Source organism: Lepus europaeus, chromosome 3 (assembly GCF_033115175.1).
Source record: "Lepus europaeus isolate LE1 chromosome 3, mLepTim1.pri, whole genome shotgun sequence".
Classification (NCBI taxonomy): domain Eukaryota; kingdom Metazoa; phylum Chordata; class Mammalia; order Lagomorpha; family Leporidae; genus Lepus; species Lepus europaeus.
This window is the reverse complement of record NC_084829.1, coordinates 32,708,216-32,852,394: the sequence shown is the minus strand read 5'-3', so window position 1 is coordinate 32,852,394 and position 144,179 is coordinate 32,708,216. Positions and strand designations below refer to the sequence as shown.

The window sequence follows — 144,179 nt, the reverse complement described above, 5'->3', positions numbered from 1 at the left end:
GCCTTCTAATCCTTTCTCCCTCTCCATGCCTTCAGGAACTCCTTGGACCCGAATGTTCGGTTTTTTAATAGTATCCTGTAGATTCCCAACAATATTTTTTAGATTTTTAATTTCCTCTTCTTTTCTTTGGTTTGCCCATTTCCTTTCCTGTTCTCTGTCTTCTAATTCCGATATTCTCTCTTCTGCTTCACCCTTTCTATTTTTAAGGCTCTCTAATGTGTTTGTCATTTGATCTATTGAATTCTTCATTTCATTATGACTTATCATCACTATCACAGTTTCATGTTCTACTAGTTGTTTCATTTCATTTTGATTCCTCCTTAATGTTTCATTTTCACGAGAGAGATTTTCTATCTTGTCCATTAAGGATTTCTGTAGTTCAAGAATTTGTTTTTGAGACCTTCTTAATGTTCTTATCAATTTTTTGAGATCCGCTTCTTGCATTTCTTCTATCTCATCATCTTCATAATCTTGAATTGGGGTGTCTTTTTCATTTGGGGGCATCATAGTGTCTTCCTTGCTCTTGTTACCTCGGTTTCAGTGTTTGTTTGGCATATTGGAGATATTCTTTGGTTTCTTCGCTGTGGTGCTTTTTCTCGTAATACTATGACTCTAGATTAAGTGGACTGTCTGCTTTTGCTGGATCCTTAGAGGCTGTGATGGGTGTGGCCAGAGAGCTCTGTTTGATTCTTCAGGTTTAAAGGTGTGCCAGAGGTGACTCACCCAGATTGTTCTCTCACTTGCTCACTCTTTTTTTTTTTTTTTGACTCAGTTGGGAAGTAATTCCGCACAGCTGAGTGGAATTGAGGGTAGTTGATGTATGAAATCTGGCCCCTGTGGCTATTCATCTGATCTACCCCTAGGACCACACAAAGAGTTTATGCAGCCCTCAGTGTGGTCTCAAATTTCTCCTCAGTCTCTCACCAGGTTGCCAAGGTTACCAGGTTTGTGTACTCGGTGAGTTCTCTCACCCCCCCTCAGATTTTCACAGTCTCAGTTCGTTAGCTCCACACTTTCATTAGATCCTAACCTCTTGTTATTTCTCCCCACCTGAGTCAGGTTTTTCTGCTTGGCTAATGGCGGGCACCCTTTTAAATACGTAAAGTGGCGCCTGCTCTTTGTCTTGCTCTGCTTTGTAAGGTGAGTGGATAGAGAGTCTATTGTCCATGCCAGTTCCTCTTATTTATTCATTTTTTTCTCTCCTCCAGTCAGCCTTGTGAACTTTCCCCAGTGGGGCCTTAGGCCTCATTCTGCCTTTCCCCGCCAATGTCTCAGGTTACCGAGGTTTTTATCTCACCTCCCCTTCCAGCGCTGGCACGCAGACTCTGTGGCTGGGCTTCCACACGGTGGGCGACCTTGCTCTCCCCATAGGTCCTCCGTGTCACATCCACTAGATCCAGAAGAGTTTCCTCTGCAGTTTTTTCCTGAGCCTTTTCCTGAGGCTACAGTAACTCCACTTTTATTAAACTATATTTTCCCAGACTTTGGTGTGCACCCTCACTATTCCGCCATCTTGGCTCCCCCAAAGATTTATTTATTTTAAAAGTGGACGGAGAAAGAGAAAGGGAGATCTTCTGCCTACTGATTAAGTCCCCAAATTTACACAATAGCCAGGACTGGCCCCAGGCCAAAACCAGAAATCAGGCACTCCATCCAAGTTTCCTACAAAAGTGGCAAAAAACCAAGTACTTGGGCCATCATCTGCTACCTTCTCAAGTGCATGAGTAGGAAGCTGTATCAGAAGCAGAGGAGCCCAGTGTTAAGAATCAGCATTCTGATTTGAGTTGCGGGCATCCTAAGCAGCGGCTTAACCCACTGTACCACAATGCACACTCTGTAAGGTTTTTACCTGTTTCTAGTACTTTAGTTTCCTCTAAGGGCTTGAGGGACGAGAAGAGGAGGAAAAACATTTTCTATAAAGGCTAGATAATAAATATTTTAAATTTTACAAGCCATAAAGTCTCTGTCACAAGTACTTAAATCTGTTGTAGTACAAAAGCAATCATTGGCAATATATACAAGAATAAGCGTGTGTTTGTCCCATTAAAACACTCTTTGTAGGCTTCTTGAAATTTGAATTTATGTAATTTCAGTGTGTCACTAAGTACTATGACTGCTGCTTTCAACCATTTAGAAATGTAAAATCCATTCTTACCTCAAAAAGCTAAAACAGGCAGCAAACTGGATTTGTCCCATGGGCTGTAATTTGCCAACCCCTGCCATAGAGTTTAAATAACTGCATTTTCATTCCTGGTTAAAAAAAATATATGGTGTAGTCTCTCTCACAATTTCATGTTTTCATATTATTTGTGCTTTTTATACTAAATATATCAAGGAAAATCACCCTGAGAGATATATCTTTATTTCAGTATCATAAATACTTCACAACAAACATCATTGGTAAATAGTGTTAGCATGTATCTTCAAAACAAGACCATAATGCATCTATATTTTGCAAACTGTAGTCGTAAAACCATGGGCAAAACTGATAAGGATTAATGAAAAGTAAAGTTCATTTAATTTGCTTATCACAAGTTCTTTCCAAACTACAACAAACCAAATAGTCAAGAAATAGGGAAGGGAAATGAAGGCTCTCACTTTTAAATAAACAGAATTTAGTTGTTAATGACCTGGTCCATCCAAAGTAGAGGCTTGGGAATTGAAAGGAGGGGAACTCCAATATCTACTAATGCGTTTGTCTTTGCTTCCTTCAGTGGACAGTTCTGGAAATATCAGTAAGTTCATATCATTTGCTTTATTACCAATCTCTGATTCTAGAGCCTATGGGTTTTGTTCCCATATTGCTTGTATGACAAAAGTCTTCTACCTCAGAGTAGGCATTGTTCTTTAAGTCAGTGGTTCCCTTGATTTTCAATTTTATTTATTCTTACCTATTTTATTTTTGTAAAAAAATTTAATAGTCTTGTATTGGAATCTAATTATCTATTACCAAAATTATTGATTGCATGTATTTCCAGCTAGTCTATCAGAATAGAGCCTATTTTCTCTGTGCTATATCCTGGCAAATAATGATTGTTGATAAAAAGAAAATCTCCTAAAATAGGTATAAAATAGATGTACAGACAAATGATGATACTGATAACTGACCAACAATATACATTTTCCAAAGTGATCATGATAGTGGATAACAAACTGACTTATGAAAGAACAAAACCATATGGTTTGGATTTGTTGGAACTGATATTAGTTACCCAAGGATTCAATGGCATTAGCTAAATGACATCCCAAATATAACAGTCTCTGTGGAAGGGGATATAGAGTTTTGGTGAGCAGTACTCCTGACGACGAAGCAGAAAGTTTTATACTCTCTAGAAGTCCTGCTTCTGCATTGACTTAGAAAAGATATCATGGGAAAGTAAGTTCTCCATAAGTTAAAGAATCCCTACTGATTTTTCTTTTGTGTTTTATTTTTAGCACTTTCTCCTGTGGGTAAGTTCATTGCCTATCTTCAACTCTGATATTTTACATTGCTTCTATTTTTTTTTCTGGCCTGGCTATTTCTATGCCAAAATAGAGAATTCTTCTTCAAAGGTTATTTAAATGTCTCTATTATCTGTCAGTATTTTAAATAACTACATTCAGAAGGATTGCTGCAAAAAATCCTCATGATTCCAGCAAATTATAATGAAAGAAAGATTGATTTCTGAGTTTTATTAATTCTTTTCTGGGAATTAAAAACTCTTCTTTTTTTGTTATAGCAATAGTAAGAAGTTGATACAGTATGAGAACATCACTTATATACAATCTTTATATGTCTGTTAAGTGTTTTATTTATTTATTGATTGATTGGTTTTTGATAGATAGAGTTAGACAGTGAGAGAGACAGAAAGAAAGATCTCCTTCCGCTGGTTCACCCCGCAAATGGCCGCTACGGCCGGCGTGCTGCGCCAATCCGAAGCCAGGAGCCTGGTGTTTCCTCCTGGTCTCCCACACGGGTGCAGGGCCCAATCACTTGGGCCATCCTCCACTGCCTTCCCAGGCCACAGCAGAGAGCTGGACTGGAAGAGAAGCAACCAGGACAGAATTGGCGCCCCAACCAGGACTAGAACCTGGGGTGCCAGTGCTGCAGGTGGAGGATTAGCCTAGTGAGCCGCAGCGCCAGCTTGTTAAGTGTTTTTAAAGCTAGAGAAATAAAAAGGAATATTGACAGCCTGAAAATATAAGTAAATAAAAATTTAAAATAAAAGAAAGAAAACTCTTAGTTGTAAGTAAAGGCCACCTGAGTATTTATTAATAGAAAAAAAGACTAAGAACAAAATTTCATCTACTTGCTGTTGTCTTCTAAATACCTTAGTTTTGAGGAACAGTAATTATTAAGCACCTGCTACACACTGTGTGCTTTCAGAAGCAGTAGCTCCCTCTCTTGCCTGCTAGTTGTTACTATCTCCTTCTTTACAGATCAGGAAATTCGCTCAGATATTTGCCTGAAATTGGAAAACAGCAGTGTCAGGATTTAAATCTAGGTCTCTAAAGTACATACTCTTTCCACAAATGCCTTTTTTAATGATTAGTCATGAAAACATATATATTAATCAAATGTTTGTAAATAGAAAAATACATGTACTACAGAAGTTGAATAACTAAATGCACACAAAAATTCCTTTTAAAAATAGGAGACTTCCCATTTAACCAATATTTCCCTTTTAAGAGTTTTTCTAAATTCAGATTCTTTGTATTAGGATTGTTCATGGCTCAGCTTCTCAAGGAAACCATATAAAATAAAATAATTATTTTTTAATTCTTATGAATTATAACCTGAAGAGGCAAATAAGAGTTAAATTTAGTGTGACACATTTCAAGCATTCTAAACACCAACAGATATAAAATGTTTTTATATATAATTTTAACTTTATTCTTTCTGATTCAGGGTACAAGAAACAATATGCATTCAAGCAGTCAGTATGTGCTAACATTATGCAAATACCCACCCCACTTAGAGAAGATGGTAGGAATGTGACCTAATAGGTTTTCCTTACAAAAAGAAAGAGGGATATCTGAGATAGTTAAATTTATGTGTCAACTTGAGTCAGAAGAATTCTAAAAAATACAAAGGCTCTAAGAACAGGTAGCAGGCTATCTCTTCCAGGATGTAAATTGGTTTTTAGTGAATTTTTATGTTTATTTATTCACATAGTTAGTGTTTTGTTAAGGATATTTGCATCTATGCTCATTGGGGATATTTGTCTATTCTCTTTCTTTGTTGCATCTTTTTCTGGTTTTGGAATTAAGGTGATTCCGGCCTCATAGAAGGAGTTTGGGAGAATTCCCTCCTTTTCAATTTTCTTGAATAGTTTAAGAAGAATTGGGATTAGTTCTTTAAAAGTTTGGTTGAATTCCGCAGTAAAGCCATCTGTACTGGGCTTTTGTTGTTGTTATTGTTGAGTCTTTAATACTGATTACATCTTCATTTTTATTATTGGTCTATTCAGGTTTTCTATGTCTTAATGTGTCAATGTAGTAAATTGTATGTGTCTAGAAATCTATTTCTTTCTATTTCTTCTATATTTTCCAATTTGTTGGCACATAGCTGTTTGTAGTAATTCCTGATGACTCTATTTCTGTGGTATCTGTTGTAACATCTCCTTTTTTCATATCTGATCTTAAATTGGGCCTTCTCTCCATTTTCTTTTTTGGTTAGTTGAGCCAAAGGTTTACCAATTTTGTTTATATTTTCATGAAAACATCTTTCCATTTCACTGATCTTTTGTATTTTTATTTCCATTTTTTATTTATTATTTCATTCCTCCTACTAATTGTGCATTTGGTTTGCTCTTATTTTTCTAGGACTTGAGATGCATTGTTATATCATTTATGTGAACTTGCCTCTTAGTACTCTTTCTTTTACATTTTTAAAGATTTATTTTTTTTCAAAAGTCAGAGCTAGAGAGGGAGAGAGAGAGGGAGGGGGAGGGAGGCATCTTCAAGTTGCTTGTTCACTACCCGGATGACTGCAATGGCAAGCACTAGGCCAGGCTGAAACCAAGAGCCAGGAGCTTCATTTTGGTTTCCCATACAGGTGACAGGGACCTTGAGCCATCTTCTACTGCATTTATCAGGCCATTAGGAGGGAACTGGATTGGAAACAGGGCATCTGCGACTCAAATAGGCATCCATATTGGATGCCAGTGTTGTAGGCAGTGGCTTAACCCACTATGTCCCAACATCAACCCCTTTTCACTGCTTTTGCTGTATCCCTTAAGTTTTGATATGCTATGGTGTCACCTTCATTCAATTATGGGAATCTTTTATTTCTCTCTTGATTGATTACTTCTATGACCCACTGTTCCTTCAGGAGCAGGTTTTTCAGTTTCCATGTATTTGCATATTTTCTAAAGTTTCTTAAACTGTTAATTTCAACTTCATTCCTTTGTGGTCAGGAAAGATACATGGTATAATTATACCTTTTTTGAGTTTTTTGAGACTTGTTTTATGTTCTAGCGTGTTTTCTCTTTTAGACAAAGTTCCACACACTGATGAACAAGATGTGTATTCTGCTGCTGTGGGATGAAATGTTCTGTAGGTATCAATTAGAATCATTTGAGTGGATGTGTAGATAACTCTACTGATTTTTTGTTGGATTTTTGTCTAGATGATATGTCCATTGATGGAAGTGGGGTGTTTAATTATCCCATTATTACTCTATTGCAGCATATGTCACCCTTTAGACACATTAACATTTGTTTTAAACAGCTAAATGCCCTAACATATACATTTACTATAGTCACATCTTCCTGTTAAATGGATCCCTTAATCATTGCATAGTGTTCTTGTGTCTTTTAACAGCTTTTGTCTTAAAGATTATTTTGTCTGATAATAGGATGGGTACTCCTGCTAGTCTTTTATTTCTATTTGAATTGAATATTTTTTCCACACTTTTCCTTTCAGTCTGTGTGTGTGTGTCCTTGTTGGTGAGGTTTTTTTTTAAGTTTTAAGCCTTTTTATTCAGTGGGAGAAATGCATAGGAGAGTGAGGGCCCTATCTAAGAGAGAGAAATCTGGGTTCATACTGAGTACCAGGAGTCAGCCACGTGGAGGTGCATACTGGCCAGAAAGCATGGGGCAGGTGGCCCGAAGGCCACATGCCTTGGAGTTGCAGGGCAGCAGTGGCTCACAATGGCAAATGGCCAAAAAATAGCTGGGCCCACTATGTCCCAAGCCTTTAATCCACTTCCAAATGGAAGTGGTTAATTAGCCTGATTGGCTGGTGGGCAAGCAGATGTATCCAGGTAGGGGCAAGGAGGTCACACAAGGGCGTGGTGAAGGTGTGGTCTTCCAGCTCACAAACCTGATCACTTTCATCCAATATGCCTGCTTACAACATTCCCCCCTCAGAGGCTCCATTCCCTTAATCTTAAGAGATGTTGAAGGGCATAGAATCATACCTTCTATAGCTGCTTCCTGTTTATGAGGGGTGTAGTGCAGGCCCTGCCTGTCCTGGGTCTGAAAGTCTCTGTGTATCTTACCTAACAAATTTGTTTTGTGAGCTGGAGCAGTCTTGGTCACTGGCAATGTCTGTGTACCCTGCATGGTCAGTTATTATCAGAAGTTGAGCTCTGAAATATAGAAGTTCATTAATTAGCATAAGGAAAACTGGAACAAAACCAACTGTAAGTGGAGTGCCCCTTAAGATGAAAAGCATATATCTTACAGACTCCTAGATAGTGGGTGGTGATTGGCTACCCTTATGTAGGTTATAAAATCCATTTGGCTTGAGTACAGAGAATTATAATAGAACTCATTAGGAGTTTTATCATCAATAACAGTTCCCAGAGAGAATCAAAAGAGGTAGGTATGGCATGTGCAACAGTCTTGATGTGAGGAACACAAAAGCTTTACCTATCCTTTTTGTTTTGAAGAGTACTTAAGGTCTCTGATTGGCTTATGGGCATAGTCAGGCATGTCTTTTGAGTGAAGACTTAAGAGGTAGAAGTTTAATCCTAATTTCACTGAAGTAGTCATGCTCAGTAGCACCTTGTAAGGTCCCTTTCATTTAAGCTGTAACTGATCTGAAGAGGATCTTTCTATGAATGTCTTGCTCAGGAAATCCTGATGTTGGAGTTATTGTCAAAAGCTCTGTAATTCCTTGGCACACCTTCTGTAGCTCCCCTGTCCAGCACAGTGTGTCTGTGTCAGGGCTTCTTTAAAGCTATATACAAAAGTTTGGGATGCAAATCTTGGAATCCAAATTCCACAGAATCTTACCATTCCCAGAAATAGCCTTATCTGCCTTTTAAATATCTGACTTTGTTAAAACATACAAGATAGGAATTTCACAGAGAGTCATGGATCCAATAGTTCATGTTTGAGACAATTAACTTTAAAGAAACACCTAAGAATACAGGCAATGGAGTTTGACACTTAGACATAACTAGAATTTATGATATTCTTATTATATAAGAATATCACACACTAGAACAAAGTAAATATTTGGGATCAAGTTTTGAGGTCTGTTTCTTTTAAGCAGCATATAGATAGGTCTTGTTTTCTAGCTTATTCAGCCAGTCTATTTTTAATTTGAGAATTTAAGCCATTTACATTCAAGATTATCACTGATAAGTAATGACTTGGTCCTACCATTTTCCCATAAATATTATTATTGTTTGTTTGGGATATACTTTGTACTTTTACTAGAAGGTGTTCTGCCTTCAAATTCTTAATGCTATCACTATTTCTGTGTGTAACACATCCTTAAGTATAATTTGTAAGGCTGAACAAACAATGGCAAATTCTTTCAATCTGTTTGTTTTGGAAGGTGGTAATTTCCCTTCATTTGTGAAAAATGAGAGCTTCACAGGGTACAGTATTTTGGGTTGACAGTTTTTCTCTTTTAGGACTTGGACTATTTCTCTCCATTCTCTTCAATCCTGTAGGATTTCTGATGAGAAATTTGCAATCAACTGAATTGGAGTTCCTTTAAAAGTAATGTGGCATTTTTCTCTCTGACCTATTTTAGGATCTTTTCTTTATTTTTTACCTTTGAAAGTTTGATTACAATGTGTTATGGTGAAGATCTTTTCTGATCATATCTGTATGGAGTTCTACACGGTTTCTGTACTTGGATTTCCTGATCTTTCACCCAGTTAGGGAAGTTTTCTGCTATAATTTCTCTGAAGAAGTCTTCTAAGCAATTCTGTTTTTCCATACTTTCAGGAACTTCAAGGACACATACATTTGGTCATTTGATGGTATCTCATAGATCTGAAACAAAGTTTTTGTTTTTTTAAATTTTTTCTTCTTTTTTTGTCTGAGATATTTCCAAAGATTCATCTTTTATTTCTGATACTCTTTCATCACCCTCACCAAGTTTTGTTAAGACTTTCCACTCTATTTTTATTTGACATATTGAATTCTTCATTTCTAATATTTCAGCTTGATTTTCCTTATATTTTTCTCCATGTAGAATTTCTCATCCCTCTCATCTACCAATTTCTTTTAACTCACGTATTTTCTTCTGTGTGTTTTTGAGTTATTTTATGATCATTCTTTTGAATTCTTTTTCAGGCATTTCATCAATCTCCTCACCTTCACATTCTAACATTGAAGTTTTTGTCATTTTGTCACATGAGCTACTGCTTGAAAAACACTGAAGTACAATATTCTTTTTGATTTATAATTACCTTCTTACATAACATAGGTGTGCCTAATTTTACAATGGATAAAATTCCAAAGTTATATGTACATCAAGTTTTCAAACATCAAACTAAATGTACCTGAAGTCTTCTGCATTAAAAGTCCAATAATTAATTCTTTTTTATTAAACTTTTATTTAATGAATATAAATTTCCAAAGTATAGCTTATGGGTTGCAATGGCTTCCCCCCTCCCATAACTTCCCTCCCGCCCGCAACCCTCCCCTTTCCCGCTCCCTTTCCCCTTCCATTCATGTAAAGATTCATTTTCAATTCTCTTTGTATACAGAAGATCAGTTTAGTATATATTAGGTAAAGATTTCAACATTTTGCCCATATACCAACATAAAGTGAAAAAACTACCATAATTAATTCTTAAGTGAGAAATTTTCCTGTAATACAGTTAGCTGATCCTGTAAATTTTTATTGAGAATTATGAATATCTTGTCTTGATTGGGTAAGAGAGTTTTTGACTGTATGGTCTCATTTGGCAGTAGTAAAAGTCAACATTTATTGACTACTTACTATGTTTAATGTAGGATACTGAGTGCTTTACTTAAATAATATTAGTTAATCCTCTAATTTTGTCCTCAATTATAAATAAGAAAGTTCAGTGTCACCCAGCTAGTTAAGTAAGCAGACAGGATTTGAACATCTGTGTCCAATGGTTATCCAATGCTGTATCCAATGCTTCTTTATCATTTGTCTAGAATCCTTCAATACCCCTACAAAGTAAGCACAGCAGACTAACCATAAGAAAGCAAACTCTTTAGAAGATTCACCGGTAAAATAACCAAACAAACCAGTTAGTAGGCATTGTAAACCCAGGTGTTCTGATTCAGGTTTTAAATTTGGTATTCTGTCAGTTTAAATAATAAATATTGATTTTTTAAAGCAAAAATATCCCTCTGCTTCATAGCAAGAGCCCACACAACTTTCCTTCGTAGCTTAGCTATCTTTTTTGAGGGTGCATTTAGCCTCTCAGGTTTTTTTTAACTTTTATTTAATATATAAATTTCCAAAGTACAGCTTTTGGATTACAGTGGCTTCCCCCCTCCCATAACCTCCCTCCCACCTGCAACCATCCCATCTCCCACTCCCTCTCCCAGCCCATTCACATCAAGATTCATTTTCAATTATCTTTATATACAGAAGATCAATTTAGTATATACTAAGTAAAGATTTCAACAGTTTGCACCCACCCAGAAACACAAAGTGTAAAGTACTGTTTGAGTACTAGTTATAGCATTAATTCACATTGTACAACACATTAAGGACAGAGATCCTAAATGGGGAGTAATATAGAAGTATTTTTAAGTAATTTTATGCATAGATTTACACCATTTGATATTTTTGGGAATATCTCAAGTTACCATCTGTTTGTCAGTTTAAATTTGTAAAAAATGAACCAATATCTGGGGAAAATAAGAGTAAAGAGAAAATATTTGATATCTGTATAATGCATTTGTTGTATGCTCAGTTATATTTCCAGGTTACATGGATGGAGAATATGCAAAAAAATCAAATTCCAAAGCCCAGATTCTGAAACATGGAGGAACTACAAGTTCTCAAAAGACTCTAGAAGAAAGCAAGAAAGCACTAAAAAAAGAAATATTTACAGATTCTGCTGAGTCTTTGATATCAATACACAAAAAAGAGTCAAAAAAAAGGACAAAAGACAATGAATTAGAAAAAGAGAAGGAAGGGATGGAGGTCAAGGTAGGCAGTAATGCTGAAATACCAAAAAGACAAAAATCTCAAATAAAGAAGAGTGATGCCATAATACCAGAAAGACCTGAAGCCCAAGAGAAGACAAGTGAAAAGGAAGTATCAGTAGATCAGGGATCCCAAAAAAAGACACATGAGGAAGCAGTACCAGAAGGACAGGAATCAAGTGAGGAAAAAGTACCAGAAGGAGAGGAAGTCCAAAAAAAGACAAGTGAGAGCAAAGCACCAGGACAGGAAGTCCAAAAAAAGACAAGTGAGAAAAAAATACTAGGACAGGAAGTCCAAAAAAAGACAAGTGAGAAAAAAATACTAAGACAGGAAGTCCAAAAAAAGTCTAGTGAGGAAGAAGTACAAGAAGTACAGGAAGCCCAAAAACAGAAAAATGAGGAAAAAGTACCAGAAGCACAGGAAGTCCAAAAAAAGGCAAGTGAGAGAAAAGCACCAGAACAGGAAGTCCAAAAACAGACAAGTGAGAGAAAAGCACCAGAACAGGAAGTCCAAAAACAGACAAGTGAAAGAAAAGTACCACAACAGGAAGTTCAAAAGCAGACAAGTGAGAGAAAAGTACCACAACAGGAAGTCCAAAAAAAGACTAGTGAGAAAGAAGTACAAGAAGTACAGGAAGGCCAAAAAAAGACTAGTGAAAGAAAAGTACCAGAATATGAAGTCCAAAAAAAGACAAGTGAGAGAAAAGTACCAGTACAGGAAGTCCAAAAGCAGACAAGTGAGAAAAAACTATCAGAAGGACAAGAACCCCAAGATAATAACAGCTCTGATGACAAAGGAAATATAGGCAACATAATGGAAGAAGATGCAGAAAAGGATCAAGAGGAAGAAAAGATGCTAAAACCAAGGAAGGTGGTGAAGGAAAAGACAAAGGTAAAGGAAAGACAGAATCAGTAAAAGGCTCAATAAAGGGCAGAGGCAAGTAGAGAAAAGAAGTATAAGAGGTGGAAGAGTGAAGGTAAATAAAAGAAAGGTCCACAGGACAACTGATCATTATGATCCCCATCCTCCAGATACAAGCCATATCCAAGCTATTGCCAAATTGACTATAATTATAAAATCCCTTCTATTCATATACCTACAATTTCTGCTCTTCAAAAGTTTTACCATTTCTTAGACCTCTCAACCACAAATCTCACTTCCCAATGCTTATTTTAAAACTTGAACTTATAACTATTATTCAATCAAGAAAGATTAGATGCTTCTTAAAATAAAACATTTGATTAAAGAAATGTACAATAATTCATTTTATTGTGTAGTCTATCTCCATGGTAGCATGCCCCACCAAACAATACACATCATGATAGACCTATGTTTTCAAGGTCCTCTTCAAGCAATAAAAGATACATACAGATAAATAAGTCAGAGTACCTGCAACAAAGTTTGTAACATATACTTGGTATACTTGGGTAGTGATAAATGTGTACATGACTATTTAAAAAGTAAAATCTAGGTGTCAAAATAGTTTAGATGGACAATAAAATAAGAAACATCTTATGGTCAGAAAGTAAAATGATTGTTTCATGAGGAAGGGAGTGGTGGTATATGCTGTGTCTCAAAAGATGGCGAGGATGTAACGCTAGTGTAGTAGAAAGGACAGAAGGAAGGGAAAGGGCTGAAAGGCTGTCAAGCCATACTCCAGGGTCAGCAGGTAATTTTTCTGACACAGCAGACTGATTAGAGGCATGTTAATATTTAATTTTGGAGAGGAAGGCATTTATGAGTTTGAAAAACAGCCTAAGAATTTATATTTTATTTTGTAGGCAGCTGAAAGCCTTCTGCAGTGTCTGAAAAGGGTTGCATTACAAAATATGTTAGTGTTGTGATTGTGCAAAAAATAGATTGAAGAAAATAAGCATCAAGTAGTATATATTGAAAGATGTTTGGAGTAAGTCACAAAAAAGAATAAATATGGGGGACAAATGTGAGTTTTTTTTTCAAAAAAGAGTCACTATTTCATGATGATTGTCCTGAATACATATATGAAAAAGAAAACAATGAAACAATTGGTAACTCTGTAATTTTTCAAGTACGTGAAAAAAATTGGTAATAAACTAGAAAGGAATCAATAACTATTGATTTAAGAGGATAATAATAATTCCCTTCAATCAAGAGAGATCTAGAGTTAGTCAGGTAGAAATAACAGTTGAAATTCTAAGAGTAAATTGAATGAACTCACCAAAGGAGAAAGTATAGGGTAGCAGAAGCAGAAGTGAAAGAACTGAGCTTGTTGTATATAATAAGTTGGAGAAGAATGCTAACTAAGGAAAACTTGTGTAATGAAATGTGCTGATGTTTAAGGATATTAGGAGTTTCCAAAAATGCATGATTAAAGGGTAGCTGAGACTAGAAGGAAAATAAAGACTGAGAGAGCCCATTGTTGTTGCTATTTGGAGATGATTCATGAACTTGCAAAGAGTACTTTACAAAGCAGGTTTGCTAAAATAAAGACATTTGGCAGTTAGAATACAGAATAATAAGTCTATAGCAGTGGTATATGCCTTCCAAAAGAAGTTCATTTTAGTCAACTTTAAAAACCATAGATTTTTAGGATTTTTATCTTTTTACTACTATATTCCATACTGGTCAGCACAAGAATATCACATTCAGTTCTGTCAAAGGATAAGGGTAAATTCAAATGCCTTCAGGAGAGAAATTCTCAAGTAAGCAGTAAGTTCACAGTTCACTTGGGGGAAAATATGCGAAGAAAGAATTATTTTCAAATATATGCATGGTCATCATGGAATAGAATATTTTCCATGGCCCAAAGGAACTGACAGCAGTGAAACTACAATGTAACAGATTTTATATCAGTTATGGGGAAATGGGACACCCAAAAGAGTTTAAGTAAGGAGTTTAAGGCTGTGTGATCAATGGCAATTCTGCAAGATCCCCAGGAAACTGATAAGTAGTTGTAATAAGTTATCTTTATGAATCTTCCCCAAACTGAGGGTCTATTAAATTCTTTGCACTAATTAGGTGTCTTCCAAGGAAATGTCTCATAGTACTATGCTAGGATTCTTTGAACAAATTTGACCCAAAAAATGCAGAAATAAGACTTTAGTCTTTGCCCAAAGTATAGGATATTTCATAAATGTTTCAAGTTACCCTACCAGAACCTTAGGAAAGTACATCCACAGCTTCTAGCATAATCCAAACTATATGTATATCACTACTGTGTGCTGATAACCTTGCCACAAGTATAGAAGCTTAGGCAAATTTTAGCAGTCTTAGAATCCTCGGGCCTTTGATGAACCACATAGAGTTAGCAGGACTGAATTACAAATAAAAGGTGGAGGGGTAGGGAGAGAGAAAAAAGATAATGAAAATGAAATTTTTATAGCCTAAGTTTATTTTGTAAAGATTTATTTATTTATTTGAAAGAGTTACACAGAGAGAGAAGGAGAGGCAGAGAGAGAGAGAGATCTTCTATCCACTGGTTCACACCCCAGATGGCTGCTATAGCCGGAGCTGCACCAATCTGAAGCCAGGAGCCAAGAGCTTCTCTTGGGTCTCCCACATGGGTGCAGGGGTCCAAGGACTTGGGCCATCTTCTACTGCTTTCTCAGGCCATAGCAGAGAGCAGGATCAGAAGAAGAACAGCCGGGTCTTGAACCAGCACCTATATGGGATGCCAGCACTTCAGGCAGCAGTTTCACCGCTATGTCACAACGCTGGCCCTCACAAAAGTTTATTTTATGTTCCTAGAACATACACATTCAGAGATTTTACTACGCTTCGTTGACTTATATTTTGCACACATTTTGATGTTATCACTGAAAATCTATAATCAAAAAGCTTTTTACATAGTTACACAGTTTAAAGTATTTAGTTGCTCACCATTCCCATGTCGTTTTTTTCTATAGGGATCTCTCTCTCTCTCTGGTCCATCTCGCAGTTAATGAGCAAGTTTTACAACGCTACCACAAATTCAGCTTCTCTTTGGTTTCTACTAAGAAGCAGGGACTCCACAGTAGATAGACTTCAGTAATCCAGGTCAGCTGATTCCATATTTGTGTATATTCCTCTGAACCAAGGATTAGTAAGAGATGGATCCATAGAAACTTCTCTGTATGTTCTCCATAACTTCTAACTTGAATCTAAAACATTTCACTGCCACTCAAATAAGCCATCCAACAGGAAATATGAAAATTTTGTGAGCCATTCTCTAAAAGCCACTGAAAAACCAACCAGTTTAAAGCAATTATTAACCTTCCATTGCAAACAGTGTGGAAATCTAAAAGAACCCTAGAAAAAAGAAAAGGAAAAAAGGGGGAAAGGATGAGCTATCAAAATGACAAGAAGTTTAGTAAAATGACAAAAATTTTAGGGAAATTTATATGTATTTCCAAAACAGTTACAATACAAAATAAAGAATATGAAACTCACCAGAAATCAATGGTGGTAATTTTGTTTTACAAATAAGCTAACACAAATATCAAATGCACTGTTCACTAGAATTGGTACATGCCATAGATTTAGTGGTTTTTCATTTAGAAACAGAATGTAGGGGAAAAGTAGCAAAACAGGTAAAGAGATAATGAAACTGAAAGAAAAATACAAGTATTGAGAAAGTAACAATCTATATAAATCCTGTTAGTATAGTTCACATCCCAAATAAAATTTCCTTAGTAATGTATTAAAAAGTCAATTTCCCATTTGCCCCCGAATATCTCTTAACCTAGGCTCTCCCGGCCATATCTAGGAGATGTCTACAGAGAGCTGACAAAGGGGAAAGGTATAGAGTAGAAAATAATATATAGAACTGAGTACAGGGAACTGGTAACATGAAAAATGTACCAAAGGAAAAACAGCAGAACCCAAAGAGATAAAAAGAAAAGCTGAAAAATTGTTTAAAATACTGAGTTTTACATTTGATGAAATTCCATTACTCTCCCCACTTAAAACAATTGGGAATAGAAAAAACAAAACAACCTCTATTCCTATGCTCTACTTAGGTTCTGATTATTGTTTTGAAGAAGTGTAAGCTTATTTTCCTAGTATTTAAGCATGAAAGACATCCTTATCCATCATCATCCAGAAAACTGAGTACCTGCCAAGACTGTGAAGTCAAACCTACGAGATGCCACACTACAGATTATACACAATGTAACCCAGATCCCAATATTATTTAAATATTTAATAAATTTCTCTTCAAAAATTAAGAAGTCATGATATTACTCACCATTTGTATTAGGTTCTGTAAAAAATAATTTGTGACTATATATATATATATATATGAGCATTTATGTGTGTGTGTGTGCACTAAAACATCAATTTAGGGGGCCAGCATTGTAGCATAGCAGGTTATGTCACTACCTGTGATGCTGACATATACCATATGGGCAACAGTATACATCCCAGCTGCTCCACAGCTGATCCAGCTCCCAATGTGTCTGGTAAGGTGGAAGAGGATGGCCTACATGCTTGGGCCCCTGCATCTAGATAGGAGACCTGGAAGAAGCTCCTGGTTCCTAGCTTTGGCCTGGCTTAGCCCTGGCCATTGTAGCCATTTGGGGAATAAACCAGTAGGTGGAAGATCTCTGTCTCTCTTTCAAATAAATCTTTTAAAAAAAAATTCAATTTAGCTATTCCATGTGTACATATTTCAAGACATTATGCAGTACATGGAAATACATACAATTATTATTTCTCAACTAAAATAATAATAAATTTAAAATAAAGTATTAACATATATTAGACATTTACAAGTCAAGGATATATTTATAACTTGTTAAGGATAAAAATATTTTTTTTAACTTTTATTTAATGAATATAAATTTCCAAAGTACAGCTTATGGGTTACGATGGCTTCCCTCCCGCCCGCAACCCTCCCCTCTCCCGCTCCCTCTCCCCTTCCATTCATGTAAGGATTCATTTTCAATTCTCTTTGTACACAGAAGATCAGCTTAGTATATATTAGGTAAAGTTTTCAACATTTTGCCCATATAGCAATACAAAGTGAAAAAAACTACCATTGGATTACTAATTATAGCATCAAATAGCAATGTACAGCACATTAAAGGCAGAGAACCCACATGATTTTTTTTTCAAATTAATTAACTTTCTATGCCATTTCCCCTTCAATACCAGGTTGTTATTTTTTTTCCATTTCCAATTCTCTTTATATACAGAAGATCACTTCAGTATATCATTAGTAAAGAGCTCATCAGTTTGTGCCCACACAGAAACGCAAAGTATAAGGATAAAGTATTACATTCTATATCTAGAGTCAGGACCTAAGCTGATCAGGTCATTGTTTCTTATAGTGTCCATTTCATTTCAGCAGGTTTCCCCTTTGGTGCTCAGTTAGTTGTCGCCGATCAGGGAAAACAAATGATATTTGTCTCTTTGGGACTGGCTTAATTCACTCAGCATGATGTTTTCCAGATCCCTCCATCTTGTTTCAAATGACTGGGTTTCATTGTTCCTTACTGCTGTATAGTATTCTATGGAGTACATGTCCCATAATTTCTTTATCCAGTCTACTGTTGATGGGCATTTGGGTTGGTTCCAGGTCTTAGCTATTGTGAATTGAGCTGCAATAAACATAAATGTGCAGATGGCTTTTTTATTAGCCAAATTAATTTCCTTTGGGTAAATTCCAAGGAGTGGGATGGCTGGGTTGTATGGTAGGGTTATGTTCAGGTTTCTGAGGAATCTCCAGACTGACTTCCATAATGGCTTAACCAGTTTGCATTCCCACCAACAGTGGGTTAGTGTCCCTTTTTCCCCACATCCTCTCCATATTAGACATTTACAAGTCAAGGATATATTTATAACTTGTTAAGGATAAAAATAATTTAAAAATATATAATTATAAAACAGAAGTTGGTTATGAAATAATTTTTAAAAATCACTTCAAAAGGCCCAAAAAAACAAATATTAGTATAAAAGATAGATGCAAAAAAGAAAGCAAACAGAAAAATAATTTTATACCCAAATATACCAATAATTTTTATATTTTATTAATATAAGTGAAAATATTTCATGTTATTCATAGATACAATTCTAAGAATATAATACTTCCCTCCATCCTCTTTCCCCTTTCTAATTTTTCTGATAATATATTTTTAATTTAAATTAATTTAATTTAGCCAAAGCCTTAATGCTCCACTAAATAAGGAATTCAACAAATAAAAAGTAGAAAGACCACAGTTCAGCAAGAATATAAATAAGGTCTATAAATAAATCAAATCCAAATATGGCAATTTCACTCATACATTAAGTATTTTTTATACTCTATATGTTGGTTACTACAAATCACAGAAAACATTTGTCTTTTTGGGTCTGACTGATTTCATTAAACTTAATGGTATCCAGTTGCCTCTATTTTGCTGCAAAAGTCAGAATTTCAAGGCTGAGTTGATATTCCACATTTTCTTTATGCAGTCATCAGTTATTGGATATCTAGGTTGATTCCATATTATAAATGTGCTAAATGATCCTACTAATAAGATCACTAAAATGGAATGAACAGAATACAAAGGCCATGATAGGACACTTAATATTATATTCAACAATGTAATAAAGAACTCAAACTCATATTAGTGATTCACAGTAAAGAAGTTTGTCTATAGTGAGCTCTGAAAAATTTATGAACCTTCCAAACAATGATGTTATGCTTAGAGACTGAGTTATTTTAAATCAAATGACATTTAAGGACTTCATTTTTATTGTTTCATTAATCAAATACTTAACAAAATTTAAGGTAAACCATCTTCTCGCACATATCAATGTACCTATTTGACTCATTAAAATTTGTCCTCCATAAATTCTGTGTTCTGCAATATATTTAAAAATAGCAAGTGGTGGCCTTGTTTAGTCAAAAGTGATATTTTATTGATTTCTTCCATAATACATTAGTTATCAGTTTCTCCATTATTCAACACAAAAATTTTGGAGCTTAGTTTCTCATAGACTGTTCTCAATAGTGTCTGTGTAAAAATGCAGTACGCTCTATTTCAAATAACAATCCACTTGAGTCATTATTGAATTTTTAAGAGAAAATGCCACAGAATCATAAAAAACTTGAATCATAAAATTAACCTAACATTAGTCATAGGTTTTTGTCAGTGGAAAAGAGAAAAAATTTCCAATCAGCAAAGGTCAGCTGAAATAAAGACAAAAATAGAATAAGAGAATAGAAAATTAGAACAATAAGAAAGAGAAAACTTTATAGTAGACAAATTTAATGAAGTGTTTCATCAGTGTATATGTTTAAGAGAAGCTAATAAAGAAAAACAAAATCAGATATATATCAGTAAGTTAATATCTTTCAAACTTATTCAGTGATTGAATGACTACAGAAATAAATTTTCATTGCATGAAGTGGCACAATAATATGCTTTTCACTTAGCATAAATAGTAAAGAGGAGATTAAAAAAAAGCAACTGATTTCCTAAGATTTCTTGTTATCTGATTGCTTATGAGCCATTACCAAACACTTTTGCCTGAACCAGCAGCTTCTAACTGATGCAATATTTTCATACTTATGTAATAGCATTTTATGGGACCATCCTTGAAAAATTGAGAGACTTTAATGATGGACACATAAAGAACTGCTCAAAACACATTTTTTAAAAATGCATTAATACAAAGAGAACAGATTTCATGTGCTTCATAGGTACAGTTCTAAGAAGACAACCAAAATATACTTTTGTTTGTGTTTGAACACAAAGCCACACTGTCTATTGGTAATTTTTTTAACCTTCGCTGATATAAAGACAATAGATTCCATGTATTTTATAACAGAATTCTAAGACAACCAGATTGCCTCCTTCTTCCATCCTCCCTTAAACTCCACTTCCTTCATTTATTTTCCTTTAATTTTTCAGTAATTTTTATATCTCATATATACAGTTTTAAAGAGTATATTACTTCCCATCATACTGTATCCCTCTCTTTCTCCAACTCTTATTTTTCTTTTAATTTTTACAATGACATACTTTCAGTTATCTTCATTATTACAATTAACCAAGGCACTGATTTACTAAACTCAGTGGTAGAGGCTTTTATGTACCCTGGTTTTTATTTAAAACCTCCAAATTAATAATTTCCTGCATTATTGAGAATATCTTTAAGGCCGGCGCCACGGCTCAATAGGCTAATCCTCCGCCTTGTGGCACCGGCACACCGGGTTCTAGTCCCGGTTGGGGTGCCGGATTCTGTCCCAGTTGCCCCTCTTCCAGGCCAGCTCTCTGCTGTGGCCCAGGAGTGCAGTGGAGGATGGCCCAAGTGCTTGGGCCCTGCACCCCATGGGAGACCAGGAGAAGCACCTGGCTCCTGGCTTCGGATCAGCGAGATGCGCCGGCCGCAGCGGCCATTGGAGGGTGAACCAACGGTAAAGGAAGACCTTTCTCTCTGTCTCTCTCTCTCTCACTGTCCACTCTGCCTGTCAAAAAAAAAAGAATATCTTTAACTTCATCTAATTACAGAAAAATAATTGAGACTAAAAATATCAACCTGCATATCAAAAATCAATAAGAGTTTCCCTACTAAGAAGAGATGTATTTCAATTCAGCTACAGCAAATGAGATGAAGAAAAACATTCAGGGGAATAAAGATGGAAATTAAGAGAGTAACAAATGAACATGAACACAATACTGAAAGACTGTACAACAGATGAAGTTTCTAAATTGAGTTTCTCTCTGTGTTGTTATTAATTTCTACAATGTTTAATATATTCTTTTGTCAAGTATGCATTGAATATATCTTTTGCTAAGTTGACCTTTCCATTCTCTTAATATATTTTGATGAACTGAGATTCATAGTTTCTATATAGTCTGATTCATCACTCTGTCCAGTTATGGTAGGTAATTTTAACAACTGGTTTAAGAAACTATGCTTATCCCACGGTGAAGAAAAGATTCTCTTATGTTAATTTATAGAAGTTCTAATGTTTATTCTTTTACACTTAGATCTTTAAACCATAGGCATTAGCTACTTTCATACAATGTAAGGCATATCTTAAGATATTTTCCATATGGCTACAAAATTGACTACACACAGCTTATGAAAAAGAATATTTTCTCCTACAGCTCTGTACTACCACAGTTTCTCTATTTAGTTATATTGTTCTATTTATCTGTCCCTTTACCAATATCACAGTTTTATAGCAGCCTTATAATAAGCCTGGATAAAGTGGTAGAATACACCCTCCAACTTGATCTTTTGAAAAATATTAATGCTTATTATTGGTCCTTTGCATTTCTTAATTTGGTTGTAATTTTCACAAAAAAATAAACATAACTTTTATTTGGATTGGAATTAACCTATAATTTGGAGAGAACTTATCTTTACAATCTTTAGTCTTCCAATACATTTTCACAGTATTCTTCTCCATTTATTTAGATTTTCTTTAATTTCTCTCAAAACAGTATTGTATTTTTCTCTAATGCAATCAGTTTTTGTTGGATTTATTCCTAGATATTTAATGTTTCTTAGTACAATTGAAAGTAAATCATATTTGTATTAAATAACATGTTAAATTGTATTGATTTTTCTAATAGCTTATAGTATATAGAATTCAAATTATTTACACATTAACCTTGCCTCCAGTGACCTTGCTAAATTCACATAAGATTAGGCTTATTTCTATATTCTTTATGATTTTCTATGTAGTAATGTCATCTATGAAAGTTGTACTTCTTTTTTCAAATATTTAGTTATTATGTATCTTTTTATTGATTTTTTGTGCTAAAACATAAGCACAATATTGAAAATAAGAGGTGAATAGATACTCTACCACCTGTGGAGCCAGCATCCCATATGGGTGCCAGTTTGAGTCCCAGCTGCTCTACTTCCAGCCCAGCTCCCTCTTAACGTATCTGGGAAAGCAGATGGCCCATGTACTTGGACCCCTGAACCCACATGGAAGTCCCAGAAGAAGCTTCTGGCTCCTGGCTTTGCATTGGCCCACCTCTGGTCATTGTGGCCATTTGGGGAGTGGACCAGCAGATGGAAGATTGATCTCTCTGTCTCTCCTTCTCTCTCTAACTCTACTTTTCAAATAAATCTTCTTTTAAAAAAAGTTGAAAAACAGAAAAATAATTAACTGATCCACAAAATGAAAACCTACATAAATTCAAGAAGGCTAATCCTAAACAGTTACTCCTAAAAAGCACAAAACAGGATAACTGGGACCAAGTAGCATTTCAGTCAAGGGACTGAGGTGGGGGTTAAAGATAGGATGATTAGCTGAAAGTTCTTTTATTTTTAAGATTTACTTTTTTATTTTGAGAGTTGGAGTTGCAGTGAAGAAGGGAGAGAGAGAGAGAGAGAGAGAGAGAGAGAGAGAATCTTCCATCTGCTAGTTCACTCCCCAGATGGCTGAAATTTCCAGCACCAGGCTAGGCTGAAGCCCGGAGCTAGGAGCTTCATCCAGGTCTCCAATGTAGGGACCCAAGCACTTGGGCCACCTCCTACTGCTGGAAGCTGAATTGCAACTGGAGCAGCTGAGACACAAACTGGCACCCATATGGGATACCAGCATCACAGGTGGCAGCTTTACTCACTATGCCACAGTACCAACCCCTGAAAGTTTGTTTAATAAAATCTCTATCAAGCAACTTCCCACTTTTCTTCATCAGGTATCCACTGTGGTGTCCACATTTTCATTCAGATGTAGAAAGGAATTTATATTCAGGAGAAATTAAATCAAGGGAATCTGGAAATGAACAGGTAAAAGCAAAGGAACAATCCAGTTATACAGAGAAAAACAAGAGTCTGGAAAGTGGTGGAGGATGGCCCAGGCCACTCATGTGGGACACCAACCGGAAACTGCTGAGGCTGTGGTCTGGTCCAGCCCTGACTGTTGTAGCCATTTGGGGAGTGAACCAGTGACAGAGTGTCTCTCTCTTTCCCTCCCTGCCTCCTTTCCTCCCCCTCTTTTCCTTTCACTTTTTTCAAAGAAAGGAGTCTTTAAAGAAGAAAACATAAAATTAGTTTTTAAATTTTAAATTACAAAAAGAAAAAAATAGTCTACACTCAAAATAAGGAGTTAATCAGGACAATTAGCAGAACAGGAAATCCAAGCCATGTTCCCTTACAGAAATGTCATTTAACAACTATTATGAAAGAACCAAAACACCTTTTTAATAAGATCAAAATTGTATTGAGAGTATAATACTCCAAAAGGGCACAAAGCCAAGAAGAGCTATATCAAAATGAACAATAATTGCAGTTGCACTTAACCAGCATCAGTCCTTCTCCCACTCTAGCTCAACGAAACATCGCTTGCTTGAAGGAGAATGGGAGGTAAAATAGCCAGGTTGTTTCCAGTGTCCCTGGTCTTTCTATGTACTATCCAAGGAGCAGGTAATGAAAGAAACTTCAGACAGCTGTATTAAGTCTTCATATAAACTCCAGAACAAAGTACCTATGCTCAAATATTAAGTGGTTATAATTTGGGATAGTAAATCTTATTGTGAATGGGTGGAATAAAGAGCTGAAGGCTTTTTTCTATAAGATTACAAATTAATTGACTTTATGGGCCAGCACCGTGGCTTAATAGGCTAATCCTCCGCATGCGGCGCCGGCACACTGGGTTCTAGTCCCAGTCGGGGCCCTGGATTCTGTCCCAGTTGCTCTTCTTCCAGTCCAGCTCTCTGCTGTGGCCCGGGAGTGCAGTGGAGGATGGCCCATGTGCTTGGGCCCTGCACCTGCATGGGAGACCAGGAGAAGCACCTGGCTCCTGGCTTCGGATCAGTGTGGTGCGCCAGCCGCAGCACACCAGCCACAAGGGCCATTGAGGGGTGAACCAATGAAAAGGAAGACCTTTCTCTCTGTCTTTCTCTCTCACTGTCCACTCTGCCTGTCCAAAAAAAAAAATGAATTGACTTTTGAAAATTAGAAAACATATTTGATGACAAAAGAAAATTTTAAAGCATCAGATTATATTAATTTTTCATTCTGTTCATAAAAAATACTTTGTTCAAAAACTTTTTTTTGACAGGCAGAGTTAGACAATAAGAGAAACAGAGAGAAAGGTCTTCCTTTGGTTCACCCCCCAGATGGCCGCTAGGAGCCAACTATATATTCATTTTCAATTTTTCAAACTTTCAATCTCCCATTCACAGTGTCTTTTGCTTTCTTGGATGGCTTTAACTTCAAGATTCTTCTCTCAGTCAAATCACAATAACGTTGTTCAATAATTCTACATCCTTTCTGAACTTTCTCTATTTCTAGTCTATGAGTGATTGTTCTGTTGATTACGGGACTTTAGAACTCTGTTTATTATTCATTGTCATGATAAAATCATCATGAACGGACTATCAGAGTGCATACTAGACAAAGTGGCAATAGGTAAATGAATACTTCATCTCGTCTGTTTTGAAGCTCTCTAAAGTACTTCAAAACTAAACTTAAATAATTTATGTAAAATTTATATTCCCTTATTTTAGGAGAATATTAAAACAAAAAAATGTAAGAGATAAATAATATATTTGTCACTATTTATTTTACCGTGGTTTTTGAGTACCTCAAAACCCCAACACCAACATCTTGAATTTCAAGCCATGTATGCTTTCATTACAAACTTATTTAGCTCTTCTGTGTTCTCTGATGTCATGATTTCAAGCTTTGTAAATCCTCACTTGACAGAATTAGAGAAAAAGTTTATCTCATCTCTAACTCAGCTTACATGTTTACTGGTGTTTGTTTTGTGGGAAATATCTCAGAATATACCAGTAAGTTTCTTTGATGCTCTTTATCTCTATTCTCATTTGATCTCTTAGTTCTTGGAAAACATTTTCCCTATAGGAATTAGTGGTACAAGTTTTATAAATCCCCTTATTAACATTGGATTACTAGAGGAACATGGTAGAGTGAAAAGAATCAGAAAACCATCTCTCCATATGGACAAAATTTTAGTGGCAGAATCTGTTAGATGTAATTTTTGGAACTCTAGAGAACACTGAAATCTTGCAACTTCCAGAGGAATGCTTGAAGTGTAGGCTATTACTAATTTTGGATAACTTCAGTTCTTGGTTCTATAGTATCTAACATCCCTCACCCTCATACCCATGGCAGGCAGCATAAGAGTGGGAAAAGCAACTTGTATACAACTTAAGAAGCCAAGATGAGCAATAAATATCTTGTCCTCAAATATTAGGAACATATAGTCTGATCACTGATTGCTGCTTCAATATTAAAGGTACAACGTTGTTACAAGTCAAACCTTCTGTGACTGAAATAATTTCCAGAGGACTGAAAAGGCTGGCACCATCTTCTTTCCTGTTCATTTTTCTTTTCTTCCTCTTTTGGGAGTGAGACATTAAGGATAATGATATTACAAAGCAATTTCATTTTTGGGAGAAATTAGAATTCACTGTGCATACTAGGAAAAGGCAGAGACTCAGAAAAGACCAAAATACCTTAAGTTTAGAACACTGGCTAACCCTCAGATTGCTCTGTCTAAAGCAAAAAACACTAGCAATAACAAAAAATAGAAGAATCTGGAAAAGAACATTTCTAAAGTTTGCACATTATTAGCTTCAAATACCCAGTTTTAAATAAAAGATGTGAAATGAAATAGAAAGTATGATCCTTTAAAGAAAAACATCAATAGGAATTGTCCCTGAAAAACACCTAATGATAGATGTTCCACACAAAGACTTTAAAATGACTCTTTAATGATCTCAAAGAGCTGGAAAAAAAAAGGGTATGGAGAAACTCAAGAAAATACGTATAGCCAAAATGAAGATGAACAACAATGAGATAGAAAACCTACAAATAAACCAAATGAAATTATGAAAGTGAAAAGCACCATAACTGATATGAAAAAGACATTGAAAGCAGAAAAATCAGTGACCTTGAAGAACTGAAATTATTGATCCTGACAGGTAAAATGGAAAAAAGATGAGGAAAATTAAGCAAAATTTAAGACTTATGGGACACCCATATGTATTATGGGAATCTCAGGGAAAAGAAAAATGAAGCAGACAGAAAGATTGTGGGATAGTGACTGGCTAATTATCCAAGTTTGATGAGATATTCAAATATAACTGTCCAAAAAGCTAAATAAACTCAAAGCAGGAAGAACTCAACTTGTAACCACTTCCAAAAGCCAGAGTCAGGGAGATAATCTTGAATGCAATCAAATCAAGGAGTCCCCATAAAATTGAGATTTCTCACCAGAAACTCTGGAAGTCACATGGCAGTAGATCAACTTTGAAGTACTTAAAGCAACCTGAACATAACCCTACCATACAACCCAGCCATCCCACTCCTTGGAATTTACCCAAAGGAAATTAATTTGGCTAATAAAAAAGCCATCTGCACATTAATGTTTATTGCAGCTCAATTCACAATAGCTAAGACCTGGAACCAACCCAAATGCCCATCAACAGTAGACTGGATAAAGAAATTATGGGACATGTACTCCATAGAATACTATACAGCAGTAAGGAACAATGAAACCCAGTCATTTGCAACAAGATGGAGCAATCTGGAAAACATCATGCTGAGTGAATTAAGCCAGTCCCAAAGAGACAAATATCATTTGTTTTCCCTGATCGGTGACAACTGAGCACCAAAGGGGAAACCTGTTGAAGTGAAATGGACACTATAAGAAACAATGACCTGATCAGCTTTTGTCCTGACTCTAGATGTACAATGTAATACTTTATCCTTTTTAGTATTTGTTGTTGTTGTTGTTGTTCTAGTACTAGTGGTTGAACTCTGTAATTAACACACAATTATTCTTAGGTATTTAAATGTTAACTGAAAAGTGACCCCTGTTAAATTTCAGAGTGGAAAAGAGAGGGGGGAGATGCACATTTTGGGACATGCACAATCAGTCTTGCCCCAAATGATGGAGTTAGAAATATGCCAGGGGATTCCAATATAATCCCATCAAGGTGGCATGTACCAATGCCATCGCACTAGTCCAAGTGATCAATTTCAGTTCACAATCGATGGCTTGGATAGGTCTAAGAAACAAAGGGATCACACAAACAAGACAAGTAACTGCTAATACTAACTGATAGAATCAAAAAGGGAGAGAAAGATCCAGCATGGGAAGTGGGATACACAGCAGACTCATAGAATGGCAGACGTCCTAAACAACACTCTGGCCTCAGAATCAGCCCTTAAGGCATTCGGACCTGGCTGAAGAGCCCATGACAGTATTGTAGGCATGGAAAGCCAAGATACCATGGAAAAGAAAAAACAAAGAAGAAGAAGACCTAAATGAAAGATCTCTGTGAGTGAGATCCCAGTGGAAAGAACGGGGCCATCAAAGAAGGAGGTACCTTTCTCTGAAGGGAGGAGAGAACTTCCACTTTGACTGTGACCCTATCGAAATAAGATCAAAGTCAACGAACCCTAAAGGCTTCCATAGCCCTGGCAACTCATGACTAGAGCCTAGGGAGATTACTGACGCCATGAACAGGAGTGTCAAATTGTTAAGCTGGCAAAAGGAGTCACTGTGTACTTACACCCCATGTGGGATCTGTCCCTAATGTGTTGTCTAATGAGCAGTGATGCTATAACTAGTACTGAAACAATATTTTTACACTTTGTGTTTCTGCGTGGGTACAAACGGATGAGATCTTTACTAATTATATACTGAATCGATCTTCTGTATAAAAAGATATTTGGAAATGAAAAAAAAAACCTGATGTTAAATTGGAAATGGCATAGAAAATTAATTAATTTTTAAAAAAAATATTATGTAGGATCTCTGTCTTTAATGTGCTGCACACTCTTATTTAATGCTATAACTAGTACTCCAACAGTATTTTTTTTCTCACTTTGTGTTGCTATATGGGGGCAAACTGTTGAAATCTTTACCTAATTTATACTAAACTGATCTTTTGTATATAAAGAGAATCGAAAATGAATCATGATGTGATTGGAAGGGGAGAGGGAGCGGGAAAGGGGAGGGTTGTGGGTGGGAGGGAAGTTTTGGGAGGGGGAAGCCATTGTAACCCATGAGCTGTACTTTGGAAATTTATATTCATTAAATAAAAGTTTAATAAAAAAAAAACCAAAAAAAAAAAAACTGTCAACCAATAATATACCCTATGTCTGGCAAACTGCACTTCAAAATTGAGGGAAAAATGGCCAGCGCCGTGGCTCACTAGGCTAATCCTCAGCCTGCGGCTCCGACACACCGGGTTCTAGTCCCGGTTGGGGCACCAGATTCTGTCCCGGTTGCCCCCCTTCCAGTCCAGCTCTCTGCTGTGGCCCAAGAGTGCAGTGGAGGACGGCCCAAGTCCTTGGGTCCTGCACCCACATGGGAGACCGGGAGAGGCACCTGGCTTCTGGCTTCGGATCAGTGCGGTGTGCCAGCCACAGTGTGCCGGCCGTAGCGGCCATTGGAGGGTGAACCAACGGTAAAAGGAAGACCTTTCTCTCTGTTTCTCTCTCTCTCTCTCACTGTCCACTCTGCCTGTCAAAAAAAAATTGAAGGAAAAAATAACACATTCCCAGATTTGTTTTTTAAGATGAAGAAGTTCATTATCATCAGATCAATCCTGCAAGATATACTTACAGTGGTCCCGCAGGACAAAATAAAAGGACACTACAGAGTATCTCAAAACTATACAACAAAACTATATCCAAATTGATATATAAATGGGCAATTATAAAAGCTAGTGCCATTGCAACAATGATCTTTTTGTTTTCCACAAATCAAGATACTAATAAATTTAAAAAAAAAAAACAATTACTCTAAACCAGTGCATAGAAGATAACTCTCTCTGTCTCTCTATTTCTCTGCTTTTCAAATGCATAAATCTTCTTTAAAACCAAGTATTACTTTATGGCTTTGTCACACAATGTATAAAGATATCATTTTGTCACATCAGTAACTGAAAGAGATGGGATGGATCTGTAGTGAGGTAGTTTTTTAATGTCATTGATAAGCTGATATCAACTAAAGTTGGAGTGTTGTAATTTTAGAATATTAAATATAACGCCCATGGTACCAATAAGGAAAATAGTTCAAATGTTAGAGACAGAAAACACAGTGCTGGCTGCCAGAAGGTGGAGAGAGGAAGATACATGGAGTAACTGTTTAACAGGTATAGACTTGCAGTGCTGCAAGATGTAAAGATTTCTGGAGATGAATCATTGTAATGACTACATACCAATATGAATAAACTTAATAGCACTTAAAATTATTAAGATGTTAAATTTTTTATGTATTCTACTGTAATGAAAAAATCAAAAGGAAAAAATAATGGACAGATATTTACTTGTATTTAGTTCTGGAGGCTGAGAAATTCTGTATCAGGGTAGCATCTTCCAGCAAGGATATTCTTGTTGCATCATCACATGGTGAAAGGTAGAAGTCAATAGAATAAGATGAGGGCTGAACTTTCTCTTTTATAACAAATTTTCCTCATCCATATGAGTAGAGTGTTCATGGCCTAATCACCTCCCAAGTGTCCCTACCTCCCAACATCTTTATTACATTGACAACTAAATTTCAACTTGAGTTTTGGAGGTGATAAACTTTAAAACAAAAACACTTAAAACATAAACCCAACTGATTTTAAGAAGGCTAAACATTAATCAGCTACTAGGAAGAAAAAGAAGGACTCGGGATTTTCATGGACAAAGTATCAATTTAGTCAATAATATGATAATGGAGATGAAGACAGGATGATTAATATAGGTCTACATAAGTCATTTCTTCCATTCCTTTTCATCAGGTTTCTACTCTGGAACTCACATTTTTCTGAAATTAATATAGTGGTTTTTTTCTTGCATATTTTAGAATTTTTTATTAAACTTATATTTAATGAATATAAATTTCCAAAGTACAGTTTATGGATTACAATGGCTTGCCCCCTCCCATAACTTCCCTCCCACCCGCAACCCTCCCCTTTCCCGTTCCCTCTCCCCTTTCATTCACATCAAGATTCATTTTCAATTCTCTTTATATACAAAAGATCAGTTTAGTATATATTAGGTAAAGATTTCAACAGTTTGCCCCCATGTAGCAACACAAAGTGAAAAAAAATACTGTTTGAGTACTAGTTACAGCATTAAATAACGGTGTACAGCACATTAAAGACAGAGATCCTACATAATATATTTTTTAATTAATTAATTTTCTATGCCATTTCCAATTTAACACCAGTTTTTTTTTTCATTTTCAATTATCTTTATATACAGAAGATCGATTCAGTATATAATTAGTAAAGATCACATCAGTTTGTACCCACGCAGAAACACAAAGTGTAAAAATACTGTTTCAGTACTAGTTATAGCATCACTGCATATTAGACAACACATTAAGGACAGATCCCACATGGGATGTAAGTACACAGTGACTCCTGTTGCCGGCTTAACAATTTGACACTCCTGTTCATGGCGTCAGTAATCTCCCTAGGCTCTAGTCATGAGTTGCCAGGGCTATGGAAGCCTTTAGAGTTCGTTGACTTTGATCTTATTCCGATAGGGTCATAGTCAAAGTGGAAGTTCTCTCCTCCCTTCAGAGAAAGGTACCTCCTTCTTTGATGGCCCCATTCTTTCCACTGGGATCTCACTCACAGAGATCTTTCATTTAGGTCTTCTTCTTCTTTGTTTTTTCTTTTCCATGGTATCTTGGCTTTCCATGCCTACAATACTCTCATGGGCTCTTCAGCCAGATCCGAATGCCTCAAGGACTGATTCTGAGGCTAGAGTGTTGTTTAGGAAATCTGCCATTCTATGAGTCTGCTGTGTATCCCGCTTCCCATGTTGGATCTTTCTCTCCCTTTTTGATTCTATCAGTTAGTATTAGCAGATACTTGTTTGTGTGATCCCTTTGACTCTTAGACCTATCAGAGCCATCGAATGTGAACTGAAATTGATCACTTGGACTAGTGAGATGGCATAGGTACATGCCACCTTGATGGGATTGTGTTGGAATCCCCTGGCACATTTCTAACTCCACCATTTGGGGAAAGTCCGATTGAACATGTCCCAAATTGTGCATCTCCTCCCTTTTTCCATTCTTAAATTTAACAGGGATCACTTTTCAGTTAAAATTTAAACACCTGAGAATAATTGTGTGTTCATTACAGAGTTCAACCACTAGTACTAGAACAACAACAACAACAACAAATACTAAAAAGGATAAAGTACTACATTGTACATCTAGAATCAGGACAAGAGCTGATCAGGTCATTGTTTCTTATAGTGTCCATTTCACTTCAACAGGTTTCCCCTTTGGTGCTCAGTTGTCGCCAATCAGGGAGAACATATGATATTTGTCTCTTTGGGACTGGCTTAATTCACTCAGCATGATGTTTTCCAGATTCCTCCATCTTGTTGCAAATGACTGGGTTTCATTGTTTCTTACTGCTGTATAGTATTCTATAGAGTACATGTCCCATAATTTCTTTATCCAGTCTACTGTTGATGGGCATTTGGGTTGGTTCCAGGTCTTAGCTATTGTGAATTGAGCTGCAATAAACATTAATGTGCAGATGGCTTTTTTATTAGCCAAATTAATTTCCTTTGGGTAAATTCCAAGGAGTGGGATGGCTGGGTTGTATGGTAGGGTTATGTTCAGGTTTCTGAGGAATCTCCAGACTGACTTCCATAGTGGCTTAACCAGTTTGCATTCACCACCTTTTTCCCCACATAGGATCTTTATGTTTTACTGTGGAAAGTTTGACTGCAACATGTCCTGGTGAAAATCTTTTCTGGTCATGTCTATTATGAGTTCTATGTGCTTCTAATACTTGAACATCCCATTCTTTCTCCAAATTGGGAAAGTTTTTTGTATTATTTCACTAAACAGGCCTCCAATCTGTTCTCTAATTCCATGACTTCAGGAACTCCTAAGATCCATATGTTGTGTTGTTTGATAGGATGGCATATATTTCCAACAATTTTTTTTAATTTTTCTAACTTTTTTGGTCTTAATGAAAAACTTCCAAAGATTTGTCTTCTAGCTTGGATATTCTTTCTTCCACCTAACCAAAGTTGTTATTAAGGCTTTCCATTGTATTTTTTTATGTGAAATATTGAATTTCTTTCTTTTTTTTGAAAGACAGAATTACAGAGAGAGGTAGAGACAGAGAGAGAAGTCTTCCATCCGCTGGCTCACTCCCCAGATGGCCGCAAAGGCCAGAGCTGCACCGATCCAAATCCAGGAGCTTCTTCCAGGTCTCCCAAGTGGGTACAGGGGCCCAAGGACTTGGGCCATCCTCTACTGCTTCCCCAGGCCAAAGCAGAGAGCTGGATCAAAAGAGGAGCAGCCAGGACTGGCGCCCATATGGGATGCCAGCGCTTGCGGCTGGGGCTTTAACCTACTGCACCATAGTGCCAGCCCCTGAATTCTTCATTTCTAAAATTTCATTTTCATTTTTCTTCAAAATCTCAATTTCATGTGAGAATTTTTCATTCACATCTTGTGTGGATTTCTTTAACTTGTAGATTTGCTTCACGTTGTTTCTGAGTAATCCTATGGTTAATCTTTTGAATTCTGGTTCAGGTAGTTCATCAATCTCTTCATCTCCACATTAAAATACTGAAGTGTCTTTGTGTTCCTTTGGGATAGGGTCATTTTGTCTTCCTTATTCTTGTTTCTTGAATTTCTTTGTTTATTTTTAGGCATTTGTGGAGGTACTTGATGGTTTTTTCTCTGATGGCATTCATCTTTGACTCTGTGGCTTAGAGGACAACTGCTCCTTCAGGGAATACCCAGAGGTGTGTGCTGGGTGTGGTCTGGAAGCTCTGGTCAGTGCTCCAAGGAGGGAAGAGAATCCATATTATCAAGGGTGACACCCGAATTGGGCATGGTAGATCTTCTCTTGTTAACAGAAGCAAGGGTATGGTCACCTCTTTTGGTATAAACACGTCCTCAACTCCTCCTCTCTTCCAAGTTTATCAGTGCCTGGGTGTTAATCTTTAATGGATGCAACACTCATCCATGCTTCCACATGATCTACACAAAGGATCTGTGCAGTCCTCATTGTGAACACAGATCCCTCTCAATGACCTATTCCAGGCAATCAGGGAGCTCTAAGTATGTGGAGCCTCACATAGTGATTTCCCAGTGATCCTGCCACACCCTGTGTCCTCCCATGCTGTCACAGAATTCCCACAGTCTCAGCATTTAGGGCTCCCATAGTCACAGAGTGCATGGAGTCCACAAAGAGGATAAGACTTTCTCAGAGCCAGCTACCTATGGGTGCTCTACCTAGGCAGTCTCAGCCCCAAGCCCCATAGTCTGTGACATTTTGAGAGGCTGGGGACACCTCACAGTCTACCCATCCCCAGTTAATCATCCCCACTCAAAGCCAGTGGAGAGTGCAGATTTTTCCCTCTGGTAAAATCCCTGGATCACACATGTGCATAACACCCGCTAGCTGCAGCCCTACTCTTCACAGTCATGCTGGGCACATACAAGAGTCTCTACAGCCGGTACTTATGTTGGAATGGCTCCTTCTCCCCACCCGTTTCTGGGTTCGTGCACTGGAGCTGCCCCATTTGCTCCTGCTGATTGTCCCTACCAGTCACTGTGTGTGTACACACAAGACCTGCAACAGCTGCTACCTACTTATGTCCAAAATGGTGCCGATCCTCTCTCAGCAGGTTTCCAAGCACCATTGTGGAGGGAATGGGGAGAGAGATGTGCCCTTTTTCTTTTTCCTGGGTGAGCAGGCACCCTGTTCCCCTCAAGGCTCTGAGCCTGACTCAAAGACAGTGTAGTCTGCCAGGCTCTCCCTCCAGCTATATCACCAGCAGCATGGGCCACTCCAGTCTGATCTCATCTTGCTCTCCAAAGATGGTGCTTTCTCTGGCTCAGGGTTGCTGGGGTCATTTGCTGTGTCCATACTCATTGCCACGTGCCTGCACCATCCACACAGATTGATGGTGTCTCACCTCCTTCTGTAGAATCTCTACTGCAGTTTTCCCTCCAACTCTCCCTTGAGAATGCACTTTCTCCACTTTTTTTTTACTATTTTTGCCTAGCCTAGAGCATACCACCCTGTTGTAATTCTGCCATACAAAACCTGTATCAAAATATTTTCCCTTCTTAGTATTTGTTGTTGTTGTTGTTGTTCTAGTACTATTGGTTGAACTCAGTAATTAACGCACAATTATCCTTAGGAGTTTAAATTTTAACAGAAAAGTGATCCCTGTTAAATCTAAGAGTGGAAAAAGAGAGGGAGGAGATGAACAATTTGGAACATGCTCAATCGGACTGGCCGCAAATGGTGTAGTCAGAAAGGTGCCAGGGGATTCCCACACAATCCCACCCAGGTAGCATGTACCAATGCCATCGCACTAGTCCAAGTGATCAATATCAGCTCACAATTGATAGCTCTGATAGGTCTAAGAGTCAAAGAGATCACACAAACAAGACAAGTAACTGCTAATACTAACTGATAGAATCAAAAAGGGAGAGAAAGATCCAACATGGGAACCGGGATACACAGCAGACTCATAGAATGGCAGATGTCCTAAAAACACTCTGGCCTCAGAATCAGCCCTCAAGGCATTCGGATCTGGCGGAAGAACCCATGAGAGTATAGCAGGCATGGAAAGCCAAGATATCACGGAAAAAAAAAAAGACCTAAATGAAAGATCTCTGTGAGTGAGATCCCAGTGGAAAGAACGGGGCCATCAAAGAAGGAGGTACCCTTCTCCGAAGGGAGGAGAGAACCTCCACTTTGACTATGACCCTATCAGAATAAGATCAAAGTCAGCGAACCCTAAAGGCTTCCATAGCCCTGGCAACTCATGACTAGAGCCTAGGGAGATTAATGACGCCATGAACAGGAGTGTCAAATTGTTAAGTCAGCAACAGGAGTCACTGTGTACTTACATCCCATGGGGGATCTGTCCTTAATGTGTTGTCTAATATGCAGTGATGCTATAACTAGTACTGAAACAGTATTTTTACACTTTGTGTTTCTGTGTGGGTACAAACTGATGAGGTCTTTACTAATTATATACTGAATCGATCTTCTGTATATAAAGATAATTGGAAATGAAAAAAAAAAAAAAACAACCTGGTGTTAAAATGGAAATGGCATAGAAAGTTAATTAATTTGAAAAAAAAAATTATGTAGGATCTCTGTCTTTAATGTGCTGTACATTGCTATTTAATGCAATAATTAGTAATCCAATGGTAGTTTATTCACTTTACGCTGCTATGTGGGCAAAATGTTGAAATCTTTACCTAATACATACTAAACTGATCTTCTGTATATAAAGAGAATTGAAAATGAATCTTTACATGAATGGAAGGGGAGAGGGAGCGGGAAAGGGGAGGGTTGCGGGCGGGAGGGAAGTTATGGGAGGGGGGAAGCCATTGTAACCCACAAGCTATGCTTTGGAAATTTATATTCATTAAATAAAAGTTTAATAAAATAAAAAAAAGTATTTCCCCACTTCATTTCATACCTAGTTGCAGAAGCAAATCATGCTTAGCAAAGGAGCAAAACTTGACACAATCTCAAAAAAATAAGAGTAAACTGATTCAAATGCTGACTTTAACTTATTAAATACATGTATGAAATGCTCCCCTTGGAACGCCTATGATCTAGGCTTCACTGGCAAAGAATCTCACTTAATTTTTCAAAACTAATTTGATCTCCTAGTTACAGGGAATACTTTTATATTTTCAGGCTTTTATAATGTTAAGTTTCTTAATCACACTAACGTTTATTAAGAAAAGAAAATACTGATCTCTCAGATCAATGTGATGGATTCATTTATATTCTATGTAGGCTCTCAGTATACCTCAATCCTTTCTCATTCAGTCTCTATTCTATAAAGGATGTTGTCTGCCAAAGATGAGGCATTTGAAATTTCCAGATTTTTTATGCCTGCTTGCAAAATCTCCATGAAGAAAGTGCCAGAAGCCATATTAGGCAAATTTAAAAGGAGTACTCTCTGGGGCCAGTGCTGTGGCCTGAAGCACCAGCATCCCAAATGGGCACCAGTTTGAGACCTGGTTGCTCCACTTTCTATCCAGCTCTCTGCTATGGCCTGGGAATGCAGTAGAAGATGGCCTAAATCCTTGGGCCCCTACACCCAAATGTGAGACCCAGAGGAAGCTCCTGGTTCCTGGCTTTGGATCGGCATAGCTCCAGCCTTTGTGGTCAACTGGGGAGTGAACCATCAGATGGAAGACCTCTCTCTCTCTCTCTCTCTCTCTGCCTCTCCTCTCTCTGTGCAACTCCTTCAAATAAACAAATAAACCTTTTAAAAAAGGAGTACTCTCTTCCCTTCAGAAATTCAAAACAACTACCAAGAAAGAATAATACAAAGCACTAATCTGAAAAAGCTTCTAAGCAAACAAAAAAATAATGCACACTTGAGAGAAAGTGAAATTCTGAATAACTTTCAACAATGAACATAACTCAAAACTTAATATTACTTGCACAGTCATGATTTTGATAACATATTATTTGCATGTTCATTGTCAAATATAACTCTGCAATAAATATTTCCATAGCCATGATATTGCTAACATACTGATTAACCATGAGAAATATGAGATGAGTTTGTTGGAAAGATAAAGGGAATATGAACTGTGAAAGAGTAGAAGCCAATGTGCATTATCAAAGTCTGAGAAATCATAAAATGTCACATAAATATTCTATGACCAAGAATTATTATAGAGCATCCCCTGTCCCAAAAAAATAGTATTAGTGAAAAGGAAACTGAAGGTAAGAAGGAATGTGTCAGAGAACTGGTGGCTTTAATCATTTAAAATAATTTTACTTTTAGCATAAGCACCAGTACTTTAATATAAGAAAAAAAATCAATAATTCATGTATATTTTTAATTCTATTAAAATATTTTAGAAAAATATCAAACAAAACTAGTCTCTTTGTACTAGAAAATCAATGTATATATTTTTATTTTTATTTCAGTTGCGGCTTCAAAATCTGGCAGTGCAGATTCAAGGTCGTATAGAGACGTCCAGCGTTCACCTCCTCCTCCACTGAAAAAGCCTAAAGCCGCCTGTACCTGGAGGTGAGTGCTAAAGGAAGAGTTCCTGACACAGTAGAACAGTATTATATCAATAACTGGTGTAGAAGCATAGAGACAGGAGAAAGAGGAACAATGCCAAACCAGTGGTATCCCTTGCTGCTAGGGAAAGGGTAGAGCAGAAAAATACAGAGTACATCTGTGCAAACCTCTCACCCAGGTGATCCTTCCCAGAGAGGAATACAACCACAGACCAGCAGCACAATACAGAGCAGACCCTGGAAAAATCACGTATCTCTGACTTCAGAGAAGGAACCTGCATGGTTTCCTTCTTTCACCCCTCTGAGCAGGGACTGCAGTGGGACTGTGCCAACTGACTGCAAATCTTGTTCTCAAACTGTACTCCATATGTTGTGTGTGAGTGGTACAAACTGTTGAAATATGTGCTTAAAATGGAGTTGGTCCTCTGTATATAAAAATCAAATGAAAAATGAACCATAATGAAGAAGGGGATGGGAGAGGGAGAGGGAGGTGGAATGAGAGTCGAGTGGGAGGGTGGATATGGGAAAAGAACCACTGTATTCCTAAAGTTGTACCTATGAAAAATGCATTCATTAAATAAAAACTTTAAAAAAAGAGTGGAGTCACTGTTGCAATGCACACTGAGATAGGAGAGAAGAGTCCTTGCCTATTTTCTTCCCAAGGGACCCAAAAAGATTCTTGCATTCCAACAGAGCAAACTGAGCCTCATGGCTCCAGCTGGGCACAATAAGGCAGTGGTGGCACAAAAGCCCAGGTCCACGCAGTGCTTTGCACTGTGATGGACAGTGGAGGCAAGGAAACTAGATTTGACAGCCTCTAGAACTCTGGAAATGAGGAAGCCTGTCCCGTCAGAATTGGGGATCATCTTCTCAACAACTGCCTGCCCTCATCTGACTACTTAAAAAATTGCAGGTTTCATAATATATACTAAACTGATCTTCTGTATATACAGAGAATTAAAAATTAATCTTGATGTGAATGGAAGGGGAGAGGGAGCGGGAAAGGGGAAAGGAGGGTTGCGGGTGGGAGGGAAGTTATGGGAGGGGGGAAGCCATTGTAACCCATAAGCTGTACTTTGGAAATTTGTATTCATTAAATAAAAGTTTAATAAATGAAAAAAAATTGCAGGTTTCAGTTGATTTCCCATGGATTCGCCCAGTCTGCTCATAGAGGTTCAGAATTCCCACACACTGGGAATGGATCTCACTGTCAGATGGTAGGGCATGTTTGGAAGTGTGTTGGAGCTCTGCATGCTGCACACATCTAAGGAGATAACGTGTGCTAGCACTGCGTGCTCCCTTTGAGCATGGATCAGCTGGTTCACTTCAGCACTGTGAAGGGCTGGGAAACTGAATGTACCAGTAGGCTTCAACATCCCTCTCTCCCTACTGATAGCAGCCAGAGCTCTTACACCATGCCTTTGTAGTATATCACTCTGGATTTCTGCCCCAACCATGAACAGTGGCCAGAGTTCCCTGGCCCTAAACAGCAGATTCCCCTGGAGCCCTAGTGTAGGCTTTATGCATGCCACCTAGCACAGCAAAACCTTGCCTACAGGGACTCAGAACTGGGATGTGCTATGCATAATACAGTACAATGCTACAGCTTGTTGGGATGCTATGTCCATTACTGCCATTTGGGAAGTGAACCAGTGGATGGAAGACCTTTCTCCCTGTCTCTACCTCTCTCTGTAATTCTATCTCTCAAATAAATAAATAAAATCTTTAAAGAAATCCATCTGTCAAACAGATGTATGAACTCTCATATTTACTGTAGCTCCAATCACAACCTTCAGGAAATGTAAGCAGCCTAGGTATTCACTGACTGATGAATGGATAAAGAAAATATGGGATACATACATAATGGAATATTAATCATAAAAAGAATGGGATTTTGTTATTTCCAGCAACATGGATGTAATTGGAGGTGATTACACTAAGTGACATAAACTGAACACATAAAGACAAATATCACATTATCTCACTCATGTGAAATCTAAAAAATACTTCATCTCAGAAGTTAAAAATATAATATGGTTATCAGAGGCTGGAGAGGAAAGTAGTGAGGGAGGATGGGGAAAGTCTGACTGATGGATACTAGGTTACAGCTAGATAGGAGTAAGAAGTTCTAGGGTTCTATTAAACAGTAGGATGACTACAGATAATGTTCCTGTATTTCTCTATTAGGTAAAGGAAGGAAACCTCACAGCAAAAGATCACAGGAATCTCACACCATATATTAGAAAATATCTTTGGCAAATGACAGGGCAAAGTTACTCCTTCTCAATAGTCACACTGAATATTAATGGCTTGAACTGTCCAGTTAAAAGACACCGATTGGCTGATTGGGTTAAGGAACAAAACCCATCTTTTTGCTGCTTACAAGAAACTCATCTTTCCAACAATGATGCATACAGACTGATAGTGAAAGGCTGGAAAAATATATACCATGCCAACAGAAATGAAAAAAGAGTGGGCGTAGCCATCTTAATATCGGACAACATAAACTTTACCACAAAAACTGTTAGGAGAGACAAAGAGGGGCACTATTTAATGATTAAGGGATCAATTCAACAGGAAGATATAACGATTATCAATGTATATGCACCTAATCACAGGGCACCAGCTTATTTAAAAGACTTGTTAAGGGACTTAAAGGGAGACTTAGACACCAATACAATAGTACTGGGGGACTTCAATACTCCACTCTCAGAGATAGACAGATCAACAGGACAGAAGATCAACAAGGAGACAGTAGATTTAAATGACACTATAGCCCAAATGGACCTAACAGATATCTACAGAACATTTCATCCTACATCTAAAGACTTTACATTCTTCTCAGCAGTACATGGAACCTTCTCTAGGATTGACCACATACTAGGCCATAAAGCAAGTCTCAGCAAATTCAAAAGAATTAGAATCATACCATGCAGCTTCTCAGACCATAAAGGAATGAAGTTGGAAATTAGCAACTCGGGAATCCCTAGAGCGTGTGCAAACACATGCAGATTAAACAACATGCTCCTGAATGAACAATGGGTCATAGAAGAAATTAAAAGAGAAATCAAAAATTTCTGGAAGTAAATGAGGATAACAGCACAACATACCAAAACCTATGGGATACAACAAAAGCAGTGTTAAGAGGAAAGTTTATATCAATAGGTGCCTACATCAAGAAATTGGAAAAGCACCAAATAGATGAGCTTTCAAGTCATCTCAAGGATCTAGAAAATCTGCAGCAAACCAAACCCAAACCCAGTAGAAGAAGAGAAATAATTAAAATCAAAGAAGAAATCAACAGGATTGAATCCAAAAAAAAAAAAAATTACAAAAAATCAGCCAAACGAGGAGCTGGTTTTTTGAAAAAATAAACAAAATTGACACACCATTGGCTCAACTAACTAAAAAAAAGAAGAGAAAAGACCCAAATGAATATGATCAGAGATGAAAAAGGAAACGTAACAACAGACACCACAGAAATAAAAACAATCATCAGAAATTACTACAAGGACTTGTATGCCAGCAAACAGGGCAATCTATCAGAAATGGACAGATCTTGGACACATACAACCTACCTAAATTGAGCCAGGAAGACACAGAAAACCTAAACAGACCAATAACTGAGACAGAAATTGAAACAGTAATAAAGGCCCTCCCAACAAAGAAAAGCCCAGGACCAGATGGATTCATTGCTGAGTTCTACCAGACATTTAGAGAAGAACTAACTCTAATTCTTCTCAAACTATTCAAAACAATCGAAAAAGAGGGAATCCTCCCAAATTCTTTCTATGAAGCCAGCATCACCTTAATTCCTAAGGCGGAAAAAGATGCAGCATTGAAAGAGAATTACAGACCAATATCCCTGATGAACATAGATGCAAAAATACTCAATAAAATTCTGGCCAATAGAATGCAACAACACATCAGAAAGATCATCCACCCAGACCAAGTGGGATTTATCCCTGGTATGCAGGGATGGTTCAACGTTCGCAAAACAATCAACGTAATACACTACATTAACAGACTGCAGAAGAAAAACCATATGATTCTCTCAATAGACGCAGAGAAAGCATTTGATAATATACAACACCCTTTCATGATGAAAACTCTAAGCAAACTGGGTATGGAAGGAACATTCCTCAATACAATCAAAGCAATATATGAAAAACCCACGGCCAACAGCCTATAGAATGGGGAAAAGTTGGAAGCATTTCTGCTGAGATCTGGTACCAGACAGGGATGCCCACTCTCACCACTGCTATTCAATATAGTTCTGGAAGTTTTAGCCAGAGCCATCAGGCAAGAAAAAGAAATTAAAGGGATACAAATTGGGAAGGAAGAACTCAAACTATCCCTCTTTGCAGATGATATGATTCTTTATTTAGGGGACCCAAAGAACTCTACTAAGAGACTACTGGAACTCATCGAAGAGTTTGGCAAAGTAGCAGGATATAAAATCAATGCACAAAAATCAACAGCCTTTGTATACACAGGCAATGCCATGGCTGAGGAAGAACTTCTAAGATCAATCCCATTCACAATAGCTACAAAAACAATCAAATACCTTGGAATAAACTTAACCAAGGACGTTAAAGATCTCTACGATGAAAACTACAAAACCTTAAAGAAAGAAATAGAAGAGGATACCAAAAAATGGAGAAATCTTCCATGTTCATGGACTGGAAGAATCAATATCATCAAAATGTCCATTCTCCCAAAAGCAATTTATACATTCATGCAATACCAATCAAGATACCAAAGACATTCTTCTCTGATCTGGAAAAAATGATGCTGAAATTCATATGGAGACACAGAAGACCTCAAATAGCCAAAGCAATCTTGTACAACAAAAACAAAGCCAGAGGCATCACAATACCAGATTTCAGGACATACTACAGAGCAGTTGTTATGAAAACAGCATGGTACTGGTACAGAAACAGATGGATAGACCAATGGAACAGAATAGAAACACCAGAAATCAATCCAAACATCTACAGCCAACTTATATTTGATCAAGGATTCAAAACCAATCCCAGGAATAAGGACAGCCTATTCAATAAATGGTGCTGGGAAAATTGGATTTGCACATGCAGAAGCTTGAAGCAAGACCCATACCTTTCACCTTACACAAAAATTCACTCAACATGGATTAAAGACTTAAATCTATGACCCAAAACCATCAAAATATTAGAGAGCATTGGAAAAACCCTGCAAGATATAGGTACTGGCAAAGACTTCTTGGAAAAGACCCCAGGAGCACAGGCAGTCAAAACCAAAATTAACATTTGGGATTGCATCAAATTGAGAAGTTTCTGTACTTCAAAAGAAACAGTCAGGAAAGTGAAGAGGCAACCGACAGAATGGGAAAAAATATTTGCAAACTATACTACAGATAAAAGGTTGATAACCAGAATCTACAAAGAAATCAGAAAATCCAAAACACCAAAACAAACAACCCACTTAAAAGATGGGCCAAGGACCTCAATAGACATTTTTCGAAAGAGGAAACCCAAATGGCCAACAGACACATGAAAAAATGTTCAAGATCACTAGCAATCAGAGAAATGCAAATCAAAACCACAATGAGGTTTCACCTCACCCCGGTGAGAATGGCTCACATGCAGAAATCTACCAACAATAGATGCTGGAGAGGATGTGGGGAAAAGGGGACACTAACCCACTGTTGGTGGGAATGCAAACTGGTTAAGCCACTATGGAAGTCAGTCTGGAGATTCCTCAGAAACCTGAACATAACCCTACCATACAACCCAGCCATCCCACTCCTTGGAATTTACCCAAAGGAAATTAATTTGGCTAATAAAAAAGCCATCTGCACATTAATGTTTATTGCAGCTCAATTCACAATAGCTAAGACCTGGAACCAACCCAAATGCCCATCAACAGTAGACTGGATAAAGAAATTATGGGACATGTACTCTATAGAATACTATACAGCAGTAAGAAACAATGAAACCCAGTCATTTGCAACAAGATGGAGGAATCTGGAAAACATCATGCTGAGTGAATTAAGCCAGTCCCAAAGAGACAAATATCATATGTTCTCCCTGATTGGCAACAACTGAGCACCAAAGGGGAAACCTGTTGAAGTGAAATGGACACTATAAGAAACAATGACCTAATCAGCTCTTGTCCTGATTCTAGATGTACAATGTAATACTTTATCCTTTTTAGTATTTGTTCTTGTTGTTGTTGTTGTTGTTCTAGTACTAGTGGTTGAACTCTGCAATGAACACACAACTATTCTTAGGTGTTTAAATTTTAACTGAAAAGTGATCCCTGTTAAATTTAAGAATGGAAAAAGAGAGGGAGGAGATGCACAATTTGGGATATGCTCAATCGGACTTGCCCCAAATGGTGGAGTTAGAAATGTGCCAGGGGATTCCAACACAATCCCATCAAGGTGGCATGTACCTATGCCATCTCACTAGTCCAAGTGATCAATTTCAGTTCACATTCGATGGCTCTAAGAGTCAAAGGGATCACACAAACAAGACAAGTATCTGCTAATACTAACTGATAGAATCAAAAAGGGAGAGAAAGATCCAACATGGGAAGCGGGATACACAGCAGACTCATAGAATGGCAGATTTCCTAAACAACACTCTAGCCTCAGAATCAGTCCTTGAGGCATTCGGATCTGGCTGAAGAGCCCATGAGAGTATTGTAGGCATGGAAAGCCAAGATACCATGGAAAAGAAAAAACAAAGAAGAAGAAGACCTAAATGAAAGATCTCTGTGAGTGAGATCCCAGTGGAAAGAATGGGGCCATCAAAGAAGGAGGTACCTTTCTCTGAAGGGAGGAGAGAACTTCCACTTTGACTATGACCCTATCGGAATAAGATCAAAGTCTGCGAACTCTAAAGGCTTCCTTCCACAGCCCTGGCAACTCATGACTAGAGCCTAGGGAGATTACTGACGCCATGAACAGGAGTGTCAAATTGTTAAGTCAGCAACAGGAGTCACTGTGTACTTACATCCCATGTGGGATCTGTCCTTAATATGTTGTCTAATGTGCAGTGATGCTATAACTAGTATTTTTACACTTTGTGTTTCTGTGTGGGTACAAACTGATGAGATCTTTACTAATTATATACTGAATCAATCTTCTGTATATAAAGATAATTGGAAATGAAAAAAACAAAAAAACCCTGGTGTTAAATTGGAAATGGCATAGAAGATTAATTAATATTTTTTAAAAAATATTATGTAGAATCTCTGTCTTTAATGTGCTGTACACTCTTATTTATTGCTATAACTAGTACTCCAGCAGTATTTTTTTTCATTTTGTGTTGCTATATGGGGGCAAACTGTTGAAATCTTTACCTAATATATACTAAACTGATCTTCTGTATATAAAGAGAATTGAAAATGAATCTTGATGTGATTGGAAGGGGAGAGGGAGCGGGAAAGGGGAGGGTTGTGGGTGGGAGGGAAGTTTTGGGAGGTGGGAAGCCATTGTAATCCATAAACTGTACTTTGGAAATTTATATTCATTAAATAAAAGTTTAATAATAATAAAAAAGAAAGAGGTAGGGTGGGAAGAATCAGTGTTGCTAAATTTGAATATATGAAGTACATAAAGTTTGTACTCCTTAAATAAAAGCTTAAAAAAGAAATACTTAAATATAAAAATAAATAAAATAAATGAAAGTACATTAGTGACCTACACAATAGAAAAAAAAAGACACACATCAAAACACACTACACACATTTTCAAAACATTAAAATAAAGAAGAATTGATAGATTTCTCATTATTAACAGGTAAAATTAGAAAAAAATAGAATATTGCTTAAAAATTCTAACAGAAAGACTCTCAATAGATATAATTATGTATCTTCTAAAATTCTATCAAACAAATGTGAATATCAAATGTGGCTACTTTCATAAGCAGAAAATCACAAAAGTTTCATCTCCCATGTGTCCTTCTCAAGAAGAAACTAGAAATGCTCACCACAAAAACAAAGATGTAAACCAAGAAAATGGAACACAAGAAATTTTAAAAATCGGGGCTGCCACTGTGGCTCAGCAGGTTAATGCCTTGGCCTGGAGCACTGGCATCCCATATGGGCGGCAATTCTAGTCCCGGCTGCTCCTCTTCTGATCCAGCTCTCTGCTCCTGGCCTGGGAAAGTTGTAGAAGATGGCCCAAGTCCTTGGGCCCCTGTACCCACGTGGGAGACCTGGAAGAGTCTCCTGGCTCCTGGATTCAGATCAGCAGAGCTCCGGGCATTGCGGCCATCTGGAGAGTAAACCATCGGATGGAAGACCTCTCTCGCTCTGCCTATCCTCTCTCTGAGTAACTCTGCTTTTCAAATAAATAATCTTTAAAAAAAATTTCTAAATCATGTAATTCAATACAAAGGCCAAATTGTGTTTTCTCAGTATGTTAAAAATAAAAATCTCAAGATGACTACTGAGAATTTTTTCTTGTATCTGCTGACCATTTGTATTTCATCCTTTGAATAATGCCTGTTTCATTTTTTTCATTTCTTAACTGGATTCTTTGTTTTGCTGTTGTTGTGTCTCCTGAGCTCTTTACAGATCCTGGATTTTAATCTTTTATCAGTTGCATAGTTTGCAAATATTGGCTTCCATTCTGTCAGTTGCCTCTTCACTTTTCTGAGTGTCTCATTTGCAGGCAGATAGAAGCTTCTTAGCTTGTTGTACTCGTCTGTCTCCTTTTGCCTTTATTTCCTGTGCATCTGGGGTCTTCTTCTAAGAAATATTTGCCTATGTAAATGTCTTGCAGAGTTTCCCCTAGTAATGTGATGATATCAGATCATAGATGTAGATCCTTGTCCACTGTGAGTTGATTTTTGCATAAGGTATAAGGTAAGAGCTTTGGTTCTTTTTCTTCTTTGACAGGCAGAGTTAGACAGAGAGTGAGACAGGGAGAAAGGTCTTCCTTCCATTGGTTCACCTCTCAAATGGCTGCTATGGCCGGTGTGATGCGCCGATCCGAAGCCAGGAGCCAGGTGCTTCTTCCTGGAGATCTCCCATGCGGGTGCAGGGCCCAAGAACTTGGGCCATCCTCCACTGCCTTCTGGGCCACAGCAGAGAGCTGCACTGGAAGAGGAGCAACCGGGACAGAACCCGGAGCCCCAATTGGGACTAAAACCCGGGGTGCCGGTGCCGCAGGCAGAGGATTAGCCTAGTGAACCGCAGTGCCGGCCGAAGAGCTTTGTTTCATGTATCTTCACGTAGAGATCCAATTTTCCCAGCACCATTTGTTGAAGAGACTATCCTTTCCCCAGGGAATTGACTTTAGCTCCTTCATCAACGTCTAAGTTGTAGATGCATGGAGTAATTCTGGGGTTTCTATTCTGTTCCATTGGTCTGTATGTCTATTTTTGTGTAGTATCAGGCTATTTTGCTTATAACTACTTCTCTGTAGTATGTCTTCAAGTCTGATCTTGTAATGCCTCTGGCTTTGCTTTTTTTATTTAAGATTACTGTAGCTATTCAGAGTGTCTAGTGTTCTGTATGAATTTTGATTATTTTTTCTATATCTGAGAAGAATGTCATTGGTATCTTGACTAGGATCACACTGAATCTGTAAATTGCTTTCAGTAGTTTAGACAGTTAGGTGATATTAATTCATTGACTCTACAATTTTTAATTTCTAACAATTAATGTATTTTAACAATGAAATGTTGTTAAATATAAGACTACTATGACAATTTCAAAGTAAAATTTCTTTTTGAAAAAAATTGAAAACCAACAAAAGCAATGCCTGTGTGTATCAGTACTGCTGCAAACACTGCTTTATCATACTCTGTTTCATATCTTAGTCAAACCAGTGGTTAAAAGTGACATACTACTATATTTTTAATGATCTGTCCAAAAAATTTTTAACTTTTATTTAATGAATATAAATTTCCAAAGTACAGCTTATGGATTACAATGGCTTCCCCCTCCCATAACTTCCCTCCCACCTGCAAATCTCCCCTCTCCCTCTCCCTCTCCCCTTCCATTCACATCAAGATTCATTTTCAATTCTCTTTATATACAGAAGATCAATTTAGTATACATGAAGTAAAGATTTCAACAGTTTGCACCCACATAGAAATACAAAGTGAAACATACTGTTTGAGTACTAGTTATAGCATTAAGTCAAAATGTACAGCACATTAAGGAGAGAGATCCCACATGAGGAGCAACTGCACAGTGGCTCCTGTTGTTGACCCAACAAATTGACACTCTAGTTTATGGCGCCAGTAACCACCCTAGGCTGTCGTCATGAGTTGCCAAGGCTATGGAAGCCTTCCAAGTTCGCCGACGCTGATCATATTTAGACAAGGTCATAAAAGACAGAGTGAGGATAGTAACCAATGATCCTGAGTGGCATTAACCAGGTCTGAACAATTATACAGCATTAAGTGGGGAAGAGGACCACCAGTACACACAGGTTGGGAGTAGAGCCATTGGAGGTAGAGTAGAGGTTATGATTACAAAGGAATGAGGCCCAAGTGTGCTAGACAGGGTCTAGAACAAAGGACCGAGTCATTATTGGAGGAGCTAAGAAAGGTGCTGTCTAAGCTACAATTAAATTTTCTGATTGAGAGGCAAATAGAACCTGATAGAAGGGGCTTGATAAGAATCTGTTGGGCTTTAGGCCTTGTAAGTTAAGAGGCCCAGACCTATCTATCTCTTCACATGGGGTACATCCTAAGAGAGGTGTGAACCTCCTAGGGGAAGGCACTCTGTTGACTTTCATTACTTGGCTGGCCTGGGAGGAGAGCTGGCCAGGTAAAGGCAGGTGGCATCTCTGACAAGAAATTTACAGTTCTGCCTTCAATGTTTTTGACCCTACTTGGCCATCCCCTCAGCTGCAGTGGTCACTTTGGAAGTTGGGCTGAGTGAAGGGCTTTTCAGCTTAGAGCCAATAAGATCTGTGGCTCTGACCTGGGCAATGATCTGTCAAAATTTAAAATTTACTAGTTAAGAGTGAAATGGACATCTTTTCATTTGGTTACTACTTATAGCCCTTGCCAATATTCCCCCTGAATATCTTTACTTTTAATTTGTTGAACACTTATTTAGTGCAAAATTATGCCTTTGACTATAATATAAATGTTTTAAATGCTACCTCAAAAATTAAGGAAGGAGAGAAAGGAAGGTGGAAGAAGAGAGTAAAGGAAAGAGAAGGAAGGAAGGAAGGGAGGGAGGGAGGGAGGGAGGGAGGGAGAGAGAGAGGAAGGAAGAAAGGAAGGAAGGAATTGAGGGAGGGAGGGAAAGAAAAACGGAGGTAGGAAGAAGAAAGAAAGGAAGGAAAATATTTAGAATTTTACCTATGAACTACATGACTCTATTCTCTTTGTATTAATATCACATTACCATTATAATTGATGAAAACTCCATTGTATTAGTTACCATGCATTTGCTATGACCCTGAGAATCAAAGTATTAATAAATTATCTTTTTAAAAAAGTAAACCCCAGGGGCCAGCGCCATGGCTCACTTGGTTAATCCTCCACCTGCAGCGCTGGCATCCCACATGGGCGCCGGGTTCTAGTCCCAGTTGCTCCTCTTCCAGTCCAGCTCTCTGCTGTGGCCTGGGTAGGCAGTGGAGGATGGCCAAGTGTTTGGATGCCTGCACCCACGTGGGAGACCAGGAAGAAGCACCCAGCTCCTGGCTTTGGATCAGTGTAGCTCCAGCCCTGGAGGCCATTTGGGGGATGAACCAACAGAAGGAAGACCTTTCTCTCTGTCTCTCACTCTAACTCTATTTGTCAAAAAAAAAAGTAAACCCCAAATATTTGCCATATACTACTTTAACAATTTTTATAGCATAGTGATACGTTTTATCTCATTTTGTCCTCACAGTATTTTCGGCAAAGTTCATATAATAAGTAATAGAACCCAAACATTTTTTAAATCATCACATAATAATCTCTCTGTTATCCAGAATTTTGTCTCACAAGTCTCCTCAAAACAAGAAATAAACCTTTCCACAAGGCCCATATTCCATATAGAAATCTTGTTGAAGATGTTGTTCATAGTGATCCTCCTCCAACTCTACTTTCAATACAATTTCAAAGTTACTTTATGAATTGTTTTACATTCATTCCCACAATTTCCAAGTTGCTGTATATTCCAGTTCCCAAATGGTAATTTTCTTACACTAATAAAATATAGAAATGAAGGAAATAAAAATGAGAATGCTCCTTACCAAAAAAGTAACATCCAAGCACAAAATGGCCACTATACTCCAATCAAAGGGAAAGAATCACTTATAGAGTATGTCATCCACAGGTGGGAAGGGCCACCTGAATAAATCTAGGTGTCCAGTGCTAGATACCTGTGACTCTTATCAAGAAAAGCCACTGTACAACAACTTGAACTCTCTTTAAAACTCTTAAGCTACCCCAACATGGTGAGAATCTTATCTCTCATTACCCATTTAAATTATAATTTTAATCACATTCCACTATAACTACTGGTCCAATTTGCGCTATAGTAAATAACAAAAAGGGTATCAAAACATGATGAAAGCTAACACTCTAGATCAATTAAAAGGTGAAATAAAAATTAAATGTAACTAATCTGATTTCAACAAGCAATTTCTCCTATTTAAAAAAAGAGTAATTTAAATTTTTACATATCACAATGCAAGAGATATTCCTATGATTAGCACAGATATTACAAGGACCAGCTGTTTTTCTGATGCTGTTTCTATCACTAAGTCACTTCTAATGCAACTCCATGAAAACTTGTGAAATAAATAAGAAAAGTTTTAGCTTTTGTGTCCCTTAAAATAAGGAATAATTTAGTAATTTCTTTATCACTCAGGAAGGTGAAGTGCTTTAAGGAATCACAAACATTGTATAACAATATAATTTTCTCAGAAAAAAATGTCTTTTTCAAAAGTCTATATCTTCTATTAATTTTAATCATGCATCCACTCTAGCCATATTCTACTAATAATTCTTTTTGTTGTATTTTTCTTTTTCTAAATTATATCTCATGAAAAGAGTCTGTAGTTCAAGAATATTCTACCTAATTCTGTATGTATATGCAGCTTCATATACTTTATATTATAAGGAAAGCAAGATTATTGTTCCAAACTTATTGCAAAATTGTGACAATAAAGAGGTGACAATGGAGAGAAATTACAGTTAAGACATAAATTATACACTTTAATGTATGCTTTATTATATTTTCAGGTAATATGAGAGAAGTTTCAAAAGCAGAAATATGGCCAGCACTATGGCTTAACAGGCTAATCCTCCGCCTTGCGGTGCCGGCACACCGGGTTCTAGTCCCGGTTGGGGCGCCGGATTCTATCCCGGTTGCCCCTCTTCCAGGCCAGCTCTCTGCTATGGCCTGGGAAGGCAGTGGAGGATGGCCCAAGTGCTTGGGCCCTGCACCCGCATGGGAGACCAGGAGAAGCACCTGGCTCCAAGCTTCAGATCAGCACGATGTGCCGGCCGCAGCGGCCATTGGAGGGTGGACCAACGCCAAAAAGGAAGACCTTTCTCTCTGTCTCTCTCTCTCTCACTGTCCACTCTGCCTCTCAAAAAAAAATTTTTTAAAAAAAGCAGAAATAAAAAGTGATACTACAGAAGCAAAGAAAACTATACCAAAACAAGAAATTGATTTGAGAATTCAAGTAGTCTCATCACCATGCAGTCAAATTTGTCCTAAATATCAGCATAAGAAAGAATTAAGTGGCCTTGTGGAGACCTATGAAAGGAAACAAAATCAGAAAACTGGAATGAAAGTTGAAGAGCTTCCTATGAAAACTCTGAGTGAAAAAGAAAAGAGAAAAAAAAGCAGACAGAAAGAAATACACTGAGAACAGAAACAAGGAAAAGAAGGTGGAGAATGGCCAATTAAGGAAAGGAAATAATGAAAAAAGGGAACAAAAGATAGGCATAAAGAAGACGGAAGACAAAGTCCAGGGGTTTAAATACAAGAAGGGTTATGAAGATACCAAAGACAAGGACACAAAAGAAAGTGAAGACAAGAAAGGAGATGAAGATAAGGATAAGAAAGGATATGAGAACAAGGACAGCAAGAATAAGGAGGGAGACGAAGACATGGAGGACCAGGACAAGAAGAAGGATGAGGACAATATAGGACAGAAAGTTAAGGACATTACGGAGGGTAAAAACAAGAACGGAGAAGACAAAGAGGGAGATGAAGTCAAGGAGGAAAATAAAAAGAAGGACAAGGACAAGAAGGGGTATGAAGACAAGGAGCAACAAGACAACAAGGACAAGGACATGAAGGAAGATGCAGACAAGAAGGGAGAACATAAGGAGAGAGAAGACAAAGATGAAGACAATGAGGACAAAGAGAACAAGAAGAATGAGGACAAGGATAAAGAAAGTGAAGACAAGGAGGGCAAGGACAAGGATGAAGATAAGGATGAGGACAGGAAGAGACATGAAGACAAAGAGCAGGAAAAAGGCATGGATGACAAGGACATGAAGGGAGATCAAGACAAGGACAAGAAGGGAGAACATAAGGAGAGAGAAGAAGACAATGATGGAGATCAAGACAAGGAGGACAAAGAGAACAAGAAGAATGAGAACAAGGAAAAGGGAGATGAAGACAAGGAGAGCAAGAACCAGAAGGAGGATGAGGATGAGGTTAGGAAGGGACAGGAAGACAAAGAGAACAAGGAGGTTGAGGACAAGGATAAGGAAAATGAAGACAAGGACGAGAATGAGGATAAGGACGAGGTTAGACAGGGACAGGAAGACAAGGAGAGCAAAGAGGATGCAGACAAGGATCAGGGAGATGAAGACAAGAGAGAAGATGATAAGGAGAACAAGGACACAAAGGAAGATAAAGACAAGGACAAGAAAGAAGATGACAAGGAGGGAGATGAAGGCAAGTAGGAAAAGGCAAGAAGGAAGATGAATACAAGAAGGGAGTTGAAGAACAAAAGTATGAAAGGAATCTATGAATAAAATGGGTGAAATAATAGTGGGTAAATAGGACATGAAGGAAATAGACCAGAAAGATGCTGGGAAGAAAATGAGCCAGTGATAAGGGGTCACACTGGAGAAAAACAATAGCATCAGCTTTCATAAACAAACAACAGAAATAAATAATACAACTCGGACACCCCAGTCATCAATGGTACAAATTAAAATAATAACCCCTTACATTATCTTTAGTCAAAAATCACTGCTCCTTTGTTTACGGTCTGACAGAAGGTCCTTCATAATTTTCATTTTTTTAGTTACCTCTGTCCCAAGTTTTAGCTTCCAAATGTTTTTTCAAACTTTATATTCATGAGGCATCACTGTAAGGAAAATAAAATTTTGTGAAATAAAACCAATAATAAAATGTTATTTTTATGAAATATGATATTTCCCTGTCTAACCCTGTCATATTACTTAGCTCCTACTCAGTACAACACTCATAAAAGAATGTAAAAATATTTTCATCAATAAGATAAACATAGCAGCCAGTATTGTGGCTCACTATGTTAAGCCATTGCTTCCAATTCCAGCATCCCATATAGGAGTGCCTGTTCCAGTTCTCACTACTCCTCTTCTGATTCATCTCCCTACTAATGCACTTGGAAAAGCGACAGATGATGGCCCAATTACTTGGGCTGCTACCACACAAGTGAGAAACCCAGACAGAGTTCTGAGCTCCTGGCTTCAGCCCGGCCCAATCTGAGCCATTGCGGCCACTTGCAGAGTGAACTAACAGATGGAAAATATCTCACTCTCACTCCCCCTCTCCCTCCCTTTCTCCCTCTTCACCTGCCCTCCCTCCTCCCTCTCCCTGTATGTGTGAGTGACACTGTGTCTTTCAAATAAATATTTTATAAAACAAAACAAGATAAACATGAACAAAAATGAGAAGAGTAAAATAATGGTTTTTATATGTGAGAAGTGGCAAGAACCAAATAAATGAAGCAGATCAATAAATAAAATACATAAAAGTATAAGAGGAAGATATCTTTGCATAGGATTAATACAGGAAGAACTTCCAGAAACAGAATAATTTATAATGTTTTAGTTAGCTATATTAGTAATTCATCTACCAGAGTGTAAACTCTTTAAGAAAGATCTGTATCTTACCACTATTTCCATCCTCATTGTCTATTGTTGGCTAAACTGACTGGGAAAGGAATTAAGAGAAAAACAACAACAATCTCCTGCCCCGACCTCTACCTCAAAAAAAATTTTAGAGCATGAAAACTATGTTCTAAGGTCAAGAAGTAGATCATAGAATCTGTATTTGGCAAATTTCCCCAAAATGAACTTCCCAGATCACCAATGGTGTGTGAGATGATTTTGAATAGTACCTAAGTAAACATTTAAGAGAAAAAAGTATACACAGTTCATTAAGGCTATGATTTTGTAGAAGTTATAGATTAGGATAAGACTAACAAGGTGAATCAACAAAGAAAAATATTAAGTAAAAAAAATAATAGTACAGGTTTGGGCTAGAGTTGTGGCACAGTGGGTTAAGTCACCACCTGTGATGCTGGCATCCCTCACTGGAGCACAGGTTCTGGCCTCAGCTGCTCAGCTTCCAATCCAGATCCCAGATAATGCACCTGAGAAAGCAGCAGAAAAGGAGGGCTCAAGTGCTTGGGTCTCTGCCCACCCACATGGGAAACCTGCATGAGTCCCAGGCTCCTGACTTTGGCCTAGCCTAGACCTGATTATCAGAGCCATTTGGGAAGTGAACCAGCTGACACAATATCTCTTTCTTTGTTTCTCACTCTCTTTGACACTTTGCTTTTTAAATAAATCTTTTAAAAAAGAGAAGAAAATACATAGTTTGTTTTCAGAAAATTATGACACACCATAGGACCTGGATGATTAAAACTTGGCAAACAATGAGGGAATTAGAGGAAAATTAAGTTAGAACAAAAAAAAACAACAGTGCAGGGTTATAGAGATATTGGAGCTTTTATTTCTTTTATTTGATAGGCAATAGAGAGATAAAGGCCTATCTTTTAAGAAGGATAATCTGATGGCATAGACATAAGGAAAAAATCTGAAATACCACTTAGAAGACCATTGTAGTGACAGCCACAAAAGGCTAGCATCTAAATTAATTTGAAGGCAATGAGAATAAAATGAAAGAAATGGATATAATAATTACTTTGAAAGAAAAATGAGCTGATTTTGACAATGAACTGAATGTGTAAAGCAAGGAAAAACTCAAAGATAATTCCAAGGTTCTCATACCTGGTAACTGGTGAGACACAATGCACTATTCATAATGGGAAATCCAACTTAAAAAAACTAGAATTAGACTTACCATATGATCCAGCAATCTCACTTCTAGATACAAACCCAAAAGACGTGAACATGTTGTATCAAAGAGATACCTACACCACTATGTTTATAGCAGCACTGTTCACAATAGCCAAAATATAGTATCAATCAAGGTATTAAATGCCTTGATGTCTTGTCTCTGTTCACAAATGCTGCTACAATGTATGTAGTAGGATCTAATGAATGAGGAGAGGCCACCATTATGGTGTAGCAGGTAAAGCTGCTGCCTGTAATGCCAGCATCTCACGTGGGTACTGGTTAGTGTCCTGATTGCTTCACTTCTGATGAAGCTCCCTGATAATGGCCTGGGAAAAGCAGGGCAAGATAGGATCCTGCCACCCATGTTGGAGACCTGAATGAAATTCCTGGCTCCTAGCTTTGTTCTGGCCAACCCCAGCCATTGAGGCCATCTGGGGCATGAACCAGTTGATGGAAGATTCATTCTCTCTCTCTCTCTTTCACTCTTCCTCTCTTTCTTTCTCCCTCCCTCCCTCCCTCACTCTCTGTAATCTTGACTTTCAAATAAATAAATCTTAAAAAAATAATAAGGAGGCCCAGGGGAGTAGTTAAGCCTATTATAATTCCGCCATTGAAGTCCCTGGTACAACTGAGAATGGGGAACAAGAGTCACAAGAATGATGCACAAAAACCATTTAACTAACTGTTAGGATGCCGATTGAAGGCTCTGGAATTAAGACATAATTTTCTTTACATGAGAACATGCTCAACCCCTTTCCTGTGATTAGAGTTGTTTTGCAAACTAAATGTTCAAGTAACAATTTTCCCCTGCAGGTTCCCCTGAAATGTTGACATATTATAATTTAAAATTGCTTACTAATTTTTACTAAAGATTACGGTTAATTAAGGTTACTAAGAGCAAGAAATAATTCTGATTAATGGTAATTTTGAAAAGGAAAAAAAGATTTTTGAAAAACAAGTTATCTGGGCTGGCACTGTGGCATAGTAGCTTAAGCTTCCACCAGTGGCACCAGCATCCTATATGGGCTCCAGTCTGTGTTCTGGCTGTTCCACTTCTGATCCAGCTCCCTGCAGACAGTCTGGGAAAGCAGTGGATAATGGCCCAAGTGCTTGGGCCCCTGCACCCACATGAGGGACCCAGAAGCAGCTCTAGGCTCCTGGTTGCAGATCAGCCCAACTCTGGCCATTACAGCCATTTGGGGAGTGAACCAGCAGATAGAAAATATCTCTCTCTGTCTCTCCCTCTCTCTTTCTGTAACTCTGCCTCTAAAATAAAATAAAATCTTTAAAAAAACAAGCTGTTACAGAAACTGCTTTTTTACCTCCAATGGTGGAACTAGAAATGTGCCAGGGGATTTCAAATCAATCTTACCAAGGAGGCAGGTACCAATGCCAACGCACTTGGTAAAGTGATAAGTATAAATACACAACCGATCAAAAAGATAGGGTATGTGTCAAAGAGATTTCACAAATAAGACCAGTGTAAACAAATGATGAAGGATAGAATTAAAAGGGAGAGAATGATCCTGCGGGGGAAGCAGGACACACAGCAGACTCATAGAATGGCAAATGCCCAAAACAGCACTCCTGCCTCAGAATCAACCCTTGGGACATTCGGATCTGGCTAAAAGGTCCATGAGAGTCTCATAGGCATGGAAAGCCATGAGACAGTGGCAAAAAAACAATCTAAATGAAAGACCCTGGTGAATAAGACCCCAGCAGAAGGAACAGGCCATCAAGGAGAGAGGCGCCTTTCTCTGAAGGGAGGAAGGAACCTCCACTGTGACACGGCCTTGACTAAATAAGTTCAGAGTCGGTGAACTCAAGGGACTTCCATAGCCTAGACAGCTCATAGCAAGAGTCTCGGGTGATTGGGGAGGGGCCAAGATGGCGGATAGTGAGGACGTGTGCCTTAGTTTGGGAAAATAAACTTTCATAAAAGCGGAATTACTGTAGCGTCAGGAAAAAACTCAAGAAAAAAAACTGCAGAGGAATCGCTTCCGGATCTTGTGGAGGAAACACAGAGGACTTACAGGGAACCCACCGCGTGGAAAACCAACCGAGACAAGCCGAGCGGCAGCGGCGGGAGAGGAGGCAGAGCCACAGAATCTCGCCAGCGCGGGAACGGAGGAGGGTAAGAAAGACAAAAGACCTGAGAAGTCCGAGACATTGGGGGGAGGGGGAACAGAGGCCTCTCCCTTCACTCACCAAGCAAAACAAAGAGCACCGCGATTTTACATATGTAAAGCTCAGCCAAACTCAGTATCTTTAGCGAAACTGGAGAACACATTGAGGGCTGCATAAACTCTTTGTGTGGCCCCAGGGGTAGATCAAAGGAATACTCACAGAGGCCAGATTTCAACTACCCTCAACTCCACTCCCAACTGAGTCAAAAAAAAAAAAAAAAAAAACAAAGAGAGAGAGAGAGAGAGAGAGAGAGAGCGTCCCAGCAAGGAGCAAATAATCTGGGAGAGTCGCTCTTTACACAGCCTTAACCCTCAAGAAACAAGCATAGCTCTCTGGCCATACCCATCACAGCCCCTAAGGCTCCAACAAAACAGACAGCTCACTTAGAGGCATAGTATAACGAGAGAAAAAAAAAACAAAAACAAAAACAAAAACACCACAAATTATCTCTAACTTGCCAAGCCGGAACGGAGGAGGGTAAGAAAGACAAAAGACCTGAGAAGTCCGAGACATTGGGGGGAGGGGGAACAGAGGCCTCTCCCTTCACTCACCAAGCAAAACAAAGAGCACCGCGATTTTACATATGTAAAGCTCAGCCAAACTCAGTATCTTTAGCGAAACTGGAGAACACATTGAGGGCTGCATAAACGCTGTGTATGGTCCCAGGGGTAGATCAAAGGAATACTCACAGAGGCTAGATTTCAACTACCCTCAACCCCACTCCCAACTAAGTCAAAACAAAAAAAAAGAGAGAGAGAGAGAGAGCGTCCCAGCAAGGAGCAAATAATCTGGGAGAGTCGCTCTTTACACAGCCTTAAACCTCAAGAAACAAGCATAGCCCTCTGACCACACCCATCACAGCCCCTAAGGCTCCAACAAAACAGACAGCTCACTTAGAGGCATAGTATAACCAGAGAAAAAAAAACAAAAACAAAAACACCACAAATTATCTCTAACATGCCAAGCAAGAAACATAGAAGCGGAGCCACCAAGAACAAGGAAGGCACTATGACGCCCACAAGTGAACAAGACATGCCAATGCAAGATTATGAAGATGAAGAGATAGAGCAAATGCAAGAAGCAGATTTCAAAAAATTCACAAGAACATTAAGAAGTTCTCAAAAACAAATTCTTGAACTACAGAAATCCTTAATGGACAAGATAGAAAATCTCTCCCGTGAAAATGAAATATTAAGGAGGAATCAAAATGAAATGAAACAACTAGTGGAACAGGAAATTGCGATAGTGAAAAAAAACCTCAATGAAATGAAGAACTCAATAGATCAAATGGCAAACACATTAGAGAGCCTTAAAAACAGAATGGATGAAGCAGAGGAGAGAATATCGGAATTAGAAGACAGAGAACAGGAAAGGAAACAGTCAAATCAAAGAAAAGAAGAAGAAATCAGAAATCTAAAAAATACTGTCAGGAATCTACAGGATACTATCAAAAAACCCAACATTCGGGTTCTAGGAGTTCCTGAAGGCATGGAAAGGGAGAAAGGATTAGAAGGCCTTTTTAGTGAGATACTAGCAGAAAATTTCCCAAGTTTGGAGAAGGACAGAGACATCCTAGTACAGGAAGCTCAGAGAACCCCTAATAAACATGATCAAAAGAGATCCTCACCACGACACGTCGTAATCAAACTCACCACAGTGAAACACAAAGAAAAGATCCTAAAATGTGCAAGAGAGAAACGACAGATTACTCTCAGAGGATCTCCAATTAGACTTACAGCTGATTTCTCATCAGAAACCCTACAAGCCAGGAGAGAATGGCGAGATATAGCCCAGGTACTAAGAGAGAAAAACTGCCAGCCCAGAATATTATATCCTGCAAAGCTCTCATTTGTGAATGAAGGTGAAATTAAGACCTTTCACAGCAAACAGAAATTGAAAGAATTTGTCGCCACTCGTCCAGCCCTGCAAAAGATGCTTAAAGACGTGTTACATACAGAAACACAGAAACACGGTCACCAATATGAAAGAAGGTAAAGGAAGGAAACCTCAGAGCAAAAGATCACAGGAATCTCAAACCAGATATTAGAAAATATCTTTGGCAAATGGCAGGGCAAAGTTACTCCTTCTCAATAGTCACATTGAATGTTAATGGCTTGAATTGTCCAGTTAAAAGACACCGATTGGCTGATTGGATTAAGGAACAAAACCCATCCTTTTGCTGCTTACAAGAAACCCATCTATCCAACAATGATCCATACAAGCTGAGAGTGAAAGGCTGGAAAAAGATATACCACGCCAACAGAAATGAAAAGAGAGCGGGCGTAGCCATCTTAATATCGGACAACATAAACTTTACCACAAAAACTGTTAGGAGAGACAAAGAGGGGCACTATATAATGATTAAGGGATCCATTCAACAGGAAGATATAACGATTCTCAACGTATATGCACCTAATTACAGGGCACCAGCTTATTTAAAAGACTTGTTAAGGGACTTAAAGGGAGACTTAGACCCCAATACAATAGTACTGGGGGACTTCAATACTCCACTCTCAGAGATAGACAGATCAACAGGACAGAAGATCAACAAGGAGACAGTAGATTTAAATGACACTATAGCCCAAATGGATCTAACAGACATCTACAGAACATTTCATCCTACATCTAAGGACTTTACATTCTTCTCAGCAGTACATGGAACCCTCTCTAGGATTGACCACATACTAGGCCATAAAGCAAGTCTCAGCAAATTCAAAAGAATTAGAATCATACCATGCAGCTTCTCAGACCACAAAGGAATGAAATTGGAAATTGGCAACTCAGGAATCCCTAGAGCACGTGCAAACACATGGAGATTGAACAACATGCTCCTGAATGAACAATGGGTCATAGAAGAAATTAAAAGAGAAATCAAAAATTTTCTGGAAGTAAATGAGGATAACAGCACAACATACCAAAACCTATGGGATACAACAAAAGCAGTGTTAAGAGGAAAGTTTATATCAATAGGTGCCTACATCAAGAAATTGGAAAGGCACCAAATAGACGAGCTTTCAAGTCATCTCAAGGATCTAGAAAATCTGCAGCAAACCAAACCCAAACCCAGTAGGAGAAGAGAAATAATTAAAATCAGAGAAGAAATCAACAGGATTGAATCCAAAAAAACATTACAAAAAATCAGCCAAACGAGGAGCTGGTTTTTTGAAAAAATAAACAAAATTGACACCCCATTGGCCCAACTAACTAAAAAAAGAAGAGAAAACACCCAAATCAATAGGATCAGAGATGAAATGGGAAACGTAACAACAGACGCCACAGAAATAAAAAGAATCATCAGAAATTACTACAAGGACTTGTATGCCAGCAAACAGGGAAATCTATCAGAAATGGACAGATTCTTGGACACATACAACCTCCCTAAATTGAGCCAGGAAGACATAGAAAACCTAAACAGACCAATAACTGACACAGAAATTGAAACAGTAATAAAGGCCCTCCCAACAAAGAAAAGCCCAGGACCAGATGGATTCACTGCTGAGTTCTACCAGACATTTAGAGAAGAACTAACTCCAATTCTTCTCAAACTATTCAGAGCAATCGAAAAAGAGGGAATCCTCCCAAATTCCTTCTATGAAGCCACCATCACCTTAATTCCTAAGCCAGAAAGAGACGCAACATTGAAAGAGAATTACAGACCAATATCCCTGATGAACATAGATGCAAAAATCCTCAATAAAATTCTGGCCAATAGAATGCAACAACATATCAGAAAGATCATCCACCCAGACCAAGTGGGATTCATCCCCGGTATGCAGGGATGGTTCAACATTCGCAAAACAATCAACGTAATACACTACATTAACAGACTGCAGAAGAAAAACCATATGATTCTCTCAATAGATGCAGAGAAAGCATTTGATAAAATACAACACCCTTTCATGATGAAAACTCTAAGCAAACTGGGTATGGAAGGAACATTCCTTAATACAATCAAAGCAATATATGAAAAACCCACGGCCAACATCCTATTGAATGGGGAAAAGTTGGAAGCATTTCCACTGAAATCTGGTACCAGACAGGGATGCCCTCTCTCACCACTGCTATTCAATATAGTTCTGGAAGTTTTGGCCAGAGCTATTAGGCAAGAAAAAGAAATTAAAGGGATACAAATCGGGAAGGACGAACTCAAACTATCCCTCTTTGCAGATGATATGATTCTTTATTTAGGGGACCCAAAGAACTCTACTAAGAGACTGCTGGAACTCATCGAACAGTTTGGCAAAGTAGCAGGATATAAAATCAATGCACAAAAATCAACAGCCTTTGTATACACAGGCAATGCCACGGCTGAGGAAGAACTTCTAAAATCAATCCCATTCACAATAGCTTCAAAAACAATCAAATACCTTGGAATAAACTTAACCAAAGACGTTAAAGATCTCTACGATGAAAACTACAAAACCTTAAAGAAAGAAATAGAAGAGGATACCAAAAAATGGAGAAATCTTCCATGCTCATGGATTGGAAGAATCAATATCATCAAAATGTCTATCCTCCCAAAAGCAATTTATACATTCAATGCAATACCCATCAAGATCCCGAAGACCTTCTTCTCAGATATAGAAAAAATGATGCTGAAATTCATATGGAGACACAGAAGACCTCGAATAGCCAAAGCAATCCTGTACAACAAAAACAAAGCCGGAGGAATCACAATACCTGACTTTAGGACATACTACAGGGCAGTTGTTATCAAAACAGCATGGTACTGGTACAGAAACAGATGGATAGACCAATGGAACAGAATAGAAACACCAGAAATCAATCCAAACACCTACAGCCAACTTATATTTGACCAAAGATCCAAATCTAATCCCTGGAATAAGGACAGTCTATTCAATAAATGGTGCTGGGAAAATTGGATTTCCACATGCAGAAGCTTGAAGCAAGACCCATACCTATCACCTTACACAAAAATTCACTCAACATGGATTAAAGACTTAAATCTACGACCCGAAACCATCAAATTATTAGAGAGCATTGGAGAAACCCTGCAAGATATAGGCACAGGCAAAGACTTCTTGGAAAAGACCCCAGCAGCACAGGCAGTCAAAGCCAAAATTAACATTTGGGATTGCATCAAATTGAGAAGTTTCTGTACTTCAAAAGAAACAGTCAGGAAAGTGAAGAGGCAACCAACAGAATGGGAAAAAATATTCGCAAACTATACTACAGATAAAGGATTGATAACCAGAATCTACAAAGAAATCAAGAAAATCCACAACAACAAAACAAACAACCCACTTAAGAGATGGGCCAAGGACCTCAATAGACATTTTTCGAAAGAGGAAACCCAAATGGCCAACAGACACATGAAAAAATGTTCAAGATCACTAGCAATCAGAGAAATGCAAATCAAAACCACAATGAGGTTCCATCTCACCCCGGTGAGAATAGCTCACATTCAGAAATCTACCAACAACAGATGCTGGAGAGGATGTGGGGAAAAAGGGACACTAACCCACTGTTGGTGGGAATGCAAACTGGTTAAGCCACTATGGAAGTCTGTCTGGAGACTCCTCAGAAACCTGAACATAACCCTACCATACAACCCAGCCATCCCACTTCTTGGAATTTACCCAAAGGAATTTAATTTGACAAATAAAAAAGCCATCTGCACATTAATGTTTATTGCAGCTCAATTCACAATAGCTAAGACCTGGAACCAACCCAAATGCCCATCAACAGTAGACTGGATAAAGAAATTATGGGACATGTACTCCATAGAATACTATACAGCAGTAAGAAACAATGAAACCCAGTCATTGGCAACAAGATGGAGCAATCTGGAAAACATCATGCTGAGTGAATTAAGCCAGTCCCAAAGAGAAAAATATCATTTGTTTTCCCTGATCGATGACAACTGAGCGCCAAAGAGGAAACCTGTTAAGTGAAATGGACACTATAAGCAACAATGAACTGATCAGCTCCTGTCCTGACTTTAGATGTACAATGTAATACTTTATCCTTTTTAGTATTTGTTGTTGTTGTTGTTGTTCTAGTACTATTGGTTGAACTCAGTAATTAACACACAATTATTCTCAGGTGTTTAAATTTTAACTGAAAAGTGATCCCTGTTAAATCTAAGAGTGGAAAAAGAGAGGGAGGAGATGAACAATTTGGAACATGCTCAATCGGACTGGCCGCAAATGGTGGAGTTAGAAATGTGCAGGGGATTCCAACACAATTCCATCAAGATGGCATGTACCAATGCCATCGCACTAGTCCAAGTGATCAATTTCAGCTCACAATTGATAGCTCTGATAGGTCTAAGAGTCAAAGAGATCACACAAACAAGACAAGTATCTGCTAATACTAACTGATAGAATCAGAAAGGGAGAGAAAGATCCAACATGGGAAGTGGGATACACAGCAGACTCATAGGATGGCAGATGTCCTAAACAACACTCCGGCCTCAGAATCAGCCCTCAAGGCATTCAGATCTGGCTGAAGAGCCCATGAGAGTATAGCAGGCATGGAAAGCCAAGATATCATGGAAAAAAAAAAAAGACCTAAATGAAAGATCTCTGTGAGTGAGATCCCAGTGGAAAGAACGGGGCCATCAAAGAAGGAGATACCCTTCTCCGAAGGGAGGAGAGAACCTCCACTTTGACTATGACCCTATCAGAATAAGACCAAAGTCAGCGAACTCTAAAGGCTTCCATAGCCCTGGCAACTCATGACTAGAGCCTAGGGAGATTACTGACGCCATGAACAGGAGTGTCAAATTGTTAAGTCAGCAACAGGAGTCACTGTGTACTTACACCCCATGCGGGATCTGTCCCTAATGTGTCGTCTAAAGCCAAGTGATGCTATGACTGGTACTGAAACAGTATTTTTATACTTTGCGTTTCTGTGTGGGCGCAGACTGATGAGGTCTTTGCTAATTATATACTGAAGTGATCTTCTGTATATAAAGAGAATTGGAAATGAAAAAAAAAAAAAACAACCTGGTGCTAAAATGGAAATGGCATAGAAAATTAATTATTTTGAAAAAAAAAATTATGTAGGATCTCTGTCTTTAATGTGCTGTACATTGCTATTTAATGCTATAATTAGTAATCCAATGGTAGTTTTTTCACTCGATGTTGCTATATGGGCAAAATGTTGAAACCTTTACCTAATATATACTAAATTGATCTTCTGTATACAAAGAGAATTGAAAATGAATCTTTACATGAATGGAAGGGGAAAGGGAGCGGGAGGGGGGAGGGTTGCGGGCGGGAGGGAAGTTATGGGAGGGGGGAAGCCATTGTAACCCACAAGCTATACTTTGGAAATTTATATTCATTAAATAAAAGTTTAATAAAAAAAAAAAAAAGTCTCGGGTGATTGCTGACGTCATAAATAAGAGTGCCAATTGTTAAATTAACAACGGGACTTCCCCAGCCCCCCCCCCCCCGCTCTGTTGGGACCTGGGAACCTCGCCCAGGAGCGGAATCCCAATAAAAGCTTGTGAATTAATTGATTCGTCTGCCTGGGAAGATTTGTTACATGCTGGACACCTTGCAGATGGTGCCGAAACCCGGGAGCTGAGGGTGCACACCTCCCCTTTCTGGGTTCGAGGCCCCCTCGCTCCTTGAACCTGTCTGGTGCCCCAGGCTGACTACGGACCATGCTCGACCAACTGTAAGTAATTCCTCCCCTGCTCCCCCTCCCTCTTCTGGGTTGGCCCAGTCTCTGCAATCTCTGGTTAGCTATCTGTCTGGACCTAGACCTCCAAATCGTGCGCACGTGGGCTCTGTTCTCCACTATTTAGCCTCCCAGTGGCTGTGGAGATGTCCCGCTGCTGGCTTGGCCCGTAGAGTACTGACCTCTAATCCATCCATTGAAGTCCGGGACAGGGGACGCCTTGACCGAATTTCAGTAGATCCGGGCTGCTGGGGAGACCATGGGATCTGGCCAACCCTGAGGGTGGGACTCAAAATGCCCCCTGGCCTGCCACCTAAAGAACTTGAAGAAACTGGGACTGGCCCAGGACCTATGGCGTAAACACCTAATCTTCTACTCCACCCAGGCATGGCCTAATTACCTTGAGAATTTCCGCCGCAGGGAGAGAAAATGGTCAGAGGTCCCATATGTCCAGGCTTTCTGAAACCTCCGCTCCCGTCCTATTCCCTTCTCCCCTACTTTCCTCTCTGCCTGCTCCACAGCCAAGATCGGGCCCCTACCTCCTAAGGACGCCTCTTCTGTGTTACTGCCAAACTCTCCACCCTCCACCTTTTTGGACCCTCCTGAGTTCCTGGGGACCCCACAGCTAGCCAGGAACCTCCCGCCCCCATATGCACATTCTTCTGCCCCACCGCCATGTCTGCCATGTCCTGCCTCTCCCCGCCACCATTGCTGGAAGCCAGGTAGCCACATGGCCAACCACCAGTGTCAAGCTCCTCCCCCATCCTAATGGGATGCTCCTGCTTCCCTGGCCACCCTCCGGCAAAGTTTTAGAAGGACCTGTTCCTGAACACGTGGCTCTCTAGCCTCCTCCTCTGGTCTCCTTTCTTTTCTCTCCTGCTCACTCTCTCCTTTCTCTTCTCTCTTCTCTCCTCACTAGCTCCTCTCCTCTCTTGTCTCTTACACTCTCCTTCTCTTTTTTCCCTTCTTTACCCCACCCCTCTGGTCTGCTGGGTTTTAGGTCAAGTGCCTAAGCCCCACGTGGCCAACTGAATATGACTTCATGGGCCTAAGGTGTTCTTAGGAAAAAGGCAACTGTAACTGTAAAAAGACACTGAGTTTGAAGGAATTTCTCTTTGAATCTAGGAAGATCACTACCTTTGAAAATATCACTTTGCAACTTGCTGTACTTATTTTGCAATTTATTTCAACAGGTTTCTCGGCAATCAGTATGCAATGAAACAGCAATGGGTAATTAGTACTTGTTTTAGATGAATGCAATTTTAATTTTAATTGAATTCAGATAGTGATATTTAATATCAGCATCTTAAGTCATTTAGGTGTAACTGCTAATTTAAATTGGATAAAGGCAAATGAGATAAATGTGTCTAAATGTAAACTTTTGTATACTCAGCATGTTATATTCTATAAAAAATTTTGGGGTTAGTTTATAAACTGTCTATGAAAAGAGTTCAACATTGCTTGGAGTAACTCAGGCTGAAATTTGATGTGTTACCTTAATCTTAATCTGAGACTTTTAACAGGTTATTTCAAAACATAAATCAAGGAAATTGACAGATGGAAAACATCACAAGTATAGAAATGTGCATTTGGTAAGGAAGGTTAAAAGGAAAGAGATATTTTGAATAAAGAAAGAACAAGGTTTGAAAGACTGACTTCATCCTGATGGCTAGTTTCTGTAGACTGGAATGGAAATGATGGATTGTTTCAAGTAAGTTGAAGAGGGTGTGTGGAAGTCACAGAAAGTTAGGAAAGAAATCTTGGATCTTAATGAGAAAGCCACAGAGGCCTAAAGAGTTAAATGTTCTGTAAAATCCTACAGGTGCTTTCAAAAATGCTATGTGAAGTAAGTATGTGCCTCTTGTTGAGTTTATAATAAGTTTATAATTTTAAACGTGGCAACTTAAAGTCTGTCATCCACAGTTTTATATATCAAATTCGCTGCTCATAAAACTAAAGCGTTGTTGGTTCTGTGCTTAGCTGTCCTCCTATATGTTCTGATGGACATTTTCCAGCCACATCTATTGTATTCAGTACTTTGGGATGGTGCTGTAAACAGATGAAGCCAATAATGTATTATAGGTACCAATTTAGAACAACTGGAGTGCTCCCTACACTGTTGAAGGGTATGCAAAGTGATACAACCAATTTGGAGAAAAGTTTGAAAAAGTATTTTAAAACCACACAATGTCTACTATGTAACATAGCCATTTGACTTAGCACTGGCATTAGTTGTCTGTTGCTGCTGTCACAAGTTGTCATAATTTAGTGGCTTAAATTGGCACAGTTTTATCTTACAGTTTTGGATGTCAGAAGTCCAAAACAATCTTATGGTGCTAAGAGCAGAGTGGCCTGAGGGCTACATTCCTTTGGATGCTCTAGGGCAGGATCCAGGCCCTTGGTGGATTCCTGAGGCCACCAGCATTCCTCTTTTGCAGCCCCACCCAGCATTCTCAAAGCTAGTAACATAACACCTTCGAATATTTCCCTTGCTCACTCTCTCAAACTTGCTTCTCTCTCTTTCTCAGGATGGCCTCTATTTGTTCAAATTACACCTTTTCTCTGATTCTTACCTTCCTTCACTCTTCTTTTAAGACCCTTGTGAAAGCATTGGACCTAACTGACAATCCAGTACCCTCTTCCCATCTCAAAATTCTTAATAGCACTTGCAACATCTTTTTGCCAGGTAAAGCAAGATAGTCACAAGTAACACTGATGATTCTGTGAGTATCTTTGGGGAGGTACCCTGTGCAAGAAACCACACAGATGATTCTGTGGGTATCTTTGGGGAGGTACCCTGTGCAAGAAACCACACAACTCTTAACACTTGAATATTAATAGCATCCTTTAATTTTAATAGCTCAAAGCTGGAAATAACAAAACTGTCTACAGAAACATAAATGAATAAACAAATTCTGCCATTCCAATGTAGTGTAATACAATTCAGAATAAAAATGAACAAGCTATTAATACATGCAACAATGTGATGTATCTCAAAATAATTACACTTAGAGAAAGACAACAGATGCAAAAAGAGTACATAACATGTGATTTCATTAATATAAAATTTCATAAAATGCAAACTAATGAGAGAAAACATATCAGTGGTTATGGGGGTTGGTTTGGATTGTGATGATCAAAATAGAGAAATTACACAGGAGAACAAGGAAATTTGGGGGAGATTGATATGCTCATTATCTTGGTGATTATTTCACAGGTGAACAGATGGGAAAACTTAACAAATGTTATTCTTAATGTGTAGTATATTTTATTTCATATGTATCCCAAAAATGTTTTTTCTTAATTTAAAATAACATGCAAAGAAATTGGGGGAAAATAGCTGTCATGTTCTGGTTCAAAGGATAAGTAAAGTGCATGAAAAATAAGGTCATGCATATACCCTTGGAACCATCTCCCCCATCCTTTGTTGCTTTTCTCAGAATCTCTTTTAGTAGCCTCATGGGAAGTTCCCTATGACCAGCTAACAAACAGAAGAATATAACTGTAAATTATCCCATGGATGAATTGGCACAATAAACCAAACCAGCTGGATGTAAATTGTTGCTGCATTATAAGGACATTTAGGAGAAGACTTGAAAGAAAGTAATAAGAGAAATTCTCTCAATGAGAAGAATTTCTATGGCCTAAGCAATGGATTCACTGTGAGTCATAATTAGGACTAAGAATAAAACAGAAAAACTAGTGTGAAGGAACATGAGATCATTTTCACACGTCATGTACTAGTTTACCGGAAGGTATCCACTGTAATCAGTAACCACTGGGCTCAGTAATCAAGTAGACAAGATGTCTTATCTTGTCTACATTATTCTGATTTTCTTCTCAGCTATACTAGTGATTTTCAAAGGATCAAGAGTGATACGACCTTGAGAGTAGTATTGGAGGGTATGCCCAAGCTGCCAACAACTAAACGCAGCTCTGAATCCTAATGTGGCATCATCCTATGTAGCACTAGATAGCCATCCAGTAGATAAAGCAAGGATCAGGGATTTTATTTTTACAGTAGGAATTGACTCTGGAAGTGTATTTACCACTCATACCCATAACATTCTTGCCTTACTATTGACTTAAAAAATGCTACAGCCTTTGCCAGACATTACATACAGTATCACCTCCAACCAGAGAACATGTTTAAAGGCAGAAGAGAGACACTGGGCTGATGCTCAAATTCTTTGGTTATACCAAGTTACTCATCTTCTAAATCCAACAGGCTTGGAAAAGATGCAGAAGATTTGGTTATATGATTGGCTAAAGAACAGAGGACAAAATTCATGGTACATGATCAGAGGGATATACAAGTAGTCTGCAAAAATTTCATGGAAAATGTGTATCATGAAAAAGCTATGCATGCATTTGAAAAAAATCTTGCACCAAATAAATTTATTTTTAATTTCATTTTCCATAAATTTTTGAAGTACCACATTTTTCAAATAAATTACCTAAGGAATTTTTGCTGACCATCCTTGATGTCTTGGACTGAGTCTATTGCAATCACAGTGCCCAGGTTCCACCAAGGAACACAGTCATAGTTTAATTATATTGGGTGCTCAGTCTCTATCTCAACAATTTTGCCATTTTAATACTGGTAAAATAATAGGAAATTATTCTGTATATTAGGCTAAGTGACACTGGATTACAGTCCTCTGAAGGGAGAAAGAATTGTATCTGCAACTCCTGGAAAATATCTAATACTCCTTACTTATCAGTCCTGGTTGGTAGAAAACGCCAACAATCTAATAAAGACCACCAAAAAATCAGAAAGGCTGTCACTCATGATGTAAAGGACATCATCTGGTTATGGGTAAAGCTAAGGAGAACATGATATGGGTTCAGGAAGAAGGAAACTTTAGCTTCAGGACCTGCCATGAAGCAGGGCCTGAAGAATCCATGTATTACATTAATTTTTCTTGTATTTTTATTCTTTCTCCTACCATCTACTGTTACAGGGGAAATGGCAGCAGAGAAAGACAACCTCGGTTCTTTGTCTCAAGTGAAAGAAGAATTTCCACGTCGACAAGGCAGAGAGAAAAACAAGACTTATTTAATTCAGAAACTTCCTGCTGCAGAGGCCAGGCAGGGGATCCAAGAGAGGCAGATCCCCTGAGCTGTGAGGGTCTGAGTCTTTTAAGCATACTTTTGGGAGGGGGGAAAAAAAGCTATCAATTACAAGGCAGGGATAAAAACCAGCAAAAATTAATTAATTAATTAATTAATTAACAACGGGAGTCACTGGGTACATGCTCCCCATGTAGGATCTCTGTCCTTAATGTGTTTTACTATGAAACTTAAAAACACTACTAATGGAACAATACCCTATACCTTGTGCGGTTGTGTGAATGCAGCCTGTTGAAATCCTTGCTTAGTATATACTAAGTTTATCTGCAGTATATGAAGGTAATTGAAAATGAAACTCGATGAAGGGCAGGATGGGAGAGGGAGAGGGGAGGGCCACGGGAGGGAGGGAGGTTGGGGGGGGGGGGAAGCCACAACAATACAAAAAAATTGCACTTTTTAAATTCACATTTATGAAATAAAAAATAAAAAAAGAAACTGCTTTTTTGTTTCTTGATATTTTATATATATTTATTATATGTGTATACATGTTGTATGTTGTGTCTACATAGTAATAAACTTCATTAGGAGCTCCACTTTCATTGACTTATAAAACTCTGTTGTGGTTTTCAAAATTATCTATGCAATAAAAAAAAACAATTTTCTTGTTAATTGCTGATATTATATTCAGTCTTTTGTCATTCACAATTCTGGCTCTTCTCTGGAAAAACAATGAAAGAAGAGTCCAACAAATATTTATAAATTCAGGTTCTGACAAAAGATCAATGGACTACCTAAAATTTCAGTAATTCTGATATACTAAGTGACAGATTCACAAAACTGCTAATGGAGATCAAACAAGTCAAGAAGTAATTACATTAGATGTAAAGAGTTGATAAAAATTTTTGGATTTCTATGTCTTTTACTAATTGTTAGTTCTATACTTAAATGTTTTGTATTTTAGGCTTAAAGAATTTTCTGAGGCTCTTTGGTAAAGTATGTTTTTGCAAACAAAGATAAAAGCATGTATCTTATCCCTACTAAATTCTTCCAAAATTTAAAAGCTACTTATGAGAATTTTTGTTTTTTATGACAATGTGATTACTTGCAGAAATCCATTAAATATCTGCTCTTTCATAACAGAATACAATTTAAAACACTGACACATCCAAAAATATACACAGAATGCTGATCTTCAGTGGCTCTCAGCTTTTCAATGAGTAAGATTGCATTTCTTATTAGGTCCTAAAACTCAAAAGATTACGTACGGTGGTTTTAAAAATCTAAATCTGTCATGGTTAGGGTTGCTAACTGAGTTTTCTGAAACTGAGATGACACTATATGGTAAATGAACTTTTCTTGCTATACTTATACAAGCAGTCAGCTATAATATGGCTGTTATAAGATTATAATACTGTTCTTTTTTTTAAAATTAAACTTTTATTTAATGAATATAAATTTCCAAAGTACAGCTTATGCGTTACAATGGCTTCCCCCTCCCAAAACTTCCCTCCCACCCACAACCCTCCCTTTTCCCGCTCCCTCTCCCCTTCCAATCACATCATGATTCATTTTCAATTCTCTTTATATACAGAAGATCAGTTTAGTATATATTAGGTAAAGATTTCAACAGTTTGCCCCCATATAGCAACACAAAATGAAAAAAATACTGTTGGAGTACTAGTTATAGCAATAAATAAGAGTGTACAGCACATTAAAGACAGAGATCCTACATAATATTTTTTTAAAAAAATTAATTAATCTTCTATGCCATTTCCAATTTAACACCAGGGTTTTTTTTTTTTTTCATTTCCAATTATCTTTATATACAGAAGATTGATTCAGTATATAATTAGTAAAGATCTCATCAGTTTGTACCCACGCAGAAACACAAAGTGTAAAAATACTGTTTCAGTACTAGTTATAGCATCACTGCACATTAGACAACACATTAGGGACAGATCCCACATGGGATGTAAGTACACAGTGACTCCTGTTGCTGAGTTAACAATTTGACACTCCTGTTCATGGCGTCAGTAATCTCCCTAGGCTCTAGTCATGAGTTGCCAGGGCTGTGGAAGGAAGCCTTTAGAGTTCGCTGACTTTGATCTTATTCTGATAGGGTCATAGTCAAAGTGGAAGTTCTCTCCTCCCTTCAGAGAAAGGTACCTCCTTCTTTGATTGCCCCGTTCTTTCCACTGGGATCTCACTCACAGAGATCTTTCATTTAGGTCTTCTTCTTTTTTTTTTTCTTTTCCATGGTATCTTGGCTTTCCACGCCTACAATACTCTCATGGGCTCTTCAGCCAGATCCGAATGCCTCAAGGACTGATTCTGAGGCTAGAGTGTTGTTTAGGACATCTGCCATTCTATGAGTCTGCTGTGTATCCCGCTTCCCATGTTGGATCTTTCTCTCCCTTTTTGATTCTATCAGTTAGTATTAGCAGACACTTGTCTTGTTTGTGTGATCCCTTAGACTCTTAGACCTATCAGAGCCATCAGTTGTGAACTGAAATTAATCACTTGGACTAGTGAGATGGCATTGGTACATGCCACCTTGATGGGATTGTATTGGAATCCCCTGGAGAAACCCTGCAAGATATAGGTACTGGCAAAGACTTCTTGGAAAAGACCCCAGGAGCACAGGCAGTCAAAACCAAAATTAACATTTGGGATTGCATCAAATTGAGAAGTTTCTGTACTTCAAAAGAAACAGTCAGGAAAGTGAAGAGGCAACCGACAGAATGGGAAAAAATATTTGCAAACTATGCTACAGATAAAGGGTTGATAACCAGAATCTACAAAGAAATCAAGAAAATCCACAACAACAGAACAAACAACCCACTTAAGAGATGGGCCAAGGACCTCAATAGACATTTTTCAAAAGAGGAAATCCAAATGGCCAACAGACACATGAAAAAATGTTCAAGATCACTAGCAATCAGAGAAATGCAAATCAAAACCACAATGAGGTTTCACCTCACCCCGGTGAGAATGGCTCACATTCAGAAATCTACCAACAATAGATGCTGGAGAGGATGTGGGGAAAAAGGGACACTAACCCACTGTTGGTGGGAATGAAAACTGGTTAAGCCACTATAGAAGTCAGTCTGGAGACTCCTCAGAAACCTGAACATAACCCTACCATACAACCCAGCCATCCCACTCCTTGGAATTTACCCAAAGGAAATTAATTTGGCTAATAAAAAAGCCATCTGCACATTAATGTTTATTGCAGCTCAATTCACAATAGCTAAGACCTGGAACCAACCTAAATGCCCATCAACAGTAGACTGTTCTTTGTTTTTAAAATGTAACCATGATTATTCATACCCCTTCATACTCTTGTTGATTTGTTCTGCATTCTCCCTTTTGAGCATTATGCCTACTTGCCTGTTAGAATTCTACAGAAGTACAATTCCCAGTAAAATAAATGCTAACCAAGCACCTTGAGATGATGGCTCTTGCCCACAAAACTGACAGTTAATTTTGATAAAGTTAATTTTAACAATGGACTCCAGGTAAACTTAGCCTAAGGAACTCTAGTGATAGAACCCCTTTGTTGCTCAAATTATAGCACTGACTACTTGGCTTGTCCATTGTTTCCACTCCAACATGAGACCAGACCACTCCAGAAACCAGGACAAGCTTGTCCTGGCAACAAGGAATGAACTAGATATGACTATCATAAAAGTTAAGATGGTGTCATTGGCATCAATATTAAACTAAAATATTCAAAACTGAGAGTTTATAAAGGAAAAAGTGGGGCTGGCACTGTGGCATAGATTAAGCCTCCACCTGTATGGAGCCAGTTCAATTCCTGGCTGCTCCATTTATGATCCAGCTCCCTGCAGATGGCCTGGGAAAGCAGTGGAAGATGGCCCAAGTGTTTGGGCCCCTGCACACATGTGGGAAACCCAGAAGAAGCTCCTGGTTCCTGGCTTCCAATTGGCCCAGCTCCAGCTTTTGAGGCCATTTGAAGAGTGAACCATGGGATGGAACATCTCTCTCTGTCTTTCCCTCTTTCTCTCTGTAACTCTGCCTTTCAAATAAATAAAAATAAATCTTTTGGGCCAGTGCCGGTGGCTCACTTGGCTAATCCTCTGCCTGTGGCGCCGGCACCCCGGGTTCTAGTCCCAGTTGGGGTGCCGAATTCTGTCCCGGTTGCTCCTCTTCCAGTGCAGCTCTCTGCTGTGTGGCCCAGAAGGCAGTTGAGGATGGCCCAAGTGCTTGGGCCCTGTACCCGCATGGGAGACCAGAAGGAAGCACCTGGCTCCTGACTTCGGATCAGCACAGCACGCTGGCCATAGCAGCCATTTGGGGGGTGAACCAACGGAAAAGGAAGACTTTTCTCTCTGTCTCTCTCTACTCACTAACTCTGCCTGTCAAAATAAATAAATAAATAAATAAATCTTTTAAAAATATTTAAAATCTTTAAAAAAAAGAGATACAGATAGAGGTAGAGACAGAGAGAGGGAGGGAGGGAGAGTGAGAGATAGAAAAAGAGAGATCTTCCATCTGTTGGTTCACTCCCCAAATGGCTGCAACAGCCAGAGCTAAGTGGATCTGAAGCCAGGAGCCAGGAGCTGCTTCTGGGTCTACCATGTGGGTGCTGAGGCCCAAGGACTTGAGCCATCTTCCGCTGATTTCCCAGGCGCATTAGCAGAGAGCTGGATTGGAAGTGAAGCAGCTGGGACTCTAACTGGAGCCCATATGGGATTCCAGTGCTACAGGCTGGGCTTTAACTAGCTGCACCACAGCACCAAACCAATAATTAAATCTTTTAAAAAATAAGATAAAAAAGTTTCTTACCCTAAAATAGTCTGATAGTAACTATCACAAAATACTCTGACACATGCTCATTTCGGCAGCACATATACACAAAATACTCTGATAGGGCTACAACCTCTACAGAAAAACACTACTGAAAAATAAATAAATAAATGCTAACTAGACAATGATGTTTTGTATTCTCATACTCAATGCGAGAATCTACATACAGCACCCACAATGATATGCTAAGAATGCCCTTCAATCTCTTTGTGCATGAGAGACAGGATTAAAATTTAAAATACTAAATCAGAATTTAGAAAATAAACTGCTAATCATTTACAGACTTATAAAAGTTTCTAAATTCTCTAGTCAAGGTGATTTTAGACAATAGGAACCTTAGATCATATTCTGACAGAACAGGATGGTATCTACCTAGTAGCCTGTTCTCCCTGTTGTGCTTATGTTAACACTTCATCCCAAGTTTAAAAAAGTAAAGAAGATTGGTAAAGTTAAGAGATGGGCTGCCTGGCTCCAAAAGATTCTGGATCATCAACCCCCACCCACCACCTCACCTTCCAAGAAGTTGGGAGATTGGTTTTCAATCTATTTTCAATTTCAACTCATTTCTATTACAATTTATTTTCCTGGATGCCATTTGGAAGCAGGTCAGTTTTCAAATAAATTTTAAAGTTAGGATTAATGTTCCTGGTAATAGTGTTAAAATAATATTCCAAAACAATAATAAAGTAGAAGTCAACTACCCAATGTTAAAATGTATTCTCGCCGGCGCCGCAGCTCAATAGGCTAATCCTCCACCTTGCGGCACCGGCACACCAAGTTCTAGTCCCAGTCAGGGCACCAATCCTGTCCCGGTTGCCCCTCTTCCAGGCCAGCTCTCTGCTGTGGCCAGGGAGTGCAGTGGAGGATGGTCCAAGTCCTTGGGCCCTGCACCCCATAGGAGACCAGGAGAAGCACCTGGCTCCTGCCATCGGATCAGCGTGGTGCGCCGGCCGCAGCGCACCTACCGCGGCGGCCATTGGAGGGTGAACCAATGGCAAAAAAGGAAGATCTTTCTCTCTGTCTCTCTCTCACTGTCCACTCTGCCTGTCAAAAAAAATAAATAAATAAAATAAAAATAAAATAAAATAAAATGTATTCTCTAACTACAAAGAAATTATGATACTAAACAAGAACAGACCTATACACGAATGAAACATTATAGTATAGAAGATTCATACAGTATCCCCAACTGATTTTTCACAAAAATGCAAAAACAATTCAATGCAGAAAAAAAAGTATTTCCAACATATACTATTAAAACTAGACTTAGACTGGACAAAAAATTACCCTTAATATAAACCTCACATTTTTAAAATAATAAAAATCAGAATAGATCACAAATCTAAATATAAAATGTACATGACTTTTAGAAGGAAACATCATGAGTTAGATATGACAAAAAAAATTAGAGGAAAATTAGATAAATAGTACTTTATCAAAATTCAAAACTTTTACTCCTCAAAACTCTCTGATGAGAAAATGAAAATACAAACCACAGTCTGGGAGAAAATATCCACAAAACACTTATCAAGCAAATGGCTTCTTTACAAAAACAAAAAAAAAACAAAACAAAAAAAAAACTTTCTCTAAATTCAACATTAAGTAAACAAATAACCTCATCAGAAAATGGTCAAAAGACTGGAGACTCTTCACCAAAAAAGGAGATACAGATGTGAGTAAATACATGAGAAGACTGTCGACAATGTTAGACATCTGCAACATGCAAATTTAAACATAATATGACAGCACTATAGAACTACAAAGATGGCTTTTTTAAAAAGTACTGGTAATATGAAGTGTTGATAATGATTAGAGTAATTGGGGCGGAGCCAAGATGGCGGATAGTGAGGACGTGTGCCTTAGTTTGGGAAAATAAACTTTCATAAAAGCGGAATTACTGTAGCCTCAGGAAAAGACTCAAGAAAAAAACTGCAGAGGAATCGCTTCCGGATCTTGTGGAGGAGACACAGAGGACTTACAGGGAACCCACCGCGTGGAAAACCAACCGAGACGAGCCGAGCGGCAGCGGCGGGAGAATCTCGCCAGCGCGGGAAGGAGGAGGGTAAGAAAGACAAAGACCTGAGAAGTCCCAGACATTGGGGGGAGGGGGAACAGAGGCCTCTCCCTTCACTCACCAAGCAAAACAAAGAGCACCGCGATTTTACATATGTAAAGCTCAGCCAAACTCAGTATCTTTAGCGAAACTGGAGAACACATTGAGGGCTGCATAAACTCTGTGTATGGTCCCAGGGGTAGATCAAAGGAATACTCACAGAGGCCAGATTTCAACTACCGTCAACTCCACTCCCAACTGCGTCAAAAAAAAAAAAGAGAGAGAGAGAGAGAGAGAGCGCCCCAGCAAGGAGCAAATAATCTGGGAGAGTCGCTCTTTACACAGCCTTAAACCTCAAGAAACAAGCATAGCTCTCTGACCACACCCATCACAGCCCCTAAGGCTCCAACAAAACAGACAGCTCACTTAGAGGCATAGTATAACGAGAGAAAAAAAACAAAAACAAAAACACCACAAATTATCTCTAACATGCCAAGCAAGAAACATAGAAGCGGAGGTACCAAGAACAAGGAAGGCACTATGACGCCCCCAAGTGAACAAGACATGCCAATGCAAGATTATGAAGATGAAGAGATAGAGCAAATGCAAGAAGCAGATTTCAAAAAATTCACAAGAACATTAAGAAGTTCTCAAAAACAAATTCTTGAACTACAGAAATCCTTAATGGACAAGATAGAAAATCTCTCCCGTGAAAATGAAATATTAAGGAGGAATCAAAATGAAATGAAACAACTAGTGGAACAGGAAATTGCGATAGTGAAAAAAAACCTCAATGAAATGAAGAACTCAATAGATCAAATGGCAAACACATTAGAGAGCCTTAAAAACAGAATGGATGAAGCAGAGGAGAGAATATCGGAATTAGAAGACAGAGAACAGGAAAGGAAACAGTCAAATCAAAGAAAAGAAGAAGAAATCAGAAATCTAAAAAATACTGTCAGGAATCTACAGGATACTATTAAAAAACCCAACATTCGGGTTCTAGGAGTTCCTGAAGGCATGGAAAGGGAGAAAGGATTAGAAGGCCTTTTTAGTGAGATACTAGCAGAAAATTTCCCAAGTTTGGAGAAGGACAGAGACATCCTAGTACAGGAAGCTCAGAGAACCCCTAATAAACATGATCAAAAGAGATCCTCACCACGACACGTCGTAATCAAACTCACCACAGTGAAACACAAAGAAAAGATCCTAAAATGTGCAAGAGAGAAACGACAGATTACTCTCAGAGGATCTCCAATTAGACTTACAGCTGATTTCTCATCAGAAACCCTACAAGCCAGGAGAGAATGGCGAGATATAGCCCAGGTACTAAGAGAGAAAAACTGCCAGCCCAGAATATTATATCCTGCAAAGCTCTCATTTGTGAATGAAGGTGAAATTAAGACCTTTCACAGCAAACAGAAATTGAAAGAATTTGTTGCCACTCGTCCAGCCCTGCAAAAGATGCTTAAAGATGTGTTACATACAGAAACACAGAAACACGGTCACCAATATGAAAGAAGGTAAAGGAAGGAAACCTCAGAGCAAAAGATCACAGGAATCTCAAACCAGATATTAGAAAATATCTTTGGCAAATGGCAGGGCAAAGTTACTCCTTCTCAATAGTCACATTGAATGTTAATGGCTTGAACTGTCCAGTTAAAAGACACCGATTGGCTGATTGGATTAAGGAACAAAACCCATCCTTTTGCTGCTTACAAGAAACCCATCTATCCAACAATGATCCATACAAGCTGAGAGTGAAAGGCTGGAAAAAGATATACCACGCCAACAGAAATGAAAAGAGAGCGGGCGTAGCCATCTTAATATCGGACAACATAAACTTTACCACAAAAACTGTTAGGAGAGACAAAGAGGGGCACTATTTAATGATTAAGGGATCCATTCAACAGGAAGATATAACGATTCTCAACGTATATGCACCTAATTACAGGGCACCAGCTTATTTAAAAGACTTGTTAAGGGACTTAAAGGGAGACTTAGACCCCAATACAATAGTACTGGGGGACTTCAATACTCCACTCTCAGAGATAGACAGATCAACAGGACAGAAGATCAACAAGGAGACAGTAGATTTAAATGACACTATAGCCCAAATGGATCTAACAGACATCTACAGAACATTTCATCCTACATCTAAGGACTTTACATTCTTCTCAGCAGTACATGGAACCCTCTCTAGGATTGACCACATACTAGGCCATAAAGCAAGTCTCAGCAAATTCAAAAGAATTAGAATCATACCATGCAGCTTCTCAGACCACAAAGGAATGAAATTGGAAATTGGCAACTCAGGAATCCCTAGAGCACGTGTAAACACATGGAGATTGAACAACATGCTCCTGAATGAACAACGGGTCATAGAAGAAATTAAAAGAGAAATCAAAAATTTTCTGGAAGTAAATGAGGATAACAGCACAACATACCAAAACCTATGGGATACAACAAAAGCAGTGTTAAGAGGAAAGTTTATATCAATAGGTGCCTACATCAAGAAATTGGAAAGGCACCAAATAGATGAGCTTTCAAGTCATCTCAAGGATCTAGAAAACCTGCAGCAAACCAAACCCAAACCCAGTAGGAGAAGAGAAATAATTAAAATCAGAGAAGAAATCAACAGGATTGAATCCAAAAAAACATTACAAAAAATCAGCCAAACGAGGAGCTGGTTTTTTGAAAAAATAAACAAAATTGACACCCCATTGGCCCAACTAACTAAAAAAAGAAGAGAAAACACCCAAATCAATAGGATCAGAGATGAAATGGGAAACGTAACAACAGACGCCACAGAAATAAAAAGAATCATCAGAAATTACTACAAGGACTTGTATGCCAGCAAACAGGGAAATCTATCAGAAATGGACAGATTCTTGGACACATACAACCTCCCTAAATTGAGCCAGGAAGACATAGAAAACCTAAACAGACCAATAACTGACACAGAAATTGAAACAGTAATAAAGGCCCTCCCAACAAAGAAAAGCCCAGGGCCAGATGGATTCACTGCTGAGTTCTACCAGACATTTAGAGAAGAACTAACTCCAATTCTTCTCAAACTATTCAGAGCAATCGAAAAAGAGGGAATCCTCCCAAATTCTTTCTATGAAGCCACCATCACCTTAATTCCTAAGCCAGAAAGAGACGCAACATTGAAAGAGAATTACAGACCAATATCCCTGATGAACATAGATGCAAAAATCCTCAATATTATTCTGGCCAATAGAATGCAACAACACATCAGAAAGATCATCCACCCAGACCAAGTGGGATTCATCCCCGGTATGCAGGGATGGTTCAACATTCGCAAAACAATCAACGTAATACACTACATTAACAGACTGCAGAGGAAAAACCATATGATTCTCTCAATAGACGCAGAGAAAGCATTTGATAAAATACAACACCCTTTCATGATGAAAACTCTAAGCAAACTGGGTATGGAAGGAACATTCCTTAGTACAATCAAAGCAATATATGAAAAACCCACAGCCAACATCCTATTGAATGGGGAAAAGTTGGAAGCATTTCCACTGAGATCTGGTACCAGACAGGGATGCCCTCTCTCACCACTGCTATTCAATATAGTTCTGGAAGTTTTGGCCAGAGCTATTAGGCAAGAAAAAGAAATTAAAGGGATACAAATCGGGAAGGACGAACTCAAACTATCCCTCTTTGCAGATGATATGATTCTTTATTTAGGGGACCCAAAGAACTCTACTAAGAGACTGCTGGAACTCATCGAAGAGTTTGGCAAAGTAGCAGGATATAAAATCAATCCACAAAAATCAACAGCCTTTGTATACACAGGCAATGCCAGGGCTGAGGAAGAACTTCTAAGGTCAATCCCATTCACAATAGCTACAAAAACAGTCAAATACCTTGGAATAAATTTAACCAAGGACGTTAAAGATCTCTACGATGAAAACTACAAAACCTTACAGAAAGAAATAGAAGAGGATACCAAAAAATGGAGAAATCTTCCATGCTCATGGATTGGAAGAATCAATATCATCAAAATGTCTATCCTCCCAAAAGCAATTTATACATTCAATGCAATACCCATCAAGATCCCGAAGACCTTCTTCTCAGATATAGAAAAAATGATGCTGAAATTCATATGGAGACACAGAAGACTTCGAATAGCCAAAGCAATCCTGTACAACAAAAACAAAGCCGGAGGAATCACAATACCTGATTTTAGGACATACTACAGGGCAGTTGTTATCAAAACAGCATGGTACTGGTACAGAAACAGATGGATAGACCAATGGAACAGAATAGAAACACCAGAAATCAATCCAAACACCTACAGCCAACTTATATTTGACCAAAGATCCAAATCTAATCCCTGGAATAAGGACAGTCTATTCAATAAATGGTGCTGGGAAAATTGGATTTCCACATGCAGAAGCTTGAAGCAAGACCCATACCTATCACCTTACACAAAAATTCACTCAACATGGATTAAAGATTTAAATCTACGACCCGAAACCATCAAATTATTAGAGAGCATTGGAGAAACCCTGCAAGATATAGGCACAGGCAAAGACTTCCTGGAAAATACTCCAACAGCACAGGCAGTCAAAACCAAAATTAACATTTGGTATTGCATCAAATTGAGAAGTTTCTGCACTTCAAAAGAAACAGTCAGGAAAGTGAAGAGGCAACCAACAGAATGGGAAAAAATATTCGCAAACTATACTACAGATAAAGGATTGATAACCAGAATCTACAAAGAAATCAAGAAAATCCACAACAACAAAACAAACAACCCACTTAAGAGATGGGCCAAGGACCTCAATAGACATTTTTCCAAAGAGGAAATCCAAATGGCCAACAGACACATGAAAAAATGTTCAAGATCACTAGCAATCAGAGAAATGCAAATTAAAACCACAATGAGGTTCCATCTCACCCCGGTGAGAATGGCTCACATTCAGAAATCTACCAACAACAGATGCTGGAGAGGATGTGGGGAAAAAGGGACACTAACCCACTGTTGGTGGGAATGCAAACTGGTTAAGCCACTATGGAAGTCTGTCTGGAGATTCCTCAGAAACCAGAACATAACCCTACCATACAACTCAGCCATCCCACTCCTTGGAATTTACCCAAAGGAATTTAATTTGACAAATAAAAAAGCCATCTGCACATTAATGTTTATTGCAGCTCAATTCACAATAGCTAAGACCTGGAACCAACCCAAATGCCCATCAACAGTAGACTGGATAAAGAAATTATGGGACATGTACTCCATAGAATACTATACAGCAGTAAGAAACAACGAAACCCAGTCATTTGCAACAAGATGGAGCAATCTGGAAAACATCATGCTGAGTGAATTAAGCCAGTCCCAAAGAGAAAAATATCATTTGTTTTCCCTGATCGATGACAACTGAGCGCCAAAGAGGAAACCTGTTAAGTGAAATGGACACTATAAGCAACAATGAACTGATCAGCTCCTGTCCTGACTTTAGATGTACAATGTAATACTTTATCCTTTTTAGTATTTGTTGTTGTTGTTGTTGTTCTAGTACTATTGGTTGAACTCAGTAATTAACACACAATTATTCTCAGGTGTTTAAATTTTAACTGAAAAGTGATCCCTGTTAAATCTAAGAGTGGAAAAAGAGAGGGAGGAGATGAACAATTTGAAACATGCTCAATCAGACTGGCCGCAAATGGTGGAGTTAGAAATGTGCAGGGGATTCCAACACAATTCCATCAAGATGGCATGTACCAATGCCATCGCACTAGTCCAAGTGATCAATTTCAGCTCACAATTGATAGCTCTGATAGGTCTAAGAGTCAAAGAGATCACACAAACAAGACAAGTATCTGCTAATACTAACTGATAGAATCAAAAAGGGAGAGAAAGATCCAACATGGGAAGTGGGATACACAGCAGACTCATATGATGGCAGATGTCCTAAACAACACTCCGGCCTCAGAATCAGCCCTCAAGGCATTCAGATCTGGCTGAAGAGCCCATGAGAGTATAGCAGGCATGGAAAGCCAAGATATCATGGAAAAAAAAAAAAGACCTAAATGAAAGATCTCTGTGAGTGAGATCCCAGTGGAAAGAACGGGGCCATCAAAGAAGGAGGTACCCTTCTCCGAAGGGAGGAGAGAACCTCCACTTTGACTATGACCCTATCGGAATAAGACCAAAGTCAGCGAACTCTAAAGGCTTCCATAGCCCTGGCAACTCATGACTAGAGCCTAGGGAGATTACTGACGCCATGAACAGGAGTGTCAAATTGTTAAGTCAGCAACAGGAGTCACTGTGTACCTACACCCCATGTGGGATCTGTCCCTAATGTGTCGTCTAAAGCCAAGTGATGCTATGACTGGTACTGAAACAGTATTTTTATACTTTGCATTTCTGTGTGGGCGCAGACTGATGAGGTCTTTGCTAATTATATACTGAAGTGATCTTCTGTATATAAAGAGAATTGGAAATGAAAAAAAAAAAAAACAAAACAACCTGGTGTTAAAATGGAAATGGCATAGAAAATTAATTATTTTGAAAAAAAATTATGTAGGATCTCTGTCTTTAATGTGCTGTACATTGCTATTTAATGCTATAATTAGTAATCCAATGGTAGTTTTTTCACTTGATGTTGCTATATGGGCAAAATGTTGAAATCTTTACCTAATATATACTAAATTGATCTTCTGTATACAAAGAGAATTGAAAATGAATCTTTACATGAATGGAAGGGGAAAGGGAACGGGAGGGGGGAGGGTTGCGGGCGGGAGGGAAGTTATGGGAGGGGGGAAGCCATTGTAACCCACAAGCTATACTTTGGAAATTTATATTCATTAAATAAAAGTTTAATAAAAAAAAATGATTAGAGTAATTGATCTCAAATACATTGCTAAAATATAAAATGATACAGCAACTAGGAAAGTTTGTTAGTTTCTTATTAAGTAAAATATACACTTACCATGTAATTTAGCTGTCATCATTTTCCTGAATATTTATCCTAGAGAAATAAAACATACATCTACATAAAATCCTGTACAGAGGATCAGACATTTGCTATGGTAACTAAGTGACCACTTGGGACCCAGCCCATATGGAAGTACCTGGACTCCAGACCCAGCTACTCTGATTCCAATTCAACTTCTTGCTAATGAGCACAACTGGAAGCATCAAATGATAACCAAAGTACTTGAGTGCCCACAACTCTTGCGGAAAAACCCATACTGAGTTCTAAGCTCCCTGCTTCGGTCTGCCCAGCTGTTGCAGTCATGTGAGGAATGAGCAAGTGAATGAAAAATATAATGAGTGTGCTCTCTCCATTTCAAATATTTTTTTGTTTTTTAAAAACCTGTACAGAACTATTTATAGCAACTTTATTTGTAATATCTTAAAACTAGAAACAATCCGATGTCTGTCAATGGATAATCTATGGCACATTGGCACAGAATACCTCGCCACAAAAAAGAACAAACTACTGACTGAGGCAATAACTTGGATGGATCTTAAGGGTACAATGCTGAGTTTGAGAAGTCAGTTCCCAAAGTTGTATGCTGTAGGATCCAATTTAGATCCCATTCCGGAAATAACATAGTGATGGAGAACAGATGGGTAACTGCCAAGAGACGAACTTGAGGAAGGTCTGATTAAAAGGACGGAGCATGAAGGAGATTCTTTGTGATTATAAAAATCGCTCTTTATTCTGAGGGCATAAGTGATTTCCTAAACTTATTTATGTCATGGTATTACTATGGACCCTCCAAATAATATCTGAAACCAAATAAAGTGTTATTTAATAAAGCTTTATTTAATAGAATTGTCAATTCCCTGGTTTTGAAAATGTAAGATGTTATCATTGGAGAGAGATGGGTGAAAGATACTTTTTTATATTTGTTTGCAATTTTTTATGAGCCTTAATTCAAAATGTAAAAATTTACGAAGAAGGAAGGAGTGTGGGAAGAGCTCCCTGATACTCTGGGAGAAACCTCTATTCAGGTTTCATCCAAATTGGGAGACACAACTTTTTCTAAGAGGCTCAGGCAGAGGAAGGGAACCCACTGCTTTGGACCAGCCTGGTGAAACCGCTCTTCCTTGAAATGCATGCTGTGGGGACTCCTTTGACCAGCCCAGTGCCCCCTCAGACAGGCAGGACGGCCACCACCCAGGAGGCGTCCGTGGAGACACTGTGCACAGCACGGCCAGCCCCGCTCAGGACCTGATCCCGGAGCCGCGACTCCCTCGTCCCGCTCCTCACGCCACCGCGTGGCCTCCCCTCGCGGCCCCAGGGCTCCTTCTCCCCTCAGTTTCCCCCACGCGCCATTACCCCTAGCGGTGTTGCCTCTCAGGCCCTCCACTCCTCGCGTCTCCATCCTCACAAGTCCTCCCTCCCTCACAATCCCCAATGCCTTTCCTCCCGCGTCTGTCTCCGTCCTCCAGCGTCTTCCTCCCTCGCGGTCTTCCCCTCAGCGCCCGTTCCCCTGTCTCGCCCTCACACCCCCTCACGTCTCCCTCCTCCCGCGCCTTCCTCCCCGGTGGTCTTCTCCTCACGCCCCCTCACGTCTCCCTCCTCCCGCGCCTCCTCCCCGTCCCCCCGCCTCTCCCTCACATCCGGCTTCCTCTCCCGGCCTCCTCCCTTCCTCCCGGCCTCTCCCTCACTGCCCTCCTCTCCCCTCCTCGCTGCTTGTCGCCCTCCTCATGCCTCTTCCCCCTCACGTCTCTCGCCACCCCCAGGCTCCTCCCACGTCCTCTCGTCAGTTTCCCCTCACGCCTGTCACCTCACAGCGTTGGCCGAAGCGCCTCCCCGCCTCAGATCTCAGGGTACTTCCCTCCCACACTCTTCTCTCCTCGCCTCCTCCTTCTCCCGGTCCTCCCCTCCCCCCTCACACCTCTCTCACCCCAAGTCTTCCACTTACTCCTCTCACCAACCCCTCTACCTCTCGCCCATCGCTGGCAGGGTCGGCCTCTCCACACCCTTTCCTCCTCAGCCAGCCCTCCCCCCACTCACGCCCGTCCCCCTCTCCCGCTCCGCCCCTCCTTGCCGCCCCCTCCCCCACCTCGCGGCTCACTTGCGGGCTCCCCCACCTCTTCACACAACCTCCTCACTCCAGTCCCCCCATCTCACTGTGCTAATAGATTTCACTGTGGGAAGAGTAGTTATTCCTGTGGGATGCAAGAGTTTATCTCTGCTCTCCCAGAACACTATTTAAATGACTGAGATGGAATGATTCGTCAGAGACAAAAGGGATAACAAGTGACTGTGTTGCTTTTCTGGGAAATTGGGGAAAAGCAGAGCTCAAGGTGGAACCTCGTGTTTTGAAGAGAAGATCGCTGTTCAGATAAAACTTCCATCTCCTGAATTGGAGACCTGGACACCAAGAACGGTAAGAGGGTAAAGCTGGAATGGGTGAACTGATCGGAAATCTCTGTAGAGAGGACATCTTTCTCTCATTTTTGCTCTGCATCTCCAGAAAAACAGTTTCTCCCAATACCATTCTTAACTTAAAATGAGAGTCAGTTAACTTTTTCTATAAAAAGCAAACTACTTGTTTATGTAGCACACATGGGTTCTCACAACTCCTCAACCCTGCTCTTGTAACATGAAAGCAGCCATAGACAACACATGGATAAACATGGCTTGGTTCTAATAAAACTTTATTTATGGACATGAAAATTTGAATTTCATATAATTAATGGAAAAGGAAGAAAGCACAGAATGCATTCACAACCTCACATCAGGGACCTAGCAAGAGACAAGCAGGACAGAATGCACAATAAGTTTGTCCCACTTCCCGCTTGACAAACACCCAGCCCCACCTAACCCGATGGGTATGTTTCTTGCATGTCCCACTGACAGATACCAGGTTCTCCTGACCCACCTTGATCTGCAACTGCAAAATTTGCCCCTCTTGACCCCACCATGTAAACCCTCTCACCATGTAAGAGAGAGGACTTTGATCTCTCTTGACTGATGACCCCTCTGAAACGTATTTTTTTTCTTGTTTTCTTGGTTTTTTTGTTTGTTTGTTTGTTTGTTTTTGACAGAGTTAGACAGTGAGAGAGAGAGAGACAGAGAGAAAGGTCTTCCTCTTTCCGTTGGTTCACCACCCAAGTGGCCACTATGGCCAGCACGTTGCGGCTGGCTCACTGTGCCGATCAGGAGCCAGATGCTTCCTCCTGGTCTCCCATGCAGGTGCAGGGCCCAAGGACTTGGGCCATCCTCCACTGCCTTCCCGGGCCACAGCAGAGAGCTTATTTTCTAAAAATCCTGTCCCTGCTGTCAAGTTGCTCTCTCCATTTCAATTTCTTTCATTGCCATTTTATTCTAACCCTAACAATTTTCACATGTCACAAAAAATGTACCATTTTACATGAAATGTAAAAATCATTCTCAGTTAAGGGCCATACAAAGACATGGCAGACTGGATTTGGCCCATGGGTAGCCATTTACCCATCTCTGGCTTGAAGAAAAAGCTATTAATAAGCTACTAATATTAATATATTAATAATTTACTAATATAATTTACTTTTTTAAAATCCATAGACATGCTTTAAATACAGTGCTCATGTATTTAGTTTACTGTTTTAAATTATTTTTTTGACAGGCAGAGTGGACAGTGAGAGAGACAGAGAGAAAGGTCTTCCTTTGCCGTTGGTTCACCCTCCAATGGCCACCGCAGCCAGCACACTGCAGCCAGCGCATCGCGCTGATCCGAAGCCAGGAGCCAGGTGCTTCTCCTGGTCTCCCATGCGGGTGCAGGGCCCAAGCACTTATGCCATCCTCCACTGCACTCCCGGGCCACAGCAGAGAGCTGGCCTGGAAGAGGGGCAACTGGGACAGAATCCGGCGCCCTGACCGGGACTAGAACCCGGGTGCCGGCGCCCCAGGCGGAGGATTAGCCTATTGAGCCACAGCGCCAGCATGTATTTAGTTTAAAAAGTATTTAATTTGTACAAAGGAATAAATGAGAGCACAAGAATTTTTTCTTGTTAATTATTTAATAAAGCATGAGCCTTTTTGAAAAGTAGAACATTTTTCAGAATTAAGGATCTGATCACCCTTAATAAAAGAAATTTTGAAATACTCAAATAATACCTATTCTGACAGTATTAATTAGGCTTATTATCCTATAAGATAACTACTTTAACCTGATAAAGGATGTTTTTCTTTTTAAATATATAAGATATCTGTAATCATTTTTATTTAACATAATTGGATTCTAAGTTTTTGCCAGCGTGAGACCAAAAAAAATCCAAAAGATTGGAAAGGAAGAAATACAACTGTCAATGTTGCAAGTATATGATTATTCTTTAGACTCTAAAGGTAGATTAAATAATAGGAGGGTTTAATAAAGTACTCATGCCTAACAAAAACTCAATTCTCTTTTCACATTTTTTCCATTCAATATAATTCCTTCCCTTACTGATTTTATTTCCTAAAACTTTTGGGCCTAAACCATGACCAGTCATTTGAATTGCACTCACACTGAAAACAACCCATTACTGAGTCAGATCAGATCAAAGCTCTGCCCCGTCAATTGCCCAAAAGTAGAAAGATCTGTGAGTTGGTCAGACTCCACGTCACTGAGCCTCCAACATGTTCATTTCAGCATGTCCCTCTTTTATTGCCCAAGACAGGTTTTTCAGACTCAGTCCACTTCTTAAATCAAGTACTCACCCTCATTTTTCAAAGGATCATACTTACTGTTTGACACACACAGAGAAAATCAATCAATTCACAACTATGTCAACTGCCCTAGAGATCATCCTTACATTGTTGTCTTGTTTATCAGTGAAAGTGGCATTTCTTCTATCCAAATTTTCTCTCCCTATCTGTCCTCTATCCAGGTGATCCTAAGAATTGTGCTTGTTGCACTGAGTGCACAAAGATGCACTTGATAAAACCCTACTCCCAGAGATCTGATTGGCTGCATCTCAGATGAAGTTTAACATCTAGTTTGCTCTCTAAATTGCCTTTATTGTTTCTGTTGTTCTTTATTAGGAGGGATAAGAAGTTATGCAACATCCAATTGTTTTTGAAATTATTTCTAATTAAAATGTTTTTTTTTACAAAGTAGACATTTCACATTGAGTTTTCATGCAAAATTTTAAAGTAATCCCAAGCCTGGACAGAGTACCTTAGGCACACATTGCCTGGCATGTACTTGGTTTTCAATGTTTAAAAATGAGAGGAAGGGCGAGAAGAAATTCTTAGGGAGAGCAAATGGGGAAAATGAGACAAATACAATAGCCTAAAACAATATAGCACTAAAATGTTGGCCCAAGGAGTGGAGAAAATAATGTGGAATGATTAGGAAGTAGCCATCATTTCTCAGCTCCTAGAGATCCAAAAGCTGGATGTTCCTATCTACCCAGGATTTAGCCCATCCTACCATGAGCCACTCCCTTTCCCCCTACCTGTGATAACAGGATTTGTACTATATTTTGTCCACATTTGGCTCCTATTTCCTGTTTTTCAACTGGTAAAAATGTGTAGAGGAGAAATACATGGTTTTTGGATACAGAGTTGACAAAACAAAATTCCTGTAGGTGATGACTGACAGGAGGAATTGAGGATGACTCCCAGGTCTTTGATATAGACACCTGACTAGGGGGACAAAAGAACATTAATCAAGAAAAAATTCAAGAATGAAATCAGCATTCTACAAACAGGAGAGGAATTTGGGTGTTATGTTCTGTTTTCTGCAGTTAGTAGGTCAAGTCCCCTCCACAGCTGCTAAGGAATCTAATTGATCTTAGAGAGCCACAGATGACTTAATAACTCATTTTACATTTATTCTAAAAGGTGGTTGATGAAGAAATTCCTCCCATACCAGTAACTACTCCAGCTATAATTCCCAGGCTGACTAGTAGGGGTATGAGCTGGATAGCTCTTTTAATTCGACCTTCTCAGCTACTAGTATAGGAAGAATTTGGTTATTGGGGACAAGGTACATTTGGGGAGTGAGGAAAGCCAAGGTTCACAGTAGCTATTTGTTAATTCACCTGTTGGCTTTGTCTCTGCTTTGGTGGTAATGCATTTAGAAGCCATTTTAGGCAAAACATAGACTACTATAGGAAACAGAAAAATTCCTCCAGACAGACCAATTACTCTTATGTAAACATGGCTAGAACAACCCTTTGTGACCCGCTTGTTTTGGAGGGACCATCTTAGCCAGACACACGGACAGCAGCAAAGTCAATTTTTTTAAAGAATTATTTTATTTATTTGAAAGTCAGAGTTATACAGAGAGAGAAGGAGAGGCAGAAAGAAGTCTTCCATTCCGCTGATTCACTCCCCAAATGTCCGCAATGGCCAGAGCTAAGCCCACCCAAAGCCAGGAGCCAGGAGCTTCTTCCAGGTCTCCCACATAGGTGCAGGGGCCCAAGGACTTGGGACATCTCCTTTTTTTTTCCAACTTTTATTTAATAAATATAAATTTCCAAAGTACAGCTTTTGAATTATAGCAGCTTTTCCCTCTATTACCTCCCTCCCACCCACAACCATCCAATCTCCCGCTCCCTCTCCCATCCCATTCTTCATCAAGATTCATTTTCAATTACCTTTATATACAGAAGATCAACTTAGTATATACTAAGTAAAGATTTCAACAGACTGCACCCACACAGACACACAAAGTATAGAGTACTGTTTGAGTAGTAGTTTTACTGTTAATTCACATAGTACAACACATTAAGGACAGAGGTCCTACATGGAGAGCAGGTGCATAGTGACTCCCGTTGTTGATTTAACAACTGACACTCTTATTTATGATGTCAGTAATAAGCCGAGGCTCTTGTCATGAGCTGCCAAGGCTATGAAAGCCTCCTGAGTTCACCAACTCCAATCTTATTTACACAAGGTCATAGTCAAAGTGGAAGTTCTCTCCTCCCTTCAGAGAAAGGTACCTCCTTCTTTGATGGCCTGTTCTTTCCTCTGGGATCTCACTCACAGAGATCTTTCATTAAGGTCATTTTTTTTTTTGCCACAGTGTCTTGGCTTTCCATGCCTGAGAAACTCTCATGGGCTTTATAGCCAGATTCGAATGTTGGGGCATCTACTGCATTCCCAGGCCATAGCAGAGAGCTGGATCGGAAGAGGAGGAGCCAGGACTCAAACTGGCGCCTGTATAGGATGCTGGCTCTTGTAAGCTGGGGCTTTAACTGCTATACCACAGCAACAGTCCCAGCAAATCCAATTTCATCATTAGTCTAAAAGGAATAGGGTGGCATCATGACCCTAATTCCCAGGTGTCCCTTGTTGAATTTTCCCGGCTTCCACCATGCACTGGCTCCCACCACCAATTGGCTCCCAGGTTTGTGACTAGAGCAGGGCTGTAGATTCCTCAAGCTTCAGCCATGTGCAGATTGACAGGTTCTGGTGTGATCAAAGCAGAGCAGTGGTTTCTGAGGGGGTTTACAGGATCTCCAGTCTCTGTCTACTCAGCAGGTATCTCCAGGTGATAAATTCAGGCATCCATATCTACAAACTTTAAGACTGTGGGAGTGCCTCAAAGCACAGGGTGGGATCTCTTTTGTGTGGGCCTAAGGGGTATCCTGTGTCAATCTTTTACCCATATAAGGTCTGCTGGCCTGTGAGGGTGCACTGGATTCCAGGGTAATTGAGTCTCCTGACAAAACTTGCTCAGGACTTGTTTTAAGGTCTGGGTCATGAACTCAGCTTTCCCTTAACTCTGAGGCTGGTAAGCTGCATGTAAATTCCATTTAAGTGGTAAGGGCCTTTGCCAGTCCTTGTGTGGTATCAGCCACGAAGACAGGGCCGGTATCTGATCCAATAGAGTTAGGCATTCCATACCTGGGTAAAATCTCAGTCAACAAAATCTTTGTAACTTTTCTGGATTTTTCATTCTTGTGGGGAATGCCTCCAGCCAGCCTGAGTAGTACAATGACCAATAGGTGTCCATAGCCTCTGCTAGGCAGTAGTTCCACAAAGTCTATCTTTCAGTCTTTGTCTGGTTGTTTGTATTACAGGCAGCTAGGAAGGCCCCTGTATGGCATTGCTGCAGGCTCAAGTTTAGCATATCCAAGATATATTTCTGCAAAGCCTGGGAGTTTAGCCACATAATAATAGCAGTTAACCAGAGCTTCTAACACTGTTTTTCCCATGTGAGTGTTTTTATGAAGCTGAAGAACCAAGGGATAGGCCAGGTGATCTAGGAAGAAGCCACGGGCTGTGTGAGCTCTTGATACCCTTTTCTCTTATCCACTTTTCTTCCTCTGGGGCACACTTTGGGTGTCCAGGCAAAATGAACACAATCAACATCTTGCTGGGAAAGGCCTGAGAAGTCATCGTCATGTCTGCCTGTTTTGCCTCTAAGTCTACCTCTGGTTTCCCTTGGTTATGGGGTCTTTTCCTTTTTGATGTCCTTGGCAGTGACTAACAGCAAAAGCTGCAGGCTCCCAGACTTTCTCCAGGGGTTGTAGGATCTCAGTTTGCTTTTTAATGGCCTTTACTCCTGCACTGAGAATTCCTCTTTTCCATGTATGTGGAGGGTGGTGAAAGTGAATCTAGAGTCAGTGTAAATGTTTACCTTTTGTCCTTTGCTCAGTTCCCAGGATTCTGATGAAGGCTGGCAGCTCTGCCCTTTGTGCTGACCAGCCCACTAGGAGAGACCTATTATTGTTTCTGTTCCTGTTCCCACTGCATACCCTGCCAGGTGCTTACCATCCAGCAGGAGGCTGCTTCCATCAGTGTAGAGGGTGCGGTCTAGAGAAGGCAAAGACTGGTCCGTGAGATCTGGGCAGATGGAGTAAATCTCATTGGCCGTTTCAATGCAGTCATGGTCTGGGAGACTCGGCTCAGCAGGTAGAAAGGTGGCCGGGTTCAGCGTTTTGACAGTTTCCAAAATTATTCAGGGGTTCTCGCAGAGAAGGCCCTGGTAGCAGCTCATTCGTGGGTTGTTGAGCCAGTGGTGCTCTTTGTGATCCATCAGGGCTGTGACTGCGTGTGTGACATTAATGTTTAGGGTTTGTGCCATAGTCAGTTTGTCTGCCTCTTCTGCCAGGAGAGCAGTGGCAGCTAGGGCTTATACGCAGGGTGACCACCCAGCTGCCACTATGTCTAACTGTTTGGACAGATAGGCCACAGGTCACCTCCAGGGTCCTATATTTTGGGCTGTGACCCATAGGGACATACTCTTTTTACTCATGCATGAACAGATTGAATTTGCAGGTCAGATCAGGGAATCCTAAAGCAGGTGCCTCTAGTAGAACCTTTTTAAGAGGAAGAAAGGTACCTCCTTCTTTGATGGCCCGTTCTTTCCACTGGGATCTCACTCGCAGAGATCTTTCATCTAGGTGCTTGTTTATTTGTTTTGCCAGAGTGTCTTGGTTTTCCATGCCTAAAATACTCTCATAGGCTCTTCAGCCAGATCCAAGTGCCTTAAGGGTTAATTCTGAGGCCAGAGTGCTGTTTAGGACATCTGCCATTCTATGAGTCTGCTGTGTATCCCACTTCCCATGTTGGATCATTCTCATCAGAGTTGGTGAACTCAAAAGGCTTCCATAGCCTTGGCAACTCATGACAAGAGCCTAGGGTAATTACTGACACCAAAAACAAGAGTGTCAATTTGTTAAGTCAACAACAGGAATCACTGTGCACTTACTCCCCATGTAGGATCTCTGTCCTTAATGTGTTGTACAATGTGAATTAATGCTATAACTAGTACTCAAACAGCACTTTACACTTTGTGTTTCTGTGTGGGTGCAAACTGTTGAAATCTTTACTTAATATATACTAAATTGATCTTCTGTATATAAAGATAATTGAAAATGAATCTTGATATGAATGGAATGGGAGACGGAGTAGGAGATGGATGGTTGCAGGTGGGAGGGAAGTTATGGGGGGGGAAACGCCACTGTAATCCAAAAGCTGTACTTTGGAAATTTATATTTATTAAATAAAAGTTAAAAAAATAAAAAAAGAGGAAGAAAGGCCTCTTGTTGCTGTTGCCGCATTCAAATGGTTCTTTTTCTGCTCCCCTACAAATGTTTCATAGAAGGACCTATCAGTAAGTAGTTGAGGATCCAAATGTGACAGAAGCTGCTGCCTCCAGAATCTCTCAGACCTGTCTCCAGGTTTTTGGAATTGGGAGAGCCCAGATTGCTTCCAATTGAGTAAATCAGTTGTAAAGAATGGTTGGTAATGAAAAATTAGTTTTCCCCCTGTATAGTACTGCCTTGGTCAGCCTGCGGAGGCCCTCTGATCTCTCACAGGGCCATTTGGAGTGCCCTGTGAAATGCTGCTGTTCCCACCACTACTGCTGCTCTTATTGTTGCCTGCAGCTCTGTCTTGGGAATCAGAGAAGGGCCCCCCCTGTGCTCACAGGCTCTGGGTTAAACAGAGACACTTACCTGTCTGTTCAGATTTCTCAGGTTGCAGCAGTGGATGAAATAATGGTGCTGGACTCTCTGGTAGAGGAGGGGCCTCTGGCCTCGGCAGAGGCAGGTAGAAAGGTGGCAGCAGTGGGAGTTTTCTAGAGATGCTCTTGGAGTCCTGGAGATTCCTTGGTCTCTTAACTGGGACTGATTCCTGACCACAAGGATTTTGCTCTGACCCTGCCTGCCAGCACAAAACTATATCCAGAGGGGCTAAATTAATGCAATTTGTAACCCAGAATTTATATATGGGAACTAGTCTGGGTGGTCTGCCTATCTGGTTATCACCAAGTGCACCTTCAGTGTCTCCTTTTGAGTGTCTGTGCTGGACTCCTGCTGTGTGGCAGCCCAGCAGACAGAGCAGTGACATCATGGACCCGCTCATCTCCACACCACTGGGCTGGCAGGTGGCTTGGGTTCCTTGATGAGCACGGGAGTAGCAGCGAGCATCACAGGCAGCCAGGCCTGCTCCTCCCTCCCCAGTACCTGGATTGCTGTGCTCACTGGGGCCTCTGGCTGGCCATCCAATTGGCCTGGCCCTGGGCCCATGGTCACTCCTTCCTCGATGCCCCACACAGGTTTCCCTGAAGAGCTCTGGCTGCAGCTGTGGCAGTGATGGCTCCGCCCTTATCTTAGATAGGGAGTGGCCTCTGGCAGCTTTTCTAAGTCAGCCCTTCCATGTCACACACTTCTTTCTAAGATAAACCATTTTTTTTAAATTTGTAAGATCCACTTTACAGCCCATAATAATAAAACTCATTACTCACTGTTATTTTGCCGGATCTGCTAAACCTAGTAACAAAACAAGTCTGGCAGATTACACAGCAATTTTTTTTCTTTTAAAGCAGTGATCTTTTTGGATTCAAGAGAGAAATTTCTTCAGACTCAATGTCCAGTTATGCTTGAACAAAATTATCACAGAAGCGATTACTCTGGCAATTTTATGTATGAGATTGTTAAATATCAACCCTGTCTCGCTAGACTTTCTCCAGTGGACAGAACTTTATAGCTCCCTTAATCTCAGCCAAGTTGTTCTCCCCCAGTCTCTCCAGTGCCTCTTCATTCATCACAGTACCTCCCTCACAGCCATTTCCTCTGAGTTATTCCTTCTTTCCCTCTGTCCACACAATCATCCCCCCCGTTCCTATTCAGCTTCCTATTTCTGTCTTCATCCTCCCTCCATCATCACACTCCCACTCACATTTCCCTCTTCCTTGTCTATGTTTTTTTGAAATGTAAAACAATACTGTATAATTTTTAATAATGTAATAAATGTGACTCAAGAAAAGATAGACATCAAGGATTTTAATCCATTGGTTAATCAGTGATGAAACTGGTGCAATTGTAGAGCTAGTTCAGATAGCATCTGGAAGAATAAGGTATTTGTTGCACATCAGGAAAGCCAATTAATACACTGAGTAAGAGAGGAAATGTGGTTAATATTTTATGGGACAATCAAACTGTAGGCTTTGGGATACTCAGAAAAACACTCTGTACCTTTGATCAGTATAGCTCCCAAAATAAATTCATTGCCAAATATATACCTAGGTAACTTATAAATCAGCCTGATGAAGTGTTATAATATTGATGGATTTATTCATTGTTTCTGGAACTATTTAGGCAGTTGTACACTTAGCATAGCCAGTAAAATCACTGCCTCCAATGCCAGTATCCCATATATGTGCTGGTTCATGTCCAAGCTGTTCCACTTGTGATCCAGCACCTGCTAGTGATATGGGAAAATCAGCGGTAGATGGCCCAAGTGTTTGGACCCCTCTGTCACCCACATAGAAGACTTAGAAGAAGCTCCCGGCTTCAGCCTTCCCAGTCTTGGCTATTACAGCCATCTAGGGAGTGAACCAGTGGATGGAAGCCTGCCTCTCTCTTTCTCTCTCCCTCTCTCTCTCTCTCTCTCTCGCTCTGAATTTCAAATAAATACATAAATCTTTACAAAAATCCATCACCTAGAAAAATGTGGTTAACTACTAAAAGAGGGAAAGGAAGCACTAAAGAATACAGAGGGAATGACATTGGGGTGCAACAGATTAAGCCACCAGTTGAGATACCTGTAACTTCTAGTAGAGTACCTGGTTCATGTCCTGGCTACACCACTTCCGATCCAGCTTTCTGTCAGTACAACTAGGAAGGCAGCACAGGATGCTTGGTCCTCTGCCACCCATGTGAGAAATCGGGATTGAGTTCCTTGCTGCTGGTTTCAGCCCAGACAAGCCCCAGATGTTGGTGGCCTTTGGGGAATGAACCAGCAGACAAAAGATTTCTCTCTCTCTCTCTCTCTCTCTCTCTCTCTCCCTCTCACCTTTCAAATAAATAAACAATTTTTTTATCTTTTATTTAATGAATAGAAATTTCCAAAGTACAGCTTATGGATTACAATGGCTTCCCCCCCACATAACTTCCCTCCCACCCGCAACCCTCCCCTTTCCCGCTCCCTCTCCCTTTCCATTCACATCAAGATTCATTTTCAATTCTCTTTATATACAGAAAATCAGTTTAGTATATACAGGCTAATCCTCCGCCTTGCGGCGCCGGCACACCGGGTTCTAGTCCCGGTCGGGGCACCGATCCTGTCCCGGTTGCCCCTCTTCCAGGCCAGCTCTCTGCTGTGGCCAGGGAGTGCAGTGGAGGATGGCCCAAGTGTTTGGGCCCTGCACCCCATGGGAGACCAGGATAAGCACCTGGCTCCTGCCATCGGAACAGCGCGGTGCGCCGGCCGCAGCGCGCTACCGCGGCGGCCATTAGAGGGTGAACCAACGGCAAAGGAAGACCTTTCTCTCTGTCTCTCTCTCTCTCTCACTGTCCACTCTGCCTGTCAAAAATAAAAAAAAAAAAAAGATTTCAACAGTTTGCCCTCACATAGCAACACAAAGTGAAAAAATACTGTTGGAGTACTAGTTATAGCATTAAATAACAGTGTACAGCACATTAATGACAGAGATCCTACATGATATTTTTTTAAAAATTGATTAATTTTCTATGTAATTTCCAATTTAACACCAAGTTTTTTTTTCCCATCAAGGTGGCATGTACCAATGCCATCTCACTAGTCCATGTGATCAATTTCAGTTCACAATTGATGACTCTGATAGGTCTAAGAGTCAAAGGGATCACACAAACAAGACTAGTGTCTGCTAATACTAACTGATAGAATCAAAAAGGGAGAGAACGATCCAACATGGAAAGGGGGAGACACAGCAGACTCATAGAATGGCAGATGCCCTAAATAGCACTCTGGCCTCAGAATCAGCCCTTAAGGCATTCGGATGTGGCTGAAGAGCCCATGAGAATATTGTAGGCATGGAAAGCCAAGACACTCTGGAAAAAAAAAAAAGAAGAAGAAGAAGACATAAATGAAGGATCTCTGCGAGTGTGATCCCAGCGGGAAGAATGGGGCCATCAAGGTAGGAGGTACCTTTCTCTGAAAGAAGGAGAGAACTTCCACTTTGACTATGACCCTGTCAGAATAAGATCAAAGTCGGCGAACCCTAAAGACTTTAATAGCCTCGGCAACTCATGACTAGAGCCTAGGGAGATTACTGACGCCATAAACAAGAGTGTTAAATTGTTAAATCAATATCAAGAGTCACTGTGTACTTACGTCCCATGTGGGATCTGTCCTTAATGGGCTGTCCAATGTGAAGTAATGATATAGCTAGTACTGAAACAGTATTTTTACACTTTGTGTTTATGTGTGGGTGCAAACTGATGAAATGTTTACTTAGTATATACTGAATTGATCTTCTGTATATAAAGATAATTGAAAATGAAAAAAATAAACAATTTTTTAAAATGATATGTATTTACCAGATACAGGAAACAGATACTGCCTCTTTGGATGTGTCAGAGTAGCCATGGAAGGAAGACATGGAGAAAATCTCAAAAAAGCAACCCTGAAATTTCCAATTCATTGCTGAAGGTGGGCTGGGCCCACTGGAGGGTAAAGTTCACTGCTGTGGCCCAAGACAGAGCCAGTTCCCACTAGGATACTCATGAGACTCCCTGAGAAGTAAGACAACAGGAGGCATTGAAATGATACTGGGCAACGTCCACACTGTTGGGTACCCCAGCTGCATATACATCATTATACACATATTTGTGGGGATTTGTTTATGTTTGTTGGGGGGGTTTATTTTTCAATTTTTAAAAAATTTTTAATTAGTTTTTAACAAAATGGTTTGTAGATGCAATTCTAAGACCATAATGATATTCCCTTCTTCCCTCACTCCTTCCTTGTTGCTTTTGCCCTGCCCCACCTTCCTTTCTTCTCCTTTTCAGTCTTTTCTTCACAATAGAAAAACAATTCTACCCTCTCAATTGTCAAGTCAAAGTCACTCTTACAAGGAAAGAGTCTCCCACTTTTTCCCCAAAATATGGAAACAAACTGCACAAATCATCATATTTACTCTTCAAATCAAAACAGATTCCCACTGATGATTGTGTTACCTAAAGATTATAATACAGGGCAGGCTTGGCTAGTGCTGTGCCATAGTGCGCTAAGCCTCCACCTGCAGTACTGGCATCCCATATGGGCACCAGTTCATGTCCTAGCTGCTCCACTTCTGATCCAGCTCTCTGTTATGACCTGGAAAAGAAGTGGAAGAAGGCCCAAGTTTTGAGCCCTTGCACCTGCATAGGAGACCTGGAAGAAGTTCCTGGCTCCTGGTTTCAGATAAGCTCAGCTCCAGCTGTTGCAGACATTTGGGGAGTGAACCAGCAGTTGGAAGACCTTTGTCTCTGTCTCTCCCTCTCTGTGTCTGCGGCTCCACCTCTCAAATAAATAAAATCTTGGGCAGGCATTTGGCACTGTGGTTGAGTGACCATGAGGTCTACATCCAATATAAGTGCAGCTGGATTGGTGTCCATGCTAGATTCTCCATTCCAATTTCCTGATAATGCACTCCCTTGTAGGCAAAAGGTGATGGCTCATATACTAGATCACTGCCATTCACATAGCAGATGCAGATTGAGATTCTAACTCTTAGTTGCAGCCTGGCCTACCCAGGTATTTAGGAAATAAACCAGCAAAAAGAAGAATCAATCTCTGCCTTTCAAATAAAAAATTAAATAATTTTAACACAATATATAGTTTTTTGAATCTCCAACATATTTTATATAATGTCATAAGAAAGAAGAAAATGATTACTATATACAAAGATGTACACAAGACAAAGACAAAGTATCACCAAACTATCCTATTAGTTAAAATTTTTGTTGCTATAAAATACCTGAGGCAAAGTTACTTTATAAAGACAAGAGATTTATTTTGGCTCAAGGTTCTGGAGATTCAAAATCCATGAATACATGCTGCAGGCTGGAGCATTATAAATTATAATTTGAAATTATATGGAAGACTGGCCGGTGCCATGGTTCTCTTGGCTAATCCTTAGCCTGTGGTGCTGGCACCCTGGGTTCTAGTCCCGGTTAGGGTGCTGGATTCTGTCCCGGTTGCTCCTCTTCCAGTCCAGCTCTCTGCTGTGGCCTGGGAAGGCAGTGGAGGATGGCACAAGTGCTTGTGCCCTGCACCCGCATGGGAGACCAGGAGGAAGCACCTGGCTCCTGGCTTCAGATCAGCACAGCGCGTCGGCTGTAGCAGCCATTTGGGGGGTAAACCAAAGGAAGGAAGTCCTTTCTCTCTGTCTCTCTCTCTCACTGTCTAACTCTGCCTGTCAAAAAAAACAAAAAACAACAACAAAAACGAAATTATATGGAAGACACAGGGAGACATGGATGAAGCTCCAGGTTCCTGACTTTGTCCTAACCTAGCCCAGACCATTTCAGCTAATAGAAGAGTGAGCCAGCAGAAAGAAGATCTCTCTCTCTCTCTCCCTCTCTCTCCCTCCCTCCCTCCCTCCTTCCCTCCCTCCCTCCCTCCAACTCTGCCTTTCAAACAAGTAAATAAATCTTTAAAATAAAATAAAAATTATAAAAAGAGCCAGAACTCAAACCCAGGCATTCCAATATAGGATGTGAGACTCCCAGGTGGCATCAGAACAAACACATCACATGTCCCTGGTCAAACTTATTTACCTTGTGAAGTGAGCACAACTTCATGCCTGAAGAGACCAAACCCTCAATAGTCCTATTTCTTTTTGTTTTCTATGGCTTTCCCTTCCTTGTGACAACTGGACTTGATTGACTAGAACCATGTTCATGGTTAAAGCTTTCTACAGTTGAACTTGCTACTGAAAACTCTCTTCTTCATTTTCATCTTAGTCAATACTCTCTCTTCTTCCCACAATTGTAGTGTTGACACAAAAGGGAAATCCAGGCCCTCAAACTTAGATTCCATGAATTAACACATCACAATTTTTTCACTGGTAATAGGAATTTAGTGAAGTATGGAAATATAGAGGTGTTTCCTCCATCCCAGAAAGGGAGATCAACAACATAGACTATTAGAATCCTTCCCATTAAAAACTCATCAGTCATTTTCTTCTATGGATTTTTGTATGGCCAACGTTAGTAGTCAAATAGAAGAAACCCTCCCTGAATAGAGCTAGGGACCACCCTCAACCTCTTAGTACCTCTGTTCAGACTCAGTTTACAAAATCAAACTCTCCTTTCTTGAACACAGAAATTCAGAGATCAGTTCACTTCATATCCAAAGAAAATTGAAAACTCATAAAACAATTTTAAAGATTAATTAATTTATTTGAAAGGTATAGTTACAGAGGAAGGAGAGAGAGAGAGAGAGAGAGAGAGAGAGAGAGAGAGAGAAAGAGAGATCATCCATCTGCTGATTCTCTCCCCCAATGACCAGGGGCTTCTTCTGGGTCTCCCAAGTGGGTACGAGGGCCCAAGCACTTGGACCATCCTTGGCTGCTTTCCCAGGCACAATCCAGCAGGGAGCTGGATTGGAAGTGGAGCAGCCAGGACATGAACCAGCATCCATATGGGATGCCAGTGCTGCAGGTTGTAATTTAACATGATACGCCAAAACCTCAGCCCCCCAAAAAAAACGGTTTTTTAAAACTGAAAATTACAATTTCCCAATAGTAAAATATAACCTATCCTAAACCATTTCAAACAAGACTCAACTTACAGCTTCAGCCCTTTGAACACAGGACATGAACCAACAATTCTCGTAAACACAGGAGGAGAAAATTCTGGGACCATCTTGGATTCGCCTCAGAGTCTTTTGCCACGGGGAGTCTGCAGCCCCAGCAAGAGTCACATTGAGAAATCAGAGGCAGTGAGGGGTTCTATGTGGCACCAGGAAGCAATGGAGACTCAGCCCCAGGGGGAGCACCATCAACTCCAGAGCCTGAGCAGAAAACCTCCTGATGGGGCCTCACAGGCTCCTCCAAAGAATTGTTAGGAGGCACAGGGAGCCCCTCAGATTCATGTGCCACTAAGCAGATGCTCAGGGACACATTTCCTGACTTTAGCATGAAGTATGGAAAGAGTGTTCCAAAGAAAGAAGCTCGGGGGAAGGAGAAAACGTGGGAGCCATCAGTCATGTTATAGAAGGAGACGTCCCCTCCATCATAGTCCAGGAAAATCCCCACCTTGCTGGGACGCTGCCTAAGGGGTATAGATGTTGGATTGGAAGTAGTACAGGCATGATATTCATTATTAAAACACCCCACAACCCAGAATCCCTTATCCGGGAACTCTGTATAAAAGCCTGTCCTTTTCACATGCTCCCTGCAGACCCCCAGAGCCCACTCGCTGTCCACTCCACTCTTGATCTCCACCTCCCAGTAATATCTTCCCGACGTGATGCCCTCAAGGCCCAACACAGTGCAGCGGCCATCAGAGACAACACAGGTGTCCTTCCAGGTCACACTTGTCTTTCCAGGAGACACAGCAAGGTTGCTATGGGCAGAGTCTGGATCCAGAGTGACAGACCCTGCAGGGACAGTTTCCAATCATACACAGTTCCTTCTTGCCCAATAACAAAGATACACAACCACCCCCAGAGGCATGTAGCTGCCCGGGGGAGGGGCAAGAACCCTGAGACCCAAGCCCATGGCCTCCAAGCAGGAGGAAGAACCAGAACTCTCTGAGTTAGATGTGTCACCTTGAGGACCAGAGCCAGCTGTGCCTCTCACTTCAGCCCCACACTCCATCATTGAAGGTGCCATCATCTATACCAGCACAGAGAACTGAAGGAGAGGCCAGAGCCATGGGAACAGGAGGAGCACCCAGAAAGAGCATGAAGTCACTCACAGGCCTGGAACCGTTCCTCTCGCCAATCTACAAGAGAAACAAACATTTCTTATGAGGGGTCTGCACAAACTTTTTATGTCGGCTCAGCGCCTGCTTTCCTGAAACAGTATTGTGGGAAAGATAAGGAAAATGTGTAGGAGACATTCAGCTTATGGACTGTTTCTTACACACACACACACATGCACACATGCACACAAACACACACACATAACATGTGGCAGCCTTCCTTCAAAGGCTAAACATAAAGCTAACATCCCAGGATTAATTATTAGACACAGACCTGAATGGAAAAGTCATTGCCCAGATTTCACTATGAATTGTGCTGATCTGTTTCCTAGCCACAAAATCCAACCTGAGGGGCTGGTGCTGTGGAGCAGAAGGTTAAGCCTCTGCCTGTGGCAGCAGCATCCCTTATGGGTACCAGTTGGAGTCCCAGCTACTCCACTTCTGATCCAGCTAATTGCCTGGGAAAGCAGTGGAGGATGGCTCAAGTGTTTGAGCCTCTGCACCCATGTGAGAGACCTGGAAGAAGCTCCCAGCTCCTGGCTCCTAGCTTTAGATCAGCCCAGCTCTGGACACTGCAGCCATTTAGGGAGTGAACCAGCAGGACCTTTCTCTCTTTCTCTCCCTCTCTCTGTCTGTAACTCTGACTTGAAAATAAATAAATAATTGTTTTTAAAATCCTAGATTGGATTAAGATGGTGGAATAGGGAGGGAGGTTACTGCTTTGTCTAGGAGAAGATATTTATAAAAAGTGGAGAAAGTGCAGTCTCAGGGACAAGTTAGGGGAAAAACAGCAGAGAATACTGCACACAAATTATAGGGACACTGTGGACCTACATAAAGGATGTGGACACACACAACTCAGGACTCCAGCAGCTGAGAAACTCAGCAGTAGCTTTGGAATGAGGTGAGACCAGTCTGCAGCAAGCCACTAGCAATAAAGCTGCACGAAGAGCTTGGTAGGAATTGGGCTTGGAGCCCTGTGGAGAATAGTGTACTTACCAAACTAGAGGAGAAAAAAAATAGGGGAAGGGGGCTCATTTCTCACTCCCAGACCACCCTGCAACCAGTGTCCTGTAGAGGGTGGGCACCATTTTGGACATATGTAAAAGCTTCCCTAGCTCATGTTTGCATGCCTTGCTAGCAGAGACTCCTGAGTCTGGCAGGGAGAACTGACAAGGGACTGGCTGCTTGTGACTATGGGAAGCTTGCATGCTGGGACTGTGAAAACACTGTGGCTGTGTGAGAGGGCTCAGAGTTTGGCTGGGATTTGGGGCAGTCACTGTGGGAGGGTTCCACATGCTAAGGTCTCCCTGATTCCCTGTTGAGGGTCATTGTTACAGAACCTGTGCTTACATGGAGGGCCACATAGATCCTTTTTGGGGTTCTTGTGGCAGTGCAGATGAATACTATACATACTGGGGTTAGCACTCAGGCAATGGTATCTTTTAAGAGAAGAGGTAAGATGAGACTACACTAACACAGATGAACAAACTTTCCCAGTGATTTTAAAAAAAAAGGAGATTTACCATGCCCAATCTGGGTGTCACCTTGGACACTCCCTTCATCCTGGCGAACTGAACAGAGCTCCCTGGACACACAAGCCAAATGTCTGTAAGTATTCAGTGAAAAAGAAGACACCCCATTAATCCACAGAGGCATCATCAAAAGATGAAAGCCATCACAGGGAAAAAAACAAAGAAGAAACCAAGAAGTATCTATCTCCACAAATGCCAATCAATAAATGCAGCAATTTAAGAAACAAGAATCAGGAAGACAACATGACACACCCAAAAGAACACAACACTTCAATATTAGATTGTGAAAATGAAGAGATTGAAGAAATGCTAGAAATGGCTTTCAAAAAATTGGTCATAAGATTACTTATAAGTCATCAGTAACAAATGCATGAACTAATAAAATCCATACATGACATGAAAGAAAATTTCTCCCACAAAACTGAGATCTTAAAAATCAAAATGAAATCTTGGAAAAGAAGAACTCAATAGAACAAATAAAAATGCAGTGGAAATCCTTAACAACAGAATCAGTGAGCAGAAGAAAGAATATCTGAATTGGAAGACAAATCTCTGCAAATTTTATAGTGAGAAAAAAAAAACAAGAAGAAGAGATTAGGAAACTAAAAACACTGTTGGAGATATACAGAATACTGTCATACAATCCAACATATGGATCTTAGGAGTTTTTGAAGGTGTGGAAAGAGAAAGGATTAGAATGCCTTATTAGTGAAATAATAACAGAAATCTTTCCTAATTTGGAGAAAAAAAGGGACATCCAAGTACAGGAAGTATACGAAACTCCTAATAGACATTACCAGAAAGGACCTTCACAACACACTGTAGTCAAACTATCCACAGTAAAACATAAAGAAAAGATTCTAAAATATGCATGAGAGAAATTCCAGATGACTATCAGATGATCTCCAATTAGACTTAAACTGACTTCTCATCAGAAACCCTACAGGCTAGGAGAAAATGGCAAGATATATTCCAAGTCTTAAGAGAAAAAACTGTCAACCCAGAATACTGTACCCTACAAAGTTTGCTTTTTTTAAGATTTATTTATTTATCTGAAAGAGTTACACAGAGAAAGGAGTGGCAGAGAAAGAGATAAAGAGAGAGAGAGGTCCTCCATCCAATGGTTCACTCCCAAATTGGCTGCATTGGCCAGAGCTGCACTGATCCAAAGCCAGGAGCCTCCACTGGTTCTCCCACACAGGCACAGGGGCTCAAGGACTTGGGCCATCCTCCACTGCTCTCCCAGGCCACAGCAGAGAGCTGGATTGGAAGTGGAGCAGCCAAGTGTTGAACCAGTGCCCATATGGAATGCTGGTGCCTCAGGCCAGGGCATTAACCCACTACACGGCAATGCCGGCCCCTAAAGTTTGCATTTATGAATGAAAGTAAAATAGAGACCTCCATAACAGACAGAAATTGAACTTGTCACCACCCATCCAGCCTTACAAAATTCATAAAGATGTGCTACACACAGAAGCACAAAAAGATAAACATCATTGTGAAAGAATGTGAAGGTAGAAACCCTCCTATTAAAAGCACAAAGGAAATCCGAAGTAAAAAATAGGAATATTTATGGAAAAATGGCAAGGCCAAATCATTACTTATCAACAGTCACCTTGAATATAAGTGGCCTAAACTCTCTAGTAAAAAGACATAGATTGGCAGAATGGATTAAAAAACAAAATCTGTTTGCTGGCTACATGAAACACATCTCACCATAAAAGATATTCATATACTGAAAGTGAAAGAATAGAAAAAGATATTTCATGACAATAGAAACCAAGAAAGAATTGGTGTAGCCGTCTTAACATCAGACACACTAGACTTTAAAACAAAAACTGTTAAAAGAGACAAGGGCACTATGTAATGATTAAGCAATCAATTCAACAGGAAGATATGCCTATTATAAACATATATGCACCTAATTACAGGGCACCTGGCTATATAAAAGAAATGTTAATGGATTTAAAGGAAGACTTAGACTCTAATACAAAGTATTGGAGGACTTCAATACTCTACTTTCAGCAATGGACAAATCAACCAGATAGAGAATCGACAGGGTCATTGAAGAAATAAAAAAAAAATAATAAAAAAATAAAAAATTTTCAGGAAACAAATGAAGACAATAATGCAACATACCAAAACTTATGGGATACAGCAAAAGCAATGCTAAAAGGAAATTTTATAGCAATTGGAGCCTCTGTCATGAAATTGGAAAAGCACCAAATAAATGAGCTATCAATGCATCTCAAGGACCTAGAAAAACAACAGAAAACCAAACCCAAGACTACTACGCAAAAAAGAAATAATTAAAATTAGATAAGAAATGGACAAAATTGAAACAAAAAATAATACAAAAAATCAGAACAAAGAGCTGTTCTTTTGAAAAAATAAATAAAATTGACACATCATTGGCCTAACTAACCAAAAAAAGAGGAAGAAGACCCAAATTAACAAACTTAGGGAAGAAAAGGGAAATTAACAACAGATACCACAGAAATAAAAAAGCATTAGAGCTGGCGCCATGGCTCAATAAGCTAATCCTCCGCCTGCAGCACCAGCACACCACATTCTAGTCTTGGTCGGGGCACCAGATTCTATCCCGGTTGCCCCTCTTCCAGGCCAGCTCTATGCTGTGGCCCAAGAGTGCAGTATAGGATGGCCCAAGTTCTTGGGCCCTGCACCCACATGGGAGACCAGGAGAAGCACCTGGCTCCTGGCTTCGGATCGGCGCGTTGCGCCGGCCACAGCATGCCGGCCATGGAGGCCATTGGAGGGTGAACCAATGGAAAAAGAAGACCTTTCTCTCTGTCTCTCTCTCTCTCACTGTCCACTCTGCATGTCAAAAAAAGCATTAGAAATTATTGCAGAGCTGTATGCCAACAAACTAGAAAACCTAGAAGAAATCCATAGATTCCTTACAACATACAACCTAACTAAAATGAAGAATGAAGACATAGAAAACCTAATCAAACCCAGAACCAAGACAGAAATTGAAGCGTTAATAAAGACCCTCCCAGAAAAGAAAAGCCCGAGAGGAGCAAGATGGCGGAATAGGAAGGGAGCACACTGAGAGTTCGGGAAGAGACAGTTTAATAAAAGTGGAGATACTGCAGGTTCAAGGAAGATTAGGGGAAGAAACAGCAGAGGAAACTCTTCCGAAACTAGTGATTCATGGTGGACCTTCGTGGAGAGCGTCGGAGCCCACGGCTTGGGACACCAGCGGCAGAATCAATGCACCAGTGCTGGAACGCAAGGTGAGCTGAACCTTAATAGCCTGAGACGCCAGCGGGAAAGTGGAAAGAGGAGACTAGAAAATTCCATGGGGAAAAGTTCACCAGGCTAACTAGAAGAGAGAGGAAAAGAAAGTGACTGGTACAGACATGAGTTTCTCTCTCTCCACTCACCTCTCAAAGGCGAGCAAGACAAAGAGCAGGTGCCATTTTGGACATGTCATAAGCAGCATGACCTCAGTCTGACCCGCCCTCAGCCAAGCAGAAAAACCTGACTCTGGTGTGGGGGGCAAAATAACAGGAGATTAGGACCTAGTGAATGTGTGGTGCTAATGAACTGAGGCTGTGAAAAAAGAGACAGTGGGGGAAAGAACTCACGGAATTCACGTGAGTACTCACCAGAGACGATATAACTCAGTAACCTTGGCAACCAGTGGAGACAGCAGGAGAATTTGAGCCCACACTGAGGGCAGCACAGCTTCCTTGTGTGGTCCTTGGGAAAGAGCTTCCAATGGCAGGCTCCTGTGGGTATATCATTTTCCTGCTAACTACCTTCAATTCTGCTCAGCTGTGCAGAATTACTTCCTTTCAGAATAGAAAGAAAGAAAGAAAGAAAGAAAGAAAGAAAGAAAGAAAGAAAGAAAGAAAGAAAGAAAGGAAGAAAGAAGGAAGGAAGGAAGGAAGGAAGGAAGGAAGGAAGGAAGGAAGGAAGGAAGAAAGAGAGAGAGATTTACCACGCCTAACCTGAGAGTGTCATCTTTGGCAAACCCTTAACCCTGAGGACCAAACAGAGCTCTCAGGCCACACCCATCTCAAGCCTCTAAGGCTCTAACAAAAGCAGACAGTCCACTTAATACAGTCATAGTATAACAAGATAAAAAACCACAGCAAGGGAAGAAGAATCCAAAGAATTTCTCCACAATACCAAGCAACAAATGCAGAAACCAAGGAAATAAGAACAAGGAAGACATTATGGCACCCCCAAATGAACAAGACACCCCAAGCCAAGATTATGAAGATGATGAGATGGAAGAAATGCAAGATACAGATTTCAAAAAAATTATGATAAGAACAATTAGAAGTGTTCAAAAACAAATGATTGAGCTACAGAATTGCTTACTGGACAGGATAGAAAATCTCCTTCGAGAAAATGAAATATGAAGGAGGAATCAAAATGAAATGCAGAAACTAGTAGAACAGGAAAGTGTGATAGTGAAGAGAAATCAAAATGAAATGAAGAACTCAATAGATCAAATGACAAACACATTAGAGAGCCTTAAAAACAGGGTCAGTGAAACAGAAGAGAGAATATCGGACTTAGAAGACAGAGAACAGGAAAGTATACAGTCAAACCAAAGAAAAGAAGAGGAAATTAGAAATCTAAAAAATATTGTTGGGAATCTACAGGATACTATTAAAAAGCCCAACATTTGGGTTCTAGGAGTTCCTGAAGGAATGGAGAAGGAGAAAGGATTAGAAGGCCTTTTTAGTGAGATACTTGCAGAGAACTTCCTGGGTTTGGAGAAGAACAGAGACATCCTAGTACAAGAAGCTCATAGAACCCCTAATAAACATGACCAAAAGAGATCCTCACCACGACACGTAGTAATCAAACTCACCACAGTGAACCACAAAGAAAAGATCCTAAAATGTGCAAGAGAGAAACATCAGATTACTCTGAGGATCTCCAATTAGACTCACAGCAGACTTCTCATCAGAAACGCTACAGGCTAGAAGGGAATGGCAAGACATAGCCCAGGTACTAAGAGAGAAAAACTGCCAGCCCAGAATATTATATCCTGAAAAGTTCTCATTTTGAATGAAGGTGAAATTAAGACCTTTCACAGCAAACAGAAATTAAAAGAATTTGTCACCACTCACGCAGCCCTGCAAGAGATGCTTAAAGATATGTTACACACAGAAACACAGAAACACGGTCACCAATATGAAAGAAGGTAACGGAAGGAAAACTCACAGCAAAAGATCACAAGAAGTTCAAAGCATATATTAGAAAAAATCTTTAGCAAATGGCAGGGCAAAGTTACTACTTATCAAAAGTCACATTGAATGTTAATGGCCTGAACTGTCCAGTTAAAAGACACCGACTGGCTGATTGGGTTAAGGAACAAAACCCATCCTTTTGCTGCTTACAAGAAACTCACCTTTCCAACAATGATCCATACAGGCTGAAAGTGAAAGGCTGGAAAAAGATATACCATGCCAACAGAAATGAAAAAAGAGTGGGCGTAGCCATCTTAATATCGGACAGCATAAACTTTACCACAAAAACGTTAGGAGAGACAAAGAGGGGCACTATATAATGATTAAGGGATCCATTCAACAGGAAGATATAACGATTATCAATGTATATGCACCTAATCACAGGGCACCAGCTTATTTAAAAGACTTGTTAAGGGACTTAAAGGGAGACTTAGACACCAATAAAATAGTACTGGGGGATTTCAATACTCCACTCTCAGAGATAGACAGATCAACAGGACAGAAGATCAACAAGGAGACAGTAGATTTAAATGACACTATAGCCCAAATGGATCTAACAGATATCTACAGAACATTTCATCCTACACATAAAGAATTTACATTCTTCTCAGCAGTACATGGAACCTTCTCTAGGATTGACCACATACTAGGCCATAAAGCAAGTCTCAGCAAATTCAAAAGAATTAGAATCATACCATGCAGCTTCTCAGACCATAAAGGAATGAAATTGGAAATTAGCAACTCGGGAATCCCTGGAGCATATGCAAACACATGGAGGTTGAACAACATGCCCCTGAATGAACACTGGGTCATAGAAGAAATTAAAAGAGAAATCAAAAATTTTCTGGAAGTAAATGAGGATAAAAACACAACATACCAAAACCTATGGGATACAACAAAAGCAGTGTTAAGAGGAAAGTTTATATCAATAGGTGCCTACATCAAGAAATTGGAAAAGCACCAAATAGATGAGATTTCAAGTCATCTCAAGGATCTAGAAAAACTGCAGCAAACCAAACACAAATCAGAGAAGAAATCAATAGGATCGAATCCAAAAAAAACATTACAAAAAATCAGCCAAACGAGGAGCTGGTTTTTTGAAAAAATAAACAAAATTGACACCCCATTGGCCCAACTAACTAAAAAAGGAAAAGACCCAAATGAATAGGATCAGAGATGAAAAGGGAAACGTAACAACAGACACCACAGAAATAAAAAGAATCATCAGAAATTACTACAAGGACTTGTATGCCAGCAAACAAGAAAACCTATCAGAAATGGACAGATTCATGGACACATGTAACCTACCTAAATTGAACCAGCAAGACATAGAAAACCTAAACAGACCCATAACTGAGACAGAAATTGAAACAGTAATAAAGGCCCTCCCAACAAAGAAAACCCCAGGACCAGATGGATTCACGGCTGAATTCTACCAGACATTTAAAGAAGAACTAACTCCAATTCTTCTCAAACTATTCAGAACAATCGATAAAGAGGGAATCCTCCCAGATTCTTTTTATGAAACCAGCATCACCTTAATTCCTAAGCCAAAAAAGACACAACATTGAAAGAGAATTACAGACCAATATCCCTGATGAACATAGATGAAAAAATCCTCAATAAAATTCTCGACAATAGAATACAACACATCAGAAAGATCATCCACCCAGACCAGGTGGGATTTATCCCTGGTATGCAGGGATGGTTCAATGTTCGCAAATCAATCAATATGATACACCACATTAACAGACTGCAGAAGAAACACCATATCATTATCTCAATAGATGCAAAGAAAGCATTAGATAAAATTCAACACCCTTTCATGATGAAAACTCTAAGCAAATTGGGTATAGAAGGAACATTCTTCAATACAATCAAAGCAACTTATGAAAAACTCACAGCCAGCATCCTAATGAATGGGGAAAAGTTGGAAGCATTTCCGCTGAGATGTGGTACCAGACAGGGATGCCCACTCTCACCACTGCTATTCAATATAGTTCTGGAAATCTTAGCCAGAGCCATCAGGCAAGAAAAAGAAATTAAAGGGATACAAATTGGGAAGGAAGAACTCAAACTATCCCTCTTTGCAGATGATATGATTCTGTATTTAGGGGACCCAAAGAACTCTACTAAGAGACTATTGGAACTCATAGAAGAGTTTGGCAAAGTAGCAGGATAGAAAATCAATGCACAAAAATCAACAGCCTTTGTATACACAGGCAATGCCAGGGCTGAGGAAGAACTTCTAAGGTCAATCCTATTCACAATAGCTACAAAAACAATCAAATACCTTGGAATAAACTTAACCAAGGACGTTAAAGATCTCTATGATGAGAATTACAAAATCTTAAAGAAAGAAATAGAAGAGCACACCAAAAAATGGAGAAATCTTCCATGCTCATGGATTGGAAGAATCAACATCATCAAAATGTCCATTCTCCCAAAAGCAATTTATAAATTCAATGCAATACCAACCGAGATACCAAATACATTCTTCAGAGATCTAGAAAAAATGATGTTGAAATTCATATGGAGACACAGGAGACCTCAAATAGCCAAAGCAATCTTGTACAACTAAAACAAAGCCGGAGGCATCACAATACCAGATTTCAGGACATACTACAGGGCAGTTGTTATGAAAACAGCATGGTGCTGGTACAGAGACAGATGGATAGACCAATGGAACAGAATGGAAACACCAGAAATCAATCCAAACATCTACAGCCAACTTATATTTGAACAAGGATCTAAAACCAATTCCTGGAGCAAGGACAGTCTATTCAGTAAATGGTGCTGGGAATACTGGATTTCCACGTGCAGAAGCATGAGGCAAGACCCCTACCTTACACCTTACACAAAAATCTACTCAGCATGTATTAATGACCTAAATCTACGACCCAACACCATCAAATTATTAGAGAACATTGGAGAAACACTGCTAGATATGGGCACCGGGAAAGATTTCTTGGAAAAGACCTCAGAGGCACAGGCAGTCAAAGCCAAAATTAACTATTTGGATTGCATCAAATTGAGAAGTTTCTTTACTTCAAAAGAAACAGTCAGGAAAGTGAAGAGGCAACCAACAGAATGGGAAAAAATATTTGCAAACTATTCAACAGATAAAGGATTAAAAAACAGAATCTACAATGATATCAAGAAACTCCACAACAACAGAACAAACAACCCACTTAAGAGATGGGCCAAGGACCTCAATAGACATGTTTCAAAAGAGGAAATCCAAATGGCCAACAGGCACATGAAAAAATGTTAGATCACCAGCCATCAGGGAAATGCAAATCAAAACCACAATGAGGTTTCACCTCACCCCGGTGAGAATGGCTCACATGCAGAAATCTACCAACAATAGATGCTGAAGAGAATGTGGGGAAAAAGGGACACTAACCCACTGTTGGTGGTAATGCAAACTGGTTAAGCCACTATGGAAGTCAGTCTGGAGATTCCTCAGAAACCTGAACATAACCCTACCATACAACCCAGCGATCCCACTCCTTGGAATTTACCCAAAGGAAATTAAATTGGCAACCAAAAAAGCTGTCTGCACCTTAATGTTTATCGCAGCTCAATTCACAATAGCTAAGACCTGGAACCAACCCAAATGCCCATCAACAGTAGACTGGACAAAGAAATTATGGGACATGTACTCTATAGAATACTATACAGCAGTAAGAAACAATGAAACCCGGTAATTTGCAACAAGATGGAGGAATCTGGAAAACATCATGCTGAGTGATCTAAGCCAGTCCCAAAGGGACAACTAACCAACCACAAAAAAGGAAACCTGTTGAAGTGAAAGGGACATTATGAGAAACAGTGACTTGATCAGCCCTTGTCCTGACTGTTGATATACAATCTAATACGTTATCCCTTTTAGTATTTTTTTTTTGTTCTGGTTAATACTATTGGTTGAACTCTGTAATCAACACACAGTTATTCTTAGGTGTTGAAATTTAACTGAAAAGTGATCTCTGTTAAATATAAGAGTGGGAATAAGAGGGAGGAGATATACAGTTCGGCACTTGCTCACTTGGACTAACCCCTAATGCTAGGGTTAGAAACATGCCAGGGGATTCCAATACAATCCCATCAAGGTGGCAGGTACCAATGCCATCTCACTAGTCCAAGTGATCAATTTCAATTCACAATTGATCACACTGAGAGGTCTAAGAGTCAAAGAGATCACACAAACAAGACTAGTGTATGTGAATACTAACTGATCTAATCAAAAAGGGAGAGAATGATCCAACATGGGAAGCGGGATACACAGCAGACTCGTAGAATGGCAGATGTCCTAAACAGCACTCTGGCCTCAGAATCAGCCCTTAAGGCACTTGGATCTGGCTGAAGAGCCCATGAGAGTATTTTAGGCATGGAAAGCCAAGACACTCTGGCAGGAAAAAAAAAGAAAAAGAGGATCTAAATGAAAGATCTCTGTGAGTGAGATCCCAGTAGAAAGAATGGGCCATCCAAGAAGGAGGTACCTTTCTCTGAAGGGAGGAGAGAACTTCCACTTTGACTATGACCTTGTCTAAATAAGATTGAAGTCAGCGAACTCAAGAGACTTCCATAGCCTTGGAAATTCATGACTAGAGCCTAGGGAGATTACTGATGCCATAAACAAGAGTGTCAAATTGGTAAGTCAACAACTTGCTCCTTGTGTGGGATCTCTGTCCTTAATGTGTTGTACAATGTGAATTAATGCTATAACTAGTACTCAAACAGCATTTTACACTTTATGTTCTGTGTGGGTACAAACTGATGAAATCTTTACTTAGTATATACTAAATCAATTTTCTGTATATATAGATAATTGAAAATGAATCTTTATGTGAATGGAATGGGAGAGGGAGCAGGAGATGGGAGGGGTGCGGGTGGGAGGGAAGTTATGGGGGGGAAAAGCCATTGTAATCCATAAACTGTACTTTGGAAAATTATATTTATTAAATAAATGTTTTTTTAAAAAAAGAAAAGCCCAGGCCCAGATGACTTCAGTACTGAACTCTACCAGACATTTAAAGGAGAACTGGTGCCAGTACTGTGGTGTAATGGATAAAGCCACTACCAGCAGTGCTGGCATCCCTTATGGGCACCAGTGCAAGTCTCGGCTGCTCTATTTCTGATCCAGCTCTCTACTATGCTCTGGTAAAGCAGTAGAATATGGTCCAAGTCCTTAGGCCCCTGCACCCATGTGGGAGACCCTGAAGAAGCTCCTGACTCTTGGCTTCAGATAGGCACAGCTCCAGCCATTGTGGCCATCTGGGGAGTGAACCAGCAGATGGAAGACCTCTCTCTCTCTCTCTCTCTCTCTCTCCCTCTCTCTCTCTGCCTCTCTGTAACTCTACATTTCAAATAAATGAATAAAATTTTTTAAAAAACTAACTCCAATTCTTCTCAACCTATTTAAAAACAATTGAAAAACAGGGAATCCTCCTTTCTTTCTATGAAGCAACATCACCTTAATTCTTAAACCAGAAAAAGATACAACAAAGAAAACCACAGACCAAATTCCCTGATGAAATTAGATGCAAAATCCTCAGTAAAATACTAGCCAATCAAATCCAACAACATATCAGAAAGATCATTCACCCAGACCAAGTAGAATTTATCCCCAATATAAAGGATGGTTCAATATTTGCAAATTAAACAATGTGATGCATCACATTAACAAACCGAAGCTCAATAGATGCAGAGAAAGAATTTGGTAAAATACAAACCCTTTCATGATGAAAACTCTTAGCAAATTGGGTATAGAAGGAACAATCCTCAACATAATCAAGAATATTTATGACAGACCCATGGCCAGCATCCTATTGAATGGAGAAAAGTTGGAAGCATTCCCACTGAGATCCAGAACAAGAAAAGGATGCCCACTGTCACCATTGCTATTTGATATAGTCCTAGAAGTTTTATCCAGAGTCTTTAGGCAAGAAAAAGAAATCAAAGGGATACACATTGGGAAGGAGGAAGTCAAACTATGCCTATTTGCAGATGACATGATTCTATATATTGGAGATCCAAAAGACTCCACTAAGAGAATATTGTGACTCATAGAAGAGTTTGGTAAAGTAGCAGAATATAAAATCCACACACAAAAATAAACAATCCTTGTATACACAGACAATGCCACAGCTGAGAAAGAACTTCTAAGATTTGGCTGGCGCCGTGGCTTAACAGGCTAATCCTCCGCCTTGCAGCGCCAGCACACCGGGCTCTAGTCCCACTTGGAGCGTCAGATTCTATCCCGGTTGCCCCTCTTCCAGGCCAGCTCTCTGCCATGGCCCGGGAGTGCAGTGGAGGATGGCCCAAGTCCTTGGGCCCTGCACCCACATGGGAGACCAGGAGAAGCACCTGGCACCTGGCTTCAGATCAGTGAGATGCGCCGGCCGCAGCGGCTATTGGAAGGTGAACCAACAGCAAAAAGGAAGACCTTTCTCTCTGTCTCTCTCTCTCACTATCCACTCTGCCTGTCAAAAAAAAAAGAAAGAAAGAACTTCTAAGATCAATCCCATTCACAATAGCTACAAAAATATCAAATATCTTGGAATCAATTTAAGCAAGGATGTCAAAGATCTCTGTGATGAAAATTACAAAACATTAAGGAAAGAAATAGAAGAAGATATAAAAAAATGGAAAAATCTTCCATGTTCATGGATTGGAAGAAGAAATATCATCAAAATGTCCATATGACCAAAAGTAATTTACAGATTCAATGTGATACCAATCAAAATACCAAGGACATTCTGGTCAGATCTAGAAAAAAATAATGAAATTCATATGGAAACAAGGAGACCCCAAATAGCTAAAGCAACCTTATACAACAAAAACAAAGCCAGAGGCATCATAATATTAGATTTAAAGACATACTACAGGCAGAATAGGTGAAGCAGCCACCTGCATCCCATATGGGTGCCAGTTTCAGTTCCAGCTGTCTCACTTCCTATCCAGCTCCCTGCTATGGCCTAGGAACGCAGCTGAAGATGGTCCATGTGGTTTGATGCTAGCACCCATTCGGGATACCCTGCTGAAGCTCTTCACTCCTGACTTTGGCCTGGCCTAGCCCCAGCCATAGTGAAAATTTCAGGGTGAACCAGTAGATGGAAGATCTGTCTCTCTGTCTCTATCTCTCCCTCTCTCTTTCTCCCTGTCTGTAACTCTGCTTTCAAATAACTAAAATAAATCTCAAAAGAAGGTTATAGAACTAATGGTCCTCTTAGACTTGAGATCTAAGAAGGCAAGCAGGATTTCTAGGGATTCCTAGAGACAGAAATTCTTGATCTACACAGTTGTTGCCTTGCTCCTGTTTCTCCATGGTCACCACACCAATGAGAAGGGTCAGTTGAATGAGGGGTTTTCAAAGGGTATCACTGACCCTAACAGGGACCTGCACTGAGAAAGAGCTCAGAATGGAAACAGAGCTGTATTTCTAATTAGGAGTCCCAGGGGTCTTCTTTGGAGGCTACAACACCGACAAGGAGAGCAGGGACGCCCAGCCCATCAGGAGTTGAGTCCACAGGTAGAGAAGGGCAGGGTAGAGGCAGGGCAGGTGAAGCAGAGGAATCCTGAGCGTCACTTACCAGCATACAGCTGCGCCTTCCTCCAGGCTGAAAGGAAACACACCCTGGTGAGACCACAGCTACACCACCTGCTCAGCCCTCCCTGCCCTCTGTGCTGAAGGTCAGACTCTGCAGGAGGAGGGAGGATGCACAGGAGGGGCCTCCTGCAGGTGCAGACAGCAGAGGATTGTGGGAAACTCCCTGACCACAGATCAGGAAGCCTGCAGGACAGCTGAGTTGCACCCCTGACCCACTGCTGGGTGACTTTTGGCTGTCAGCTCTCTGCCCTGAGCCTTAAAACCCACAAAGTCTCCTGGCACCTTGATAATGCTTGTTAGGATAAAAAACTATATATGGGAAAATATTTAGTAAAAAATATAACTGACTCCCATATTTATGACAATTAATTACCACATGGCTATTCCAGGCATGGGGATTTTAAAAAAATTAAAGGACAAAAAGAAAAAAGTACGTGACCATGAGACCTAGGTCAGAGGGGCCAGCATTCTTACACAATATTTCTAGAGAGAAGCATCACCATTCTCAGAAACATGCATCTCATCCCATCACATCCCCACACCTGCTCAGTAGTTTTCACCAGTCCTTTGTAGGACAGGGAGGAATGGCTTGCCCTGGTGATGCTTTGGAAGGAAAAGGGAGATGACACTCCCAGCTGAATGACCCATTTAAGTGTATCTTGTCTCTCAGGAAATCTAGAGCAAATGGATTTTGGCTTCCTGGAACAGACCAAGAGCTAGGTGCATTGCAGGCTAAAGCACTAACAATGTAAATATGGGGGCATGGCAGGGTTGGAATAAAACCCAGGATGCAGGACATAATCCATAACCCATCATTGCACCCAGATCTGAAAGCATAGATAGGAAAAAGTCAAACAGATGTGAAACAGCCCAGGGAGCAAGGCTCCATGTCTCAACAACTGGGATTACTGTCCCCAGGAAAGGGAGTCCATGTGTCTGTGCCCAGACAGAAACAAGGAGTGGGCAGCTGGGCACAGATGGGACAAGAGACCACGGGACATCTGGAGAGTCACTCACCAGTCAGGTAAGCTGCCTTCCTCCGATCTGAAAAGCAGCACAAGGAACAGGTGAGCTAAGAACCAGAGAGTCCTCCACAAAGGGACACGGAGAGTTAAGGAGGGAGAGCAGAGCTTACCGAGTTCTGTCTGGAGCTCATCTGAAAGAGAATGGGGGCAGCGGGGAGATGAACACCTATGCCAGAAAAGGAAGGCTACCTTCTTTGAGAACCGACAAAAAAGATATTTTCTGTATCCTAGAAAATGTCCTGACGCCAGAACCACCCATCCCACCATGCCTCCTGCTGTCCTCTCTGAATCTCCACAGCCACCTGCTCTGGGCTTGGGGTGCTGGATCTCTCTGGGGAGCTGCACCCATGAACCCCAGTCCTGTCATGTTATCCCACTCAGCACCAGCTGCTGCACCTGTCCTCCTACCTCTGGTCTTCAGTGCTTCCTCCTTTGCCCATTGGTCCTCCTCCTTAGCCCGGCGCAGCTTCTCCTGTGTCTGCCTCTCCTGCAGCTTTGCAGAGTGCTCTCTCCTGGTGAAGAAGCCAGCCCCAAAGAGCAGGAGCCCCAGCATGATCAGGGTCACAGCGAATGCTGCCTTCCAGGGAGAGGCCTGCGGGAAGAAGGGCTCTAGGGCCCAGGCAGAGACCCAGTCAGGGGAGCACCCAGAACAACCCCGCACATTCAGGGATGCCGGCACCACCTCCCAAGCACTGCCGGGAATGAGAAGCAGCACCGACCTGGGATGGACACGGCCATGGCCTTCTCCTGGCCCAGGATGGGATTGAGGACAGAGCAGCTCACACTCCCTGCAGAGCTGTCTCTCACCACCAGAGCCGCCTCCACGCTGAACAGCCCTGCTGCGTCCTGGGCATGGGCCTCAGAGAACTCCAGGAACTTCTTCCCGCTGAGGTCTGTCCACTGCACCTGGGGCTTCGGGAACCAGCCCGAGGCCTTGCACACCACGCGGACCCCGTCCTGCTCCGGCCCTTCAATGTGCACTTGAGGGGCAGAGCCCAGGCCTGCAAGAGGGGAGCTGTGGAAACCTTGGAGACCACTGGGCCCAGGGCCCTCAGCAGGGTCTGGGTGTGGCTCAGCTACAGGGGAGTCACTGTGTTCCATTCTGGAGATTCCATGGGAGGGTGTGGCCTGAAGGAGGGGAAAGAGCCCTGGGACCCATGGGGGCACAGAGTAGGGGGCTTTCTCCTCAGCTCTGCAGATGGGAAGACTGAGGCCCAGAGAAACCAGGAGCAGGAGCTTGACCCCAGGGCTCCATCCATGAACTTCTAGTCTTCTCACTTCACACACACGCTGGGGGCACGTGCTTCTACACCTACTGCCAATATTTCTCTTGTTTATTTTTTAAGATATTTATTTATTTATTTATTTATTGAAAGTCGGAGTTAGAGAGAGAGAGAGAAAGAGAGAGAGAGAGAGAGAAAGAGAGAGAGAGAGAGAGATCTTCCATCCGCTGGTTCATTCCCCACATGGCCACAATGTGCCAGGCTGAAGCCAGGAGCCAGTAGATTTTTTCACGTCTCCCAGGTAGGTAGCAGGGACCAAACACTTGGACCATCCTCCTCTGTTTTCCCAGGCCATTAATAGGGAGCTTGGTTGGAAGTGGAGCAGCCAGGTCAGACGGTTGTCCTCCCTAATTAGAACTACAACCACACTTCCTTCTTCCTCCCCTTCCAGTAATCTTCCTTATAGTCACTAGAGTGAGCATTCAACCACTGACTGCTCCATTTAACATATCCACAGCTCTGCATCCAGACTCCCCAACACAGTACACAGTGCCTGCACTGATCTGATATCTGCCTTGCACTCTAACCCCCTCTGCCTGCCTTCCCCCAAGTCCCACGACCTGTGACCCTCAAGATCCACACACCCAGTGCCAAGGACTATTTGGCTAACTACAAATGATCTTGTTCACCATGCTGTCTATGGCCCTGCCTCCTCACATTCCAGTCCATGCAGGGTTCTTCAGAATCTCACTTGCTGAACTCATGTGCCAGCACAAGTGTCTATGCCAAAACACCTTTTTTGGATCATAGTGTACAGTTTTATCTAGGACTATTTCTTTATTGCAATATTGTCACTCTTGCCATCCCCCATTGCTGCTTGCAACCACCACAATTGTGGTGCCCACAGCACACCAAATGCTCGCATCCCAAAGGCTTCAAACTGGGTGCAGTACTGCACTAAATCCTGCTACTCCCCTCACCCCCGAAATCCACATGGTGGGTAAGCTGCTTCTTTGAACTGGGCTCAGATCATCAATAAGGGCCCACCTGAAACCCTACGTAAGAACGCAGGCTGACCTCACTCCCTGGCCCATGTCCTGATCCCCTCCACTTGCTGCATTTGGCCTTTGTTCTTTAACACTTAGCACTTTCTAACATCATCAAAATATACATCTATTTTACTTTTTCTGTCTCAGCCTCTAGATCATAAGCTCTGCAGAACAAGCATCTTTGCTTCACTGATATGACTCTGGTACCCAGAACAATGAACAGCACACACTAGGGGCTTCATATACAAGATTTATATAGGTCGGTGCTGCGGCTCACTTGGCTAATCCTCCACCTGTGGCACTGGCACACCGGGTTCTAGTCCCGGTTGGAGCACCAGATTCTGTCCCAGTTGCTCCTCTTCCAGTCCAGCTCTCTGCTATGGCCCGGGAGTGCAGTGGAGGATGGCCCAAGTCCTTGGGCCCTGCACCCCATGGGAGACCAGGAGAAGCACCTGGCTCCTGGCTTTGGATCAGCGCAGCACACCGGCCATAGCGGCCATTTGGGGGGGTGAACCAATGGAAAGGAAGATCTGTCTCTCTGTCTCTCTCTCTCTCTCTTACTGTCTAAATCTGCCTGTCCAAAAAAAAAATTAAAAAAAAAGTGAGCAAGTAAGCTGCCTTTCTCTCACATATGAAATGAGATGCTTAATTACATGAGTTCCCTCTCAAACCCAATACTCCCAAATCCAGATTTAGAATATAAATCAAGTCACCAACCTGCCACCTTGAGTTCTACAGTGTCCTCTTCATAGTGGCTTCCCTTCTGGAAGAAGCAGGTGTACATCCCATTGTCTGAAGCCCGGACATTCTGGATGCGCACAGCAGCCTGCCCCTGGGTGAGGAGGTCCCTCACTAGCGAGGTCCGCCCTGCGTACTGGGGCATCTGCTCCTCGTACTGCTCCCGGCGGTTCTGATAGATGAACACCGCTTCTGAGAACTTGGTACGGAACCACCGCAGCTCCATCTCCTCTGCATTCATGGCTGGGACCAGGGAGCAGGGAAGGATGGCGTCACCACCCAACATGGCCACAATGGGTTCTGAGGGGCCGATCACCTGGAACTCATCTGTGGACAGAGAATAGACTGAGAACTGGAGAGACACAGGCAGGGGGCAGAGACACACAGACCACGGGGGAAGAACAGGCAGACCGGGAACAGGTGCTGGAAGAGGTGACCCCAAGGCAGAGGGACTGAGCAGTGATGACTCTGAATCTGGATGAGATCCTCAGACCACAGGTTGTGGCCCAGAACGGATGTCACAGACGCCCTCATGAGCCTGGCCCCTGGCCCCAGAGTGTCCCATGAAGAAGAAATCTCTACCCCAGTGGGTCTCAACCTTGAACGTACACCTAAATCAAAAGTCAGCTTGTAAAACCCAGATAACTGGGCCTACACCCAGAACTCCTCATTCAGTTGATCCAAGCGTTTCAGAAAAGTCCCCAGAGAGCTGACACTGTTGGTTCAGGAGCTACACTTTGAGAACCACAGATCTAACCTGGCCTGTGTCAGCAAACATGGAAACTGAGCACAGAGCACACCTGGGGCCTCCCTCAGAGCTCCTGGGTCACTCAGCCACATCCAGAGAACACCCACTCCCGCTCCTGTTTACTGGTTCTGCCCATATTTTTTCCTCCTCCATTGAATTCTAGTTGCACTTAAAACAGACTCCAATGTTCCTTCTATTATAAACCTGGCATTGCTCACAGGAGCTCGAATCAATGCTGGTTAAAGTGCAGTGCATTCTCTCAGTGTCCTCACCCTTGGCCCTCTGAGGCCTGGCAACAGAGTCACAGGAGGACTCTTCTGCAGGACAAGTGACCATGGGCCCAGAACAGCCCCCCTCAGCTCTGTGCTGTGTCACCTGGCCCAGCCACCATCGTCTCTCACTGGGAGGATGGCAATAGACCAGGCCCTTGGTTGTTCTCTCTCCACCCCCACTTGTGACCCATGTGAGCTAAACCATGTCTCTGCTGTGCTCAGAGCCCTTCCCTAGTTCCCCAGTCCCCTCCCCTCAGTGTCCCACAGACCCAGCAGGATGGAATCCAGTACTCTGATCCCATTTCCTGCTTCTCTCCCCCAGGCTCCTTCTGCTCCAGCCAGCACTTGCCTCTGCTGCTCCTTATCCTGGGAACACTGCCAGCTGCGGAATCATCTCTCCCTGGGAGTTCTCACAGCTCACCCCTGCTCCACATCCTTGTTCCTGTCTCACTATCTACCCTGCCTGCATCCCTGAACATGGCTGCTCCCTGCATCCCAACTCCTGCACCCCTGACTGCATATTCCCTGTCCTAACTCATTTCTCATCAGCCACCCCCTCCCACAGACACAGGCCTGAGTGTTATCCACTGTCCTTGCTAGAAGGGGATACAGGGCAGCTCTGTTTATGGTGCTCATAGAACAGCCCCTAAAAACCCACTAGTTTGAGGGGCATAAATAAACAAATGAATGCTGAGAACACCTAAAAAATGAAAAATTAGGAAAATGGGATTTTCAAATTTTTGATGCACCACTTTTTAAAACATCACCAAAATATCATTGGACAATTGTCAAGATCCCTAACATTCATGTGATGGTTTAGTGACTTGTCTTAAAGATATAATGGCAATCAGTGGTTGTGGGGACACCATTACCATCATCTTTCCAGAGCCTGGGCCTTCACAGACTCACCCACTCCTGACAGAGAACACCTGGGGGCTCCTGTCACCCAGGATGACCCAGGGTGAGGGACAAGGACAGACTCACCTGCAGAGCCCCACGTGGGCAGCTGGGCGAGGAGAAGCAGGGAGGGGAGACTGCAGAGCAGAGAGGGGCGGCAGCCATGCTCCATGTCCTCAGAGCTGGGGAGAGAGGTAGGGAAAGAGGAGGTCTGCGCCAGCAGACTGGAGGTGGGAGGTGGGTCCAGCCCAGAGTGCCAGCTCCTAGGTGGGAGCAGAAGGCACAGCCTGCCTTGTCAGCCCTCACAGAGGTGAAGCATTCCCTACAGACTCATCACATCAGCAAGATGGGGCCTGTGACAGCAGGGTAGCTGGGGGAGAAAGAGCTCTTTCTTGTCCCACCATAATTGAGGTCCCTCTGCCTAGAAAACCAGGCCTTTCCTTTCCCAACTCCAGGGGTCCTGTGGAGGAAGGCATGCCTGCATCTATCCACCATCTGCCCAGGACCCATCCCTTCCAGGACAGATGGCCCAGACTCACCATGAAGGACACGCCTGTTCCTGTTGTCAGTTGCTCTGTCCTCTCCAACTGTGACCTGGGTGTCACCTGAGAAGCAGCAGAGACAGTTAACGTCTTCATGGAGCCACAGTGCCCATCAGAGGTGCCCAGCAGCCTGTCTGGCTTTGTAAGTTTGTGGCGTTCCCACCCCAGGGCCCCGGACATTCCTCACTTGTCAGTGATCCTCACTCTACATTTGAAGACTCTTGCATGAGTAGTTCATGACCCTGTTGGGAGGCAGGGCCACAAGAAGAGAAAATGATCCCTGCTCAGAAAAAGCCGCCACAGCTGTTGTAAGGAGGAAGGAGGAGGCAACCTTTTGCCCTGGGAGGGACAGGCTCAACCACCCCTCTGCAGGCTTAGGCACTCAGGGTTACCACTTCAGGCCAGGTTCTTGGCCTTGGACTCAGTTTCCTTCTCTGAAAATGTGGGCAACAATGCTTCTCAGCCTTTTGGCTAAGATCAAGTGTAGTATCTGTTCTTATCAGCTTAATATCACATGAAAATGTGGGTAACAGAATCCCCCTTACCATGCAATGAGAGGTCTTTATATTGGTGCAGTCACCACATGCATTTAGAACCTGGACTTGGTGGGGGCATTGTGGTGTAGTGGGTTAAGCAGCAACCTGCCGCATCAGCATCCCGTATGGATACTCATTCATGTCCCAGCTGCCCCACTTTCGACCCAGCTCCCTGATAATGTCCTCAGAAAGCAGTGGAAGATAGCCTGAGTCCTTGGGTCCCTACATCCACGTGGGAGACCCAGAAGAAGCTCCTGGCTCCTGGCTTCAGTCTGGCCCAGATCTGGCTGTTGCAGTTAGCTCAGAAAGTGAACAAGCAGATGGAAGATTGGAACATTCTCATTCTCTCTCGCTCTCTCTCTCTCTCTCTGCCTTTCAAATAAATAAATGGAGACTGGGAGAAGCACCTGGCTCCTGCTTCGGATCAGCACAGCGCGCTGGCTGCAGCGGCCACTGGGTGGTGAACCAACGGAAAAGGAAGACCTTTCTCTCTGTCTCTCTCTCTCACTGTCTATAACTCTGCCTGTCAAAAAAAAAAAAAATAAGAAAGTAACTGGGCCTGGTCCTAGTAGATACTTGAGAAATAGAATTAAAATAAATGAGTAAAAGCACAGCCTTCACTAATATTCTGGGTCTTCCTTGAGCAAAACTTTTATCCAGCCGCCCCTTCCCCAAGTCAGCTGTCCCTGCTTTCCTCTTCTTCACCCACAGGAGTCTTCAACGCCAGCTTACCTGCTGCTCTTTCTTCTCAGCTGTGAAAAGCTGTGACTTCCTGCATTGTCTCTAAATTCAGCAGCTCCAAAAACTTCAGAGTCACTGAGACCCCAGCAATTGGCAAATCCACTCTCCAAGCTTGAACCCACTGAGAGCTGCCCTCAGAGCTGCAGAATCCACTTCCAGGTCCACTGCTGGGCCAAGAATCCTACACTCCAGGTGGCAGTGGGCTCCCAGGAGACCAGAGGAGAAGCAGAGCTGGCACAGTGCAGCAGCCTCTGCAGAGGCCCTGGCCCTGGGGCCCCACCAGGACCTCCCAGCCAGAAGAGCCAGCCCCTCCGTCTCCTTCCACCATCTACAGGGAAAGCTTGCAGAAGCAGCCTGGGCAGGGAGTGCCCTGCCCTGTGGACCTCGCTCCCTGTTGTCAGCATGAGCGAAGCGCAGGAGGCAGCACCACAGCTGCCCTGGGAGTGGCTGCAGCACAACCTGCTTAGAGCTCACAGTGCCTCAGCCCCTCCCCCTCAGCCACCACCTGCCCCTGCCCAGCACCCAGAATTCCCAAGGCCCAGAGACGTTAGGGAACTTCTATGAAAAGACAGAAGAAACTAAATCTTATCCCATGCATATTACGTGTCAGGATCTGAGCTACACACAGTAGATTCCTGAACCTCCTTGTCACAGTAGGGGCAGATGCAGTAGGACAAGACCCCTGCCACCTCCTAACATTCAGGAATTTCCTAGGGAGGGAGGAACTAGAGCTGCAGGGAGACCCTGCACCACCCCGCCCTGCTACAGCCACAGCCCTCAGATCCAGCCCTCAACCCAGCCCTGAAGGCAGACAATTCAGAATGAGAAAGAGCTGTCAAGGGGCCTTGGACTCTCAGCCGCCCCCAAGGATGACACCACCTGGATGTTCATCTCAGCTGGCAGCCCAGCCTTTTGCCCAGCATATCAGGTGGAAAGGGAGCACCCCAGTCCAGGTCAGATTTTCTGTATGAGCTCTGGTAGGAAGGCAGCAAACAGTAATTCATCCCCCTCCCAGCTCACCAAGACCAATGCCCAGCTGCTGTAACTTGACTGCTGTTCACTAAGCACCAATGATTTCTTGCTTAAAGTATAAATTATCCTATAGCTATTGAGTTACTATTTTACTTCCTTTTAACACACAGGTCATGCTTCTTATCACTTAGTTGTTTCAAGTACTTTGAAAATAGTTTCAGATACATATCTAAGCATCAGGGCCAGCTTTGTGGAATAGTGCGTGAAGTCACCACCTGCAATTCTGGCATCCCATACTGGTTCATGCCCCGGTGGCTCCACTTTCAATCCAGCTCCCTGCTTATGGCCTGTTTAAAGCAGCAAACCATAGCCCAAGAATTTAGGCCCCTGTACCCATATGGAAGGCCCAGAAGAACTCCTGGTTCCTGGCTTCATCCTGGCCCAGTCCCAGCTGTTGAGGCCATTTGGAGAGTGAATCAGAGGATGAAAGGTCTCTCTCTGTCTCTCCCTCCCTCCCTCTCTAACTCTGCCTTTCAAATAAATAAATATTTTTGAAAGATATATATATATACAAAACAATGTTTAATGAAAATATATTAAACCAATTAAGATTTAAAATGTGATCATTAATGAAAAGGATCAACCCTTTATACATTTTGTTATTTAGCAGAAGTAAAAAGAAGTAGAAACACAAGGAGCCGGGACCCACATACCTGAGTCGTCCTCTGCTGCTTTTCCCAGGCCATTAACAGGGAGTTGGAATGAAGTGCAGGAGCTGGGACATGAATGCGTGCCCATATAGGATGCCATGGTCTCAGGTAGCGGTTGTACCCACTACATCACAATGCCAGCCCTGCTGGGTTATCTTCTATTGCAGGAAACTTTCAAGAACTGTTTTCTGATTGCTTATTTACCAAAAAAAGAAAAAGAAGTAGAAGAAGCACACATACATACACACAGGTGGATTGTGTTTTAGTTTTGACTAAAAATTCTTCTTTCATATCTGCAATCAGCATGAACCTGACTGGTGGGCTGAGCTCTGATCTGGCAACCTGCTGAGCAGAGCCCCAGTGGACATCACCCCACTCTCGTCCTGCCGTCTGCCCCACAGGTGGGAAGAGCTCTCCCTCACTGCACCTTTCCCACACCCTGAGTCCAGGCAGTCACTTCTGTAACTGCTAGTTGCACATAAACATGGCTCAGGCACTTCCCTATGTCCTCAGGGTCTGTCCAGACCCATCCAGAGATCAGTGGCTGAGCCTTGTTGGCCTGGGACCCCTGCCTGCCCATGCCCTGAATGGGAATCCACTGTACTTCCAAATCTGAGATTCCTTGAAAGGTGAGCACAAATCAACCTCACCCAGTACCCAAGATATATATACAGGTAAAGGAGTAAGGCCAGAGGGGGAAAACATTCTTATAGAAAATTTATGGGTCCAGCGTTGGTGTAGCAGTTAAAGCAGCTGCCTGTTACTCCTGTATCCCATAGGGGCACTGGTTTGGGTCCCAGCTGCTCCACTTCCAATCCAGCTCCTTACTAATGGCCTGGAAAAAGCAGAAGATGGCCCAAGTGCTTGGGCCACTGACACTGCACAGAAGACCCAGAAGAAGCTCCTGACCCCTGCCCAGGCTATTACAGCCACCTGGGGCATAGACCAGTAGATGGACGATCTCTCTCTCTATCTCTCTGTGGCTTTCTGTGGCTCTCTGTAAGTCTTTCAAACAAATCAATAAATCTTTTATAAAAAATGTAATATAATTTATTAGACAAATAAATCAGAAAAAATAAATAATAAAAGTGAATGGAGGGAATCATTGAGAAAAAATGGTGAAAGAAAGGGAGAAAAAGGAAAGAGAAGATAGGAGGAAAACCCTAACTGATGAATTTTGTTACCCAGAACTGTTGTAGAAAAGCTAAATCTTAAGGGTGAATTTTCTGAATTGGTTCTGGCGTTTCAGGAATTAGCTCTCAAGCATGATTAGATTTTAGATTTTAAAATGCACTAATAGTTTATGACATCATACACAAAATATCACCACTGTATATGCCTAGTCAAACACTTCAAGAAGGGAGAATCCCAGTGATCATGTGTATGATGCTTGTACATTTTTATCAAACTAACGAGTCTGGCTGATTGCTCCTAAATAATTTGAACAAATTGGAGCAAGAAAAAGAGGCATTCATGGATTTGAAATCCCAGATCAAATGCCACACAAATGACCTAAAAATTTCTCTATGTCCCAGAAACAGACCCCCATCACCTCACCTGCAGAGCTGAGACTGCTGAAAATCAAATTCAGATTCATATCCTCCAAGCGTCTGAATTAAAACACAAATTAAATTCCAGGCCCCAAACTGTATCAGCTGTAAAAGTAAAAGGCATTGCTTGAGAATAAATGGGACCCTGAAAGTTGGAAAGGGGTGTGTGTGGGGAGACTGATGAAACTTGGGATACTTAGTCCCTAAATGTTGTTGGGTCTTTTTTTTTTTTTTTTGCCACAGAAGTTGCCTTCCTACCTGCCAAAAATGTATACTGTTCATCTTTCTCTCACATTCTCCAAAGAGACTCGCAACCTTTTGGTAGAGTAACTGTAACTAAGGAAAAGGAAATGAATCAGATCATGCAGAAACTACTGACACTGGCTCTGAACTGACCCTGAGGTCTAGGAGATCAACTACATTATTGTGCCCCCACCCAAGACAGACAAGCAAACAGAGCTTATGGAGGTGAAGTGTAGTTTTACACCAGGTCCCTATAACAGTGGGCCCAGTGGGACCCAAACCCATCCTGTAATTATTTCCTGGTTTCAGAACACATGAATGGAACAGACGCTGCTGCGGTTTGAGTGTGGTATGAGTGTGTCCCTCATAGGTCCATGTGCTCTCAGCACAGCAATGTTAAGGTGATGCAACCTTTAAAAGGTGGGGCCTAGTGGAAGGTAGTTATCTCACAGGAGCCCTACCCTCATGATAAGATTAATGCTATCTCATGGGAAAGGGTCAGGTCTCCTGTGTTGGGATAAGCTCTGAAATCAGTCCATTTGCCATTGCCAGGCTATTGGGACTTTCCAGATCCCAGGACCACAAATAAAACAAATCTCTCCTTTTTTTATATTTACCCAGGATTAGATATTTTGTTATAGCAATATGAAAAGAGGAAAGATAGGAAATGTGTTCTGAGGAATGGGATATTGCTATGAGAAAATACTTGAAAATGGAAAAACAGCTCTGGAACTGCAGGTTGAGTAGAAGTTGGAAAAGTTTGGAGGGGCTGGAAAGAAAGCCCCAGAGAGTTACAGGTGTTTCTAGGGAAGCCACAGCAGTCCAGACAATGAGAAAGGCCAGACTTTTTTTAACTTTTATTTAATGAATATAAATTTCCAAAGTACAGCTTATGGATTACAATGGCTTCCCCCTCCCATAACTTCCCTCCCACTCACAACCCTCCCCTCTCCCGCTCCCTCTCCCCTTCCATTCACATCAAGATTCATTTTCAATTCTCTTTATATACAGAAGATCAATTTAGTATATATTAAGTAAAGATTTCAACAGTTTGCACCCACATAGAAACACAAAGTGAAACAAACTGTTTGAGTACTAGTTATAGCATTAAATCACAATGTACAGCACATTAAGGACAGAGATCCCACATGAGAAGCAAGTGCACAGTACTCCTGTTGTTGACCCAACAAATTGACACTCTAGTTTATGGCGCCAGTAACAACCCTAGGCTGTCGGCATGAGTTGCCAAGGCTATGGAAGCCTTCCAAGTTCGCTGACTCTGATAATATTTAGACAAGGTCATAAAAGACAGGGTGAGGATAGTAACCAATGATCCTAAGAGTGGCATTAACCAGGTCTGAACAATTATACAGCATTAAGTGGGGAAGAGGACCATCAGTACACAAAGGTGGGGAGTAGAGCCATTGGTGGTAGAGTAGAGGTTATGATTACGAAGGAATGAGGCCCAAGTGCACTAGACAAGGTCTAGAACAAAGGACAGAGTCATTATTAGAGGAGCTAAGAAAGGTGCTGTCTAAGCTACAATTAAGTTTTCTGATTGAGAGGCAAATAGAACCTGATAGAAGGGGCTTGATAATAATCTGTTGGGCTTTAGGCCTTGTAAATTCAGAGGCCCAGACCTATCTATCTCTTCACATGGGGTACATCCTAAGAGAGGTGTGAACCTCCTAGGGGAAGGCACTCTGTTGACTTTCATTACTTAGCTGGCCTGGGAGGAGAGCTGGCCAGGTAAAGGCAGGTGGCATCTCTAACAAGAAATTTACAGTTCTGCCTGCAATGTTGCTGACCCTACTTGACCATACCCTCAGCTGCAGTGGTCACTTTGGAAGTTGGGCTGAGTGAAGGGCTTTTCAGCTTAGAGCCACTAAGATCTATGGCTCTGACCTGGGCATCCTTCGACTCCAGGGCAGGTCCATTTCCAGTGATCCAACTCTTGGCAGAGCTGCCAGGGCTCTTCACAAGCTGACTTCTGCTGAAGCCCAGGCTTACCACATTGAAAGCCACTGCAGTAGACTGGCCTGTTGAGTCTCCTTGAGGGCATATCACATACAGATCAGCCATTAATAGGCCTAACACTCATTGCTTCTGATGCCTAGCTTTCTTTTCCTCCTGGTTTGTGTTAAAGCAGACCAGAGGATGCAAGTCAAGGGAGTGCCCGTTTCCCATCTCTAATCTTCGGTGGCCTGAACTACAAGTCTATAGTCACAGGCATGTTCTGTAGTAGTTTTTCTAAGGTAGACAATGCCCATGAGGAAAATTATATTCTCACTTTAAAACTTTCTTTCCCTTTGGTCTGAAAGGGAGGTTTTTTCTACTTACTGTTTACTTCGCTGATGGTGAAGTAAATCTAGCTATGAGATTATTATTTAAGCTCTTATTTTGGCTATGCTATTACAGAAAAATGTTAGCCATCTCTTTTATAAGGTCTAAAGATTAAATTGTGCATCCTACAGATTCCTTCATAATAGAATTAGTTTCCTACCTTGAGGAGAATAGAGAAATGAAAGAACAAGTTGGGCTTAGAATAGAGAAATGAGGGAGCAAGTCCTAGATCGCTTGCTGACAATAGCAATATTACATGAATACTTAGCAAACAGTTTCAACCATTAGATAACAACTTAAGAAAACATTTACCAGAAGGTCCAATGCCTTCTCTAAATTTAAGAATTACGTATTTGGAAACACCTCTTAAATATCTAACATGGTGTAGTTTGTTTAGCCAGTAAACTTAAGCACAACCATCTGAAATGTTTTTAGTTTCTTTCTACCAACAAGTATAAAGCATAAGATGCAGAGATTCAGGTCGCACGATTTAAAATGTATCTTTGATTAATTTTAGCAGCTTAAATTTATGGACAATCTTATCTATAAGCCGATTAAAATAAAATTCTTAATAAAATTTTCCCATGTGGACATACAATATGTACACACATATAACATAGCATTATAGACCAATATAGCAATTTTAATAATAGCTTTTAAGATCTTTAACTCTTTTTGTAGATTGCCAATTGATTTGAATTGCTTTTTGTTTTTAGTAACCTCAGTTCACCATACTTTCTCTCAGTTGGTACTGTTAATACATTATTGGCTTCATCTTTTTACAGAGCCATCCCAAAGTACTGAATACAATAGAAGCGGCTGGAAAAAGTCCATAGGAACCTATAGGAGGACAGCTAAACCCAGAACCAACAATGCTTTAGTTTTATGAGCAGCACATCATATATAACTGTGGATGACAAGACTTTAAGTTGCCATGCTTAAAATTATAAACTCATCAACCAACAAGAGGCACTTGCTTACTTCACAGTATTTTTGAAAGCACCTGTAGGATTTTACAAGTATTTAACCCTTTAGGCCTCTGGGGCTTTCTCATTAAGATAACTATCATGTCTAGTAACACAAGATCATTAGACTTTTTAATTCTCAAACATTTGTATTAATAGCATTTTCCATTATAGAAACTTAAAGTCTGGTACCACGTCAGATCTTGACAGTACTTCTAATATAATCCAAATAGACTGATTAGTTGGTGTCTCTATAAGATGAGAGACATAAGTCCTTCGATTTTTCAGTTGGGCCCAAACTGGAAAAACCAAAGTCCAGGATTTACTGGAAATTTTAGAGTCCAGATTGTTTGAAACTTTGATTTTTTGAATGCCTGTCAAGAATGCCAAGAAGGCTCAAAATCCAAAATATCTGGTTGAAATAAGATTCCTTAAAATCATGACATAACATAGACCAAATTTGATCATTGTTACAAGGTGATTATTCAAATCTTTGAAAATAAGCACATATTTAAATAACCCATAGCTCCTAATAAAAATTCAGCTGTTTTTGAATCATTGGAACTTAACAGACATCAAGAGAACATAATAGTTTACTTTAACACATTGCTTTTAACAGAGCATCAGAGTTTAATTCTATGTCAAAGAGAAATTGAGCTTCCTGTGATCTTTTGCTGTTAGGTTTCCTTCCTTTACCTTCTTTCATATTGATGACCATGTTTCTGTGTTTCTGTGTGTAACACATCTTTAAGCATCTTATGCAGGGCAGGATGAGTGGCAACAAATTCTTTCAGTTTCTGTTTGCTATGAAAAGTCTTAATTTCGCCTTCATTCACAAATGAGAGCTTTGCAGGATATAATATTCTGGGCTGGCAGTTTTTCTCTCTTAGTACCTGGGCTATGTCTGGCCATTCCCTTCTAGCTTGTAGGGTTTCTGATGAGAAGTCTGCTGTGAGTCAAATTGGAGATCCTCTGAGAATAATCTGACGTTTCTCTCTTGCACCTTTTAGAATCTTTTCTTTATGTTTCACTGTGGTGAGTTTGATTACAACATGTCGTGGTGAGTATCTCTTTTGGTCATGTTTATTAGGGGTTCTATAAGCTTCCTGTACTAAGATGTCTCTGTCCTTCTCCAAACCCGGGAAATTTTCTGCTAGTATCTCACTAAAAAGGCCAGACTTTTTAAAAAATATTTATTTTATTTATTTGAAAGACAGAGTTACAAAGAAAGGTAGAGACAAAGAGAGAGGTCTTCCATCAGCTGGTTCACTCCCCAGATGGCCACAATGGCCAGAGCTATGCTGATCTGAAGCCAGGAACCAGGAGCTTCCTCCAGGTCTCCCTCATGGGTGCAGGGCCCAAGGACTTGGGCCGTCTTCTACTGCTTTTCCAGGCCATAGCAGAGAGCTGGATTGGAAGAGGAGTAGCGGGACTAGAACCAGCACCCATATGGGATGCCGGCACTTCAGTCCAGGGCTTTAACCCACTGCGCCACAGTGCCGGCCCCCCAGAACTTTTTAAAGATTGGATAAGAGGTCGTGACAGGAATTCTGGTAAATATGTGGACAGTAAAGGCCATGTTGATTAAGTCTCAGATGGAAATGAGGACTCTCCTATTGGAAAATGGAGTAAAGACCACACTTGTTGCATCATTGCAAAGAACCTGACTGTGTGGTATCCATGCCCTACAGCTTTGTGAAAGGCTGAGTTTAAAAGTAAAGACCTGAGAGTTGCAAGATGGTGTAAAAGTGACAGGAAGGTCAGCCCTAGACCAAGTGAACTGAGCAGGAACAAAACTGGAGAAGGTGCACTCTCAGGGGAGAGTTGCAGGAAAAACTGCAGTGGGAGGTCCTGCGAAAGCAGTGGAAATGGCCTGGACCTGAGTGGAAGACACAGACACACAATAACAAACAGGAACACAATGAATGACCCAGCAGCCCACTCTGGTGAGCAAAGTGAGATCAGACTGCACAGGCCTGCACCACTGTTGATACAGCTGGAGGGAGAGCCTAGTGGACTGTACCATCTTTGCCTCTGGCCCAGAATCCTCAGGGGAGCAAGGCGACTGCTCGCCCAGAGTGAGGGAAAAATCAAGCATATCTCTCTCTCTCCTTTTCTCCACCTCCACACCAGTGCCCTGTGGCTAGCTGTTGGGAGGGCTGGCGCCATTTTGCATATAAGCAGACAGCAGCTGCTTCAGCTCTTCAGTGTGCACCCAGCAACTAGTAGGGGCAGTCTCTATCCTGTCTGCAGGCCAAACACGGCAGCTTGAGTCAATTGGCAAGGACTGTCTCCACCTTGTCATCTGCACAACAACACCAGCTCCACTGCGCCCACCTGGCAACAGGCAGGAAGAAGGAGCCATCTGGCAGAAGAGAAGTGCCACCTATGGGGACTATTGAATGCACCAAGCACAATTGTGAAAGGAGTGGGGCTACAGCAGGCAGGTTATGTGCACCAGTGAGATCCAGGGATTTTACCAGAGGGAAAAATCCATTCCCCACTGATTTTGAGTCTGACTGGGAGGATAGGGCTCTAGCTGCATGGGCAGTGACTCTGGGAACCTCTCAGTCTCTCTGGATAGGACAAGCTAGTGGCACGGAATAGACTCTCTTGCACTCCTTGATCATGGGAGAGCTGTGTGCTGAGACTGTGAAAATACTGTGAATATGTGAGAGAGGGAAAGGTATAGCAGGGGTCTGGGCAAGTTCTGGGTGTAAAGCCACATTCTCAGAGCTCTTTGGTTGCCAGAGTAATTCATTGCAATGGGAACTGAGTTCACAGTGAGGACTGCACAGATCACTTGTGTGGTTCATATGGCAGTGTGGATGACTGTTGAACACACTGGGGACTAACGCCGAGGCAATGCTCAGCTTGGAGGAGAGGAGGTGAGGTCATGATTACACAGAGGTGACCATTCCCCCCACACACACACTTCTGTTAATAAGAGGAGAGTTGCGAAGCCCAACTAAGATGTCACCCTGGGTACTTGCCCCACCCTGGGGCACTGACCAGAGTTCCCTGACCATACCCACCACACACCTTGTGATAGTCACTGAAAGTGCAGACATTCCACTAAGACACAGGGGCACAGCTCAAAGATAAAAGCCATCAGAGAAAAAAAAAAACAATTAACTCCACAAATGCCTAAAAATAAAGGCAGAAATTCAAGAAACAAAAATAAGGAGACACCATGACCCCTCAGAGCAACAAAACAACATTTCATTATTAGAATGTGAAGATGAAGAGATGGAGGAAATGTGAGAAATGGAAATCAAAAATTAATCATAGGATTACTCAAAAGCAATCGGAAGCAAATCCATGAACTAAAGAAAACCATATGAGACATGAATAAAAATTTTTCCAATTAAATTGAGATTTTTAAAGGAAAATCAAAATGAAATATTAGAAATGAAGAACTCAGTAGATCAAATAAAAGATGCAGTGGAAAGTCTTAACAACAGCCTTAGAGAAGCAGAAGAAGGACTATCCAAGCTGGAAGGCAAATCTTTGGAAATCATTCATTCAGACCAAGAGAAAACAAGAAGAAATTAGAAAATTTAAAAACACTGTTGGAGATTTATGGGATACTAACAAATGACCCAACTTATGGGTCATAGGAGTTCCTGAAGGTGTGGAAAGAGAATGGACTGAAAGGCCTACTTAGTGAAATAATTACAGAAATTTTCCTAATCGGGAAAAGTAAAAGAGACATCCAAGTACAGAATGCACATAGAACTCCTAATAGAAATGACCAGAAAAGATCTTGACCACAACACACTGTAGTCAAACTCCACAGTAAAACATAAAGAAAATATTCTAAAATGTGTATAAAACACCAGATTACTGCCAATCTCCAATTAGACTCACAGCTGACTTCTCATCAAAAACCCTATAGGCTAGAAGAGAATGGCAAGAAATAGCCCTAGTCTTAAGAAAAAAAAAGACTGTAAACCCAGAATACTGTACCCTGCAAAGCTCTCATTTATGAATGAAGGTGAAATAAAGACTTTCCATAACAAACATATCTTTTTTTTAAAAGACAGAGATCTTACATAATATATTTTTTAATTAATTAATTTTCTATGCCATTTCCAATTTAACACCAGGTTTTTCCTTTTTTCATTTCCAATTATCTTTATACACAGAAGATCGATTCAGTATATAATTAGTAAAGATCTCATCAGTTTGCACCCACGCAGAAACACAAAGTGTAAAAATACTGTTTCAGTACTAGTTATAGCATCACTGCACATTAGACAACACATTAGGGACAGATCCCACATGGGATGTAAGTACACAGTGACTTCTGTTGCTGACTTAACAATTTGACACTCCTGTTCATGGCGTCAGTAATCTCCCTAGGCTCTAGTCATGAGTTGCCAGGGCTATGGAAGCCTTTAGAGTTCACTGACTTTGATCTTATTCCGATAGGGTCACAGTCAAAGTGGAAGTTCTCTCCTCCCTTCAGAGAAAGGTACTTCCTTCTTTGATGGCCCCGTTCTTTCCACTGGGATCTCACTCACAGAGATCTTTCATTTAGGTCTTCTTCTTTTTTTTTCTTTTCCATGGCGTCTTGGCTATCCATGCCTACAATACTCTCATGGGCTCTTCAGCCAGATCCGAATGCCTTAAGGGCTGATTCTGAGGCCAGAGTGTTGTTTAGGACGTCTGCCTTTCTATGAGTCTGCTGTGTAGATTTCTGAATGTGAGCAATTCTCACTGGGGTGAGGTGAAACCTCATTGTGCTTTTGATTTGCATTTCTCTGATGGCTAGTGATCTTGAACATTTTTTCATGTGTCTGTTGGCCATTTGCATTTCCTCTTTTGAAAAATGTCTATTGAAGTCCTTGGCCCATCTCTTAAGTAGGTTATTTGTTTCGTTGTTGTGGAGTTTCTTGATTTCTTTGTAGATTCTGGTAATCAACCCTTTATCTGTAGCACAGTTTGCAAATATTTTTTCCCATTCTGTCGGTTGCCTATTTACTTTCCTGACTATTTCTTTTGAAGTACAGAAACTTCTCAATTTGATGCAATCCCAAATGTTAATTTTGGCTTTGACTTCCTGTGCTTCTGGGGAATTTTCCAAGAAGTCTTTGCCTGTACCTATATCTTGCAGGGTTTCTCCAATGCTCTCTAATAATTTGATGGTGTCAGGTCATAGTTTAAGTCTTTAATCCATGTTGAGTGAATTTTTGTGTAAGGTGAAAGGTATGGGTCTTGCTTCAAGCTTCTACACGTGGAAATCCAGTTTTCCCAGCACCATTTATTGAATAGACTATCCTTATTCCAGGGATTGGTTTTGGATCTTTGGTCAAATATAAGTTGGCTGTAGATGTTTGGATTGATTTCTGGTGTTTCTATTCTGTTCCATTGGTCTATCCATCTGTTTCTGTACCAGTACCATGCTGTTTTCATAACAACTGCCCTGTAGTATGTCCTGAAATCTGGTATTGTGATGCCTCTGGCTTTGTTTTTGTTGTACAAGATTGCTTTAGCTATTCGAGGTCTTCTGTGTCTCCATATGAATTTCAGCATCATTTTTTCCAGATCTGAGAAGAAGGTCTTCGGGATCTTGATTGGTATTGCATTGCATGTATAAATTGCTTTTGGGAGAATAGACATTTTGATGATATTGATTCTTCCAATCCATGAGCATGGAAGATTTCTCCATTTTTTGGTATCCTCTTCTATTTCTTTCTCTAAGGTTTTGTAATTTTCATCGTAGAGATCTTTAACGTCCTTGGTTAAGTTTATTCCAAGGTATTTGATTGTTTTTGTAGCTATTGTGAATGGGATTGATCTTAGAAGTTCTTCCTCAGCCATGGCATTGTCTGTGTATACAAAGGCTGTTGATTTATGTGCATTGATTTTATATCCTGCTACTTTGCCAAACTCTTCTATGAGTTCCAATAGTAGAGTTCTTTGGGTCCCCTAAATAAAGAATCATATCATCTGCAAAGAGGGATAGTTTGAGTTCTTCCTTTCCAATTTGTATCATTTTAATTTCTTTTTCTTGCCTAATAGCTCTGGCTAAAACTTCCAGAACTATATTGAATAGCAGTGGTGAGAGTGGGCATCCCTGTCTGGTACCAGATCTCAGTGGAAATGCTTCCAACTTTTCCCCATTCAATAGGATGTTGGCCGTGGGCTTTTCATATATTGCTTTGATTGTATTGAGGAATGTTCCTTCCATACCCAGTTTGCTTAGAGTTTTCATCATGAAAGGGTGTTGTATTTTATCAAATGCTTTCTCTGTGTCTATTGAGAGAATCATATGGTTTTTCTTCTGCAGTCTGTTAATGTGGTGTATCACTTTGATTGTTTTGCGAATGTTGAACCATCCCTGCATACCAGGGATAAATCCCACTTGGTCTTGGTGGATGATCTTTCTGATGTGTTGTTGCATTCTATTGGCCAGAATTTTATTGAGTATTTTTGCATCTATGTTCATCAGGGATATTGGTCTGTAATTCTCTTTCAATACTGCATCTTCTATGAGATCCAACAGCATCTTTTTTCCGGCTTAAAAATTAAGGTGATGCTGGCTTCATAGAAAGAATTAGGGAGGATTCCCACTTTTTCGATTTTTCTGAATAGTTTTTAGAATTGGAATTAGTTCTTCTTTGAATGTCTGATAGAATTCAGCGGTGAATCCATCTGGTCCTGGGCTTTTCTTTATTGTGAGGGCATTTATTACTGTTTCAATTTCTATCTCAGTTATGGGTCTGTTTATGTTTTCTATGTCCTCCTGGCTCAATTTAGATAGGATGTATGTGTCCAGGAATCTGTCCATTTCTGATAGATTTCCCTGTTTGCTGGCATACAAGTCCTTGTAGTAATTTCTGATGATTCTTTTTATTTCTGTGGCGTCTGTTGTTATGTTTCCATTTTTATCTCTGATCCTATTGATTGGGTCTTTTCTCTTCTTTTTTTAGTTAGTTGGGCCAATGGGGTGTCAATTTTGTTTATTTTTTCAAAAAAACAGCTCCTCATTTGGCTGATTTTTTGTAATGTTCTTTGGATTCAATCCTGTTGATTTCTTCTCTGATTTCAATTATTTCTCTTCTCTTACTAGATTTGGGTTTGGTTTGCTGCAGATTTTCTAGATCCTTGAGATGAACTGAAAGCTCATCTATTTGGTGCCTTTCCAATTTCTTGATGTAGGCACCTATTGATATAAACTTTCCTCTTAACACTGCTTTTGCTGTATCCCATAGGTTTTGGTATGTTGTGCTGTTATCCTCATTTATTTCTAGAAAATTTTTCATTTCTCTTTTGATTTCTTCTATGACCCATTGTTCATTCAGGAGCATGTTGTTCAATCTCCATGTGTTTGTACGTGCTCTAGGGATTCCCGAGTTGCTAATTTACAACTTCATTCCTTTGTGGTCTGAGAAGCTGCATGGTATGATTCTAATTCTTTTGAATTTGCTGAGACTTGCTTTATGGCCTAGTATGTGGTCAATCCTAGAGAAGGTTCCATGTACTGCTGAGAAGAATGTAAAGTCCTTAGATGTAGGATGAAATGTTCTGTAGATATCTGTTAGATCCATTTGGGCTATAGTGTCATTTAAATCTACTGTCTCCTTGTTGATCTTCTGTCCTGCTGATCTGTCTATCTCTGTGAGTGGAGTATTGAAATCCCCCAGTACTATTGTATTATGGTCTAAGTCTCCCTTTAAGTCCCTTAACAAAACCTTTAATAAACCGGTGCCCTGTAATTAGGTGCATATACATTGATAATCGTTATATCTTCCTGTTGAATTGATCCCTTGATCATTATATAGTACCCCTCTTTGTCTCTCCTGACAGTTTTTGTGGTAAAGTTTATGTTGTCTGATATTAAGATGGCTACGCCCGCTCTTTTTTCATTTCTGTTGGCATGGTATATCTTTTTCCAGCCTTTCACTTTCAGTCTGTATGGACAATTGTTGGAAAGATGAGTTTCTTGTAAGCAGCAAAAAGATGGGTTTTGTTCCTTAACCCAATCAGCCAATCGGTGTCTTTTAACTGGACAGTTCAGGCCATTAACGTTCGATGTGACTATTGAGAAGGAGTAATTTTGCCCTGCCATTTGCCAAAGATTTTTTCTAATATTTGCTTTGAGATTCCTGTGATCTTTTGCTGTGAGGTTTCCTTTCTTTACCTTCTTTCATATTGATGACCATGTTTCTGTGTTTCTGTGTGTAACACATCTTTAAGCATCTTTTGCAGGGCTGGACAATTGGCAACAAATTCTTTCAATTCCTGTTTGCTGTGAAAGGTCTTAATTTCACCTTCATTCACAAATGAGAGCTTTGCAGGATATAATATTCTGGGCTGGCAGTTTTTCTCTCTTAGTACCTGGGCTATATCTCGCCATTCCCTTCTAGCTTGTAGGGTTTCTGATGAGAAGTCAGCTGTAAGTCTAATTGGAGATCCTCTGAGAGTAATCTGACGTTTCTCTCTTGTGCGTTTTAGGATCTTTTTTTATGTTTCACTGTGGTGAGTTTAATTACGACGTGTCTTGCTGAGGATGTCTTTTGATCATGTTTATTAGGGGTTCTATGAGCTTCCTGTACTAAGATGTCTCTGTCCTTCTCCAAACCTGTGAAATTTTCTGCTAGTATCTCACTAAAAAGGCCTTCTAATCCTTTCTCCCTCTCCATGCCTTCAGGAACTCCTAGGACCCGAATGTTGGGTTTTTTAATAGCATCCTGTAGATTCCTGACAATATTTTTTAGATTTCTGATTTCTTCTTCTTTTCTTTGATTTGACTGTTTCCTTTCCTGTTCTCTGTCTTCTAATTCCGATATTCTCTCTTCTGCTTCACCCATTCTGTTTTTAAGGCTCTCTAATGTGTTTGTCATTTGATCTATTGAGTTCTTCCTTTCATTATGGTTTCTCGTCACTATCACGGTTTCTTGTTCTACTAGTTGTTTCATTTCATTTTAATTCCTCCTTAATATTTCATTTTCGTGCGAGAGTTTTTCTATCTTGTCCATTAAGAATTTCTGTAGTTCAAGAATTTGTTTTTGAGAACTTCTTAATGTTCTTATCAATTTTTTGAGATCTGCCTCTTGCATTTCTTCGATCTCATCATCTTCATAATCTTGAATTGGGGTGTCTTTTTCATCTGGGGCATCATAGTGTCTTCCTTGCTCTTGTTACTTCAGTTTCTGCATTTGTTTGGCATATTGGAGATATTCTTTGGTTCCTTCGCTGTGGTGCTTTTTCTTGTAATACTAGGACTCTGATTAAGTGGACTGTCTGCTTTTGATGGATCCTTAGAGGCTGTGATGGGTGTGGCCAGAGAGCTCTGTTTGATTCTTCAGGTTTAAGGGTGTGCCAGAGGTGACTCACCCAGATTGTTCTCTCCCTCGCTCTCTCTCTCTCTCTTTTTTTAACTCAGTTGGGAAGTAATTCCACACAGCTGAGTGGAATTGAGGGTAGTTGAAATCTGGCCTCTGTGGGTATTCGTTTGATCTACCCCTGGGACCACACAAAGAGTCTTGCAGCCCTCAGTGTGTTCTCAAATTTCTCCACAGTCTCTCACCAGGTTGCCTGAGTTCTCTCGCCCCCCCACTCAGATTTTCAGTCTCAGATCATTAGCTTCACCTACTTTCACTAGATTCTAACCTCCTGTTATTTCTCCCGACCAGAGTCAAGTTTTTCTCATGGTTGCCACTTTACATATGTAAAATGGCGCCTGCTCTTTGTCTTGCTCGGCTTTGTAAGGTGAGTGGAAAGAGAGGCTAGTGTCCGTGCCGGTTCCCCTTATTTATTCGGTTTTTTTTTTCTCTCCTCCAGTCAGCCTGGTGAACTTTCCCCAGTGGGGCCTCAGGCCTCGTTCTGCCTTTCCCCGCCAATGTCTCGGGTTTCTGAGGTTTTTGTCTTACCTCCCCTTCCAGCGCCAGCGAGATTCTGCAGCTCTGCTCCCACGGCTGGGCTTCCACGCGGTGGGCTCCCCATAGGTCCTCTGTCACATCCACTAGTTCCGGAAGCGTTTCCTCTGCAGTTTTTTTCTTGAGTCTTTTCCTGAGGCTACAGTAACTCCACTTTTATTAAACTATCTTTTCCTGGACTATTAGTGCACGCCCTCAGTATCTGCCATCTTGGCTCCACCCCCCAAATGTCTCGAAAATAGTTCTTTATACTTTTTCCCAGAGGGTAATGCAGTAAGATCTTTATCTTCACATTATCAAGGTAAATGAATCTTTTTATCAGACTCTGCTTCTAAGAAAAGCAATGGGTAAGGCGAGTATTTGGGTAGCAGTTAAGATCCAGGATAAGACACCTGCATCCACAGAATGCCTGGCTTTGATATCCGGCTGCAGCTCCTGGTTCCAGTTTCTTCCTCACACAGACACTAGAGGCTCACATAATGGGGTATCAGCCACCCATATGGAAGACTGGACTGAGTTTCTAGCTCCTGGCTTTGGCAACAGTGTGAGCATTTAGAGTGAAAAGGAGCTAGTTTCTCTCTCTCTCTCTCTCTCTCTCTCTCTCTCTCTCTCCTTCCCTCTCTCTCCCTCCCTCCCTCCCTCTTTCCCTCCTTGTCTTTCAAATAAATAAATTAAAGAGAAAAAAGAAAAGGATGAAAGCCTTTCCTTTAACAATAGTATTTTTTAAAAAGATTTTATTTATTTTATTTATTTGAGAGGCAGAGGTACAGAGGTCGGCGGTGGTAGGGGGGGAGAGAGACAGAGAGAAAGGTCTTCCCTCCTCTGGTTCACTCCCACAATGTCCGAACCTGGGCCAATCTGAAGTCAGGAGCCAGGAGCTTCTCAGTCTTCCAAGCATGTGCAGGGAGGGATCCAAGCAGAGCTGGATTGGAAGAGGAGCAGCTAGGGTGTGAACTGGCATCCATATGCCATAGTGCCGGCCCAGTTATAGTATATTTTTTTTACTGCTAAAAAGAGAAAGTTTATTTTAAAAATAATACCACCCCAAGCATTCATCTAAATAGGAACAGATGCGAGTAGAACTTAGAAATGGTGCAGCCAGGCCACTGACTTCCATCCAGGGTGGCAGTAGGCTGAGCACAAGACTTCAGGAAGGGCCAGTTCACTGGCTTAGGTGGGGTCAGCAGCCCAGCTTCCGGCCAGGCTCCGGGGGGGTCCTGGGAGCTGCTGGGGGCCACGCAGGAGTGCTTGGTTTTCGCGGATGTCTTCCTGTGTGTGATAGACCCACTTTGGCCTTGCAGCCGCTATGACTGGCCCTTCTGCTCTTGGGGCTGGCAGTTTCTGCTTCTTCCTTTGGTTCCTGGCTGTGTTTGCAAATACAGTGTTTTTAAATTGTAATATATTTTATTTTATTTTTAATCTAATATTTATTAATATTTCTTTATTTATTTGAAAGGCAGAGTGACAGGCAGTGGCAGAGAGAGAAAAGAGAGAGAGAGTGGGAGAGAGAGGTCCTCCATCCAATAGTTTACTGCCTAAATGGCTATGTATGCCAGAGCTGGGCCAATCCAAAGCCAGGGGCTTCCCAGGTCTCTCTTGTGGGTGCAGGGCCCAAGCATTTGGGCCATTCTCCACTGCTTCTGAGGCCATCAGCAGAGAGCTGGATCAGAAGTGGAAAGCTGAGACTGGAACCGACACCTATATGGTACTGCAGGCAGTGGTTTTACACTTTAGGCCACAGTGCCAGCCCCTAATACATTTAATATACTTTGGGTTAACAGTTGTTTTATGGCTTAAGTATTTATTGAAAGCTATTTGGAAAGTACTAAAAATAACTAAGATAAGAGGTATGATCTGTCTGTTAACAGGAAGTAAAATATTAACTCAACAGCATTAGGATAATTTATACTTCAAGCAAGAACCCCTTGGTGCTTAGTGTCATGTTAAAGCTGATGGCCTTGGTCCTGGTAGCTGGGAAAGGGAGGAGTGGCTGTGTGCCGCCCTCCTGCTGGAACTCTTTGGGTCCTGGAAGTGTTTCTTAGAGAAAATCTGACCTTGGCCAGGGCAATCCTTCTCCCCCTCCCTCTCCCCCTCCCTCTCCCGCCTGATAAGCAAAGCAAGGGCTGGGCTGCGGGCTGAGATCAGCGTCCAGGTGGTGTCATCATGGGGGCAGCTGAGGGTCCAAGGCCCTTGGCAGCTCTTTCTCACTCTGAGTTGTCTGCAGCTGGGGCTGGGGTGAGGGCTGGGGGAATGAGAGGGCTGGGGGTGAGGGCTGTGGAATGAGAGGGATGGGGGTGAGGACTGGGTTGAGGGCCAAGGTTATGGGAGGGAGAGTCTCTGCAGCTCCAGGCCCTCCATCCCCTAGGAAGTTCCTGGGTGTCAGGAGGTGCAGGGCTCCTGTCCTACTGCATCTGCTCCTAGTTGTGACAGGAGCTGCAGGAATCTACTATATGTAGCTCAGATCCTGACACTAAATAGTCATGGACTGAAATTTAGTTTCTTCTGTCTTTTCATAGAAGTTCCCAAAAATCTCTCAGCCTGGGGAAGTCTCAGTGCTAGGCAGGGGCAGGTGGTGGCTGAGGGGGAGGGGCTGAGGCACTGTGAGCTCTAAGCTGGTTGTGCTGCAGCCACTCCCAGGGCAGCTGTGGTGCTGTCTCCTGCACTGCGCTCCTGCTGACAACAGGGAGCGAGGTCCACAGGGCAGGGCACTCCCTGCCCAGGCTGCCCCTGCAAGCTTTCCTTGTAGATGGTGGAAGGAGACGGAGGGGCTGGCTCTTCTGGCTGGGAGGTCCTGGTGGGGCCCCAGGGCCAGGGCTTCTGCAGAGGCTGCTGCACCTGTGCCAGCTCTGCTGCTTCTCTGATCTCCTGGGAGGCCACTGCCTCCATTGGATGAGGATGCCTGAGCCCCAGCATTGGACCTGGAAGCAGGGGTTGTGCTCTGAGATTTGCAGTCTGCTGGGGTCTCTGTGACTGAAGTTCCTGGAGCTGCTGAATGTTAGACCCTGCAGGAAGTCACAGCTTTCCCAGCTGGGAGGAGGGAGGAGCAGGTGAGCTGGCTTGAAGACGCCTGTTGGTGAAGAGGAGGAAGGCAGGGAGCAGCTGGCTGGGCAGGGGGCTGAGAGTGTGGTGGGGCTCAGGGCAGGGGGAGGGGGCGGCTGGGGAAAAGTCTCAGTGCAGGGAGGGGGCGGCTGGGGAAAGTCTCAGTGCAGGGAGACCAGGACAGCAGTGAGCACTGAGCCTTTGTTCACCTCCCTCACTTCTGCTCCTCAGTGTCTGCTGGGACCAGGCCCTGTTCTAACCTCACAGGGTGACTGCAGAGACACAAAGGCATGGACCCCTCCCTGCACTGGAGGGGGCTGCTGTCACCTCCCCCATTTACTG

General features: G+C 40.8%; 1 protein-coding gene and 1 pseudogene across 1 annotated transcript; one reads left to right on the top strand and one right to left on the bottom strand.

Annotated features, from left to right (window-relative positions):
* Positions 1–55,179: 55,179 nt before the first annotated feature.
* LOC133756492 (butyrophilin subfamily 3 member A2-like) lies at positions 55,180–122,481 on the bottom strand. Its single transcript, XM_062187166.1, is given in 11 exon segments — positions 55,180–55,211; positions 85,042–85,100; positions 101,131–101,650; positions 101,971–101,997; positions 116,341–116,448; positions 117,375–117,401; positions 117,493–117,513; positions 117,791–117,991; positions 118,102–118,383; positions 120,372–120,719; positions 122,397–122,481. Coding segments are annotated over 11 exon segments (1,710 nt in total).
* Positions 122,482–123,302: 821 nt separating this feature from the next.
* Positions 123,303–123,392, top strand: LOC133757293 (U2 spliceosomal RNA; annotated as a pseudogene).
* Positions 123,393–144,179: the final 20,787 nt, after the last annotated feature.